The 131,675-nt window shown below is 38.5% G+C and overlaps 2 protein-coding genes and 1 long non-coding RNA gene across 3 annotated transcripts; all 3 read left to right on the forward strand.

Annotated features, from left to right (window-relative positions):
- Positions 1-24,698: 24,698 nt before the first annotated feature.
- On the forward strand, positions 24,699-26,265 carry LOC139738374 (uncharacterized). Its single transcript, XR_011711439.1, has 3 exons — positions 24,699-24,727; positions 25,711-25,892; positions 26,222-26,265. It is a non-coding gene; the product is annotated as an uncharacterized lncRNA (long non-coding RNA).
- A 121-nt stretch (positions 26,266-26,386) lies between these two features.
- Positions 26,387-83,468, forward strand: LOC139738377 (small subunit processome component 20 homolog). Its single transcript, XM_071649013.1, has 42 exons — positions 26,387-26,444; positions 32,547-32,655; positions 33,367-33,529; positions 35,288-35,353; positions 36,994-37,143; positions 38,401-38,477; positions 40,713-41,048; positions 41,507-41,650; positions 43,471-43,561; positions 44,129-44,340; positions 45,691-45,857; positions 46,389-46,464; positions 46,970-47,054; positions 48,280-48,503; positions 48,884-49,125; positions 49,752-49,896; positions 51,362-51,452; positions 51,951-52,024; positions 52,928-53,207; positions 56,022-56,177; positions 56,811-56,948; positions 57,121-57,392; positions 57,817-57,896; positions 59,040-59,314; positions 62,274-62,413; positions 62,792-62,948; positions 63,769-63,867; positions 64,792-64,959; positions 66,040-66,206; positions 66,839-66,986; positions 67,334-67,450; positions 68,394-68,564; positions 70,674-70,805; positions 71,296-71,406; positions 71,855-72,004; positions 74,241-74,360; positions 75,253-75,447; positions 75,875-76,013; positions 77,281-77,669; positions 79,158-79,566; positions 81,429-81,574; positions 83,331-83,468. The coding sequence occupies exons 1-42, from the start codon at positions 26,387-26,389 to the stop codon at positions 83,466-83,468; spliced, it is 6,807 nt and encodes a 2,268-aa protein (XP_071505114.1).
- Positions 83,469-107,063: 23,595 nt separating this feature from the next.
- On the forward strand, positions 107,064-121,670 carry LOC139738375 (phosducin-like protein 3). The gene is made up of 6 exons (XM_071649011.1): positions 107,064-107,375; positions 108,584-108,708; positions 118,137-118,251; positions 118,984-119,117; positions 120,479-120,555; positions 121,540-121,670. The coding sequence occupies exons 1-6, from the start codon at positions 107,271-107,273 to the stop codon at positions 121,635-121,637; spliced, it is 654 nt and encodes a 217-aa protein (XP_071505112.1). The 5' UTR covers positions 107,064-107,270; the 3' UTR covers positions 121,638-121,670.
- The last annotated feature ends 10,005 nt before the right edge of the window (positions 121,671-131,675 follow it).

Raw genomic sequence — 131,675 nt, forward strand, 5'->3', positions numbered from 1 at the left:
TGCAATTTTCAAAACAAGTTTCTTAAATTCCTTTGATTTAAAAGATTTCAAAAAGAGAGCATAACCAGGTTATTCAAATAATTCATCTTTCACTGACATTTGTCTGCTAATTAGATAATTAAGTTTTTTGTGTCAATAGTGGAAAAAACAGTTAAAGCATCAGCTATCTTTCATTTATCTGTAATTATTTTATCATTCAATCGTATTGAGTCTATACTGTTCTTTTCCTTTTCTTTTTTTACCAAGTGAATTAGTGATACTGAAATTCTTAAGTTTTCCTTGGAATGTTCTTCACCATGTGGAGTTTTCATGAAAATAGATTTTGCATTCCTAAATAAGCAGGTAACAACATTTCTAAATATTATACTTTTTGATGATAATAAGTTGGATTATGTAAATGATTTATTTTAAACTATATCCTTTTAGACTCACATTCTTATATCTTTTGACATTAAAGGGTGTGTACAGTTCTGGTTGAGGTGAGGATTTGGCTTTTAACGTTTTGCCAGATATTCAGAAACCACTCTATGAGATGTCAAAGAGCATGCAATTTTAAGGGGTATCAAAAGTTTATTTGATGAAAATCACTTTTGAAATGGCTGAGATATCCAAAAACAAGGTGAAACAAAGAGATCCTAATAAAAGGCGTGGCCTGTCGCCTTTTATCATTATCACTTTTTTGGATAACAGCCATTTGAAAACCAATTTTCATCAAATAAACATTGAATCCTTCTTAAAATTACATGCTCTTTCATATTTCATAAGAGGTTTCTCATTATCTCACTTAGGAATGTTCAAAACATGAACCCCCACCTCAACCAGTACTGTACAGTCCCTTTAATTTCTTTTAAAGGACATGTTTGTTATACAAATAAACAAACTGCTAAACAAAGGAATTGTATTGCCTATTCACATTATTTGTTGCTTCAATGGACAAATCAACTTCTTTAGTAGAAAAATCATTTCCCCTATCATATCATTGGTAATGCATCGCACCTTTAAAGGATGGTCCAGAATTGTCTGATAAAGAGAAAGAAAAACTTTTTATAACAAAAGCAGGTAAATGATCAGTAAATTCTGTTATTGAAATACCAGCTTTAAAATTCAATTTATTGTTAACAAAAGTTTTGTCCAATGAAGTTGCTGAAGCAGTGGTATTCTGGGTGGATGCAGAATTACAGAGTTTTGGATCTAATGCTCCCTCTCTTACGTACCAGTTCAATCACATGTTTTGTTGTTTCTCTCTTCTCACTCTTCCTCCATCTTGTTCTACTCCTTCTCTCTCTCTCTCTCTCCTTCTCTCTTTTCATGTATTACCTCTTGTCAGTCTCGTGGTTCAACTGGCACGAGACCTCCAGATGGATTTCTACCCTCATTTTCCAGAATTTTTTGATATCGTCGTTTCGCTCCTTGACACCCAAGATGCAGAGCTGATTGAGGGCGCTTTCCAATGTCTCTGTTACCTCTTCAAGTTTCTTTGGCGATATCTTGTCAGAGATATTCATGATGTCTACTGGTATGCACAGAAAAACATTCATAGCAATCCTCTTTTTGTTTGATTTCGATGCATGTCATATGACAATATAAACCATGTTAAGGATAAGTATTCAGTTGATAGAAAGAAACAAAATCATAACTAGCCATGCTCTGATGATATTTGCAAATTATAATACACATTTTCACAGTACTTCAATTTTCCCTGCACTGTCTTTTGGTAATTGTTTTGGTCACTTGGAAACATACAATTCATGCTAAGTCTAAGGAAAGGTACTTCAAAGTGTCTTTTGTTTATCATATTACTACTTTTGCAACTTAGATTGACAGGTGATGCCATTGACAGGTGATCCCATTGACAAAATCTTAGGGAAGGGTGTGGGTGTGTTGTGCATGTGCATATCCAAGTAATATGAAGAAAATTGAAATCAGAATTATTATGAATATATGGCATGTGTTTTGATATTTATTTTGGCCACGTAAGTGATGAGGGTATCGTGAATCAGTATGAGTCAAAGTGCATTTGCATTGCATAGTCCCTGTAATCAAAGTACATGTACTGTATCTGTATATTCTTGGCTATTGGAAATGCCTACGTGTATTTTGATGAATGCTGATTGATAGAAATTGTTTGCTGGTTTTATTTGCATTTTCATTTATTTGCTAACTGTCAGCATGAGCAGGTTCTGTTTCCTGACTTCTTTGTTGATTTGAGAGAAAGGGCCAAGGTCTTAACAACAGTTGAATGCACAAATTTTTTACGAGGATCAGTGAGCTGTGAATTCTCACCGAGTGACAAAAATTAAACAAACATAGCTGTCTTGCTCCTTAACAAGGGAACAGTGCCTTTGAAAAATGACAGTAGTATTCTGGATGGGTCTGACTGCTCTGAGCTTGACTCACCCATGCCATAGATTTTGACCCTTTTTTATGCCTCCGCCACGAAGTGGTGCATTATGTTTTGGGGTTGTCCGTCCTTCCATCCGTCCGTAATGAATTTTGTGGACAGTGTAACTGAAAAATCTTTGGAGGTATCCTAATGAAACTTGGCATGTATGTGCATTAGGGGGTGAAGTTTTGGCTACAACTTTAGGGTGCACGTGCTCAAGGTCAAAGGCAAAGGTCAAGGTCAAATGCTTAAATTTCACCATTTCCCCCATATCTATGCAATGCCTGAAGATATTTTCTGGAAACTTAGTGTATACATGTATTGCCCAATTAAGATTCTCTGGTGAAAGTTTGGGGTCATGAGGTCAAATGTCAAAGGTCAAGTAAAATGTTAAAATTTCACTTTTTTCTCTGTATCTTGGAAATTGTTCAAGGTATCTTCATGGAACATAGTATATATGCATGTACTGACTGGCAGTGATTGTCTAGGAAATTTGAGGTTCATGGGGTCAAAGGTCAGGGGTCAAAGGTCAAGGGCAGCACTTCAAAATTTTACTATTTCCCTCATAGTTATGCAATGCCAGCAGGATTATTATTTTTTTAAACTTATTGTATGCATTTATAACCCAGAAGAGATTCTCTGGGAAGGGTTTTTTTTTTTTGCCAAAAAGGTCAAAAGGTCAAAGATCAAGTGAAAGTGCTGAACTTACTTCTTCCTCCATATCTTGGAAGTGGCGCAAGTTACATATCTTGAAACTTAGTAAAATTTGATGCATGTTCTGCCTGACAGTGATTCTCCTATGAATTTTAGAGTCAAAGGCCAGATGAAAATGGTAACAATTTATTATTAAATACAGAAATTGCACTTTTTCTCCATACATTGAAAATTACTCAATGCATAAACTTATGAAAGGGTCAAAGTCAAGTTAAAGTCCTTAAATCCTCAAATACATGCTCTCCTATTCATCCAATTAAACCTAGGTAAAGATAGGTGAATATTAAACACAATTGTGACAAACATGTCATTTTAGTATTGTGCCAGTTTTGTGAAAATGTAATCACACATTGTCTACATACATGTACTATAGACCTATTAGGAGAATCATGCATTATGGTGGAGGCATACCAAGCGACATTTCTAGTTCATTTCTGTTCTCACTATATGTGATCCTGCAATGCAAAAACTTACAAGAACTCACATGGATTTCCAGTGGGTTGAGTCTTCTTGAAAGTATAAGCCTTCTAAACAGCCTCTTAGGTCAACATGGTTGATTTGAGTATTTGTGTATGTGTGCATGTCCATGCATGTGTGTACTTTCCCACAATGTCACCCTTTTTCTTTCTCAAAGTTAAGTTTGGAAGCCTGTAGGTAAAGTGTAAAGTATTTGTTGATGATTGGTTAGAACTCCATTTTCTTCCATTGATATGTGAAAGTGTATATGAAAATCATTAAGGCATCTAGACACTTTAAAAATGCCATGTTTGCCAGCAATTATTTCAACTCTAGTAGTGAACTTCGAGTGTGGCTTATATATGCCAGAACAACCAAATAGTCATTGTCTTTCCAACTTTGTGAATCACCTGCTTAACCAAGATACATAACTAGAAAAGCACTCTGAGAACGCAGACCTCTGCCAAACAGCTACTTTCCACCAATGATCTTGCTCTTCCCAAAGAGATTTTTCTCCTCTCCACCACTGGGGAAAAGCTCTTTGGGCTCTTCCATAGAGATCGATTTCCACCCATAGGTATTCATGCTGAAAAATCGCCGGATTTCCCAATATAGAAGCCTTTGTTACGTCATAAACCCTCAGCTGCGCGGTGCGCCTCGCCCTAGCAGAAAGTGGAGCACACACTTTAGTGAAACCTCAAAAATGCGCAGCTTGAACTCCCAAGTTCATTTACCCTACCTGTCAAAATATCAAAAATCCTTTATAAATTCCCCCAAAATTCTCAGATCACTACCAAAATTTAGTCATTTGTTAGGTGATCCGAGTATCCTCTCGGATCACCTTCTGTATCTGTACGGATTCTTTGTTGGTTCTTCTTCTTCTTTATTTCTGGACAAAAGTTGTGTATCTACTTACTCAAAAAGTTCTCAGAGTATCAATTCCAAACTCATACCATATATGTATCATGTCCCAAAGACGACAAATCTAATGTATCATTGTGATCAGTCAACCGTGACGTCACTATGACGTCATTATATGAAAACACATTTTCATTCATATCTCATTAATGGAATGGAATTTTTCAATGAAATTTACGTCACATACATTTCAAGTTATGCAAATTTCACTCATATTCTCAAAATTCATATTTTCTCTTAAAACGTGCGCGTACGCGCGCGTTGAAATATTTGTATGCTTAAATCGAGCTCAAATTTTTTTTGCACACGTTTCAGACCATTTGGAGCATTTTTTGAAAAATTGAAAAAATTGGACGGACGCGTACGCGCGCGCACATATTCGCACACACAGCTCATATGCAATAGAAATTTCCCGTTTTTTTACACTTATCGGATACCTAAAATGTCAAGGAATATTTCTACCAAGTTTCAAGTCAATCCGACTCAATATGACGTCATACGGGCCCGTCAAAGATGAAATTCCGCGCGCGCGTCAATGGCGATATACAGTGCAACGATGCCAAAAAAACGCCAATTTTAAATCCGATTTTACTCGTCAGGATGGACGGTGACCCCCCATTTTCTTTACATATTCTGAAAGCTGATGAGTTGGAAATGTTATTTCATGGGTTGACGATGCTGGCAAAATGATTAAAAGATATCAAATTCCTTAATAAAGTAAAAAAAGTAAATTTTCAAAATGACGTCATCAAATTTCAAGTTCACTCGAGCGTATCTCACTTATCCTTTGCCAATTTACACCCAGATTTCAGTATGTTGTAGCTTATTAAATGATCTTTCATTAATATTTTACAACATTTTGATTGGATGACGGCATCACCTCGTAAAGTGGATTCAAAGTAATATTGTCAAATTTGAACAGTTTACGTGTTATCTCTATGGGAGAGCAGTTTTTCTGGCAGTGAAAATTGACATGACTATCTTTTTCGAGCACTAGCTCATTTATGCTTCGGTGAATTTCTCCCAGATTTTAGTATGTTGTAGCTGAGACTTTGGGCTATCGTGAGTGTGCCCTCCATTTTTTCATACGACGTCGGCATCACGTCGAAAAACTTGGTTGAAAATGGCACGAGGCTTCGATGCAGCGTCATTTTGCTTAATACACAGGGCCTATGGAGAATGAAATAGGTCATTGCGTAGCGCATCCGACTCGTAATCCTAAGGTCCCTGGTTCGAGGCTCACCCCTGCCAATATTTTTTTTAATTTTTTTAAACACTTTTTTTCTTCTTTTTCTTTAGTTAATCTTAATCTCGCTTTCCTTACTTTATCTTTTTCTGATTTTTTTATGCTTCTCCTTCAAATTTCTATAAAATGACATATTTTTTTCTTTATTTTTCTTTCTTTCTACTACTTTCTGTGCAACAGATGAACAACAACAATGGCTATCAATCCCATATTTTGCACATGTTTAGTACATATCACGTACATTATTTCATAAAATAACAACTACTTGATCGGACACCATCTTGGGTATGTAAATCAGGGTCAAAGGTCATAAATGTTTCATCCTGTATCTTGGTGAATACATGTCCTATCTTTCCCATATTTTGCACACGCAAAGACCATGTTACAAGAATCATTTCATAAAATAATAACTTTTTGCTTAGACGCCATCTTGGGTGTGCAAAGTGAGGTCAAAGGTCAAATATACTTCATTCTGTATTTCCGTTAGTGTATACGGAATTCGGTACCAAAGATGGCAGGTCTCACTCCCTTTTCTAAATGAGAATCCAAACATCACACGGCCAATGTCCCGTCAACACAGATGAAACCTGTATGGTCATGAATATTTGGATCAGGACTCAAATCATTGATTTTCGAAGAGATCGGATCACCTAATTTGTCAGTGTTGACAAATTCCGGTTCTAGTTCTTCTTCTTCTTCTTCTTCTTCTTTCTTTATTTCTGGACAAAAGTTGTGTATCTACGTACTCAGAAAGTTCTCACAGTATCAATTTCAAACTCATACTATATATGTATCATGTCCCAAAGACGAAAAATTTTATAAAATCATAGTGATCAGTCGACCGTGACGTCACTATGACGTCATTATATGAAAACACATTTTCACGCATATCTCATTAATAGAATAGAATTCTTTAATGAAATTTACGTCACAAATATTTTAAGTCAAGCGAATTCTACTCATATTGTAAAAATTCATATTTATCTTAGAATGCGCGCGTACGTGCGCGTTGAAATATTTGTATGCTCAAATCGAGCTCAAATTTTTTTTACACACGTTACAGACCATTTGAAGCATTTTTTGAAAAATTGAAAAAAATGGACGGACGCGTACGCGCGCGCACATATTCGCACACACAGCTCATATGCAATAGAAATTTTCAATTTTTTTACCCGGATCGGATGTCCAAAATGTCAAGAGATATTTCTACCAAGTTTCAAGTCGATCAGACTCAATATGACGTCATACGGGCCCATCAAATTCAAAATTCCGCGCGTGCGTCAATGGGGATACACAGTGCAACTATGCCAAAAAACCGCCAATTTTAAATCGGATTTTACTCGTCAGGATGGACAATGACCCCCCATTTTCTTGACATATTCCGAAAGCTGATGAGTTGTACATGTTATTTCATGGGTTGGCTATGCTGACGAAATGATTGAAAGATATCAAATTTCTTAATAAAGTAAAAAAAGTAAATTTTCAAAATGACGTCATCAAAATTCAAGTTCACTCGAGCGTATCTCACTTATCCTTTGCCAATTTTCACCTAAATTTCAATATGTTGTAGCTTATGGAATGTTCTTTCAGAAATGTATTTACACAATTTTGATTAGATGACGGCATCACCTCGAAAAAAATGATTGAAGGTAACCTTGTCAAATTTGACCAGTTTACGTGTAATCTCTATGGGAGTGCAATTTTTATGGAAATGAAAATTGACATGACTATCTTTATCGAGCACTAGCTCCCTTATGCTTCGGTGAATTTCTCTAGAATTTTAATATGTTGTAGCTGAGACCTAGGGCTATCGTAATGTGCCCTTCGTTTTTTCATACGTTGTCAGAATCATGTCTAAAAACTTGGTTGAAATTAAAGCTTATCTTCGATGTATTGAAATATTTCTGTCTTTCTGCAACTTTCTGTGCAATAACTCAAGAAAAACATATCCTATCACCACCATATTTTGCATATGTTTAGTTCATGTCACGGACATTATTTTACAAAGTAACAACTACTTGATCAGACGCCATCTTGGGTATGTAAATTAGGGTCAAAGGTCATAGATGTTTCATCCTGTATCTTGATAAATACATGTCTTATCTTTCCCATATTTTGCACACGTAAAGACCATCAAACAGGGATCATTTCATAAAATAACCACATTTTGCTCAGATGCCATCTTGTCTGTGCAAAGTGGGGTCAAAGGTCATATGTACTTCTTTTTCTATCTTCGTTATGACGTGTTATCTCTATGGGAGGGAATTTTTTAGATGTGAAAATTGACATGACTCTCTTTATCGAGCACTATCTTACTTATGCTTCGGTGAATTTCTCTCAGATTTTAACATGTTGTAGCTGAGACTTTACACTATAGGACTCAAATCATTGATTAAAAAAAAAATCGGATCACCTAATTTGTCAGTGTTGACAAATTCCGGTTCTAGTTACTTCTGTCATTCTCAACCTTTCCTGTAAATTTCATCCAAATCTGTTTACTACTTTCTTGAGTTATTTTGTGCTCGGACAAACAAACAAACCAACAAACCAACGGTAACGAAAACGTATCCTCCTCCCTTGGCAGAGGTAATAATCATGTGTGGGACTTCCTATGCATTTTGCTAAGGAGCAACTAGACATCATCCAGTGAATGAATCAAAGTGATGAAAGTTTTGATCAGAAGAAAGAACCATCTTCTTTATTTTGTGTGCAATGTTGGGATGTGACTTATCCGACAGCACGTCCTTATACCCCGGCAAACAGGGTATTCCTCAGGAACTCGCATTCTTTGACAATGAATATATAGTTGCCATTAATATGATACCATATTCACAGCTGGTGATGAGGCCATACCACCAGATTAATCCCTACTTTAACAGTGAAAAAACACAGACAAACAAACTCAGAGGGATTTTTTTTATGCCTCCGCCAACGAAGTGGCCAGAGGCATTGTGTTTTCGGGTCGTCCGTCCGTCCGTCCGTCCGTCCGTAGGTCCATCCATCCGTACGTACGTCTGTCTGTACGTACGTCTGTCCCGTTTTGTTTTTGTCGATATCTCAAGAAGTTGGGGGTTGGGGGTCATGGTTCAAAGGTCAGGGGGTCAAGGTCAAGGTCAACTCCTCAGAATATCACTACTTTCCTTCTATTTATGCAATGCCTGAAGGTTTGGTTTTTTTTAACTTGATGTATGCATGTATTACCTGATGTATATTCTGTGGGAAGTTTCTTGCCAAAAGGTCAAAAGTCAAAGGTCAAGTGAAAGTGTTGAATTGCACTTTTTCCTCCATATCTCAAAAGTAACACAAGGTATCATCATGAAACTTACATATTTATGCATGTTCAACCTAACAGTGCTTCTCTTTGGAACTGTGAGGTCAAAGGTCAAAGGCCAGGGTTAGATAATGTTATTTTCCCATTTGATACTGAAATTATACTTTTTCTCAATACCTTGAAAATTACTCAATGCATAAACTTATAAAAGGGTCAAAAGTCAAGTAAAAATCATCAGTTCCCCAAATACCTGCACTCTTGACATTTTAATCATTCATCCAATTGAACCTAGTTCTAGGAAAGTGAACATTCAGCACATTTGTGGCAAACCTGTCATTTTAATATTTTGCCAATTGTGTGAAACTGTCATCACACATTGTCAAGACATTGTACTATAGACCTATTAGGAGAACCATGCATTATGGCGGAGGCATATCAGTCGCCGTAGCGATATATCTAGTTTCTGATGAAAACTTCATAATTTTTCTCCATTATTTTTTGATAAAAAGACTCGCTAAAAATCTTGAGATTGGGAGCACGATCGCTCTAGTGCTTTTTCTGAGCATGTAAATGCTTGCAAAAAATATTCAGATTTAGAGCGAGATCGTCATCCTCTTATTTTGTACCTGTGGCTGCAGCCATTATCTGTGTTAAAGATAGATGATTCAGTGGCTGATATTGCCCTGCTATTGGCACATTGCAAAGTCCCATTTGTCATGAATATGTGTGTTGTTTTTAATGGACTGGTGATTCTTTGAGCTGGAAAGACAATAATTTGCCTGACCTGGCATATAGGTCTCGCCCTGAGTTTCTATTGAAATTAATGGAGTCTTATTGCTGGCAAATATGGCACTATAAAAGTTATTATTTTCATGTATGAGAAGGTCACAGACATTTTCGTTAGATGTTGTTTTCGTGATTTGACACTGAGGCTGTTATAAGTGCACTAATGCTTGTCTGTTTATTCCGCTAGTGCCTCGTGTAGCAATATATCCGTGTGTTGTTAAATTCACGGCCCAACAGTAATTAACAGTGATTGACAGAATTCACAAAAATATCAGCTTCTGCAGTTATTCTCTTGATAGTAGTTGCCATGGGCAATTAAATCCCTTTGTTGTAACTCATTATACTTGAATGTACCCTTCACTTAAAAAACAAATTTCTCTTACTTTTGCAAATGTGTGTTTGTGTTTGTGTTGATTTTTACAAATGAGTGTCTTATTTTTGTGTTCAGCATGTATTCACCACTTCTCTCTGAAGACCAGAGGCCTCACATAAGACAGTTTGCAGCAGAGAGTTTTGCATTCCTCATGAGAAAGGTGAAAGGTCATGGCCAACTCTTTGATGCCATGTTAGGAAGCCTTGAAGAGAATCCAGAGGCAAGTTAGAATCTTTTTATGCTAAGTGTAGTACTTCAATGAATAAATGTGTCTTGCACCATTTCCATACTCAACACAGAAAGAAAAAACAAAACAAAACAAATCTTCATTCCATTTACAAGTTAGACTTTCTTGAGCATGTCCTGACTCTTGACAGAATAGTTCCATTTCAATTCAGCTCCTGTTTAATATCCATGAAAATTTTCACGAAACAGCATGAAACAATTACACTTGCTAATCAGAAGAGATGATGTAATTCCTGCTCTTGTTTCTTGGATTTGTGCCTGCAATTATTCCCTTTTTTGAAAGTAAAAAAAAAAAAAGAGTAAAAAGTAATGAAAGATATATTATATGATTAAAAAAAAAACACCAAAGAGACAAGCAAGCAGTGACCGCTTTAGATGGCCTGGCATTAAGTTAACAAAACATCTTCTGATACAGAGAGCATGATTCTGTGGAATGTAATTGTGGTTATTGTAATATCTGTTTCTGTAATAGAAAGCCAGGGGCCTAGGAAGACTCTTCTTTGATATGCTGAAAGGGGTACGACACCAGGTGCACTCATATGCCAGTAAGGTAAGAAATCCCCTACTGTTCTTTTTAAACTATAACCCATGATGATACCTCTAATTACAAATACCTCTTGGAGAGTAAGATGTCACTTTTTTTGCAAGGATGTAGTTTTATCTTTATTTCCTGGATACCATGACAAAGGTCAAGCGTCCCTTACAAGAATCGTGATGATGATGGTGATGATGATGATGATAGTGATGATGGTGATGATGGTGATGATAATGATGATTATGATGAAAATGATGATGATGATAATGATGATGATGATTATATGAAGATTATAATCATTTGATTGCTTTGCTATTCACCAACTTTGTGTAGTTAATTGATACTCAGTGGAAAGACCATGAAAAAGTTGGTGCCTTTATTTGCACAGACATTAGTGGTGACAGAAGTGAGATAATGATTTACAGAAAATGATTATAGTAGAATGATGAAAGGCTCCTGAACCTAGAAGATTCCAACCTTATGTGCATAAAATGAGCTCTACCCAATCAGAGACTTGCGAAGTAACAGTTGTTAGAAGCTACTTTCTGAGTAGATACAAACATTAGTCTCATGAATGGTTATGTACTTTCTCACTGGCTCTGGGCTCCAGTCACTGTTTCACTTTGAGTTTGCATCATGCATTCGATTCATATTCCAAAGTGGAAGTCAGCTTACTGCACTTGACATAGTGTAGACATGCAAAAGCCATGGTGATAGTGTCAAAAGTTTTGAGTACACTGTCCTATACCATGCAGAGAGGCAATCTATCAGTCGAGAGAAACTAACCCTGGGGATCGAAGCCTTCATCAGAGTTCCTGCGGTCAGAGAAAGCCTGGAAAAATCATGGAATTTTGAAAATGTTTTTCCAGGCCTGGAAAAGTCATGAAAAATCAGAATTGCATACATATCATGGAAAAGTCATGGAAATTGATGAATTTGTATATTTTGGCCTGTGAGTGCTCTCCTTTTTTTTCAGTGTTACTTTGTTTTTAAGGAAAACATTTCATTGAATAAAATCGGACAAACATGTCCGCCACGTACAGTGTTGGTGTGTTATACAGATTGACACTTTACACGGACACCATTTATCTAATAGTCATTTCCATTCCAGGGGCAGATCCAGGAATTCTGAAAAAAGGGGGGGGGGGAGCGTAACTAATGTTTCTGGTGCCACCTCCGGTTTCATTTCATTTTTTTTTCTGTTTATTTCTTTTGTTAAAAAAAATAATAAAGGAGGGGGGCATGCGTCGATTGCGCGCCCCTCTGGATCCGCCACTGCATTCATATAATGCTAGTTAACCACATAGGTTTTCATGAAGTTACTGTATGAAAAAGAGTCCTTGATAATGATATCATAAATTTTGCATTGAAAAGTCATGGAAAAATCATGGAATTTATTTTTGTAAAAGGTGCAGGAACCCTGCATCATGTTCTTTGGAGATTAATGAGTAATGGTATAGGTTGTTTCAGTTCATACAGACTTAAAGGCATACTTTACCATTTGAAGATGAAACAAAAACCCAGCATTAGTGCTTTAAAATAGTTCTAAAATGTGAGTTAGGGATAGAAACAACCATTGTAAAAATTTAAATCCATAAAATCGATGTTAAGTATTGTTAAATATACCAAATGTAAGCAATAGTTATATAAGAATGTTTCCAGACTAAACTGTCTACAGTTACGGTTTGTTGAGAAAAATACAGATTGATTGTACCTCCTTTTATTTTAGGCTTTATTGTGAAAATTTTATATGATAGGATGTTTTATGGTACAGCAAACCTACACATATGCATTAAATGTCATATCTTGAATTTTTTTTTTTATTATTACTGTTTCCAAAGGTAAACATGACCTTTAATTTGGCTTAAGTTGCTTAAAATATAAAATTTAGATGAAACACATCACAGTACATGCACATATAGATACAAAATCATATGTGTAGTACAGATAATAAAAAATCAAATAAGCAGCCACCAGAAGTATCCTCATGTATGGAGATAATGTACAATGTAAGACATCTTATACAGTATTCACAAGTATGTTGTAGCAAGTACAAATACAGGTTTGTGATTGATACTGTCACATGTATGAATATGACACTGTTTTGTCCTCATTGATTTTCATGTATAGTCAACACAAAAGTGTATAAAGGACTTTGTAAGGAGTCTGCTGTACAACCAATAAATTTGATATTATGATCGGTTACCATGTGTATATTTGGGATATATTTCCTGAATGCCAATGGCAAGAATGCTGTATGATTGTAAATACTTTGAATTATGGCATTTGCCATACACCAGCTGTTGGTAGACCTAAAACTGTGTAATTCATACTTGATGTGAGGAAACCATGATGATGACTATAGCACAAAGGGAACCCACACTTGACTAGTTCTGTTGTTCACAGAGTTCTTTGTCTGGCATGAAGCTGTGTTGTCAGGTTAATTCAAGGTACTGGCATTTGAGTGTACTCATATCCCTGTATGCCTATGTATGCCTTTAACACAAACACATGGCTTTATGATTAGCTGTGTGTATGAGATGAATCATCAATTGTGACAAACCATCAACGGTGAGTCGAGTCATGCAGATCAGTATTCCACTTGATTTCGCTTCTTTCTTTCTTTTTCTCTTTTTTGAAGATTAAGCAAAGAAAATGGGATTCCCTCAGGATTTGAGCCCGAGACCTCTGGATTAGTTTAGAAAAGTACCATATGTTTGCAATAACTTGAGATCTTCTTTATGTCAATGTACATTTTAGCTATCTCATACCCCTTTCAGTAACGCATTTTTGGCCAGCTCCTGGGCGGAGCTAAATTGGCCCGTGCCAAGCAGTAAATATTGCTTTCAATACATGTAACTACAGCAGAGCCATGCTACAATGACCCATTCACGAACTCGGCCACATAAAGGATAACTACCATTGTAGCTGAATGCGCGCTCCGGCGGAGGCACGGCCAGGTGATTGCGACCTTTGACCGTGCAAGGAATTTTGGCCAGAGCATGGCGCAGCTATCGTTCATAAACACTTCGATCGATGCCAGGCCCAAGCCTGGCCCGTGCCTGGTGCTAGGCTGCAGCAGCGCTAAAATAGTCGCCACCTGGTGCAGGCCACTTTGGCCCGACCCATTCATAAACTCAAAATTTTACAACTTAGCTCGGGCCTGGCTTGAGCCAGGAGGGTTACTGGGGTAACAGGCAACTGGCAATGACTACATATTATTCTAGTGAAACCTGCCAGTCATATTGATGGTTTTTTTTTTCTAAAGGAACAATCACTCTGTTTTCCCAACCTTACACCCCATGCCCACTCGCAAATTTTACTGTAACTCTGACTCACCTCCCCATAGAGCTGTGAGAATACAATTTCCAAGTACAACTTAATCAAAATAAGTCAAGGGTGTGTGTGCTTATGTTTATTTTTATATGCAGTATGGAAATACAAGGAAAACAAAACAGTTCCATTTGTTTGATTAAAAGATCCTGTGAAACAGAGGGTTATGAAAATATAGTGGTTACCTAACTGAAATAATTAGATGTACATGATTGTTTGAACTGACTTTTCAACAGTTGCAAACAAAATGTGAAGAATATGCCAGAGCAGGTTTGTGTACATAGTTTATATTTCGGTAGTAATTTTTCAGGTCATGATTGATAACAAAGAATGTTATCAATGAATAAATGAACTGGGAGAAGAAAGATGAATATCACCATCACCAGTGGTGATGATGATAATATGTGTGTGGGAATCAAAAAGTTGAAAGAAAAGGGAAGGGAGAAGGAATAAGATGAGATGTACTGGTAATAAGAAAAGCTGAAGGAGCTCTTATAGAGGAAAAACTCATAGAAGTGAGGAGCAAAATCTTGAAGTATTGTATGGATACTTTGCAGTAGAAATCAATCTCAATCTGACCCTACAAAGTTCAGGGTAGTGTCATAGGCCCAAGGGATGGGGATGATCTAGGCAATCTTATTCAATTTCTATGTTCGATAACAAAATAGTCTGCAACTCAAAGAAGGTCTAATATTATAATCTACCACACAATGTGACTAGAATTTCTTTATGTCTTCATGATGGGCCGGGAGAATGAGCCAGAGAACAAGTAAAATGAGTAAAATGAAACTGCAGAACACAAGTACGGCAATAAATATGTTGACTTACATTGTGTACCAAAAGATGGTCGAAAAGCAATTGACATTACATTGTCATTAATGACTTGATACGGCATGCATTCTATCTGCTGTTTTAGAATATGTATTTTTTGACCCAATTTTGATTCAATATTGACCGCTATAGGGCAAGTGTGAAATGTTTCATTCTTTTTTTCTTCACAGATATCATAATACAGGTATTCACAGTACATACATTTGTCAATGTTAACTGAAAATTTAGCTTCAGGTTGTACCCTATACATCATCTTGACGTATTTCAACTTGTAGGTAATGTGTAGGAATAAGTCAGCATTCACAAAATTTCCCTATCATCTATGACTTGCGTATATGGAACATGCTGTGTGGCTGGCATCTTTAAGCATCCATGATTGTTTTTGTGAATGATCTCCCCATACTAGGCTCTGTATCTATTTGAATCACGTCGCTGGGGTGACAAGACCTTGTATCTCAAATTTTGGTAAAAATGACTTTATTTGACTTGCGATCAGATAATTGGTTACATGATGTCGTGTCCAAATCCTAACTGTCTTACCCCAAAAATGAAGCCACCACGGCATGTCAAAGGAAAGGCTCTCCCAATCGCTACAGTGCTTTGGCTGCCATGTTTTTTTGCTCTCCTGAACATTTGACATTTTGTAGATATGAGGTCTTGTCGCCCCAGCGACAATATACTGTTGTTGTTTTTTTTTGTTTCATCTGTTAAATGACTTTTAATTCAGCTTTATGTCTGCAATGAATGATAATAGATATTGATTCTATACTACTATGACTCTTTGTGAGCACTTTTCTCTCTCAGTTCATGCGATGAAAAACATTTGTGAAGAGATTTTTAGGAGGGAATCTCAAAACACTTGTCTCACTCCCCAAAGTGTGTCTCTTTGTTGTTTTTGTTTCATATAGATATTACCAGTGCTGCTGTCACGACTAGGCCCATGTCCGCGCCATGAGGAGTGTAAGGATGTACCCACCATTCTGCAATGGGAGCTGGTTTTAGACTCCTTTCAGGAGACCATCCTGTGTCTCTGTGGCTACCTACAAAGGGAACACTCTAACATTATATGGCACACTTTCCTGGTGAGCTTTTTTGTTGTTGTTGGTATGACATCTTTTGGACACATGTAGACATTAGTCAAAAGCATTTGACAGTTGACTGCAAATATGTCTCTGTTCGTGTTGGGTTCAGCCCTTCTTGTAATGTGATAGTTGTTCCGATTTATGATGTAGGTTTCAATGTGACATTCTTCTTCTAATGTTAAGTGGAGTGTAACTTGTTCTATTTGTTGAATTTCTGCATTGATAATTTAATTTGTATTAACCATCCATCTGTCATATTCTGTTGTTTGCAGGAATGGAAATAAAAGAAGACAATATTAGTATATTACTAATTTGCCTAAACTGAATCGTGTTTCACTGAGACATTGTGTCTGAAAGAACATGATTTATTGGCATCAACATTATTATATAGTGTGGAATGATGCAGAGTTTGTGTATACAGTAGTCGTGACATTTGTGTTAAAGGAGCGCCGTGTATGATGTAATCCTATCCCTGACTCACACAGCAGACCATATTTGCATAGCATTGCAACTACAGCAGATGAGTAAACACTTATGAGATGCAGCTGTATTACTAGACAAACAGAACACACACTATAAGATGGCTTCAAAGAAAGGAAGCTTATGAGGGATTACAAGGCAAAATGTGGTGACAGGAATACTTTGAGTAAAATGGGTTAGGTATGTATACACTGTAACGTGAAATTATTGAAGTAAACCCAGAGAATCGATTATGAGTTCAGACAATTCAGTTATTCCTCCCTATCTTGTACAGTGCAAGTCTGAAAAAGTTAAAACTAACTGCTCCGATACCAAAATTATAGCATTGCTAGATAAGATTTTGATGCGAGTGGAAACTAGGATGTGTGCTTGACTGACCAATAAACTGAATGAATGTAAGTCATCTTCATAGATTCGTTATACACATAGAAGTACAAATGTCAAATGCCAAATATTTTTGCACATGAAAGTTTCAGTTTTGATAAAGAATATAACTTATGAATAGATATTTTTTGAATTGCAAAATCATTAGACAACTGTTACCAGGTACTACCATTGTCATTAGGACTTTTCTGTAGGGGATCAAAGACAAAAGGTTAAAGTTAAGCTAGTGTAACTAAATCTGTGCACTGCTTATATTTGTTGTCCCCAGAATTTATCAGAAATCAGAATTTTCAGTGCACTGCAAGCAGCTAGTTACATGGGCTTCGCAGTACATTCTTTGCTGTGGCTGGGCCCCTTTTTGTTTTCTTTCTTTTTCAATGTGTGTGTGTGTGTGTGTGTGTGTGTGTGTGATTGTGTTTGTGTGTCAAGTAACATGTTAACTTTAACCTTTTGTCCTAATGACGATTCAAATAAAGAATTATCAAAAAAAAAAAATGCAGTGGCCACAGAATGGGGGGGGGGGGGGATTGGAGACTGCATCCCTCCACATTTTTGGCTTGTAAACAAAAAATCAAGGACCCCCCCCCCCAAAAAAAAAAAAAAAAAAAAAAAAAAATGAATAAATAAAGAAGAAGAAAAAGAAGAAGAAAGAAACTAAAACAACGGGGGCTATCTCCAACCTCTGGTCCAGCCCCCATCCTAGAAAACTTTCTGCGATCTTTTCAATGGAACTTATGTGCACACAAGCTATTATTTCAATATTTGGGAATACTTCTCAAAAACTATAACTGATGTATTTGAAATTGTCCACATGTAGCTTGATTGCGCTACATTTGTTTCCTTTGTTTCTTTTTTTTTAACCCATTGAGGACGGTTTGATTTTGCTACAACACGCATTTCCCATAGACACCTGCCCGAGTATACTCTGGACACATCTCCAACGGGTTAAAATGAGAGTTCTGTTAAGTGACCATGCGAGTCTTAACCAGCTTGGGTATGAAAGGGATGCCTAACTCCTGTTAACTCATCTGTAAAATTCTGACTTTTTTGTGATTTCTAGGAAGAAGTCGCATTCCTAGAGAGAAAGCTGGAAAACATGTCGAGTGGTCCAACTAAGGACGGTGTCATCGGTCAGCTGAGTCGACTTGTCATCCTTCTCCAGCAAATGGTGCAGTGGGGTAGCGGCCACCTTGTCTTGGAGCCTAGGAAACTGTGTGAGGTGAGGAGGCTGTGAAAACACTGTGGTGTAGTACTAGAAGGAGTGATTTAACAAAGACACTGGCAAAAGATATGCTGTGGGAGATACAAGGAATCCAGAGAATTGCATCATAACTGTCAAGCATTACATTTAGATTTTTATACTGTTTCTGTTTTGTTGCCTGTCCGTAAAGCTGCAATTCTGAGCTGTTGAATCGGAATATCCTGTGTTATTTACCTTGAGGTAACTTTTGAGCACTTAGACCTTCACCCAATCAAAAGTGGCTTATCACAAATTAGGCGACTCCATCCATCACAGCATGGTAGAGAGGCACTACCTCCTCAAACTTAAGATAAACAAAAGTAAATCATTGAAACAAAGCAAGGAAAGTTTAACTACTTGCGGACAGAAACTAGAGTAGAAGAAGCTCAACATTACCATGTATTAAAGGGATTGTACAGTTTTGATTGAGACCTAATTTCAGATTTATAACATTTTTTGGTGAGATAATGAGAAACCTCTTCTGAAATATGAAAGAACATGTAATTCTATGAGGAATTCAACGTTTATTTGATGAAATGGCTGAGATATCCCAAAATGAGCAATTGTAAGAAAGTGTTGGACCCACATTTTATTACTATCACTTTGTTTTACTTTGTTTTTTGATATTTCAGTCATTCCAAACCTGTTTTTCATCAAATAAACTTTGAATTCCTCTTAAAATGGTATGCTCTGTACTATATCATAAGTGTTTTCTTGGTATCTCGCAAAAAGTTAAAAGCCCAATTCTCACCTCCACCAATACTGTACTATCCCTTTAACAAAACTTTGACATCATCCACAGTCATGAGTACAATTCATATGACGTGCTATATTCCCTTGACCATAACTTGACCATAGCCATAACTTGACCATAAGCTGTCTTGTTCCTCCGGAAACATAAATGAAAATACACCCTCTCTCCCAAATTATTCTTTAGTCGTAAAGATTTCCAAAAATGAAAAACTATTTAGCTTTGATAGATATGAATACAGAGTTTGATATGAGATGATAACTTCTTTTGTTGTGAATTTTGTCACTGTTTCATGACAGCTGTTTAACATCCACATTTTCCTTGTATCTCTGATTTGATAAAAATTTCATTGTTCAGTGTAGTCTGAGTTCACTCTGAAAGTTGGCTTGAACATGAAGTGGGACATTGCTTATTGATAAGTGTATAGTCTTCAAATTAACAAAATTGGGAATGTACGTAGTTACAGGTTGTAGCCAAGAGACTGTAAGCATGGGAGAAGAAAAGAATAAGAAAAAGACAATTTTGTAAACGAGAATGTGGGTGGGGGAGGGGTATAGTGAGGTCAATAAGCTTATGATTAGCAGACATGTGTGTGTTTTCTGTGTCATTTGATTAACCTTGCAAATACAGCTGATATTGATTTATTTCATTTGACTGTGCAAATCATATTTAAGTGGCAAATATTTGAAAACAATATGTACACAGCTGGACAAAATTGCTTAAGCTGTGTACATTTCCAATTGATGTGAAGTTTTAAACAAAGAATGGGATAATGCTTCTACTTAACTCTTCATGTGAGGTCCCAAGGGTCTTCAAGGGCCAGAAGGTACATGAACTAAAATGTGTAAATTCAAACTCATGTGTCTTAGTATTACTGACTGTTTTGAAGTGAGAGCTGTAGAAGAAATGTCAGTAAGAGTTGTAGATATATTTTCATGTAATTTGTGTCAAGAAAAAGCCACAGAAGCCTGCAATAAAAGTGAAAATTTAGTTAGTATGATGAGGAAGGATTTACAGTCATTTCTGTATTAAAAAAAAAGGATGCCCTATAGTTTCTTTGAGAAAGATAGAGCTATATTTCCCTTTCCAAATGATGTCAAGTTTGTCAGGCAGGGTTTGCAGGTACTTCAGTATGAAGGTATATTGACTTTCTTCTTCATCCCTTGAATTTTGCTATAGTCCTAGAGAGTGTGTTTTACGAGTCCAAGTTGATTGACCTGGACTACTTTGTAGAGTGTTTGCAAGCCAGCCATTCATGGTGGAGCTACCTCTGTGTGTCTTTGTCTGTAGGATTTTACAGGGAGAGACTATTCAAACTTTAATACATTGTTTGTCCATGAAGACTGTGTGCAGGAAAGTGTGTTTGTACATGCAGATTACTGGTGGATGAAGACTTTGTGTGCAAGAAAGTGTGTTTGTACATGCAGATTACTGGTGGATGAAGACTTTGTGTGCAAGAAAGTGTGTTTGTACATGCAGATTACTGGTGGATGAAGACTTTGTGTGCAAGAAAGTGTGTTTGTACATGCAGATTACTAGTGGAGGTACTCTGGCTGTTAATACCAAGAGGAAGGAGGCTTGCAAGTCTTTCTGAAAAACACTGAACAGATTATGGATTGGTGTACCAATGCAGATAGACTACTGTAAAAATCATTACCACTGGTATCATCATCATCACTATAAACGGATATTTACACTGTATATAATCCATTGCAACAGAGTTCACCACTTAGATTCTAATTGCTGGTCTTGAAAGAGACAAACAGTATCAGCACAAAATGGTCTCTGCAGCAGTTTTAAGAATGACTCAGTTGGGGAGTCTTTATGGGCATATCTCTACTGAACATTAAAAATTTGAGGTAATCGGCTGTGATTCGCGATGATGCGCGGTGATGCGCGGTGTCACCTCGAATTTTTCCTCTGTAGAAACACATCAGGTATTGAATGATGTGAGGAGATCCGTCGCCCTCCTTTTTAGGTGGTTGATACGAGTTAATGTAAGGGATGATTTTCATTAGGAACACAGTGGGTACAAAGTGCTACATAAGCACTTGCCCAATTGCCCAGGGTAAGTGAAAATCAAAGTATCAAGTATTTTGGAACATTGAGGAAAAAAATGCATGCTCGAAATGGGCAAACAAAATATTTTAAAGCAACTTTTTTTTTTCACTTTTCCTCCCCACAGAGTTATGAAGTCAACCATACAGAAACCCAAAGATAACAACTGTTTAGTGATGCAACACACTTTAATTAGAGTCATGTCAGCATCTTTCCAGCACTTATATGAAGAAGCCCCAATGCAACGCAAACACTTGATTGAACCAAGTTTGTTGCTTTAATGAGTTAAAGCGTGCGAATCAACATGTGCTGTTTATTCAAATGATTGAGTTTTATTAACCTCTTGACTTTCAAGAGATTTTCTTTGTCATTTGCTGATATTTTGGGACTTTCTTTTTGGGCAAGTGAGATTATTGTTTAGGCAAGTGAGGTTATTGTTTAGGCAAGTGTTCTGTAACAATTTGAAAATTTGCTTGCCTGACCAGACAAGTGGTAAAGAATTTGAATTATGTAGCATCTTGAGGTTACAAAATTTGCGTTTGCGGTGTGCCATTAGTCTCAAATTATTCGGAGATTCTGCACGTTATTCAGTTGATCATCACACACATGCCTGATGTATGCATGTGTTCTATCAGGTGCTGTGTACATCTCTTCTTGCTGTAGGAGTGTATCATTTCCTAGACAAAGTATTTATCATGCTTGTTATTTTGTTTGAATATCATCATATCATGTCAACTAGACATTGGATCTGCAGTGGCAGGAGATGGTAATGAAGGACATTTTGAAGAAAAAAAAGACAAATTCTGTAGCCCACCAAAAATTGACAGACTAAACACTTCTTTGACCTAAAATACACGACTGCCTGGTTCACCACACTTTGCAAGTTCCCTCGCATTACAAATACCTTGCATCACCACATATCTTTGGATTGCTCAATAGAAACGGTTTGGGTAGTCTTAGAATGCGAGATGATGCTGGTGACAAAAGACTTTACGATGATGCGAGGTGATGTGAGGTTTCCGGTAGAAACACACCCTATGTCTGCCTAATGGTGAATCAAGCAATAGAGGGCATAAACAAGCTGGTCCAGCACCACTGTAGCCACTTGCATGCAACTCCTTCCACTGGTGAGCCATTTTAACACTTATAACATATGTGGAAAGATAGCAGATCTTTTCTCATGTATCATATTCTCCTTTTTTTTCTCTTTTTTTTTTTTGAGTGATCAAGGTTTTAGCAAGCCTTGTTGTGGTTCTGGAATTCTGTGACATTTGCATTTGGATTAAAAGCAATCAATGGAGCCTAGTATACAATGTGTACCTTGACCCTTTCAAACAAATCATACTACTCTTCAATTTGAACAGTTACCCTGTATCTCCCTGATGACCCTTTGTAATCTCCCTGTTTAATGTGCGACTGTTGGAAGCCCTGCTAGTCTGTTGGATCCTCTATGGAAAAGTTCACTTTTTCATCACTTAATTAAAAAACAAACAAAAAGTACATCCTGGCTGATTAGGAACCTGTTATATCTATGTAGAGCTATAATTGATCCTGAAATCAATGATAACTCTGACCCACTTAAATCAGTATCATGGCTATAATTGGTCCTGAAATCAATGATAACTCTGGCCCACTTAAATCAGTATCATGGCTATAATTGGTCCTGAAATCAATGATAACTCTGACCCACTTAAATCAGTATCATGGCTATAATTGGTCCTGAAATCAATGATAACTCTGGCCCACTTAAATCAGTATCATGGCTATAATTGGTCCTGAAATCAATGATAACTCTGGCCCACTTAAATCAGTATCATGGCTATAATTGGTCCTGAAATCAATGATAACTCTGGCCCACTTAAATCAGTATTGATCAATCATAAAGTCTCTGTTTTATGAAGGGACTTCAAATGAATTGCAAGTTGTTATTGATTGCCATTAAATGTTGTTGATCTAAATATTAGGTAAATAACAATTTTTGGCACAGGTGGCTGAGCTTGCTGCAGTACAGTGCTCTGACAAACATCATAATTAACAACCCCCAGCATACAGTACAAATTTGTATATGAATCTGCCTCATAAAGACTACATATAATCTGACTTGAGGATTTTTGCAGTGTGACTGAAGGTGTTTAATAGTCATGCATACATTGATTTCTGGGACTTGCAATCAGTTACAAGTTTTGAAAAAGCAGGCCCCAGATTTGGCAGGATGAATTCTTGGGTATCAAAGGAAATGCCAAGTTCATTATAAATGTGCTTGAGGTCCCAGAAGGGGGCCAAGGTAGGGCTTCTGAAAGCCAAAGTCCTGTCAAGTTCATGTATTATCCATAGATTCAGGAGTACTGGTAATTTTACCTTTCTGGGTAGAGTACACTTTGTGAATGTTTGTAGGGGCTTGTCTTTCCTTGATAGCATATATAAATAAGATCTTCCTCCCAAAGCAGGTTATCAGAGTGCCCGCATCTAATGTAGGAGAAATGACTAAGAGAAAGGTGTCATCATATACTGTATAAGTGGATATTTTCGCGCGACAAATTTTTCACGCTCGGCTGGGTAAGAAGAGTTTCACGGGTTTTTATTCCACGGAATCAAGACAACAACTACTGGAACATATGGCAAGCTTTATGGTTTTTACTTTCGCGCTAGTTTCTGATCGCGCCAAATGCTTGAAAATTTCAACACCGAGAAAATTTCCACTTTTACAGTAATGTATTTGCATTTTATTTTTGTGTGCTGTATTATTGTTCTGTAATGTTGCATCTTTTTTCTTACAATTTTTAGGCCACAGCTAGGTTGGTTAGCAAACACTACCTGCCAGAGACTGATGGTGCGGTTGCTCTGTCTCTCTTGGTTGGTCTCTTGAAGACTAAAAAGGCTCATCTCAGCCAGGAAGACACCTCTATTCTCATCCAAGTGGTATGAAATACATTCTCCATTTGAAATAGGTTTACCATTTTAAGCCATTAAAGACAGACTGATTTTGCTTTAACAGGCATTTCCCATAGATGCTTGCCCAAGTATACTCAGGACTTGTCCTCGACAGGTTAAGCTGCAGTTTATTCTTAGCAAACAATGCAGAGTTACTGTACTTTTTAGTGTGAAGCAGATTTTATCTATTTATGCAGATGATCTGGCATTGCCCTTCGTTGCATGTCTACATATTTCCAACTCCCGAGAATTATTCAGAATCTCATGTGGATTGTTTGGAAGTTGTTTACAAATGTTATTTCACAATAGAATTATATTTAATTACTGTTATTATCCATCACATTTTTTGTGTAATATATGGTACTGATTAAGTACTGATTGCCAAACATTTAACACCTTTGTCTCTAGATGTGTTCACAAAGCTGATACTTCACAAGAATTTTCCTCAGCAGAAATGTAGAATGGCATGAAATGATAAGCAAGCGTGATTGAAGAGATGCTATCTCTGTGATGTTGTGTGGTGTAATACTTAAACATTTTATTTATAAGCCTGAATGTTGCATGGTATTACTTTGAGTATGATCCCACATGAATATTTCCTCCTATATTCACTCTTTGCTTTTCTTGCCAGCTCTTTGACAATGAATACAGCAGCAGACATATCCTTCATGCCACAAGGTCTCTCTTCCCCCTGCCTGGATTTGAACAGGTTTGTGCTCTAGTAGCTTGGAGACCTAGGCCATCCCAAACTGACAAGGAATAGATTTGCTGTCTTGATTCGTATGTCTCCTTTTTTTGACCTGCATCACTGAGTCAGTGTAATACCCTGTGCATGACAACACGGCAACCTGCTATGCAGCACAGATCCAAGACATTGACAGTAAAAGCGTCTTCTCTAGATCAAGTCTAGATCTTTTGTGATATCAAGTGTAGATACCCTTACTGGAAAGGTTAAAGTCATTTTAGACAAGTTTTTGAGGAGATGGCCCCTTTGCACCCCCCCCCCCCCCCATAAATAGTCAACATTTTAATCATATTGTAACATTTCAGAATTTCAGAATTTCAGATTTGCCACAAATTATCTGTAGGAGAATGTAATGCAGAGTTGTTCACATGTGTACATGTGGTTCCAAGGTTGAACTGGAACAATGAAAACTTCCAAGCTTTGTTTTCTCTTATTCCAGTTGTGCAAATAAATGTGGCGTGTTTGGAGGTATGGAATGATATGTCATGAGTGTTTGCAGATCTCTGAAGTGGTAGATACATGTACTCAAGAGTCACCCCACAGATATGAATCAATGTCATAATAGTGTCTTTCAGCTCAGATATAAAAGCATTTGCACAAGTGTAAGACACTGGGGCCTTTCCTTATCTCTTGTTGAAGAGAAGAGTCTATATCAGCAAGGCATGCTCATTTTGTTAAAAATGAGGTTATGTTTGTACTGAATGGTGCCATGAAGCGAATGTTTAAAAAGATGAGAGAAAAACCAAGTTCAAAAATGTATCATGAAATAAAGCATGAAGCTACCTTCAGCACAAAGAGTAGTGTCATGATATTATGATGAAATCATGATTATGATGAATAGCTGTGCAAGATGCTTCCTCTATCATCCCCTGTTCCAGATACCAACAGAAATGTACTGTGCTTGAAAATGTTCTCTTTCTGTCTGTTGCTCTTTCTTCTAATTTCAGGATATCTTGCCAAGTCTTTGTGAGTACTGCCATGCAAAAATGGCATCCCAAGATGAAGTGGAGACAGTCTTGTTCACCCTGACAAAGCTCATAGTGCTGAAGAGTCCACAAGTTGAGGTTGGGTCTGACTTGGTAGACTACATACCATACTGCATAGACTTCAGTAGGCACATCCAAATCAGGTGAAATTGACTTCCACTTCGTACACCTACCTGAGCGTGATTCATCAGTGATTTACTTTTGTTACACATCTTATATTATTAGAGAATGTCAGTTTTACACATATCTTTTGTTAGAGCAGTGAATATAGTCATAACAGCCTTAATCAAATTTCCCTTTTTAAGAGCATGTTAAACTTGTCATTGCATGAGCTGATTGGAAATGAATATTTCATAGCTTTCCATTGTGGTGTATTCCTTCATTCCACTTTGGATGTTTAGATAAAATTTGTAATATGTATGCCTTATTCTAATAACTTTTTTTTTCTCCGATGTATCATGTTGTCTCTCAGTTTGGTGAAGCAAAAAAAGTTGCAGCGGAAATCTCTGAGTCCCCCAAATTTCCCTGATCATCTGATGTCCTGCTTGGAGACTGCCTTGTCCTCCAATCTGACCAGTGATGACCACTTTCATGACCTGTGGGCTTCGCTGGTGTGCATTCCCCATGTCAAGTATGTATGGTGATCCGGACAAGGAATCGCACCTACCTCTCCTTTTTTGTCTCGCCCACCGGAGGTGAAGGCGAGACTAAGGGATCCAAATGGCGTCCGTCCGTCGTCCGTCCATCGTCCGTCACAAATGTTAAAGTTTACCTGCAAGACTCTCTTATGATGCATAACTTGGCAACTGTTACAGCAATGGCAGCCACACTTGGGTGATAGAAGCACTAGGGGTATCTTCATGTTATGGTGTTGTCAGAGGTCATGTGATGATGTCAAAGGTCATTTGAGTTCATATATTAAAGAGTATGTGCAAGACTCTCTTTTCTATGTTAAAGTTTACCTGCAAGACTCTCTTTTGACAAATAACTTCACATAAGTTGCTTGGATTACAACCTAACTTGGGTCATAGATGCACTGGGGGTACCTTCATGTTATGGTGCCGTTGGAGGTCACAGGATAAGGTCAAAGGTCATTTGAGGTCATACGTTAAAGTTTACTTGCAAGACTCTTATCACATGTAACTTGACACATGTTGCTACAATGGCAATCAAACTTGGGTGATGGATGCACTGGGGGTACCTTCATGTTATAGTGCCGTAAGAGGTCACATGATAAGGTCAAAGGTCATTTGAGGTCATACGTTAAAGTTTACTTGCAAGACTCTCTTATCACACGTAACTCAGCGCATGTTGCTACAATGGCAATCAAACTTGGGTGATGGTAGATGTCTCTTGGGAAGTTGAAGGTAACCACAAGGTCAAAGGTTACAGACAGGGGTCAACAAACTTTTAGGGCCCAATGTTAAGTTTTTAGGGCGCATTTCGTTTATGGCTCATAACTTTTGATCCCTTTGTCCGTTTGTGACCAAACTTGGATGGAAGATGTCCCTTGGGGAGGTGAAGGTCGTCACAAGGTCAAAGGTCACAGACAGGGGTCAACAAACTTTTAGGGCCCAATGTTATGTTTTTAGGGCGCGTTTTGTTTGTGGCTCATAACTTTTGATCCCTATGTCAGTTTGTGACCAAACTTGGACGGTAGATGTCCCTTGGGGAGTTAAAGGTCATCACAAGGTCAAAGGTTACAGAAAGGGGTCAACAAATTTTTAGGGCTCAATGTTAAGTTTTCATGGCGCGTTTCGATTATGGCTCATTACTTTTGATCCCTTTGTCTGTTTGTGACCAAACTTGGGTGGTAAATGTCCCTTAGGGTGTTGAAGGTCACCACAAGGTCAAAGGTCATAAGCAGGTCAATTAACTTCTGGGAGTTATAAAAAATATTAATTCCTTGTACGCGAATGGGCGAGACACAATTTGGCGATTGCCTTGTTTGAAAACTGAAAAACCAAATACGTCAGAATTTCATGTATGGTAATTCATGACATTTTTGTGAATTTGGCACCACTTGGTGTAGTGTTGCATGTTTGTTTTCAGTATGCAGTATTCATGTCAGCTATTAATATAAAGGAACAAATTACATTGTTTCATACATCAAAAAACAAAATTGGCAGTGAAAAAAAAAAAAGGGGTTATTTCGCAAATTCCTATCTGTACCTTAAGGCATGCTATTCTGAATTGTTGAATAATGCAGTTATTGTAAATGATGGTTCTCTTTATTTTCAAATTTCCAGTTTCTGTGTTTTATTTTGAATGATCAATTCATATCCTTTTGACTTCATAGGCCAAATACTTATTTTTCTCTGCAGACCACTAGATCACTCAAAGTGCCAATCCAGAATCCAGGATATCATTTTAAGGCTAGTGCAAACTTTGGACGAAGAAACAGCAGAGAAAAAAGGTACAGTAATTGTAACTCTTTGTTTTCATGAAATCCAAGAGTCTATATATACCTATTGACGTTGATAGAGTGCACCAGACTTTGAAGCTCTACTGTGTCTGATTTGCACATGGTGAATTAATCCAAAGAATCGAGTCTTTCCTTTCATATCCCTCTTAACCCTAAAAGGGTGGGGGGGGGGGGGGAGCAGAATCTGCCCCCTAGACGTTTTATGTAATAATTCTGTAATGCGAGAAGTCCTCATCATGCTTCTTGACTTTCTTTGTTCAAGTCTAGCGCAACTTTTGAGACCAAATTTGCAATTTCTGCGCATACTTTTACGAAGTCACTACCATTTTTATAACTGCATGTCACCCCCAAACCAGCACAATTTTGTAATTTTGTGTACATTTCGTATGGAAAAAAGTGCTCTGTCATGAAACTCTTAAAATCCTGATTATTTATACTATCAATCACTTTGATTGATTGATTTTATGCTAATTTTGGTAGATACGTGGTCAGTGACAATTTCCATTACAAAAAAAGAAAAAAAAAAAGTTGGAAACAGAAATTCGTAAGAAATTCCAAGAATAATGAAATATATAAGAATTGAAATGACTTTTGACAGTTTTTGTGATGTAAAGTTGTTTAATATGTTAACCCGTTGAGGACGGACTGATTTTGCTACAACACGCATTTCCCATAGACACCTGCCCGAGTATACTCGGGACTCGTCCTCAACGGGTTAAAACAGATATACAAACCAAAAAAGTAGACTCTCAATGCTTTTAAGTAAGCTAAAATGAGATCTTTGGCTTAATTTGCATAATTAATTAATAAGAATTAGAAGTGACTATTTCAACAAATTTTAAGACACAATCTTGTAAACTACAGTGTGGGTGTCATGCATGCCAAAGTTCATCGCAATCACACCACTAGTCTTCTGAGTGCAGCCATCCATGTAACCCTTTACCTGTAACATTTTTTAGATTCCTATAGACTTTAAAAAAGACTCATCCAGTTTCTGTAAGCAAACATAAATAATGATAGTATTCATATATGACTTGTGTGAGTATAATCTCAGTTTGTCATTGTGCAAATGATGTAATGTTTGGTACCCTTGAGTACCAACTCAAAATTTTGTTGAATTATTATTTTTTTGTCCCCGCCGAACGAGTTCGAGCAGGGGACTATGAAACGGGCTCCGTACGTGTGTGTGTCCGTGTGTCCGTCCGTCCGTCCGTGTGTCCGTCTGTGTGTGCGTCCGTGTGTGATCAAAATCTTCAATTTGCTACTTCTCTGTCATTTATGAGCCAATTTTGATTCTGTTTGCTTTATATGATAGCACTACATGGGAGCTTTGAAACTCCTACACAGAATTTCAGTCGTGACCTTTGACCTTGACCTTTGACCTTTGCTACCAAATGCTACTCCTTCGCCATTTCTAACCCGATTTCGATTCCGTTTGCTTTATGTGATGGCACTAGGTGAGGGCTTCAAAACTTCTACACAGAATTTTGACCTTTGACTTCTTTGACCTTTGACCTTGATTTTTGACCTGTATTGTACATTTTGCTACAAAATGCTACTCCTTCGCCATTTCTAACCCTATTTCGATTCCGTTTGCTTTATGTGATGGCACTAGGTGAGGGCTTCAAAACTTCTACACAGAATTTTGACCTTTGACTTCTTTGACCTTTGACCTTGACCTTTGACCTATATTGTACATTTTGTTACAAAATGCTACTCCTTCGCCATTTCTAACCCGATTTCGATTCCGTTTGCTTTATGTGATGGCACTAGGTGAGGGCTTCAAAACTACACAGAATTTTGACCTTCGACTTCTTTGACCTTTGACCTTGATTTTTGACCTGTATTGTACATTTGGCTACAAAATGCTACTCCTTCGCCATTTCTAACCCGATTTCGATTCCGTTTGCTTTATGTGATGGCACTAGGTGAGGGCTTCAAAACTTCTACACAGAATTTTGACCTTTGACTTCTTTGACCTTTGACCTTGATTTTTTGACCTATATTGTACATTTTGCTACAAAATGCTACTCCTTCGCCATTTCTAACCCGATTTCGATTCCGTTTGCTTTATGTGATGGCACTAGGTGAGGGCTTCAACACTTCTACACAGAATTTTGACCTTTGACTTCTTTGACCTTTGACCTTGATTTTTTGACCTGTATTGTACATTTTGCTTCAAAATACTACTCCTTCGCCATTTCTAACCCGATTTCGATTCCGTTTGCTTTATGTGATGGTACTAGGTGAGGGCTTCAACACTTCTACACAGAATTTTGACCTTTGACTTCTTTGACCTTTGACCTTGATTTTTTGACCTGTATTGTACATTTTGTTACAAAATGCTACTTCCGGTGGGGACATATATTACGCACCGCGTAATTTCTACTTTTCCTTGTTTTTTTTATTTCCTACTTATTTTCAGAAAACAATGAGGGGAATAATATTACCTTCAAAATATGTCAGCAGTATATTGAGAAAATGTGTACTTTTCATTAGAAATGTATTAAATTATATTTATATTTATATTTTTTATTTAAATTATATTTATTTAATTTATATTTAAATTTATATTTGTATTTAAATTTTTTTTATTTAAATTATATTTATTGAAATTATATTTATTTAAATTATATTTAATCATAATATTTATTATATTAAATATATTGTAAGAAATTTTGTGAAATTCTCTTCATAAATGAGGATGTCTTTTTAACTCATTGAGGACAGACTGATTTTGCTACAACACGCATTTCCCATAGACACCTGCCCGAGTATACTCGGGACTCGTGCTCAACGGGTTAAAATAGGAAGGTATTGTTGTACATGTGTGATGTCACGAGCTGTAGTCATTTGTCTCCTCGTCTGGTGATGGCTGCACAAAAACTTTGAAAATTGATGACTTTTGATAGTGTTACGACCAAAATCACTCCGAGAATGATCGCACAAAAGAAACAATCAACTGATGTTCAGGCGGTTTATTAACAGTGATATTGTAGGTACAGACTCGTAATCGGTTTTCACGTCAGTACAATGATGGTCACTAGAAACAAATATAAGTCAGTAATGGAATCACTTACTCACTAAATCACGAAATCCCTATACAGTTCCCTGGTAGTGTCCAAATACGATGCTTGATGCACAAATGAATGATCCGCGATGCACCGATGAATGATTCCTTCGACGTAAATCCAGAGGCACAGGTTACAATAGTCCGCGTTATAAATCCAGGGTATATGTCCACAATAGATCCACTGTATAATGTTCACCGCGAAATGTGCAGATCCAACGACCACGTCCAGTCGATGCGTTGAATGATGATTCACTTTAAATTGTCCAGCTAGGAATCCAACCCGTCACAGCTTTGCCGTAGCAATGTCCATTGTTACAAAAATGGAGTCTCTCTCCAATGTAGGCAAATTAATTATCTGCAGGCAAAATGTCTCCCAGGCCAAGTATCTCCACAAACATAACAGGTCAGCAGGTAACACAGGACTGACTATAACAAGTCGCTTCAGAGCCAGAAGTGACGTAACTCTCAGAGCAGAGGTGTTGGGTACTCTGCCTACTGCAGAATTTCTCTAGCTTATATACTATCTATTCACCCCCTTCTAGCACATTCTATAACTCTCTCCAACCTACTAGCCAGTCCAAGTTCCAGGAAACCTGGATGACTCACTGCCTAACTATGTACAAAACATCATTACCAAGAATAACTACCAATCACATTGGGCTACAGAGACAGTGCCTCACTCAGCCAAATATGTAAGCACTTCCCAGAACATTCTGGAAATGGGTGAAATCATTCTAGATTGAGTGAGCTATAATGTTTGTCCTATTCCATGCATGTACTGTATAGCTACATTGTATACCACCTAGAAAATTCTCCACTGATCTGGTCAGCCTGTATGTACTATATGTATACCACATAGAATGTTCTCCATTAATCTGGTCCACCTGTGTACATACACATTAAAACAGCCATGCATACAGTACATCATACATATGTACATAACTACTAGTGTGTACATTTGTGACAATAGGAATGTCTGATTTTCTTCAAGCTTCACTGCTGTGTTCTTCTAATGTTGCTACATTCACTCAATCCACATGTATATTTGGTTGTCATTCCTCTTTAAGGACATTCAACTGTGTGGGCTCTGTGCATTGCACTAAACAAAACCTTTACAAACCTCTGTACAGTATTATGATGATCCATCTATTTTTTTTATTGTGGTTAAGGACCTTGTTTGATCAAGTTTATTCCATGTGAAGTCATCTATGTTGTATTATCTCTATCTCTATCACTGTATATTTCTGAAAAGTGAAGTTGGATATACACATATGTACTATTGTTTTTTTACTTCACCAGATGAGAAGACCTATGTCCTATCAGCAGCCATTCAGTCGCTTCTTCTCATCTCCAAGTCACACCATCCCACTGATGTTCTCAAGATGTCCCTTGTCCATTCTCTCCTCAGGTAAACATAATTGTGACATATATCTCTACCAGTGCACCTACATGTATCAATGTTTGTTGTCATAGCTTTAAAGTTGTATGTTATGGCTTCTACATTGTACTCTCCCTTTAACTCTTTATGTGCCCTGGTGGAAACCCCCTGTGTGCCACATTATTTTGAGACATTATCGCAGTCTTGCTTTGAGAAAACATTTTTTTTTTTCAAATTTATATAAATTTTAGAGAATTTTTTCGTTTTGAAGTATAGACAAAGTGAGCAAATGTGTAGAGAAAATGCCAAGCTTTGAATTGATGTAAATTGTATGACAAATCTATGATTCCTTTTCTTTCAAATATCCAGTTTCTTTATTACTGTGAAGGTTTAACTTTTGCACACAAAGCAGTGACAAAAACTTAGAAATTGTTCACAAATCCAGTAGGATACATTGCTTGTTAGTCAGTCACACCATAAAATGCAAGCTATAGACGAGAGGAACAGAATCGCGAGAAACGCTTTCATTGTACTGTGGCATTTGGCGATTTATTCATCGGTTTGGGCGGGTTTGTGCATTTGAGCAGAATGTGCAAAGTTGGCACACCGTCGACTGAGTCGGACGTGCGAACGTGGCACATAAATAGTTAAATCTTTATGAGACTGTGAGGTGACCTTTGTGCTATCATAACAGTTCTAACATGACTTGCTTTCCTTTGATTCTCTCCCTTCTCTCATTAGGACTTGCCCCACGTCACCTCACATTCTACTTGCAGCCAGCTGTTACTTCAGTCTCTGTGAAGTATTTGGACCCGGGAGTAAAACGGAGGGGATCGTGACAGCTGACACCCTGAATGATCTTTACCCCCATTTGGAGCAGAACCTTCTGGCACCATCTAGTCTGGTAATGAACACAGCATGTCCTCGTGATGCTACATAATAAAAGGTGTTTGTGTTTGTTTATGTAGGTTTATTTTTTTGCTTGCTTTTAGTGTCTTGACTTTTATGCACAAATAAATCAAACTTTATAATGCGAAGTACTGTGAGCAGTAAGTCAAGATGGAATTCATACAAATTGAGGTGAACTTGACGTAGTGTAATCCGAGGCAGGTTCAGAGATTAATTTCTGTGTGTAAATTTCACAGTGTTTTGCAGGAATCATGGAATGTATGAAATGATTGCAAATGATACTTAGAAATACATTCCTGAAATGCAAAGGTCAAAGTCAAATTTGAAATGTTATCATCATTGTGGATTAATCTACAAAATATTTGAGTACCGGCATTCAATCAAAGTTTTAAGTGAATTCTGACAGCAAGATCCAGGTAATCTCTGGATAGATGTGTCTGAAGTTTAATAAGGAATGAAAGAAGCAAACTTCTGGGATTACAATTACAATTACAATTTGTGATTTGTTATGATTACTGGAAACAGTGAAAACTGGAAGTACAAACATTTTAAAATAGTGGATTTAGATATTTCATTCAATTTCAATCTAATTCAATTTAAGTGTCAATAAATGAATAAGTACAGAGGATTATTTTCATCCTTTGTGTGAGATATAATTAACAATTGGTATAACTAGCAAGTTTACATGCAGGTTGATTCAGAGAATTTTTAATGGATTTTCCAATATTTCTCATGCTTTTACTTGGTGTTTTACCAAACTTTCCTGATTCACTGAATCAACACAAATGTTTGGGGAACTTCTCTTCAAAGTTCAACATAGAATACTGAGAGAATAAAACAAACAAAAAGCTCAGAAATGAGATATCATTGGCTGCTAGCAATTACAAAATCTTTTTAAACGATTATCAGCAAATCAGACAAACATTTCCAGCTGCTACAAATGAGTAAAGTTGAGAGATGGAGACATATTGATTTTAATGGTTATGAATGAGACTAATAAATACCCTGCTGTTTGTGATAAAACATGCTACAGAGAGAGAGAAGAATAAGTAGGCATAGTGCTGTGCCTTGTCACAGCTTTCATGTTTGCATAGTTCTATAGTCCTATGAATGCTGAAGGTAATATAATGCACTCATATAGACCACTATAAAGCAGTTGTTGTTTATATATTTTAAGCAGTTGTTGATATACGCAAAGAGCTACATGTGAAAATGCACAATTGTTTCTTGGAGTTCATTTTGGTCACTTTGTTAAAGGAGACATCAGTTTGCCTGCAAAACCAGTGACTGTCAAAAATAGCCCCCTCAACATTTTTCAAAGCAAAAAAGTTTTTATGTTGAAATTTCACGACTATTTTTTCCACATCTCGTACACATTTTAAGACCCTGTTTGCAAAGATCAGGGATACAGTTGCAGAGATAAAGTGCATATTGGTGACCAACATCACAAAGAAGGGTGTTTTGCAATTATTTTTGTGTGTACCCCCACAAATATGATTCTTCTTTTTTTTTGGCGGGGAGGGGAGGGGCAAAGTAGCCCCATCCCCCTCAACATTTTATGCGATAATTTCTGTACTGAAAAAAAAATACACATTAAGAAAATAAATAAAACTCACACTGAAATTTAACCCAGCCTGGGCTATATAGGGTAAAGTGTGTAACACCATCATATTTGTTCTATCATTTATCTCTATCATGGTAAACACCTCTCCGCAAGAGTTGTAATAATATCTCTCTTTGGATTGTCTTTTAGATCCGGAGGCTAACGCTGCGGATTCTCAACAATTTGCCAGTTACTTTGCCAAGTTCCCAAGACCTTGTAAGTAACTGTATACCACATCCTGTAAATTTTATGAGCCTACAGTTTTTATGCCTCCGCCACGAAGTGTCGCCAGAGGCATTATGTTTTCGGGTTGTCCGTCCATCCGTCCTTCCATCAGTAATCAATTTTGTGGACAGCGTATCTAAAAAATTGTTAGAGGTATCCTAATGAAACTTGGCATGTATATGTATGAGTGGGCGAAGTTGTGCATATCAACTTTTGGGGGCACATGCTCAAGGTCAAAGATCAAAAGGTCAAGGTCAAATGCTCAAAATTTCACTATTTCCCCTATACCTATGCAATGCCTGGAGGTATTTTCTTCAAACTTGGTGTATACATGAACTGCCAAATAAAGATTCCCCAGAGAGAGCTTTGGGTCATGAGGTCAAAGGTCAAGTGAAAATGTTACAATTTCACTTTTTTCTCCATATCTCACAAATATTTCAAGGTATCTTCATTGAACTTAGTATATATGCATGTACTGACTGGCAGTGATCATGTAGGGAATTTAGGGGTCATGGGTCAAAGGTCATGGGTCAAAGGTCAAGGTCAACTCATCAAAATGTCATTATTTCTCTCTTATCTATGCAATACCTGCAGGATTTTTTTCTTGAAACTTAGTGTATGCATGCATTATCGAATACAGATTCTCTTGGAAGTTGCACGCCAAAAGGTCAAAGGTCAAGTGAAAGTGCTAAATTTCACTTCTTCTTTAAATTTGTAAAAGGGTCAAAAGTTGGGTACAAATCCTCAAATCCCCAAATACCTGCACTCTTAGACAGTATAGCCATTCATCCAAATAAACCTAGTTCAAGGAAAGTGAACACTCAATGCGTTTGTGACAAACATGTCATTTTAAAAATTTGCCAGTTATGTGAAACTGTCATCACACATTGTCAAGACATTGTGCTATAGACCTATTTGGAGAACCATGCATTATGGCGGAGGCATACCAGTCACCATAGCGACATGGGAGAGTGTAGGGCAATGGTGTGCTGGATGTTGAAGTTGCATGGAGGGAGACAGGAGGATGGGAGACAGGGAAATATGAAAGGAAGAATAGAGTGAGAATCAGGCAAGGGGTTTGAAAGTTGATGGGGGAGAAAGATGAAACAGAAAAAAAGGAGAAGAGGGGTTAAAGGGGAAGGTTAAAAAATCATGGAGATAAGAGAGAGAAGTGTGAAGATGTCAATTTCTTAACAGTATTTAACAAAACAGTGAGAGAATGAAACTGATATAAAAACGATAGCTAATGTGATCTATTGTGTAGGCATGTATGCCTATTTTTTGGATGTCTGATTGATACTATGCTTCTTTCCACCATTTATTGAGATGTGCTGGTTTCAGAGTGATTGTCAAATAAAATCTACAAGGTTCACTTTTTGGGAGATTAGGCAGGAAGAAAAAAAACTGTTAAGGAAGATTAACCCACCAAAATCCTTTCTTATGATAATACAGGAATTTCGATGCAGACTTTGCTTGTCCAACAAAGGCATTGTATTAAATTTGTGAAGGGAGGCTTCTGTGTACGGTTCATGACCATATTCTTGCCCAAGACTGTGCAGTGTCATTACCGTATGACACTGCACAGCCTTGGGCAAGAATGATCATAACGAAGTGATGTTTTTCCTTCTCAGCCCCTGCCGCAGGTCTCCATCTTCAGGCTTTGTCTCCAAGCAGAGGAGACACCTGTTGCCGTCGAGACATACCGAGAGAGATTGAAATGCTTGAGGAAGCTAGAACACTCTCTGGCCAAACACAACATCCCTGTCGGCAACTTTGAAAGTGTGAGCATCTCAGCAGACATATCAAAGAGCTATCTCTTCCTTTGAATCTGTATGTTATATGTCTCTGTCAGTCAGTGAGTGATGCCTTGCACCTTTCCTACTTGAAAACTGTCTCTCATTGTAGATTCACTATATTTCGTATAATTACGTATATCTATATTAGAACTCAGTATCTTTGTTGAAGTGAACATTCAAAGAAAATTAACCATTTGACAGAAATTAATATGCTGTGTTTATGCTAGAATCTTGGAAAGGACAAAGTGTAAGACTTTTGCTCATTCCACAACAGGAAATGCAACAAGAGCAATGAGAAAATTCATACGATGTCTGCAGTAATGCAAGCACTGCAGATGAATTTGGGAAAATTCAGCGAAAATTTTACTGACTTCATAAAATGGGCCAATCTAACAGCAGCAGACAATGTGTCACAGCTGAAACACAAATCATACATGCATTCATTGCTCCTGAAGAAGATGTTGAATTACTTTGAATTATATTCTTCGAAAGAAAAGTGGCACAGAACACTGCTATAAGAGTGCCCAGCTAAAGCCAGGCTGACACTTGCACGATTCTGTGGCACGCATTGGCACGACTTCGAGTCGTGCCAGTGCGCAAACTAGTCATAAACTGGCGCTAAATGTGCGTAAACCCGTCATGACTGCGTGCCATGTCAGGACGAGAATTTTGAAATGTTCAAAATTTTGGTCATGACAAAATTTCGCGACCGGGTCGTGAACTATGGCAAACTGTTCGTGAATATAAAATATTACAGTTGGAAAAGGAATCGCGAGATTAATATTGTACAATATCATGATATACATTTCAGATTGCAAAAAATATCAATTTTTTTTTTTATCTTACTTCCCATTTCTTTCTCTCTCTTTCTGTCTCTCATTCAACATGATCATGACTTCTGTAGAAAATTATCACAGATTCATTCATTCATTCATTCATTCACTCATTCAACAAAAACAACAAAAACAGTTGAAACACTTATTGCAATTGTGGTAATTTGTATGTCCAACTTCACTTCTTCTTTTTTTGCAATGTATTGCATTGCTTTATTATGAAAAGCAGTTTTTCAATGCATTGCATTGCTTTATTATGAAAAGCAGCTGAAAATTAATGATTCATCAATCAAGCATATTTGCCAGAACTTTAAGAAGTTTGTTGAGGGATTTGATCAAAATGTGCAATTCAAGAGTCTTCGGCGAATATAACCAAATTGCTTGTACTAAATTTTTCTTTTGATTGCAGGTGCCACTGAGATACCTAATCAGTCAACTCTATGTGAACTTCCAGCTGCTATGGGATCCTGTTGGAGATATAATCAAGTGAGCAACCACCCCCTTACCAAACTGGCATACAAATTCCTGATAGCTTCCATGATCAGTTTCTGGTTTCTTCAACAAACTTCCTTTGAAACACCCTTCTTTGGTATCCTTTAAATATTCTATTATATGTGTTGGCATGGAATATATAACTTTCATGTGTCCTTTGTGTCAAATTTAAGATCATCCATCATACTGGTTTGATGATCAGAAATGTTCCTTCAGCTTGTAGATGTATGTGTGTGTGTGTGTGTGTGTGTCAAAGTAAACCCGATATGGCAGTTTCTTATCGAGTATTATGATTTTATAGTTGAGTTTAAGGCTCTCGAATGGAAAGATATTTTCTTGGGCCTACGAGGCAGTTCAAATCGAATTAAATGTGTGAATGCTTTGATAATTTTGATGAAAGTTGTAATATTTCGGTCAAGAGAAGAAAATAAGTTACCCAAGAGGGAAAAGATAAAGAAAATTTTTTTGGATTTTATAGAGGAGGAAAAGAAAATTGCACTAAAAGCAGGTAAGCTTGGGTTTCATTTGCAAAAATGGGAGGAGTTGAAACTTTCGTAGAGAAGGGTTTTTTTTTTTTTTTTTTCATTGATTTATCCACACTGTTGGCAGGGATAGGTGTCCACATTGATGGTATGAATTATATATGTTAATATATGCTATTTAGGTTTTTTTTATTTTTTTTATTTTTTTTATCTTGCTTTCCTGACGTCATATATACTGTATGGCAAGTTTCGGTTTCTGGCGTGTTAATGTTTAGGAATTGGTATTTATCAGCATTATGGTGGTCACATTTTTCTTTTCTTTCCCACGTCAGACGTTTGGTCAGTTTTTGGTTTTTACTGTGTAGGAAACAGGTAACCATGATACGACATGCACATGATGTATGTAGTGTGATTTGGTGTGTGAGTGTTTGTGTTTGTGAGTATGCGCGTGTGGGTATGTTTGTTGTGGTTGTTGTTTTGTGTTTGTATAGGTGTGTGCTGAGGGTAAGTTTCCTGGGGGAGGTATGTTTATGTAAATGAGTGGAGATGGTCGGGATTAGGTAGATGTAGTTAGGTAGTAGTAGAGTACTGGTGTGCAAGTTGAGGGGGTTAAGCAGGAATACGGCTTGTTTTGTTTTGATAATATGCACTTACAGTATGGTTATTTTGTATGGGGGAGGGGGGGTAGGTTGATGGGTTAAAAAAAATTGATGAGTTTTGTTTGATCAATTTAAGCATGATTTTTTTTTTCAGTTTATGGCAAGTTTGGGGAAATGCTGTATTCTCAAGGGAACTTAATGAAGCAGATATTGATTATTTTGATCGAGTTGATCAAGATGTTTTTTTTTTCCTTTAAGAGTTATGCCTAATTTGATATAAGTTTTGTACAATGTATATAACATGTGGTCTGCAAAAAAAGAGTATGTTAAAAAAAAGGTGATTTAGCAGCGCAATTTTTTTTTGAGTGATAAGGCAGATATAGATTGTCTTGATTACAATAATCAAGATAGCTTGTTTTTTTCTGAGAGTTATGCAGAATTTCATTTCATTTCTATTATATAAACATGGTATGATTTGAAGAAAAAAAAACCCAACAAAATATATTGTACTGTATGTTGGAAAAAATGATTTAGCAGCGCAAGAGAGAATAATACAGCTGCTTATTGTATCCCCCAAACAGAGTTCTGAGGATACTATGGATTATTTTTGTTCATATTAATTTTGTTGTCAACATGGACCTGATATTGAATGAAATTCAAATAAAGAATATCATAAAACAAAAAAGTGTGTGTGTATGTGGAAGTGTATTATATATTCATGCATTAGCTTGATGCTTACAAGACAGAGGGGTGGTTTCTTTCTAAACATGTACATTATCGTGCAGCTCTGTTGAACAGATGCTAGTCATTAGAAGAATCTACTTCATGCTCAGACTCCCAGCAAAGGTCTGTGAAGTGGGAACTATGGAGAGAGGGAATGCAGATCAGATAGTTGGAGCCGTTTTAACCCATTGAGGACAAGTCACGAGTATACTCTGGCAAGTGTCTATGGGAAATGCGTGTTGTAGCAAAATCAGCCTGTCAATGGGTTAAAGTTGATTGGTTTTATGAGCTGCCATTTAAATTGCTGTGGAGTCAAATATTTTCAAGCCGCTACTCAAGCACACAACAGGCCTGAACTTACCAGTAACCCTGATATTCCTACTTAACATTCTGTCTTTGTCCATTTATGGTTTGATTGTCTACAGAACTCATGCTTATGAGATGGACAAGAAGCTATTTTGGGACGTTTACTCTCAGGCCCTGCACAGTGCTGCATCTCACACCGAACAAAACCTCTTCTACATCCGGTCCACTCAGATGCACCAAACACAGCACATAGATGCATCAATCAACTCTGACACCACAGAGGTGTCCAGTCTTCCTGGGCTGTTTTCTCATTGCCAAGGTGATGCCAGTAGCAGCATGGATCGTCCAGACCATGGAAATTTCCGTAGGCTACTCTGGAAGACAATGGAGAACTTCCCAAACCGGGCTGAGGGGCGCTCAAGAGAGCTCTCTCCCCTTCTCCTTAGATTCATGAAGTAAGATTTGAGCAAGTTTGATTCCTTTATTAGATGATTCTGTGGAATATGCGACTTGATTATGAACTTGTGTCATGTGGTTAAAAGCACCTTTTTGTGATATGTGATTCTACCTTGAGACTGTTGATATATCAGTCTGCTGATGAATGATATTTTATCGAATAACCAGTGGAAGAAGAATTTATTTACAGTAAATGTTTGCCAAAGGTATCTGAGAATGAATATATGAAGCAAACATGATTGTCCAATGAATGATGAGTAAGTAAAGAAGATGGAGTACAGGAAAGATCAGAGAAGGAAACATGAAAATTGAAAGGGACTTTTGTGGAAAAGATGTGTAGAATTATTTCTCAGCTCTATGTCTTGTATGATCATATGGGGACTTGAAACGGTTTTAACTCTCATGAGATCTGTTTCACTTCTCCACTTACCTCATGTCCTGTTTTCTTGTTCTGCAGGAAGGAGTTCTATGTGACGGATGTAAGCAATGCTCCTACTCAGAATCTTTGTCAGGTCAAAGGTCAGCCAAAGGACCAAGTGACTGAGAGTAGTGAAGAGGAAAATGGGGATGTGAAAGGGAAGAGGAAACGACCCATGAACAAGTGAGCAAATTTACTGATACAGGATATGAGAAAGCATATATGTAAGAGCTAGTTGGTAATCATAGGTGTTCAAGTTAACGATTAGTTAATGAGTAATTAAGTGTTGATAATTTGCTAAATGCAGTTATGTGATTATAAAATCAATCTTCCCTCTCAGAGTCATTTAAAACTCAAAGCTAGGAAACAAATTCTCACGCTGATACAAAAAAACAAACAAGCAAACAAACCACCAACTACCCAGCAAACTTTTTATAAAGTAAACATAATGGTAAGATGCTATTAATTTCACTCATTTCAATATTTGTTACTAGGTATTATTTTGTAGTAGGTTACCTTGGGGCACAACTTGTCTGCATGCGTTGTAATATCCTGCGTTGTATCAATTATAACGAGGCACTCTCTAGCTAGCTAAAGGCATTAATGTGCTCTGTGTTCAACCCAGTGTCTCTGTATATCCCTGTCACATTCTACAAAAAAAAAAGAAAAAAAAGAGTGAGAATATCTGTCTATCCTGGTACAGGCTATGTTGGCAGGAACATCACAGAATCTATTCATCCTGCACCATATCTTACACTTATTTTATCTACGTGTATTTCTGTCGGATTAAGACAGTTAGGAGCACTGATGTTTCTGTACAACTATTTCAAAGCTCTGTGTATGGAGATTTGGTACTAACAGGGATGTGTTACAGAGATGGAGTGGCAACTCTTCGTAATTCATGCAAACACATGTTTGGGTTCAAAGCATTGACAATGGAATGTCTAACATCTCACTACGCTTTTAAGTCATGCTCGGCACCGCTCTAGTTGCAAGACGAAGTTTGGAGACGAAGAACGCATTTCACCTTTCGTTGAATTACGAGCTTTATTTCACAGTAAGATTTTGAATGAAATGCTCTAATCGATTTAGAACAGTTTAGGAAAGAATTCAATATTATAAACATGTATTTCTAGTTTCTTTGTAAGGCGCAAATCGAAATGAAATGAAAATTAGGCCATCTTAAAAACCTAATATTTTTCTATGATGCGCACATTTGTGCATGTTAGTTTTCTATCTTTTAATCTGGGATATTTTGATCTTTCAAATAAAGTACTCTGCTAAAGCGTGTCCAGCGTGTTTTTAAACTATTTGCTGTTAGAATTGTCAGGTTTACACTGCATTTTGATTCGCTGCTTCAATTCAAGGTACACAAATTCATTGTTGCCATCACATTGAAAGAGAGAGTAAATTGCAGTAGGGGCAAGTCTTTCCTGATGTGAGAGCGCTAGTCCCCATTATTGATGCTCTCTTTTGTCAAAGCACATGGGTAACACCTGTAGTTGAGCGCATAACTTCTCGACGTTGCCGCGCATGACTTCAAAGGAGAGCAGGAGTTTTCTCTCCTTTTCTAACATCTCCCCGGTACTAACTGGCATGGTATATACTCTCAGGTTGCATTATGGGAAATATGCACAAATTGCAGGATTGTAACAGAGTTATAGCTAGGACCATGCTTCCCATTGTTCAAGGCATCAGTGGTAAGATGAACTTTGGAATGAAAAGAGATTATATGTCTATCAACACAGATAGAATTGTATGTCAGCCACCAACATGCATGTAGTATACAATGATACTGAGTGTTATCAGGTCAAAGCTGTATATTGCCTCAATAGGATATTTCCCGCAGTTTCTGTTCATAAAATGATTCTTGCTTCATTGGATTGACCTTGTTATGTTTTGCTCCAGTTTTGATTATCACTGATATTTGTCAATCAAAAAACCTTTGTGAGGACAGTTTTTTCCACAGTCTATGACCAATTAATGCATTTGTTTGACCACAGGGCATTGGTAGCTCATCTCAACCTCTTCAGCAAGTTCAAAGACCCAAAGTCTCTGTACCTAGAACCTGAGCTCAGGCAGCTCTACTTGAATGTAAGTTGTAATTATGGCCCAGTACGTGTAGCTTTGGAAACTATTATGGAACACAATTTAGTGTGATTAATCATGGCACAATCCTGTCATTTCTCAGTATCAGAGCACTTTCTTCAAAACATCCATCAATGACAAAAGAATTCAAGTACCCTTTCTGTAACATTTGATGATAATAAATATGACTTTTAGAAAACCTTTCTGTTGATATTATTAAAGTGCATACTGGGTTTATGGAGCACAGCTTCCTGATGCTGCCTTTAATATATATTCCATGGATTTGCTTACCTAGATGCTTGTCTATTGTGTAGATACTACATGACAAGGGAATGTTTTTAATGAAAATATTGGAAACTGCCTTCAGAGTTTCATAATGAGCTTGGGCATTTTCTGTTATTTCTTTTGAATTTACCTGTAATGTATGCACACATTCTGAAATTTTTCCTTTAAGTTAAACCATTACAATTGTTATTACTAGTGTAAACTACCAAAAAATAATAAATAAAACTAAATGATAGAAACTTGAAAAACAAATCACATTTCTACTTCTTTTTATGGAACTTGTTTTAGTTGTTAGCCAGTCGCAACCCTGATGTTCAAAAGGCTGCCCTTGCTTGTCTCTACACCTACAACTACAAGTATTTGAGTCCGTACAGAGAGAATCTGGACCAACTGATGGATGATAAGTTATTTAGAGATGCCTTGGTCCACTTTGGGATTGACACGACATCTGGCATTGTGAACCCTGTAGACAGAGAGGGCCTGTTACCTGTGCTCCTAAGGTGAGGATCAGACAGTGTGTCACGTGAAATACGTATATGTGACCCTGCACCACAAAACAAACAAAAAGTCACCAGATATGAAGTTTTAGTTAAGACCATATTCTGAAAGAGCGGACTTTAAGCTTTAAAATGATGTATAACTCAAATCAAATGGACTCTCCTAACCTATCTAAATATTGGAAAGAAAGCACAAACTCAGGAAAAGTGTGAACTGAGAACAGAGGCTCTGAAGTACAGTGTCTATTCAAGCGCTTAATCTTTACCAAACCTTGCTGGCTGTGCGATGAATGGGACAAAAAACAGGAAATAAACCACCAGAGTAACAACAATGAAGGGATTATCAGATTAAACTGAAATTAAGCATGCCTCATTAACACATTCTGTCCATAATTAATGCCAACTTTCAAAGCAGTAGCACTATCCTTTCAAAAGTTATTAGAGTTGAAAGTGAAGAATGTGTACAAGGTTTTTCAGAAATGAAAAAGGGATTCTAAAGACACACCTAATCACACTATTCTACCAAAAATGTTCAAGATAAACTGCTAAAAAAACATCGTTTCCCGCCCATTTAATGATACCAACGTTTAGCATAATGTAAAAGAAGACCTGCTCTTTCAGATAATATGAAAGAGTCAAGATCAGCTAGGTTGACCCATTTCACTTATTTTCAGTCCTCACGCAAAATCAGTGTGTGCGACTTTATGTTCATTTTGTGGTGCACGGTCACATATTATACTGCCAGAATATCAATTTTGAGCTCTTGGTTTCTTTGCTAATTTTGCCTCTTTGTGATTAAATCTGCAGTAAGATGTTTTCCAGTTGACTGCACATGATAATCTTGTCCTTCTAGTTTGTTTGACTTGATGTAATTTTGTTCTATTTGTCATTTGTCATGATTGTTGGGTGGTTTTTTTTAGTGATATTAGGTGTCTTTGTTTTGTTTGTTTTGTTTTGTTTTCCCCTGGTGGCGTATGGTAGCCCCCAGTAGTATAACAGGAATCTCAGGCACTAACAATGTTACTGTTGTGGCACCACCAAGAGGAATATCAAAGATCACATTGCTACCTAATTTGATTCATTGCTTCTTTTGTTTTGTAATGTTTGTTTTTTTCTTTGTATCTTTCCGTACTTCTGCTAATGATAGTAAAAAATTATTGTCAGTTAATGCTATTTATGTGACGGTAGAGGTGATGCTTGTTACATTTCACAAAGTGTTGACTGCTACTCAGAGGTTTGTGTTTCAGTCATCACATTGTCACCCTTCTATCATATCTCAAGTTCCAAGTAGATTTAAATATGATTCAACAAAATCAAACGGTTTCTTGCTGACATCAAACTCCTGTACCCCAGAATCCTCTACGGGAAGATGTTGAGTAAGACGGGGCCAGGAACCCAAGGCAAGAGTGGCATTGCAACGAGGCGGTCCGTCATCTTGAGATTCATTGCTGGCTCCAGTGCAGCTGAGATGAAGGTCTTCATCGATCTGGTGTTGGAGCCATGCCAGCACCTCATCCAAGGTGACTGTCCAAGGATGACCTACAGAGGGCAGGGTATTTGTAGGGTGTGGTTGTTCCTTTCTCACACACCACTTCCTGTCAATATCTTGTATGCTGTGCAGGGGTAGGGACTGATGTTATTTACCCCAGCCCCATTCCTGCTTAGGATTAAATATTGTGTATCGTGTAGAGAACAGTGTGATGTAGATATTTGACTGTCACAAGTTCTGTGTTCATAAAGGAGAGTTTACAAAAATTCTGTGTAGTTGACAACAGATACTTAGTTTGTGTTTTCAGAATATTTGTATTGTAATTAACTAGTATGAATATGTCTGTCAATATGAAAATGAATTTCAGGGACTTTTTGCCCTGCAGGTCTTATTAGTGATTTATCGTATTTTACTATTACCATGGTATTCATTGTGTGAATTGACAGCAGTGTGGAGAGTAAGAGCATAGACAGCAGTTAAATCCTCCTCAGACTTGCATTTGTGCTTGAAGATTTTCTCCCCAAGCATTTATCTCTAACTTTATTCCATCTTTTTATTTCAGACAACTTGAGTGAAATGCTGAGACTCTGGACAAGTGAAGATCCAGCTGCCATTGTTCCACTTCGCAAGCAGCTCAGGTAGAGCAGAAATTAAAGAGAGCTTGACCCTGGCTTTGAAATTTTGTGTAAATTGCTCAGTGGTTCATTGATAAATCTTCTAATTGTTGATATATTCCAAAGTGACACCATGCATAAGTCAGTGAATAGCACTATAAGTAATATTTTGGTGTCCTATTATGTTCATGAATCTTAAGTCCTGCAATGCACCATTGCCATTGGTAACTATGCAGTAACTTCCTCTTTCTACCCCACAATGACCTTGCTGTTGGTTCTCCTTTTTGAGGGTATTGAAAATGCTGCAAGGGTGATGATAACAGGCATGATATCTGTAGATTTAAATCTGATTTCAGATTTTTTTTCTCAAATCTATACACATTTTGCTTTTTTCTATGTATCAAAATCACCTAAAAATTTTGATTTCTGATATTTTCAACAAACCTCAATATCATCCCTGTAATGAATTCATTATCAACGTTCACCCAATGATGAAATATATAGGAAATATATCTATTTTTCTGTTCAGTACCCTTGATACCATCGGAGTCATCTTCTCTAAACTGGGTCACCTAATTGACCCCTACCTATCACTTCTCCTGGGCATCATTAACGTGTGCAGTTGCCAGCTACAACACACTCCTCTTGCAGCGTAATGAGGTAAGTATTGTGAAATGGATTAAGTTCATTTGATTTGACAGAAGTGATGGTTTGTGTCTGTCAAAGGATCAGCTGAGTCTGAATATGAACACAAAATGGCCATGAGGCACTACAGAAAAATTTGATTGCAAAGCAGGTAAAAGGGGCTGTACAGTATTGGTTGAGATGGGGATTCATGTTTTTTACATTCCTAAGTGAGATAATGAGAAACCTCTTATGAAATATGAAAGAGCATGTAATTTTAAGAAGGATCAATGTTTATTTGATGAAAATTGGTTTTTAGATGGCTGAGATATCCAAAAAAGTGATAATAATAAAAGACTACAGGCCACGCCTTTTATTAGGATCTCTTTGTTTCACCTTGGTTTTGAATATCTCAGCCATTTCAAAACCGATTTCCATCAAATAAACTTTTGATACCCCTTAGAATTGCATGCTCTTTGACATCTCATAGAGTAGTTTCTGAATATCTTGCAAAACATTAAAAGCTAAATCCTCACCTTGACCACAACTGTACACACCCTTTAAAGGCCATTTTTAAATATTGTAAAGTAAGTTCATCAATAGAGCAAAATAAATCCTTTGCTATGATACTTCACTTGTTACATAACAAGGAATATTCTTGAAGTTATTAAAGATATCCTATATTTTCTTATTGTTTTCTTTGTTTTCAGCAGCTTTAATTGCAGATATCTCAAATCAACACAGATGGAGTTAATTCATTTTGCGATCGAACTCTTCAAATATTTTCAAGCTCAATTTCAATTAATAATAATCAGCGTAATCAGTGAGTGGAAGAAACTATTCAATATATACCTATTAACCTTTTAAATAAAATATATGAAATGATGCAAACATTGTAATCTTGAACTGCACATTGGTAGATACCAAAGGGGAGAAGTATCAAGATTTATGTAACTTAAAAAACTTTACAAAAAGACCCAGACCCGGCAGCATGGGGATATCATGGAGAATTACAACTGGAGTCAGCTGTTGCTGATGAGCATACGCTTTGATGCACATATTCGCTGATGGGCACTATCTGGGGGACTTAGAAGGAACCATGGTGGGCAGTGAATGAAGAGCGATTCAGTTGGACCACCCATATTCCCAGTCTAGCTACTTAGTCTCTAAAGTTATTTTCCCTCCACATCCAATTCCATCATTTTACCACCACAGCTGGTACCATTCTGCATCACACAACTGAAGAATCTTCGTCAGACAGGAATCTGCCGTCTGATTGAGTTCTTTGAACGGTTTGAAGAGTATCCCTTCACCGCCCTTGAAGTGGAGACCATTTTTGAAGCAGTGGTCTTTCCTCAGGTTGGGAAGCTGAGTAGTGACAGCTCCACTGGCCCCACCCCTGTCTTGAGACTTGCTCACTGCTGGAGTCAGTATGTTAGGTAGGGCAGCTAGTTCTTTTGTCATCCATTTTCTATGATAACTGGAGAATTCATACATTAAATTTATTCATCGATTTAATTTACAGTGCACTCTTAAGTACTAATACCAGCATTTGCTCCTATTCTTTAATTGGGATAATATCACACTGAAGTATTTTGCATTTTTCTTATCTAATGAAGTAGTGAGTATAGAGCATTATGATCCTTTTCTGTAGCCCCAATGAGAGTGCAAGAAATTCTTTGTTGATGTTTAATCTTTGTCCTTTTGCTAGAATGTCCAACCACAAAAATGAATAGTTTTATGTTTTTAGTAAAGAACTTTGCCAGTAGATGTAATGTGAAATGCATGCCTCATTGCTTACATGCTACTTCATTTCTAGGTACCATCCCCTCCTCGTCAAGCCACACCCAGATGACAGAAATCTGACACTCCTAGATCAGGCAATGGTGCTCCTGACCATGCCCAAGGTTGGGAGCGCAGTGGTTGCTATGGTGATGGAGATTGTTGAAAACCTCCTGACACAAGAGGAAGAAGAGGAGGGAGAAATGGATGGAGAGAGGGATGGGTGTGATTTCATTCCAGGGGTGTCTTTAGACTCTGTCGAAGAGGGCCCCTATGGGGGTAAGTGTTTCAAAGACATTGACGTAATTTCAGGAGAAAGGATGGTATTATGGATGACACCATCATTGATCCTTTGTGAATTTTTGTATACATGACATAAAACCTAATAACATTATCATGAGAACTGATCACTACTATTATGTGTCAAGCTATGATTTTTTTTTTTTGTTAGTATGTGTGCAGTTTGGCAAGAGAAAATAAGAGATATTGACACAGGAAATGCGGCATGCATATTCTTTGGAGGAAATGTGATGTAGACAGAGCATATAAGCTTGTTTCTACACAATAAATATTTATATTAAAGGCAATAGTGTCAGCATTTCTGAAAGTTGAAAATGGTTTGGAAACGGAAACAAAAATACCTCAATTGTCCTTCATTTCATCAGTGAATCACAAAATTGAATGCATTTGTACAATTACAGGCTGATGTATGTACTGTACATTTGCAATCCCTAGAATTGCAGCATGTCTGGTTATATATAACCAGATGTAAGTTGTCAGTAAGGCAAGAGCCATTATCTATTATAAGCTCCCATGGTGTCATCAGCATGACTGCTGCTGTGAATGCTGGTAGAGTCACATAAATCACATGGGAAGACGTTGCTCACATGTTGCTTTCCATACAGCAAAGCTCAACATAGGAACTCGCATGCTGCTGCCGTATGTCCCTGTGATTTTGAGCCACTTGAAATCAGCCATACAGATCAAGCAGGTTCCAACACTGAAGGCTGCACCTGTTCTTCCGGTCAAAGAACTTGGTATCCTCTACAAGTGAGTAATTCCTCCAATAACTTTGTACATCCCTTCCATTCCTCTCTCTTTGTATCTATCTATCTATCTGTGTGTGTCTCTCTCTCTCCCTCTCTGTCTGTCCGTCTGTGTGTCTATCTATCTATGTAGTTATCTATCTAGCTGCCTATCTATCTATCTATCCAGCTTTGTGCAGTATTTTTGTATATCAGTTCAATCTTTATTTTATTCCTTCTCTTATTTCTTGTTCATCCTTATCATGTCAGAATTCATTCCCAGGAAGGCCAAGCTAATAGATGAATGAAACAGTAAATGTTTACTTATGTGGAATTTGCAGTGCATTCCATATCTCCTGTTTTCTTAGCATTTTAACTGCTCCTGATATTTTGAGGTTGAATGATATTGTTAATCCTAGCATTTGTTTAAAATATATAAATTGCAAGATAGGATGTTATTTTACTTGATAAACATTTTAATTGTGTAGTCCATTAAGAAGATAAATGAACCATTGCGTGAAGAATTAAAAAAATCCCAAAACTTCTGGACATCTTCGTGAAGCCAATACACTTCAGATTAGAAAGAGTAGCAGTCTACCCCAGGCTCACAGGTCAAACCAGTGTAAAGGAAATTGAAAGCCAAGTTTAAATGTGGATTGAGTGAAAGCAGCAATATTAGTAGAACACATCAGTGAAAGTTTGGGGAAAATCAGACTATCCATTCAAAAATAGCAAATCTTTAAAGTTTTGGTGCTGCCATCGTTGGTCAAGAAGACTACTACTGTTCATGATGTAATTGTAGACACAATATGAAGTAAACATAGGAAAATTCAACATATTTTCACTTTTCTTGCATAATGAAAAAGCTCTTGACTTTCCTTCAGAAAGCAGGGGGAATGATATTACCCCTAACATATGTCAGTAACAAGTTGATGGAATGTTTACTTTACATGAACAATTTTCTTTATATTGTTGTCCAGAATGACGTCATGAGCCATAGTACCAGTAGTCTTCTTATCCGGCGATGATGGCACCGAAACTCTAACAAATCATACCTTTTGAACAGATTGTCTAATTTTCCTCAAACTTTCACTGATGTGTTCTACTGGCATCGTTGCTTTCACTCAATCTTCATATTGTATATTTCAGTTTCAGTTTCCTGTAAAGTGTCCCTGGATAGGACCCGAGTGCATTATTGTTTAACCCCAGACTCTCAATAGACACCAGGATGTAGCATGATGGATACAAGAAATCAAGTGAAGACATGCCTCGCTGAGATAAATAACATTTGTCATGAGTGCTGAATGTCTGATTTTCTGGACCTACATTGTATGATTCAACTCCTGGTATATTCTATAACCATATTCTTCACAAAGCTGTTATGGTAATGATGATTCTTATGACATATTCTCCATACCACAAATGTTGTATATTGCACAGAAGCCATTGCTGTTTTCACCTGTCATCTTTTCTCTCTGGCTTCTCTACAGGATTAGTGTCTTTGCTCAGGCCTCTGAGCTCTGCTCATCACTGATTGGTCTCCTCCTACCGTACCTCCAGAAATCCTCATCAGTTCCACAGGTACACTTTGCTTCTCATTGTGGCATATGGTCTGATATTTTTAAACTCTTACTGATAAGGGACTCTCGACTTGTCATGTCATGATGGCATCTTGTCAAATTTTCACCCACTTTTTTTTCCTATTACATGCATATGTTGCAATATTATATCTCTTTTTTTTTTCTTTTTCTTTTTTGCAGAAGTCATAAAATCAGCACTCAAAACATGAATGTGCTAGGATCTGTTGGTAAAACATGAGTAAAGGAGTAGTTCAGACATGTTAATGATATGAAATAATTTATCTCAAAAAGAAATAACTGCAAGAATATGACGTTGCTATTGAAGTATTGACGTAACTTGTTGCACAATGCTGAAATTTGAATCCCCTACCCCTTTTGACTTGAGTTATGTGAAGAATCTACATACAACCCATCTTCACTGTCCCTGTACATGTAGGTCACCCCAGGTTTTAAAGCTATGTGTATTTTGTTTGAATGCATTCTTTCAATATCCCTGCAGGGTACAGATGTGGAGATCCTTACCACAGTGAGAAATCTTATGAAGCTCGTGGATGATCCTGGTCAATTCCTGAGGTACAGTTACTGTCCATTTCCCCCAAACCTGGTGCACAATATTGACAAGAGAAACTACATATACTTAGCGAGGAGGGGTTGATCTTCTAAGAGAGAATATGGAGGAGCCAGCAGAGGCCATTGGCCCTTCTTAATATTTTATATATACATTTAAGAATACACTCAAGAGAGGGAGAGAGAAGAAAAACAACAAACAAGCAAACTATGGTGGGAAGATGAAACATACTGCAGACAATAAAAGTATTTGGTTAAATTTCAGTGGATACTAATTATTCATCAAATATCTTTTATATTATGCTTTAGATCCATTGATCCTTCAGTCATTAACAGTAAAAAAGATTTCTGAAAAGATTTCTAAAAATGACATGATACATTAACAATTATCATAGCAGTATGTGTCCATTTGTCATTGTAAAGGAATATAAAACAAACAAGCTGATTCCTTTTTGTGGGAAATATATAGATAAATGATGTAGAAGAAGGAAAAGAAAGGGAGAAAGCAGGCAGGCAATGGGAAGGAGTGAAGAGAACATAGCAGAGGTGAGAGAAGACAGAAAGAAAGTGTATAGAACACATTTTCTGCAAACCATATATGCCCATATTATGCTTTCTGTTTAATTTTAAACTTATCAGTCTTTTTATCAATCTTTGATTAATCATCAATTTACATATCTGTTTTTTTATTTTGCTTTGTTCGTGTATGTGTGTGTGTGTGTGTGTGTGTGTGTGTTTGACCAAGGAAGAGGATGTCAGGGATATCATACACATTTCATGTTTTTATCACATACTATTGATAAAGAAATGTATAGAAAATGATACACCATACAATATATTTTTCCCTGATGATTGCTAAGCTGATTAAATCATGCGATGATTATTGCTTGACTTTCCTGTGGTACTTAGCGTACTGTCAAGACTCCTGTACCGCCTCACGTCAGAACCAGCCCGAATGGTCCTGGTCCAAGTCTTCTCCGCCATGGCAACACGGGATCCATCTCTTGATGAGATCACACGCACAGTGGCGCGTCTCAATGCGTGGGACAAGAAGCACTTAGGGGAGCCAGACTATGAGCTGCGGCTCAAGGCATTCAAACGGGCCAATCAGAAGTTGGCAGATGAGGACAGTCTGGACCTTCGCTTCTTTTCTCCAATAATCCACAACTGTTTCTACTTTATTCTGAAGGTGAGCTGAGAATGAATGTGTTATGGCATGTTGACATGGTGTTGTGATGGGACAAGGTTTGGTCAATACTTTCAGTGCAGATAGAACTCTTATTGAAGCTCCAAAGAAAAGTGCAGTTTTGCACAATAAACAAGATCATTTCAACTGATTGATGAATTACCCTTCATTGATGTAAATAAGCACTGAACTAATCAGTGTTTAGAAGTAGCCATAATAAAAATCATGGGCACACATACTCAAACAGGATTTGAATTTACGACCTTCCGATCACCAGACAAGCGTCTTATCCACTAGACCACTGAGCTTCTGCCCGACCACCAGTGGTGGTTCTAATCCTTATAGCATGTAGGGGTTACTGCATATTTATTGAAATAAATGAAATTCTTTCATTGAGTTGTTTTTATTGCAACTCATTGACAAATTGCCCTACATCAATGTAAATAAGAATTAGAGCCAGCACTGGCTGTCAGACAGAAGCTCGGTGGTCAAGTGAATAAGACACCTGTTTTGTGATCAGGAGGTCATAGGTTTGAATCCTGTCGGTGTGCCGATTAATTTGGTGCTTATTTACCTCAATGTAAGGCGAATTGTAAATCAGTTGCAATAAAAACGACTTCATTTAGTTAACTCAGACAAGATCATGCTCTGTATGACACACAAATGTATAGCGTACATGCACATCAATGTTTATTTTAAAGGGTATCTCAAGGATTTTATGACAGATAATCACTCTTGAGCATATATTTGTAATTTCAAAATTCACTCTGACTCTAGAGAAGGACATTTGTGCAATCTTCTACCAGGTTAATGCTCGTTAATAGTCCACTACTCAATACAATTGATGTACAAGAACTATGATCAGAGATTGAAATACTGCTGGCTACTGCATGCACCCAGTTGCAACTGTTGTAGTGCGTGCATGAAAACATAGCAAGTCAATATGTACTGTACACGTGTGCTTGCAGCTGATTTCTGTTGATAGACTGGACCTGATAATTCAGAAGCTAGAGGCATTGAATGGAGGCATATCATTAAAATGCAAGAGCAGACAAAATTCACACATTGACTTTATATACTCTATTAAGTCTATCCACGCCAAACAGAGATAAACATAGTCTCCCTTAACCATGGCAGTCCCATCTACAGCAAGACTGATTATGATGTTACTGAAGCCCTCACCATGTTTTAATAATAATAATGATATTGTGGCTACTTGTATAGTGCACAGGTCCACTTTTCAGTGCTCATGGCGCTTCAAAAATAAAAAGATATATATACATGCATATACATGTTCAAACATGTCAACAAAGAAGAAAATGGCAAACAAAAAACAAATATACACCAAGTAAAGAATACAACTACCAATTAAAAATAAAATATTGTTCTGAACATCAATGACATACAGCAATTACAGTCCTCAGTGTGAGAGGAACAGATAAGTTTTAAGTTTGGATTTGAATGTTTCTGTAGATGACAGTTCCCTTAACTGAATAGATAACTGATTCCACAATTTTGGTTTCATAATGGAGAAAGCATGATCACCCCATCCATGTTTTACTCTGGGTGTTTGGAGTAACAATGCATCTGATGAGGAACGTAGACTTTGTGTCGGATTGTATTTTTGAATAGAATTACTTAGGTATAAGGGGGAAAAAGAATGAACTGAATGATGTACTGATAACAGAGTCTTGAAAATAATCCTTTTTTCTACAGGTAACCAATGTAAGGAACGGAGAACTAGTAATATGGAATCAAATTTATTAGTAAAAGTTAACGATCGGGCAGCAGAATTTTGCAACCATTAACCCTAACCAGGCCGGGCTTTTTTGGGTGTTCTGTGGCCGGGGAGGGGTTGATTCAACCCACCCTGAGATCTCGACCGTCGATCACACAATCACCATGAAATTTGGCACGTGCATTACCTGTGGCGTAATCTACCAAGCTATACAAAAAGAAATGGAAATTTTTGTCTTAGTAATTAATTATGCTATGTACATGTATATGCATAAAATCATACATTTTGCTCTAAATCAGAAATTAAAGCTCCTAGAATCCTAATTTTTGGTGAAAACATTCTTTGTAGCATTCCTTACAATGTACTTGAAAAAAAAATTGGTATCAAAATCAATTTCTTATGAATTTCGTATGTATTTCTTTGTTTTTTCGACCTTTTGTTAGTTCATTTTTTCCACAAAATTTATGACAGAAGCTATTTCAAGCATAATTATGCTAAAATTAATTAGTTTCAGCCTATGAAAGTGAAAATAATCATATCTTTATGAATAAGAAGGGAAAACTCCATTTGCATAGACTTTATACACAAAAACGTCATGCAGCGTCGTAACGGTATGCGCGATTTTCGCGAAAATGGTGTCAAAAGATGCGCGAGACTTGAAAGTAAAAAAGTCAGCGAACGGCGCGATAAAAAAATTTAGCATGGCGAAATTTAGGGTTAAAGTTTGGTGACATCTTTTTTTTTTAAGATTACACAAGAATGAATTCGAAAAATCAAACTGAGAAGAAATCAAAGCATGAATAAGTATCTCAGCTGCAGATTTAGACAAATATTTCCTTATGAAACTTGAATTATGCAGCTGATATCGAACATTCCGCAGAATTTGAGTTACATGACTCTGTCATCTCTGCAGATGTCGATGTCTCAAATTGATAACAAGAATTGTATTTAGTACTGTGCATCAGATTTCATGAGTTATAACTCTGTTACAATATTAGTACCTGTATAACTCTATGAAAAATTATGAAGTCAAAGATTTTTTTGTTCATACATATAGTATCCTTTGATAAAACTCACAGATAGAAGACATGTCAATGAGAGACAATGCCAGCCATCTGTTGACAGAGGTGATCAGCAAACTTCACAGGAGTGGCCGTGAAACAGCAGCTTTTGTAACCGTCATAGAGCACACTTTCATCCCAGCATTGAGGGACGGAGTGAGAGCAAAGACAGAGGTCAGCCCCTTTCTTCGCTGTGTTGGTTGTATAATTCAGTCCTTAAGAGGGCAGTCATAACTTTGGCTGTACAGTTATTTTGAATCATAGACAGGATTCATTCATTGATGTCACAGTACATCACAGAAATGTGGGCATGTGAAAACACAGTGGGTTTTATCCTTTCATTGGGAGAAATGCAAGAGGCATATGTTGACTTATGGTTCACCCATCTGTCTATTAGTCTATTTATGTTCTTTGATGATGCATAAAATTGAGCAGATAGATTGGGTTATCGATATTATTGTTATGAAGCAATTATTTGACAAGTGTCCATACTTAACATCAATATCTCATAATGTTTGAGGTCAGTCCAAGAATTGAATTGTACTTCAGAGGTATTACACAAAACCATAACTTCAGAAACTTAAATAACAGTAATAAAGTATATAAATGATATGAAGACTTTATGTGAGTGCCCTATGCCCCAAAACGTTGCCACAAATGTACTCCCTCTTGTACGTAAAACTCAGTCCTGTTTAAGATCCCATTTCTCCAATGGCAATAATGCTACTCAGTCAAGGCCACCATCAAAGTGATAAATGTTGTTTCTTGTCTATCAATTCATGTAAAATATATGTACACATATCACAGGCTGCACGACACGAGACAGTTGCCATTTTGTCCCAGCTGGTGAAGGCTTTCCCAGAGCATCCTCACTTCGCAACCATGTCAGTACTCCTTGACAAGGATGTCGAGGTTGACTTCTTTGAGAACATTAGACACATCCAGGTAAGATTCAAAGCTGTTTATTTTCTAAATCCAGTGTCAAGTGGAATTTAGATCTTTTCTTGTGAGAAATAAAATCCATTGTTTATAGGTTGATAAAAACCTCACTATATGTAAGACATTATTGAACTTATTTTTTTATACATATACTGTATCTAATTCTTACCTTTCCCAGCACCACCGTCGCATGAGGGCACTGCGCCGCCTCTCCAAGCAATGCCAAGAGGGGGCGCTTTCCGACAAGGCCATCCAGCACTTTCTGCTCCCTACTGCAACCTCCATGATCTTTGACCCAGAGGTCGCCAAGAACATGAACCTCGTCGTGGAAGCCATAGCAGCTGTGGGGGCCATGGCTAGAGTGTTGCCATGGCAACAGTACCTCCGTCTCCTTACCCAATACCTCAGGCTTCTGATGAAGAGTTTGGAGTACCAGAAGATTGCTGTCAGGTTAGTGATACATGTACACTCACACAGGATCAAATGAAATCAACTTGAAATCAGAAAAACTCTTTGCAGGCATAAAGGCACACAGACATGTTCGTGGAACTACAGTATTGTTTGTTGTTTCGTTTTTGTTTTGTTTTTGTTGTTTTTTTTATGTGAAAGGGCATTGTTACACCCAGAAGTGATGATTGTCACCAGATTATGTGATATTGTCTACATTACACTACACTGTCTATTGAACACAACAAATTCCATTTTATTGTTATTTTGGTTGGTTCTTTTTTATCATATCTTTGCAAAATACTGGGATGATGCTTGTTGAATTTTATTTCTTATTATTGTTGTAGGTTTTGCTAATTTTCAGGTGATATTGATAACATATAATGTTTGTCATAGTTTTGTGTGTTTTTGCTTTTTGCTGTTTCAGGTTGATTGTAGCTGTCTTGGATGCTTTTCATTTCGACCTCTCACAGTCAAAGGGACTGGATGAGAAGTCTAGCTATCGTGGTAAGTAGTGCAGCTGTGTTTTGGTTAAAGGACACATTTCTGCCTTACTATGATAAACAAGCAGAGAAAATTGGCTTTGAAGTTTGAGTATTTCCTTTTTATTTGGCTTTAGAAGTCATTAAACTTAAGTTTGGCAGTTAGCTTTCATCTAGAATATTCTGTATGCTTATGAATTCTATTATCTGATAATTTTCTTGTCTCAAACTTGTCCATTGTTATATTTCAAATTTATATATTTATTCACATACATGCTTTTGCCTAGTCATACACTGTATATACGGGTACAGCAACCCATTTTACTTGGCATTTTTTAGGTGGAAAAGCAAAGATAAGGGTACACCTTTCTGCCAAATAATTGATAGCAACATAAGAGTAATTGTTCAAGCTATGTCGAGACACACCCTTTTACCCAAATTTGTCAAACAATATACCCTTCTGCTGATTCATGTGGCAAAAGGGTGTGTTATCTTAGCCCTTTTGCCCAATTTCCAAGCACTCTCTTATGTTTTGATTAATTTGGCAAAAGGGTGTACTTAAGTATCTGGCATATGCCCTTCTACCTAATTAATAAATGCTGTGCCCATGTAAATTCATGGGTGTTTATCCAGATATGCCTTTTTGTCAAATCATGAAGGTATTGGAAACTGGATAAAATTATGAGATAATATTATTGCCTGTAATTGTTGTAAGTTGTGTATTGTTTTGTTTCATTGTACTTTGTTTTTGTAAAAAGATGATTAATTTGATGGCCCAGACTAGGAAGCGCCTTGCATACCTTAGTTGATAAAGCTGTGTTTCCATACTAAGCTCAACATCCATAGAGTCAAGTTAAACTCAGGATAATGCTAAAGTACATGTATATCATGTATTCTCCCATCCAGTGTTAAAACTGTAGTCTGGTGAAGGGCAGAGTGAGTGTGAGGTTTTGATTTCTAATCTGAATGCATTCTAATGCAAAACATGCACACAGAGTCACAAGAGGTTAGTGCTTTTCAAAGTTCATGGCGTAGTTGGCTACAAGAATGTCACTTACAGTACTGGCTTGTGTGTAAATGCTGTCTGGTAGCAGTATTTGAAGCAAACAGAAGGGATTTATATCAGAATTATTAGAATTGTTTGTGTTTTGTTTATTTTCTGCACTAGAATCAGGGATGGAGCTAGGGACCAAGGAGCTTCAAGGGGAGACATATGACACTGTAGTGGCAGGAGAAGAAGAGGAGGAGAAAGATGATATTGATGATGATGGCAAAGATGGAGATGAAGATGGAGTACGTGAGGGAGAGGAAACTGGTGCTGACAGTGGCATTGAGGATGAGAAGGACAAGGAAGATGAGAAAGGTATCGCCATGGCAACCAGAATTCATCGCACCATTGCCCGCAGCATCCTACCTCAGCTGCACAAGATCATTACAAAGAAGGTAGGTTATCAGTTTCTGGACTGAAAATCTCAAGTGTGCACTTTTTATCATAATTCTCTTAGCCAGCATCATGCCTTTTTCAGTCTGTAAGAGTCATTGTTGTGGCATAATCAATATACACTGATTTTTTTTTTTAATGTTACTTTGCAGTATACAGTATATATCTCTGTGTCTTCTGTATATTCATTTTGCTATTAATGTACATATTTTAATCAATATTATTCAGGGCTCCATAGAAGACCACTACTTATTGATAAATGGGCTGCCCTGAAAAAAAGATTATGAATAAATGAATTAATAGATAGATAAACAAATAAATATGTTTAGTGCCCTTTCTAATCTATGAAATGAGATGTGACAGAGACATCTCTGGGTATGTGACGAGCCAAGTCGAAAACCACAATAACTGGTCAGTCAATAATTCTGTAGGCAAGATTAGAGCAAAGAAGAATCTCAGTCTGAGATAGCCATTTAAACTTGGTGTGTAAATGATAGAAACATAATTCTCTTACTATGGAAAAACACTAAATGCAACTGTCATAGTCTGGATGTTATATAGCACAGGAAGTACTTCAACTTTCTATTTAGAATAACTAAATAATCAGGCTTCATTTACAAAAGTTGCTGTGACAATGTCCAAACAACATTTTGCGAGGACCATTTCAACAGGCAGGGAAAAAGAAAAAGTGACCTCGACGTTACCCGGACGTTGTTGCGTAACAAGGCTCTGTTAAACAGGGCTGTAGATTTATATACATTGTACCGACAGTCTATACAGCCACACACTTGTGTCTGTATCATCCAACCACACAAATCACAAAATAGATTTTGTACCTGTTTGTATCAACCGTTCACTGTTGCATCCAAGGGTTGAAGCAGATCAGTGCATGTAGCAGGAACATGCATGAGGAGAGCTCACATCTGCCTGGTTTGGTCACATACTTCCTCTCAAGTATTGGCCCAGAAGAAGTCATTGTAGGGGGTGAAGAGCTGTGGAGTTGTTGTTGCATGCATCTTAGTTTGACATATAAGGCTTCTATGATTGTGTCTAGGTAATGGAGCATTTGTTGCTCATTGACCAGTGAGACTTTTGTGTGCCAAAAATCCCAATCCTCAGGAAAATTAACTTCAGGGTAACATTTGTCTGTGTTTCCCTGATAAAGGACTTGCTGTGGCAAGAAGTCTCTTGCCAATGAGCTGGCAAGAAGTCTCTTGCCAATGAGCAGGCAAGAAGGGCCTTGTACAGTCTCTTGTCATCAATGCTTTTCAAGGACACCTGGCACTGTCTCCTTTGTTCAAGTGTCCATTCTCCTCTGGGAACAAACTTACACCTGTCTGATGCCAGTTAAGGATTAGTTCATCTGGGACTTCATGTAGTCTCATGTGATGCCCAATCCTCAGCCTGAATTCCCCCCTACCCCAACCTGTTCACAATTGTCTGGCCTTGTTTTGGGGCCTTCAGTGTCCTGTCACTTGGTGAATCCCATCCTATTGAGCTGTGACCTTGCCCATGTCTTGTCCAAAGAGCAGGGCTCTGCCAAAATATGAGATTTTTTGTTCTTGAGGAGACCACAAGTGCTAGCAAGCACAATTTTACGTATACCAAACTGCACCTCCTACTTGTCAGATGCCAAGTACAATGTGTGTATGCTTTCACATCATGGTCTTGTACTTTGTCAAGCAAAAGATGTGGACTTCCATTGTTATTCAGGAGCTTTCTGACTTCAGCGTGGGGACTCCTGCTAATCACTTTGATGTAGTCAGATCTCACACCACGCATGGTGCTTTTGGAGTTTGGGCTGGCTAGAATTCTAGGAAACTTTTTACATGCCGCTGCTGTTCCATTTTCAGCTGCAAAGCATCCAGTTTTGGCCCTTAATTCTGCTGAGTAGACACCATACATGCCCCGCTTATTACCAGCCTTGCCGTCATCACACTTATGCGATGCTTCTCTAGTGCCACCTCCCAAGTCCTTCACTGCTTCATTAATGGCCCTCATACTTGCTGGGTCCAGACCATGAGTAGCACTATCAGTAGCCTTTGGTAATAATGGCTGGTTTTGTTCACCCCTGGCCCCCTTGATGGGCTTGTGGGCTTCCAAGATAGTGGTACATCGTAATGCATTCCATTCCACTAAATCACAACCACAGAAAACTGTGGTCTGGTCTTACTAAAAAATATGTGGAAACAAATTAAAACACTATATTCATAAAGATTCAATTTAATAAGTGAAGCACAACATCACTAACACTGGAACATCATTAATGTTTTTCATATGATCAGTGTGTTATATTAGCTTGAAATTATCTGATTATTCATTACAGCTCATCCTGCAATGAAGAAATCAATTTTTATTAATATGAATTGTAAAAGTTAAGAATGAATTCATAAACATGATAATAGGTAGTGCAAGAATATGGAAATCTCAAACTTACTTTGCTCTTCTGATCTCCTGAGGGCTTCCACCCACCCCAGACCTTGCTTGCTTTTCTTCCTTTCTCATTATTCCAGATTACCCCAATGTGTTAACATGTCCAAACACTTTCAACTTAGTATTCTAACACCCAAACTGTTTCGTGAAAATATCTCATACAAATCACATATTGCATACAAGTTATCTTTTGCTTAAGATAGCAAACATATAGAATTATAAGTAAAGATGAAAGGGACTATAATTTTGGAATGCATGTACATCACTGGGTAATATTTCAAGGCTACCGTGGGAGCTCATGAAAATTAACATCTCTTTTAGCTGTATACTTCTAATTTCTTGTTATTGTTTTAGAGAATAGCAAAATGAGTATCTTTCAGAAGATTATACATTTAAAAGAACAGACTTCTACAAAGACAATCATGAACATGTGCACCTGGAACAGATCACTGTTAGAAGTGACTGAAAGCCTCAAATTTTCTTATGTCCCTGCTGTGTCATCTTCGTATTTCTGTTGACACCACGTAGACAAGAAGCGAAGGAGAGCACAAGAAAGCAAGAAACAGAATGGCGGAAGACGAGGAAGTCCTGAGGGTTCCCATAGCTCTGGCTGTCATCAAACTCCTTCAGGCTTTACCAAAAGAAACCATGAACCAAAATCTGTTCAGGTGAGTAGTCAACCTGGAAATGACTGTAGTTTAATATTCATTCTAACTTGATACTGCCTGCGGAAGTAAGAATCCATCCAGGGGCCTGTCCTTTTGGTCTACTAATAAATGTAGCTTCAACTTAGAAGGTTGCAGTTACCAGATTACTTCTACTCACTTTATCAAATGTCAGCTCAGTGTGCTTCCTTGAAAATACTGTGTGCTTACTTTTCTTCCCCGACATCTTGAAGTGAGAACATTTGCGTGATGAAAATTTCACAGAGAATGACCACAAATACATCATTTAAACATTCTGTATATGTCACTGTTTTAATTATAAGGCTAATACCTTAATGTATTAATATACATCATTGCTTTGGGCTTTCTTTCACTTCTCAGTGTTCTGTTGAAGGTGTGTCAGATGCTGCGTAGCAGGGCCATAGATGTCCGGAGTGTGACCAGGGAAACCCTGGTGAAGATCCTGGACTCCCTTGGTGTGGGGTACTTTGGTCTGATCCTGAAGCAGCTGAGGAGCAGCCTAACCAGGGGTTACCAGGTGTGTCACCTATGCACAAGTCTTGCAATAAATAAAGACAAGTACTGGCCTTTTAGCAGCAGGTCTGAGTAGTCAGGATGGTGAAGACAGCTATGATTCCGATCATGATATTGATTCCTCTTGATACTGAAGATTGATATAAATACATTGATATTTCTCTCTCTTTCTTTTCAACTAATTTGATGAGAATTTCTCAAGCAAACATTTTAAAGCTCTTCATAGTTAGTCTATAGACTGCAAAGTTGTGAAGTACAGCTTTATGAATGTTTCGTTTACTCCGGATGAGGAATAGGTACCTTCATTCTCTGAGCATCGCCATAAAACTCATCCCATCGAAGTTCCAAATGTTGATCTGTGTTCACGATCTACTCATTGACTCATGGGTCCGTTGTTGGAATTGTTTTCTCGGAGAAACATAGTATGCAATTATGTCGGTATGTATGTGCAGCGGTTAACACCATCGCTCATAGTCACAATGATGTGTACAAATTGAGTAGTGTTTACATCGTTTGTGTAGTTTAATGGCGCTACAAATCTGAATGATTTAGTAGGCTTTGTATAGTGATGACAGTAACACGTTACTGTCATCACTAAGCTGAATCAGACTGTAAGCTGAACCAGACAGTCAGAAGTACATGTATATTAGCAAATTATAGTTGTGCACAGTTGTCTTTCGTGCTTGCAGTGCAGGGAGCATTTTAACATGTTAACCTCGGATGGTTTTCATGGACAGAATAGCAGAGGAAGAAAAAGAAGGTACAGGTGTAAGTGTTGACCTGTAATAAACAAATGTGTATAAAACACTCTATTCTCCCTCAAGCTTCATGTACTGGGATTCACTGTACACATGCTGCTGAAGAACATGGCCCCAAGACTCAAGCCTGGAGACCTAGACAGCTGTTTGGAGTCTCTACTACAGGTAACACTATTCAAGTGTGCCAGTCTAGTGCTTTACTCTTTAGCCCTCTCATTACCAACATCTCAACATTGTAATGCTATATTATTTCACTGCGTGTCCTTACAAAACAAAGTGAGAAACCTGTGCAGTTCGTAAGTGACAGTTCGTTCATGATTGCTAGAAGCGTCAGACGTATCACTTTTATGCTGGGATATTTGAAGAATTTACAATAGTCTTGTCCAAAGGTGTAACAGAGTTAAGCTTGCTTATGTGATGATTCTGCTGTATAGACGTTAGTTGATAACTCGAGTACCATATTATGAGATATATGGGAACACAAATCAGAAATCCAGGCGGTTTAGCTTCAGTATAGTGCAGTGAAATAAAATGGAAATGGGTAAAGATCACAAACAAACAGTGAAGTACAGAGAACTTTTGAAGCATATGAAGGCAATTTAGAGTCACATGTACTTGTACACAGACTTTATGAACAAATGCTCCATCCCTCACAGGTGTACATGTAGCTCATTATCACTTAAATTCTCACAAGATGTTTGTTCAAGTATTGTATGGATGGGACACCAAGAATTTAACATTTAAGTATCAATAGCACCCTTACTCCATGACTCAAAATGGTGGAGGTGGTGATGTCAGCAATCCCTGTGAACTCTTAATCATGTGCAATGTATGTATCAATACTCTTTAAACCACCAATCAGACAAAGAAATTATTGTCACACCAGGAAAATATACAAATTCATACTGTCATGATTGCATTTTAACATTTGATCAGTGCTACTTGGACTTTTTATTTCTGTCTGAACGTGCTTTCTTTGTTACATGTGAAACAACAACAACAACAACAACAAAGGAAACTGTGATATTTTACTGTTACCCCAAATACTTTAATCATTATCTACCACTATCTCTTCACTTTTTCCTACAGATCTTCAATCAAGAGCTATTTGGTGCTGTCTCAGAAGAGAAAGAAGTGGAGGGCATTGTGGGTAAACTGCCTGAGGCCAGGAGTATCAAGGCATATGACTGCTATGAGATGGTGTCAAAGGTCGCAGGTCAAGGGTCCATTACCAAAATGATCACACCATTGAAGGAGGTAATGTATGAAAGGGTTCCATGGCAAGGACTTTATATATGCTATACACCACTCAAAGACATAAGTCACAAATTTATATATGTGACCGTGCATCACAGAACGAACAAAAAGTTGCACACACTGATTTTGCGTGAGGACTGAAAATAAGTGAAATGGGTCAACCTAGCCTATCTTGACTTTGTAATATTTTCTGAAAGAGCAAGTCTTGTTTTACATTATGCTAAATTTTGGGATCATAAAATGGGCGGGAAAGTATGTTTTTTAGCAGTTTATCTTTATTTTTGGTAGAATAGTGTGATTAGGTGTGTCTTTAGAGTCCCTTTTTCATTTCTGAAAAACCTTGTACACACTCTTCACTTTCAACTCTAATAACATTTGAAAGGATAGTGCTACTGCTTTGAAAGTTGGCATTAATTATGAACAGAATGTGTTAATGAGGCTTGCTGAATTTCAGTTTAATCTGATAATCCCTTCATTGTTGTTACTCAGGTGGTTTACTTCCTGTTTTTTGTCCCATTCGTCGCACAGCCAGCACAGTTTGGTAACGATTAAGCACTTGAATAGACACTGTACTTCAGAGCCTCTTTTCTCAGTTCACACTTTTCCTGAGTTTGTGCTTTCTTTCCAATATTTAGATAGGTTAGGAGAGTCCATTTGATTTGAGTTATACATCATTTTAAAGCTTAAAGTCTGCTCTTTCAGAATATGGTCTCAACTAAAAATTCATGTCTGGCGACTTTTTGTTTGTTTTGTGGTGCAGGGTCACATATAAAGTAGAGCTACTAACTAGGATGTTTTGAGGGGGTTTTGTTCCCCATGTTCTGTTTTTTTTAACCAAAAGGAGAAGGTGACGATTTTTAGATGAAAAGTGACAATTTTTTATATCTTATGCTGTATGTTTAATGTGCCATTCAGCCACTTCAGAACTTCAGTGTGTTTTTTTGCCCGCATGATATGTTTTTAATGTCCGTCGGTTTGTTTTGGAGTCTGCAGAGGTTAGCAGTCTTGCTGTTGTTATTTTAGAGATCCAAACAATCTGATGTAAAGAGATTGCAATTTGGCTCTTTTTCTTCTACAAAGGTACTTGACACATCCCACAGTCACCGTGCCTCAAACAGAGTGAGGGAAACTCTGCGTCGATGTGCTATTGGTCTCCAGGAGAATGCTGGGATTACTCAAGAGGCTTTGCTCATCTTCATCCATGGTCTGACATCAGAGACCCTTCCACTTATGAACAAGACAAGCAAGTAAGAATGGCTGATTGGCCTTTTCATTAATTCTCTCTCTTTCCATCTCTTTGTTCTCATTGGCTACCTCTGTTCTCTGATGAAAATTTGCTTGAAATTGTACATTACTAGACTAGGTACAATTGTGAAATAATTATCCCTACTTGTAATACTTATAATTCTGGGCTATTTTGTATGTCATGTTCGTGGGTCTTTTTTTAAAATCAATTATGACTTATTAATTTCCATTTTTTGAAGGTTCATGGCCAAATGTAAATGTGTGTCACCATGTGAACTGCTTGTGCATAGCACCAATGGTGGATATAGCAGTAAAGATACAAAGTATAGTGTGCAGGTGAAAACATGCTAGAGATTACCATAGATGCACTATCAGATGCCTGGGTGCACAGAAATCACTAAAACTATAAAACTGTTCATTGGGAGAACCACATATCTGTGTTAAGTGCTTTCTGGGTCTAAGTTCACTAACAATTTATAACTTTCCAAATATTTTGTCTGTAAATGTGTGAAGCTTACATAACAGCAGTGCAGAAATGCAATTTCAATGCACGGCAAGCCTTGTACATTTCCTGATTAGATTTAAGAGACATTTTCTATTTGTTGTTATGTCATACATTGACTGACCGATATAGGAGTGAAGTGAGTGAAGCCATTACCCCCAAAGAAGGTCAACGTCCGCCAAGTACATACCTCCTGCCTCCCACACCTACTCGGGCTGGGATAGTCCCAGAGACCAGTGCCAAGACCCATCACCATCTCCTTGTGGAGTTTGGTCTTCAGGTAAATGTCTTTCTCCTTGGCACAACACAAGCCAGATGAGATTCTTCACTGTACAGCCTGGCAGAAATATTGAAGGGTTAGGGAATAACAATACTGTTTTCATCCCATGTTGTAGAATATCTAAACATACTGCATGACAATCGTATTGTTTGTATTCATTTCTGTTGTTGTTTAAATGCATGTGTCAATGTTGTTATATCATAGTAAAATGCATCTAACATCCTTGGAAAGGAGAAAATTTTGATAAAAATAAGGCTATTGTGTATGCTGGGCTGGAATGTGTCACTCTAACAACATTTTTGTTTTCATTTTAAAATCTGTGTCTGTCTTACTTCTTTCTTTGTCAGTTGCTAAACATGAGTTTGAAGCGGTCCAAGCTGGTGGCAAGTAATGAACAGCATCTTTCCATGCTTGACCCATTCACATTGATTCTCATCAAATCAATGGAATCTCAGCACACCAGGGTAAGTTTTTACTGTGAATGAGCACTACTAGGTCACAAAAGAAAGATCAAGGACAGTTGTATCTTTCATAAATTGTTATGTTCACTACAGCATGTTGTATCATTCATCTTGCAAAAGATGCCAAGGCTGCTGTAGTTTGCAATCTGTTTTGTGTGCAAACAAATACAAGTTGCACCAGCTGCCCATAAAGTACCCCCCCCCCCTTTTTTTTTATGTAAGGATCTTGAATGATGTCAAAGTTTAAAAGAAGTGTGTATTCTACATTAAGTTCTGTTCATGGATTCTCCCCTTAATCCTGCTGTGGTATCCATGATGACATTATTCATTGTCGTTTCTTTGGTTTTTAGCTCACCTGAGCCAAACGCTATGTGATCATGTATCGCACAGTGTGCTTCGTCTATCATCTTGCGCCATGTGTAAATCTTTTCACATTTCCGGATTCTTGAAAGCCCCATTACAGACATTCACCAAACTTGGCAGGTAGCATCCCTGTGGTGATGGGATTTCAATATTTTCTAATGGGTGCGATGCAGCCCAAATCCCCAAAATCAAGGAATCTTTAAGATTTTCTCTAGAATCAAAAGTGATAGAGCTTAGATAGTGCTATGAGTAAGTGCATTGGTGACTGTAGTTTCAAGTTTGTTAATTGTGGATCTGGAGTTGCATTTTCACAGTTTCACCATCTTCAAAAATGCATGGCCCAGTCTTTCACCAAACTTGGCAGGAATTTTTTCAAGGACAATAGAATGTACATGTATATTTGTACAAATGGGAACCATACCCCACCCAGAACCAAGGCTTACTTGAGATACTCAGTTTAGCTTGAGACCCCCTCGTCTCTTGTTCTCCAAGTTTCATCTTGAAGCGTGAGGAGTCAAAAAAATAACAATCAGTGTTATCTCAATTTGGATGTCGTGATGTGTATGTGTGTCATACTGTGCAGGTGATATCCATGGCATTACGCTGCCTATGCTGGTTGCTACGGTACCCGCTTCCAACCTTGGATGAGCTCATCAAGCAGCTGACTCAAATCCTCTTCAGACTCCTGAGGAAATATGCGAGGGCGGGTGCAGCCAAGGGAGACAACTTTGAGCTCATGGTGGTCACCTTCAAGGTGAGATGGAACAAGTCTGGAGCTTGATGCTATCTCAGGCCTGTAGGGACACAGCATTGTACCAGGAGATCTCAAAATATGTATTCTGACATAGTGACTGGTAGATCTGTAGATATTTGTGCAATGAAACTTTGTGCCTAACAAGTACATTTTTTTTTGTACAAACACATGGAATTTTTAGCATTTTGCTATTTTTATGCTTGCATAAGTAGAAGCTTGCATCAAATTTTGATAAAAATTGAATGTGCAATATCAAATGATTCTTATCATTGCTTTAAAGGGCAAGTTCACCTTCATAGACATGTGGGTTGAGTGAATGCAGCAACAATAGTAGAACACATTGGTGAGAGTGTGAGGAAAATCCGACAATCTGTTCAAAAGTTATGAAATTTTGAAATTTCTGCTCAGTCATGGCTGGATGAGAAGACTACTATGCCTTGTGATGTCACATGTGTACAACGATATAAAGAAAGAATAAAGAAAATTCAACATACTTGTATTGTCACTTTTCTCACATAACAAAAGAATACTCAATTATTCTCTTTCAGAAGGCAGGAGGAATAATATTACCCTTAACATACGTCAGTAACAAGTTGAAGAAATGTCCACTTAATTCAAAAAGTAAAGTTTCGTGAAATTCTATTTTTATTTTCCTTATGTCATTGTACGCATGTGACATCATACACTGTAGTAGTCTTGTCATCCAGCAGTGACTGCACAGATCTTTTAAAAATTCATAATTTTTGAACGGATTTTCCTCAAACTTTTGCTGATGTGTCCTACTATTTTGTTGCATTCACTCAATCCACATGTATATGAAGGTGGACTTGTCCTTTAACTCATTTCTCCTTCAATTCTCTGAGAGCCCTCAATGCCCCCCCCCCCCCCCATGAGATTTTTTTTTTTTTGCCCATTGACAAAGAACAGACTGGTTGGTAATCCGCCTGTGCGAAAGCAGTCTAGCAGTGTGTGTATCCCCTTTCCACGATCAACTGCGTGTGCCATCGAACAGTGCAAAATATCGATCAGACATGAGATATGAATAGAGTGTGCGCTGGGCTCTTTTGTTATACTGTAAACGTCAATATTTTCGCGCGATTAATTTTTCGCGCTGAGCGGCTCGAAAACGTATTCGCGGGTTCTTAAATTCGCGCTCCGCAGCAGGTTACTTTACTGTAGTACACATTCACTGCTTTCATCCAAAGCCTCTGCTACATAGCTTGCTATGCCCAGCGCACGACAAGCGACGTAGCGAGCGGCTCGACTGCGAGTACAAGCACTCAAATACGTAGTACAGCTGTGGCTGTAGTACCGTAGTCGAGTCACGGGGGAATGTAGCATGGGTGCGTGCGGTGCACACATGCATGCTACAGTACACAGCAATCTATCGTCTCTTCGCACAGCGTAAACATGCCTGTACATTGTACTTCGTAGCAGTATCATCGATGAAGCGCACACAATTCATCCCGTTCAAAATGTGCATAGAAAATTGTGAAGATATATTCGCGCGTTTTTGAATTTGCGCTAGCCGAACGTAGCGCGAAATCCGCGAAAATTAATGTACCGCGAAAATTTCCACGTTTACAGTACTCTACAAGAGCTCTTAAATCGGATCAGTGTAAGTCAAAATCTAGTGAGCTCAGCCTTGATTGTCATGTATGTCTTCATACAAGTATTTTTTTTTTGAGCAAACAAGCAGAGTACTATGTTGGAAAAAAAGTAAATCAGGCGAAAATACACACTGTTGTCAGACAAAACAAAAAGAACAGATATTGATAGAAGAAAAGAAGAAATCAAATCTTTCAATCAGTCATTTTTCTGGTCAGCATAACACATAAATATGAATTTAGGCCTCAAATGCAGACACTTGTGTGTAATTTGGGTTTCCTGGTATACCAGGTTCCCTCAAAGGAATGGGTAAAGTTACTGTTAAGTGTCCTGAGGACAAGTAGGGAGGCTACAGGGCAGCTGTGGCTCAAGAGAATCATGGTGATTTCAACATAGAAATCGCATTTAAATGTTGTTGATATAAAGTGCTAATCACACTTGGTCGAATGGATTGCAAGTAATGATGATCTCCGTGATGTCTCATATCTCCTCGTTGCTAAGGCGATGACAGTTCTGATTCGAGATGTCAAGCAGCACACCATCAATGAGAAACAGCTCCAGGTCTTGTTAGCCTATGCTGAGGAGGACATCCATGATCACACCCGCCAGGCAACGGCCTTTGGCCTCCTCAAGGTAAAACTTATACATATTCTCCGCTTAGCAATTCCACTCAGTTTCTTCATCTCTGGAAGCAACATTTGTGGATTTGAGCAGTGTATGCAGTTTATTGAGATTCTGTGATGTATGAATACAAGCTAGTCCGTAACCTCCTATCATCCACTGCTCGCAGACATCACGAAATGGATACACCCCTTTGTTGAGAGTGGTGGTGTGATGCTCAAAGAAATAGTTTATGACCATCCAGGGCAGGAGAGCAAAAGTATGTAGTTTGCCAATGTTAGTGAAAGAGGGAGAGTCACAAAGTTTTCAAATTAAACAATTTGTTTATATGTTCAGCTTGCCTCTAAAGCATTGAGAACTGGAGTGACATTCCATGTCTGGTAATTGAAAACCCTGGAGATGAGCTGTTTGCCCAATTCCTGGACCATCTCTATTGTGCCATGTACTTTGCAAAGCTGTAACAAGTCTTTGTTACTGTGTCTTGATGCTCTCCGTTTTTCAGGCCATCTTGAGCCGTAAACTGGTGTCTCCTGAGATGAATGGTATCATGGAGAAAGTTTCCCAGCTCTCCATCACATCCACATCTCCTTCTGCCAGGATTCAGTGTCGTGAAGTAAGTCTCTCTCTCTCCCACACTGGATTGTTTCTCTATCATCTGTCTGTCTGCTCATGGAAGTGATGTCATGTCTATAAACTGCTATGCTTTGAATATTGGGCTGTCCCATAGTAGAAATAGGCACTATTCCTTGTACTCCTGTTGAAATCTCCTTGTACATTAAAATTGTATGACTCATCTGTATGAATTCATAAATATCTTAATTGGAAAAGCAAATCAATTTTTGAATTACTTTGTTAAATATGTAAGCCCGTGTTCAGAGACAATTTTTTTTTCATTGTCAAAGATGAGTCAAAGCAGTGTGTTTATCAGAGATATATTTAATGAATTGATATGAATCATGAGTACTCTCAGATATCACATACAAGTGTGTGTTCTCATCCTTAATATGTGAAGAGAGAGTACTAAAATTGGCAACCCGTGAAATTTTGCACATTTCACACAGGTAATGCATCAGTTCTTGCTTGACTACCCTCTTGGCAAGAAGCTAAAGCGCCACCTTGAGTTCTATGTCAAACAGCTGAGCTTCAGCATAGAGACAGGAAGAGAGTCGGCTCTGGAGATGTTGGCCACAATCTACTCCACTTTTCCCCAGGTAGGCATGACTCAACCTGCTAAAGTAGCAGACTCAGCATGGTGGGCTAGTGGGCAGGGCCAGTTTGCATCTTGCTGTATCCCATGTCTCAATGTAATCAGTATTATGAAAGCCTGGTGGCTGCTTTATAGTACCATATTCAGTGATTGATGTAGTCATGTCACCTGACTGCAGCTTCCATTTTACCCTTCTATGCTGTAGTGATTACTCCTTTTTTCTTACAACTTTAGAATGTAGCAAGTATATCAAGTTTCTCCTCTACCTAAAACTGAGAGACAGATTGTGGTTCCAGATGCTTCAATATTAAACAGATATGGACTGCTTTTTGGGGCATGGTTAACCCGTTCCATACGGGAACCTGGTGGCCTGTGTATTAAGTCTATGGGATTTCAGAATTCAGTACGGAACGGGTTAATATCATTGCTCTGAGGGATCTCAACTCCAAGCTATGAAGAGTTAATTGCTCTAAGGGTTATAGCATGGAGTTGAGCTCCCGAGGGACAATAGTATTAACAATGCCCAGAATAAAAGCAGCTTATATCTGTTTTATATAATGAACAAAACCTCAAATGAAATCTAACTTTTAATCGCAATCGCGCTAGCCAGGTCACACAAGGCTCGTGAAGGCCCACTGCTACGTGCTTGTGGGTACAGGTCAAGGCATATTATGTGCACACAATCATGTCTGCCTAGATACCGCCTATGTAACAATAAAAAAGAGGAAAGTTTGGATGTTATAAGGGCTGTTTTGGGGTATGGTTGGTTTTATGCCACTGATTTCAACCATCAGAATCGAGGATTCATCAAGTGAGTTAGCTTATATAACTTTGCCTATTAAATTGTAGCCATTCTCCTTCATAACGATACATTAGTGATTTGTCAAAATCTACACAATATCAGATGCTTGTGAGAAGCATTGATATTGTCCATCTTATGAATACAATGTGATATTCACACTAGGTCCTCATATTTTGCGGGGTTTATCCTTCTTTAAACTTTTTGAAAGTATTGTGCAATGTGAGGAAAGACAAAGTCTAGAACACCTGTATTCAAGTGTTCTCTACAATTTTGATGCTTTTTCATCTTGTCAGATACCCATTATTGCATTGCATTTACTTTTTGTCTCGCCCACCGAAGGTGAAGGCGAGACTAAGGGATCCAAATGGCGTCCGTCCGGGGTACCTTCATGTTATGGTGCCGTTGGAGGTCACAGGATAAGGTCAAAGGTCATTTGAGGTCATACGTTAAAGTTTACTTGCAAGACTCTCTTATCACATGTAACTCGACACATGTTGCTACAATGGCAATCAAACTTGGGTGATGGATGCACTGGAAGGTACCTTCATGTTACGGTGCCGTAAGAGGTCACATGATAAGGTCAAAGGTCATTTGAGGTCATACGTTAAAGTTTACTTTCAAGACTCTCTTATCACACGTAACTCAGCACATATTGCTACAATGGCAATCAAACTTGGGTGATGGTAGATGTCTCTTGGGAAGTTGACGGTAACCACAAGGTCAAAGGTTACAGACAGGGGGTCAACGAACTTTTAGGGCCCAATGTTAAGTTTTTAGGGCGCATTTCGTTTATGGCTCATAACTTTTGATCCCTTTGTTCGTTTGTGACCAAACTTGGATGGAAGATGTCCCTTGGGGAGGTGAAGGTCGTCACAAGGTCAAAGGTCACAGACAGGGGTCAACAAACTTTTAGGGCCCAATGTTATGTTTTTAGGGGCGCGTTTTGATTGTGGCTCATAACTTTTGATCCCTATGTCCGTTTGTGACCAAACTTGGACGGTAGATGTCCCTTGGGGAGTTAAAGGTCATCACAAGGTCAAAGGTCACAGAAAGGGGTCAACAAATTTTTAGGGCCCAATGTTATGGCGCGTTTCGATTATGGCTCATTACTTTTGATCCCTTTGTCCGTTTGTGACCAAACTTGGATGGTAAATGTCCCTTAGGGTGTTGAAGGTCACCACAAGGTCAAAGGTCATAAGCAGGTCAATTAACTTCTGGGAGTTATAAAAAATATTAATTCCTTGTACGCGAATGGGCGAGACACAATTTGGCGATTGCCTTGTTTTCAAAAGTGAAGGTGATTTGTTTGATATTGAACATTATGCTGCCCTTTGATATATGGATATTTGATTCTATGTATGTGTGCATGTGTATGCATTAAAACAGAGGATATTATTGTAATTGTCCTCTGTTGGATTATTCTTTCCTTCCATTCCAGAAACTCCTCATGGAGCATGCTGGCCTATTTTTCATTCCCATGGCAACTTGTCTGGTGAATGATGATTCTGCCAAATGTCGTAAGCTGACAGCCCTGGCACTGGTGACTCTCCTTAAGAAGGTGAAGGAAGTTACAGTAGTGGAAGTTACTGGCATAGTTGATACATCTCACATGTTGATATCAAGTGCAGCGCTTTGGTATTACTTTTACTGACATACTTTGGATTTTACCCCAGAAGTAGAAAGTCTTTCCAGTTATTTGAGAGAACGGGTTAAAAACAATTTTACATCCAACCAAAACATCCTGTAATATTAAAACTTTTGTGTTCATTCTGTGCTGCACTACCTTTATAAACCGATATATCTCCAAGCACTTATCTTAACTTGACGAGCATATTCATCAGCATTTAGTAATTCATCCAAACTTGACCTAGATGCAAGTTGGCAAGCCCACTCAGGTGTAGCAATATGCCTCAGTCCAACAAGAAGACCATGATGACACAGTAGGGATTACGGTGATTAGGTAATTTTATTCATCAAAAATTAGTTTCAGACATCAGTGCCAATAGACAAAGATGCAGTACAAGTCATGGGTACATGCCAATCATTGAACAAAGCTCCTGCTTTCAATCAGTGTAAAGGTCATACTTGTTGCTACTCTTGTGTGTAATGTGGTTATGTTGAGGGCATAAACGATAACTTCACATTACTGACCCGTTGAGGACAAGTCCATAGTATACTCGGGCAGGTGTCTATGAGAAATGCATGTTGTAACAAAATCAGCCCACCCTCAATAGGTTAAAAAAAAAGTTTAATCATGAAGAGCTATAACCTCTTCCCTACCTATCCCAACCCCTCCCTCCTATCCCAAATGATTAATGCTCTTATCCAGCTGTAGTACAAGCATATTTTGCATGTGATCCTTTGCACTTTTCACTTCTTGGCTTCCAAGGTACTTCCATCTTCTTACTCTAATGACCTGCAATACATGTCTTCATTTCTCTTGATAACAGCTGACTCTTGAGAAGAGGGACGACCTTTTTGCTGTAACGCTGCAGTGGTTGAAGGATGCCAAGAGATCCCACCAACGTTTGGCAGCCCAGCTCTCAGGATTGTTTGTAGACTGTGAGAAGGAGACCTTCAGCAGACATTTATCACAAATCTTGCCGGTCATTGATGAAACGATAAAGCCAGAAAACTTCAAAGAGGTAGCAAATTAAGACACCTTGGATATTATGTTAGTTTGCCCTAATAGAGGATAAAGAGCCACTGGGCTTTTAGATACTAAATACTCTGTCCACAGGTGAATGTCCAAGTGTTATATATTTCTATGACAATACAGATATACCTAGCTTTTGTCAGCTGTGAGACTTAACGTTACATGGAGGTTGTATACCAAGTTTGATTTAGTCTTTTATATATATTGTAGATTCTGTGTGTTTTCAGGGAAGGATTCTTTCCTCTGTTAGTCATAACATTGCAATTTGCATGATTTTACTACCCCTAGTGAGCTACAAAAGACGACAAGGAGATGATACATTGTAGATTGCTTCCATGTGGCAAATTTTGCTATTCAGATTTGTGTGTCTAGAAAGATGGAAAATGCCATTTATTCCACTTTCCAATCTCGAATAGGAGGAGGAGGAGGAGGATGGTGAAGTGAAAGCCCAGGATCATCTTCTCTTCCATCTCATGGCTACGCTGTCTAAGATCACCAAACACTTTCATCTCACCACGTACAAGGATCAACAAACAGTCGTCAACTCCATCTGGGGTGAGATCCTCAGCCAATAATGATGTGCATCATTCCGTTTACATATTCAGATGCATACATACACCTATGCATAAATGTATACACACATGCATGTACTCTTATGTGACAGTGCATTACAAAACCAACAAAAAGTCGCACGCCTTGATTTCATGTGAGAACTCAAAAAAGGTGAAACGGGACAACCAAGTCACTTTTGAGTTTCCCATATTTTCTGAAAGAGCTATTCTTCTAGATTATGCTTAAGTTTAGGATCATAAAACGATTGGGAAAGTGTGTTTTCAGCAGCTTTTCTACAACCCCTCTTTTTGTACAATAGTGTGATCAGGTATGTGTTAGAGGCCCTTTTTTATTTCTTGAAAATCCTTTGCACACTTTCAACTCTAATAACTTTTGAAAAGATAATGCTAGTAATTTGAAAGTTGGCTTTAATCATGGACAGAATGTGTTGATAGTTGGCTTTAATCATGGACAGAATGTGTTGATAGAGCATGCTCAATTTCAGCTTAATCTGATAATCCCTTCATTGTTGTTGCTCCTGTGGTTTCCATCCTGTTTTTCATTCCATTCATCCCACAGCCAGCACAGCTTGGTGAAGATTAAGTGCTTGAATAGACCCTGTACTTCCAAGCCTCTTTTCTCAGTTCACATTTTCTAGAGTGTGTGCTTTCTTTCCAATATGTAGATAGGTTAAGAGAGTCCATCTGATTTGAGATATTCATTCATTTTAAAGCTTAGAGTCTGCTCTTTCAGAATTTGCTTGTAACTAAAAATCCATGTTTGGTGACCTTTTTTTGGTTTTGTGATGCAGGGTCACATATATATGCACACTCTCACACTCTGTCTTCCATACATACTCTTATTGAATACTCTGAGGAGTACTTTGTGTTTGTCGAAACCTGAAACACAAGGTTGATATGGTTGTTTTAACTCTTAACCCGTTGAGGACGGACTGATTTTGCTACAACACGCATTTCCCATAGACACCTGCCCGAGTATACTCGGGACTCGTCCTCAACGGGTTAAATGATAAAACTTAGTTTTATTACTTTTTGAGAACTATTTGTGTTAAAGAGTTAGTGTGAACATAATATAGGGATGTAGAATTTTGTGTAGCCCAGATAAAGCAAATACTGCTTTAAGGCAGAAGCTGATGTCATATAAACAAAGGATATAAACAAATATAAAATTTCAACTTGACACTAATCAAACACGATGTTTCATGGAGTACACAAGCACTCTCTTCTGTTTACATCTTCCAAATCCCTAGAGTCGGTTGAAGCTCATCTGGTGCACCCACATGCCTGGGTGAGACTCATGGCTTGCAGACTCTTTGGGGAAATGTTTGCAAACTTGCAGCCGGATGATGTAGTAACCACAGCAACCATTGCCAAGTCCTCAGTGACCCCAGTCACCTCAGCCGCGGCAGGGACCAAGAAAAAGAAACAGAAGAGGGGAAAGAAGTTAACGAGTAAGCAAGAGGAGCCAGAGGTGCAGACTCAAGGGATGGATGTATCCAAGACGAGGAACTCATCCACAAGGGTTCAAGAAAAATTTGAATATCTCCAGGGGGATGTTGAGAAGAGAATGCTGGGATTGGCCAACAAATTCTGTGTCCAACTCAACTCTAGCATGGTTACCAAGGAGCTAGCTGAACAAGTATGTATCTACTTCATATTTAGAGTTTGTGTCTGGCATTCACAATCATCATTTTCATGGCCATTAAATGCAGCACCATTTGATGTATAGGGGTGTTGAAATAAGATTAGTAGTGAGATGAGTCATTCAGTTTCATTATTAGCCCTGACATTTCCTTTTTAGCTCTTTTCTTGATGTGTGCACACATGTATTCAAAATGCATACCAGGTATTAGATGAGTAAAATACAAGTAAAAACCGTCAAATCCAGCAAATACCTGGTCTACCCATTCATCCAAATTAAAGGGTGTGTACAGTTCTGGTTGAGGTGAGGATTTGCGAGATATTCAAAAATCACTCTATGAGATGTCAAAGAGCATGCAAGTCTAAGGGGTATCGAAAGTTTATTTGATGAAAATCGGTTTTGAAATAGCAGAGATATCCAAAAACAGCTGAGGTGAAACAAAGAGATCCTAATGAAAGGGTGGCCTGTCGCCTTTTATTATTATCACTTTTTTGGATATCTCAGCCATTTGAAAACCAATTTTCATCAAATAAATGCTGAATCCTTCTTAAAATTACATGCTCTTTCATTTTTCATATGGGGTTTCTCATTATCTCATTTAGGAATGTTATAAACCTTAATCCCCACCTCAATCAGTACTGTATAGTCCCTTTAAATTGAGTTCAACGAAAGTAAGCACTCAACACATTTGTGATAAACATGTCATTTCAATTTTATTCTGCCAATTATGTTAAACTGTTGTCATACATTGTCAACATGTACTTTAGACCTAGTGGGAGAACCATGCATTATGGCGGAGGCATACCAATGACATTTTTAGTTCTTTCCATATCTCGGAAATGGCTCGAGGTATTTTCATGAAACTTTGTAGTACGCATGCATGTACAGCTTGACAATGATTCTTTTGGGAAGTTTGGGTCCATGGGGTCAAGGGTAAAAGGTCAGATTAAAATACTAAAATTCTACTACTTAATGCTGAAATTACGTTTTTTTTTTCCCATACCGTGGAGGAGATTACTCAATAAATAAATTTCAACTATGCATATACATTGTACATACTGTACATGCAGTGCTGCACTATGATTCTGTACGGGAAGATTTTGGTCATAGGGTCAAAGGTTCATTGAAAATGTTAAACTGTCACATTTTTTTTTCCATATCTTGAAAAGAGCTCAAAGTATTGTCATGAATATCGATGTTACCAGTTAGTGATAATTTGAAGAATAATTGACCTTGGGGTCTAAGGGCAAGGGTCAAAGGTCAAGTGAAAATGCTCAAGTTCCTAAATGCTTGCTCTCTTAAACAGTTCAGTCATCCATCCAAATTAAATCTAGTTCAAGGAAAGAAAGCACTCAAGACATACTGTAGACATACTGTAGACCCAATGAGAGAACCATGCAATATGCCTGAGGCATACCAGTCGCCATAGCAACATTTTTATTTCTCTCTCTCTCTCTCTCTCTCTCTCTCTCTGTCTCTTTGCAGGTGGTAAAGAATCTCATCTTTGTGTCCAAAGTAGTACACAGGTTGCACCCTGTTCCTCAGCCATCTCCATTCAAGAGAAAAAAAGGATCCGCCTCCAAAGAAGAGGCTCAAGAAGAGGATGGTGATGATGCAGAGGATGTCGTCTGCCCGGAAACAGAGGAACAAGATACTAAGTTGGAGGAGAACAGAGATGCTGAATCTCTTACTATTGAGTGGCTGGTGAGGAAAATGAGTCACATTGCAGCCACCGAAGTTGCCAAGACGGCAAAGGTCACCCTTCGAAGGTCGTCAGTTATCAAATGGATGGCTGCTACTGCCCTGGAAGTGGGTCAGGGATTAGTGGAACCTCTGCTTCCCAGCATGCTTCAGGTCGTTGCTAGGGAGATGAATGACAAGGCCAGTCATGGAGGTAGGTGGACATCCATTAAGCTTAACCCTAAAAAGACTGGGCTATTTTGGTAGCTCGAAAGACTGGGGGGGGGCTTAAAGGGCCCCCCCTTAAGATCTCAGCCGTGGATCGCGCAATCGCCACGGAAATTTGCACAATGGTAGTGTGCGATATAATCTACAAGATCGTATATTTAAATTTTCCAAAATAGTCTTCTTTTATTTTATTTTGATTAATTATGCTAATTTATGCAAGAAATCAGGCTTTTTGATCTAAATCAGTAAATAAAGCTCCAAAAGTGTTCATTTTGGGTGTAAATGTTCTTTGTGGCATTCTTAGCAAATGTACTTGAAAAAAAATTCAGTATCAAAATTAATTTCTTATTTATTTTATTGTTTTATGAATTTCTTATGTATTTCTTTGTTTTTTCGACCTTTTGTTTTTGTTGTTTTTTTCATCAAAATTTGTGGCAGACCCTTTTTGAAGCATAATACTACTAAAACAAATTAATTTTAGCCATTGAGAGTAAAAATAAGCATATTTATATGAACCATGTGAAAAAACTCAATTTGTATTGACTTTGTACACAAAATCACATTTTTGAACCATTTTCGGTCTCACGTGCATGTACAAAAAGTTATGTAACTTCAGAACCGTACCCCCGGGCGTCACAAATTTGGTGTCAAAATGTGCGGGGAAACTCGAAAGAAAAAAGTCATAGAGCATCGCGGCGAGAGCATTGTGTGTTGCAGAGTAATCGCGCGAAATGTCGAGGGGGGGCCTTTTAGGGTTAAGCTGTTTTCATCAGTAGTCTCTCTGCTCTCTGTTGTGTTAAGTTTCTAGCAGGGAAAGCTCCAATGTCATTCCCATTTCATTGTTTATTTCTCTCTGAATTTCTAAGATTCTGAATTAATTATACTTAGGTGGTAGAGTGGGAGATGCATTATTCTGTGTACAGTATTATTCAGTTGACCTTACCTTGAAATTGATGTTATGCTTTCATGTCTAATTTCTCATTTGATACATAATGACTAATTTTTCATGAAGGCATTACTGGTGGATAAAGTGTTGTATAAAGATTAGGTGCATTGTGTTGTGTAAATTGTCTTGTTAGAATTAACAAAGCCCTATAACAATGAATGCATCATATGAACACACCAGTATTTAGCCTATTGGTGTTGCATGGCTGCCAAATTAATGCAGTGAAGTTTGAGTCTGAAATGGCTTCCTTGTTTCATCACCAGAAGGTAGTTGATTATGAATATCCAATATTAGAATCATCATGCAACTGAGATCTGAAAGCCCTTCTATGGTGAAATTAATGTTAGGCCTTGGATCTAGCATGTCAAAATGTTTGCATGACTAAAAGAAATGAATATATCGTCAATAAGTATGTGAAAATATTTGCAATTTGGAGAGTGAAATTCATTTGTCAGATGAACTTTTGAAATGAAGGTCATGTCTCCGGTGTTTGCATAAATTACAGAAGAACCCCAAACAATGCACAGGTGCATTACACAACTTTCTTCAATGAGATAGTGACATGAAGGTGTTGGTCAATCTTACTACAAAGTTTACAGCAATCCAATGTTTGGTTACAACATTTTACCATAAAAGCCTTTGATTTGGGTCTTTTGACAGAATTGTTTTTCTTTAAATTTGTGCAAATAAGCTATCTCCACAAAATTGTTCTAAAGTTTACAGCATTCAGAGCGGTGAATGCCAAGGTAAAGATTGAAGATTTTTTTTTTTTTTTTTACTGTGTACAACCTCAGAAATTATTCAGTTGAATTTCTATCTGATTGCATTTGCCATGACTAAAGAATGATTGATTGTGTGAGATATTCATGTTTCCATCTCACATGTTTTCCCTAACTTTCCAGATGCTGAGCTACGTGTGCTTTGTCAGGAGGTGTTGGAGTTACTCAAGGGACTTGTGGGCTTGGAAACTTTCTCCAACATCTACGCTGCTGTGCAGAGGAACGCCAGTGAGAACAGGCTGGCCAGGAAAAGGAAGCGCGCTCTTGAGGTAAGGCTGCCCTCATCTGGCTGTGTCTTCAAGCAAAGGACAGGCAGATACAACTAGAAAGCTGTGGAACTGATAAGATAGTATCAAACTGTGTGACAGGCTCCTGCAGGAGGAAGTTTCAGATTTTGTCATACTTTTTTCTGCAAGTACTCTCACACCTAGACCCTTGCTAGTAGCATTTGTTAACCCTTGCTGTGCTTTACTTGGTTTGTTCGTGAATACTGTAAAACCACAGAATTTTGCATGCGTGAAACTTACATGAATTTCACAAGGAGCCAAGATTTACGATCGTAAAATGCACATAAAAGTGATTGTCTACACACTGCATAGAATGCCAGTGGCGGTTTGCAAAAGTTTCATTCTGTGAAAAAAGCCGTTGGCTCCAATTCGTTAAAGTTTCATGCTGTGAATGTTTCTGGTTTTACAGTAGAGATGACTTAATCCCCTTTAAAATCCCTATTGTGTCACCATGGCCTTCCTGTTTGACTGAGGCACACTGCTACACCTGAGTGGGCTCACTCTACATTTTACAACCAGGTCAAGTTAAATGGGTTACTGAATGCTGATGGAAAAGCTTGTAAAGTAAAGCTAATTGCTTTCACACATCAAGGGTTAAACCCATGAAAATTAAGCAGTTTATCTTCTGTGCATCTCCTGAAGAAAGTTGTGACGATTGCTGAAAGTAGGGAGGGGGGCTCCCAGGCCCCCCACCAGATTTCGGCCATCGACCACGCGATCAAGATGAAAATCGGCACACACATTGCCTGTGACGTAATCTAAAAAGACAAAAAGTTAATATTTTTTTGTTATCATTTATGCTTATTCATGCTAATCCATGCATACTGTATGCGTGAAATCAGACTCTTTGCTCTAAACACTAAATAAAACTTCAAGCGGGCACTCGTTTGTGTAAATATAGTCAGCAAATGTAAGTATTAAAAAAAATTGCCATCAAAGAATTTCTGAAGTATTTGTATTGTTTTTTCTATTTTGTATGTATTTCTCTGTTTTCAACTTTTTGTTTGTTATTGTTTTCTCAACAAAATTTATCAGTGACATTGTTCCAAGCTTGAGAATTGATTTTTGATCAATAAGACCCAAAAAATAATCATGCTTTTATGAAATTTGACTGAAAGCACAATTTACATTGAAATTGTACAAGAATTCATTTATTTATGCGTAACTTCAGAACCACGTGATCAGACGTCACAAATTTGGTGTCAAAAGATGCAGGGGACTTGAAAGAAAAAAGTTGTAAAACCCTAATCCCCCGGCCTAGTTAGGGCTAACATGTACTTGTAAGGCCCCCTATTACATATCACTAGAACTAAGCTTGCTATTGTATGTTACACTTTAATGTCTCATTGATATCATGATTTAATGGAATGATGGTTCTAAGGTGAATGACATACAGGCAGTAATTTCAGATTGTCATACAAAACAGCAAGGAAAATATGCAACTGTGCTGTTATGGTATCATCAATCCGGAATAAGTTCATAATAATGCCCACTATTTTATACTACACTGATATCCAGTGATTTACCTTCCAGTGACAAGATCAAATCCATGTTGTGAGATACCAGATATATGTGCAGTGTGTTAAGTCTTGATGACCACGCAAATTGCATGGGATCTAGCCCAGCATGTTGGAATATTACACTCCTCACTGCAGTTAGAGCTGGTTTGAACTCTTGCTGCAGCTCAACCCCAAAATGGGCGTGGCTTATTACCATGTCCGTGATCTTCTCCCTGCAGGCGGTAGCAAACCCAGACAAGGCTGCCGAGAGGAGGATGAGGATCCAGCAGCTGAAGAAGGAGGCTAGGAAGAGGAAACTACAAGCTTTGAGACCAACCTACCACATCAACAAGAGACCCAGACTGAAAGGGAGATGAGGAAAGGAGAGCTTTAGGAAGTGTGGTGTCAAATCACTCCAGAGAGCATGGAAGAGACCCATAATAGGACAGAGCATAGGTTATATCTGTCTGCTTTTTCTTAATTACTGGTATTTTTTTATCTGGACAGGTTGTGAGTCCCTACCTCAGGGGCTTAGATAGTCTTCATAGATTCAGTTTCTCTCTCTCTCTCTCTCTCTCTCTCTCTCTCTCTTTTAGTTGTTGTTACTGTCACATACATGCCAATTTTTTATATCTTATGGGAATATCCATACACTTTCTTTAAGAAAGAAGAAGTTTATTCAACCCCATATTCCTATTTCATTTTTCTTATATTAAAGTGAAAACCTGCTACAGTGATGTATGGGAGATGTGTGAAAATTCATATTGCCCCCTTTTCATGCATTATATTCTCCCTTTTATTTATTGAAATTCAGGTTTGGCTTGTAGGCTTTCACAATGTAAAATGGAGAGAACCAAATGTTCAGAGTCATAATCATGAACCTGTCAGTGCCTCTTCACTGTGAGATTAGTACCAGCCAAGATATGACAAGTTATTACCTCCGCCAAGGGGGGAGGTTATGTTTTCGTTACCGTTGGTTTGTTTGTTAGTTGGTTGGTTGGTTGGTTGGTTCGTTCGTTTGTTCGTTTGTTTGTTTGTCTGTGTGCAAAATAACTCAAAAAGTAGTGAACAGATTGAGATGAAACTTGCAGGAAAGGTTTAGAATGACACAAGTAACAAACGATTAACTTTTGGCAGTGATCCGAGAATTTGGGGGGAATTTATGAAGGATTTTTGATATTTTGGCCGGGAGGGTCAATGAACTTGGGAGGTAAGGCTGCGCGTATTTGAGGATTGCATGCGCGCACCAAAGTGCGTACTCTAGTTTTTGCCAGGGCGAGGCGCGCGGTGCAGCTGAGGGTTTATGACGTAACAAAGGCTGCTATATTGGGAAATTGGGCGGCTTTCAGCACACAATGCAGTACGTATGGGTGGAAATCAAAGACGCTTGCTACTGTCTTTGGTGGAAATCACTGATCTCTGTGGAAGACCAAGATCAGTGCGGGTGGAAATGGGCTGCATGCTTGGCGGAGGTCTGCGCTCTCAGAGTGCTTCTCTAGTTTTATTTCTGTGCACATACCAGAAAATTTTGCAATGGTCATATTTCTCTTACCCTTTTATTTTTTTTCTCAAGTTTACATTTCACTTCTTATTAAGAAGTTGAATTTATATTCAAAATGTAATGACAAGACTGATTGGCATTTGCAATGATTTTGAATGCAAACTGTCTGTATGAATTACTTCCCACAGGTGCCAAGTTTCATTGAATGATGCATTTTGCTCTTACAGTAGTTCACGTTTTATTCTTACCAGACGGAATGAACTGGTATAGGATCAAACACAGTATGTTCAGATACTTTTGAAGACCAGTTTTACTCTGCTTGTAGCATAATTAGTGTATCAAACACATGGAATAGGTACTAACTGATAATGTGAGCTTTAACCCTGGAAGCATCACAGAATGTCAAACACCAGTTTGAGCCAGAGTGGCCAGTACTAGTGTTCTCTTTGCCATTTCTTTCCTGATACATTAAGTTTGCTAACTGTATCATAATGTTCTTTTGTGCAGAATTTATTCTTGCAGGAAAAACAAAAACAAAAAAGAAGCACTCTGAAAAATTTGTTGCATTTGTAAAAAGAAAGCATGACAGGTAGTGAATGAAAAACCATGAAAGATCAATAATAATTCAATCAATAATGAAAAAAGAAAAGCATTTGAAGTGAATGTATAGGAATCATATTTGCCCTAGACTGACATGGTGTGCTTCATATCTAAATCATATTTTGTATGTGCTGTTTTCATATCATATAGTAATGTGTCACGATGTAGTATATAGTGTTATTTTTGCCTGCAGCAGCATTCCCTCTTCATCATGCTCATCATGAAGTTATAGATGTTATGAATTATTTTTGTTGAAAAATGAGCAAAGAAAATGGGTGCCTTGACACAATTGTAGTGTTGCAAAAATAGTTGTCTTTTATTTTTATTGCAAAAGGTCTCCCCATGCAGCCGTGTGGGAATTAACAGAGTTAATTCCTCTCTTTCACTACATGAAACATGAATGACTCCATCAAAATTGTGTCCTTTTCAGCAATTGCTCAGAGATCTTTTTGCCCTGTTTTGTTTGCCCTGAAAGAGATCTTTGTTTGCTTCAGGTATACATTTCACATCTCATGATGAAGGAATCTGAATTATTGTATTCCCCGAACAGAGTTTGTAGGATACTATGGATTTGGCCTCCGCGTCCGCGTCCACCGCGTCCGCCGCATAGATTTTCTTGTGAGCGCTCTACTGGCTGCAGTTCTTCTTCAGTCATCTTCAAATTTGGCATGAAGGTGTATTATGGTAAGACGAAGAAGCCTATTGTTTTTGGTGATGGCGCCCTCGCTTGTTCCGTCTTTGTACATGAAAAGGTAAATTTGTAAGGGTCTGCTTGTGTGTGCGACGCTGGCCTTGTTTCTCGACCAATTTTTTTTCAAATTTGGTATGTAAATGTATCATAGTCAAATCTATACACCTATACACCTATATAATGCTGCCCTCACTGTTCCACCTTTTACAGGGTCAAAGGTCACCCTGATCATGTCAAAATTTGCTGAAGTGCTTATTTATGCAATAACTTGATTGTTACTCAATGGATTTTATTCAGACTTGCTAAGGAGATGTATGGGTGGTCATTCTACTGTACATGAAGGACACAACAGTTTGTGGTGATGGCGCCCTCAGTGTTCCGACTTGGATGCCAATGGACATTTCTTTTGTGTGCTCTATCAGCTACATTTCATATCAGATTTTCTTCAAATTTGACAACATAGTGAAATGAGGATGCCTATATTGTTTTTGGTGGTGGCGCCCTCGCTTGTTCCGTCATTATACATAAGGTAAATTTAACAGGGTCTGCTTGTGTGTGCGACGCTGGCCTTGTTTCTTGACCGATTTTTTTTCAAATTTGGTATGTAAATGCATCATAGTCAAATCTATACACCTACACTATTGATAATGCTGCCCTTACTGTTCTACCTTTTACAGGGTCAAAGGTCACCCTGATCATGTCAAAATTTTCAAAAATGCATGCTTATTTTGGCAATAACTTGATTGTTACTGGATTTTACGCAGACTTGCTGAAGAGGTTTATGGGTGGTCGTTCTACATGAAGGACACAACAGTTTGTGGTGATGGCGCCCTCAGTGTCCCGACTTGGAGGCCATGTCACATTTCTTGTCGGATTTTATTCAAACTTGCTATGGAGATTTATGGGGAGTTATTCTAGGTAACAAAAGTTTTCATTGCCAACGCTCTCATTGTTCAAACTTTTATAAGTTGACATGTCATATTCCTTGTATGTGCTGTATATACAAGCCTCATATCTCTAGTGGGATTTTATTGTATCCTGCGACAGTTGCCATATTATACAACATTCTGGCCTAAAAAGTAATCCAGATGGGGTATGGGAGACGGGTTCGGGGGATACATGTGCTCGATTGCGAGTGCTCTAGTTTAAGATAGATTTTGAATATGCCTTGTGCATCAAGTGTGATGAGATGTATACGTAGGCATAGTAATATCTGTTTATTGAGAATCTTGATACATTTTGTACACTACATTATGATATCATGATATGCCAGTCATTTTATATGCCTCCGCCATGAAGTGTTGCCAGAGGCATTATGTTTTTGTTTTGTTTTGTTTTTGTTTTGTTTTTTGTTTTTTTGCTGGAGTATGTCAAAGGTGATGGCAATAAACTTGTGGAAATGACACAGGAGCAAAATGAGTTATAATTTGTGTCTGTGTGTTATTTTTGTGCATCTTTTCATAGTGACTGTAGGACTATGCTAGTATTAAACTATGGTTTTTCTGCTCAGGGATTTTAAAAGAGCACAAAGAGACAAGGGTTAATTTAACTCTGTGAGAGAAACAAACTTAAGTCATTGGAAGTTAATCTCTCACTGAATGTCATTCACCCTGCACTCTCTCTCTGTCTCTCTCTTTATATGCATACATACTAAATGTGTATATCTCCACCCTTCCGGAGTCTTGAGTGTCTATTCTATTCCGACTACCGTGGTATTCATGTTAATACACATACAGTATAATACATTAAAATTACAGTCAAACCTGCCTTAGCGGGCCACCTGTCTATAGCGGCCACCTGCCGTATATGGCCATTAGCAACAAGTCCCCCGAGAGATAACCCATTTTGATGACCCTGTGTATAGTGGCCACCTGGCACCTTTTTCATCTCCCTTGAAGCAGGTTTGACTGTATGTGTGCATGTACAATTGTGTGTGTGTATGTGTGTGTGAACATAAATTGACAGCATGCAAGACCTATCAGTTTCAAGAAAGGTCGAGATATACTCATTTTGTATGTACACATATACTGATGTATAGATATTTCCTCTCCATGACATTTCTCAATGATACACACTACACAATAATCTTGTCATCCTGGGAAAGATTAAACCCTACATTGACACCCCCCCCCCCCCCCCCCCCCCCCCCCCCGCCCCCCAAGATTTCGGCCATCAGTCGCACGATCGTGGCAAAAATCAGCATGCACGGTGCCTATCAATAATCTCAATAATCTCTGAATTACGCTAATCATGCTGATTTATGTACAATATATTATATGCATCATATTTCAAGCTCTAAATCGCTAAATGAAGCCTCAAATAGGCTATTTTTTTCTTTAGATATTCTTAGTAGTAATATTAGCAAATTTATGTGAAAAAATTACAGTATCAAAATGAATTTCTCATGTATTTCATTGGGTTTTTTTAAATTTCTTAGATATTTCCTTGTTTCTAATTTGTTATGTATTTTTCTTTTTTATGTCTGTTTTTCATTGTTTCTGTCTATAGAATAGTTGATGATAACCAAAGGGATGTTATCTGAGAAAAATCAGGGAAAAACATTGATCTTGCACTTCTCGTAAAATACAAAAGTCATTGGAAACTGCCATTTTCGGTGACATTGGTCATGAAAATGTGCTATATCTCTACAAGCGTCGCCCCGATTTTCGTGAACAGCATCCCAAAGTGTGTATGTGAGAGAAGAATTCTCTCACATCTCTCTCTCTTGGGTTCTATGTACAGACATGAAAATGTCTTGAAATTGTTATTTTGTATAATAATAACATTTATGGAGTAAACATTTGTATATCCAGATAAACAGTGGAGAAACATTGAGTGAATCAAATTGATGTCTGTGAAAACTTTGCTTTGAACAATGATGGGAGGGTTTGTAAACTGTTTTTTCTCCACCATCAATGCAGAACATCTTTAACCACAGACAATTATTATTACATGTATAAGAATGCAGCCTTCCCCACTCTATCAAGACACATAAACTTATTACTAATTTTTGTGTCTAAAGAAATTTGAAACCTTAACCATTTTTCTCTTAAAAGAAAGACATGCAAGCTGTTCTGAAAGCATACTACAGTGCAGTGTGTGTTGAACTCAAACTGATTTGACCAAGATGATTAGAAAGAGAATGCTTATTATACATGTATTTGATGTAACTGGATTTATGTTAAGGTACTGAATTACCAGGAGAGTGACACACAATGAATGTGTATCCTAATATTTTGACAATTTTGCACATGAGTAAAATTAACTTCTGTCATGATAACAAATGCAACAAATACTTTTGTTTCATTCTGGAATAATCATTAAGCAAATATAAACATATGCTTGATACAACTGACTTGAACACTACATACTAGTATGTTGTGATTTACAGGAACCCCGTAACAGTATACAGTGTACATTCCATTCAGGTCCTTGCTTGTTCTGAACACTATTCTATATCATCAAGTGCATTGCTTAATGTGGAAATTCAAAGAAAATTATAAATCACCCCTCATTATTTGCTGTGTTTATGGTAGAATCAAGTTTTACTGAGGTAATAAAATGGAACAATCTAACAGCAGCAGACGACATGTAACTGCTAAAACAAATATGATAAGTGCATTCATTGCTACTGAAGAAGAGTTTAAATTACTTCGAATTACGAAGTTTTAAAAGCCCGCCTAACAATGGTGACTGTGAATGAACAGCAAACCACCCGGCGCGGCCATGCGGTTGAATGCATAACTCAAAAAGTAGAAAGGCCAAGCGAATGCTGACAATGACTTTGGGCAAAGTATTCGGGGCGGGCAAGTGCATGAGAGAGATTAAATTTTACCTTGTATGTGATAGATTGTCGTTACTGTTGATGTTTTCAAATGACAGGGAAAAGCATTAGATTCACTTTGCCTTGGTATGGCATTTACCCAGGCTAAATATCAATACAACGCTCACCTAGGAAAACAGTTACACCTTTGAGTCTCTGTATTGTCTCTTAAATTTGATAGGATATAGTCTGCTTTTGCTTGCTGAGTCCATTCAGTTACGTCACCGACTAAATACTGGTTAGTGATATGGTTAGAGTAAAGATTAGGGTTAGAGTTTGGGTTAAGGTTAGGATTAGGTTCAGGATTAGGACTAGGGTTAGGATCAGGGGAAGGGTCTGGGATAATTGCCCAGGAGGTAATTGCCCTATACCCCCTTCTGCACCACCTTCAAACTTAATTTTCTGGAGTATTTTATGAAAGACTTGCAAAATGAGATGCTTCATCAAACTCGGGCAAAAAATAATATCATTGAAAATCTAGGCTACACATGTTTTCATGAAATAGAGATACAAAGAACAATATAAGCACTAAGACTGAAGGTCAAAAAACTTGATCGTAAAATGTGACAAATTCGAGGGACTGTTCATGAGACTTGTCAATATGAGCGCGTGGAGCTATGCATATACCCTAGCCTACGACTGTATGGCTGATCGGAATAGATATTTCATGGTCGAGATCCTTACTGACAGGTCGATGCCTTGGAGCCACGCCGTCGACAAGATCGTCGATGATGTCGGTAATGAACGAGGGATTAGATCCTCTCTTCTTGCCACTACGGGCGCGGTTAGTCACTTCATTTCGCTCTCCCTGGCAGTCTTTTTCAGGGCTAGGAACAGACCCCTGAATTAGCGCGTCGATGATCTCCTGTACGAAAGAAGAGGATCTCGTAACTTTTTCACTTTCTTTCCCAACGTCACTACCGCTATTGTGTTCAGCTACATCTCTTGACGACTTAACTTTCTTTGATTTCTTTTTTCGTCGGCCACTTCCCGAGTCATTCCTCTGAGGCCGTTCTTCACTGTCAAAAACTCTGATTGTCTTAGCCTCGAGAGCTTTTACGTCACCAGACGTATCGGAAGTGGAAAGATCCTGTTTCCAGTGCGATGTTGACGGTGAATGGTAGTCCTCCTGTACTTTGTCAGGTCCTGCAGAGCATGATCTTTCAAGCTCACTGTCATGTCTTTCAGGATGTTCCGGAATTACCGGAAGCTCCAAGTTGACAACGTTCATGTTTGAAGCAGATTGACGGTTATGGTCAAATTTCGACAACAGTTTGTCTTGGTCATTGTCATCTATTATTGCAGCAGTAGCAGAAGCTACACTTGGTACATCAATGAATTGTGCTTTCACCGCGTCCCCACATAACGATCTAGAAGTCATACCTTTCGGTCCCTCTTTTGTCCATATTTTATGTGTTAACAAGCAATCCGGTTTGTTTGTTATCTTATTAGCCTCACTTTGGGTTTGAGCAGCCTTTGCTTTCCTAGGAAGAAGGGTAATCTTTTCTCTTGCTAGGACTTTAGCTAATTCAGTTTCGGTGTCGTATAGTTCATCGAGCTTTTTCTCGATGTGCGTCATCTTCGTTCTCGTGTGTTTGAGGTCATCTGTGAAAGACCTGTTAGGCAGTTGTTCCAGCAGCTCCATGGAATGCGCTGGGAGAGGTCGTGGAAGCTCCAGTTGGTGAAACTTGACTTTGAGGTCAGACTTTTGTTTCAGAGAGTAGATGTAGAGACTTGTCAGCGGCTGAAAGGGTTCAAATGTGGGGAGGGGCTTGAAGTCATTTGGTAGTGACATGTGCTTGTATTGGTTGGACTGGTCGTATCGAGCATGGCGCTGTCGACGGTCAGACAGCACATTTGGAAACATACTGTCGTCTTGTTTTAGGGGCTTGGAACCATATTCATCAGGGAAAGAAATCCTCTTATCCAGCGGTAGTTTCCTGATCCAGTGCTCGACGTACGAAGTGTCGTTCGTCCGACTTGAAGGGATGCGTGCGGGGGTTGTCTGCATCGCAGCTCTACGTCTTTGACGCAGAACTCGATTACGTTTCGGTTCCACGGTACTGTCATGTGAGCGTTGGGCTGGATCCGTGGGATCATCAGCCTCTACACCAAGGACCCCTATTACAGGTAGATTTCCATCCGATTTCTGCGCACCACCCTTACCGGCTCGCTTTTCGATGGGTAGGAAGGGATCCATGATTTCAGGAAGGTAGGGTAGCTGTTGAAATGTGTCGGAAATGAGTGACGTTTTGGCAGGAGATTGAGAAAGTAGGCCTTGCTTGGACGCTCTGTAAGCTTCCATTGCTAGTGTGTTGTAGTCTTCATCAGAGGATGTAGATCCCTCTGTTCTTCCAGTAGAATCCTTAGTCTGGTCTTCTGAGCAGTCGTTTGTTTCTTTGGAGTTGTTCACGTGGAATGAATTACTGGTTAGCTGAAAGTCTGATTGATTGGCTCGAATGTTTTGTTGATCAGCTTTGCGCAAAAAGTTCTTCAAATATGTTTGTGTTTGTGTTTGTGTTTGCGAAGTGGAAGTGTCCAGTCCAAACTGGACTGACTCCCTTTCGTTCTCTTCCTGTAAAACAATATCATTTGTCCCATTTCGCATGGATACCAGACTCGTATCATTTGCGTCATTCTCGTTTTCATGTGTCACACCCAATGGTCCAAATTTGTCGTGTTTCCGAATGTCCAGCAGATCTTCAGCTGTCTCAGTCGGGACGTCTACAATCAGTTTTTTCTTTCTCTCCTGCGGTCGATTACTTTCAGCAGCCGTCGATGAATTTCCTTGCCTTTCCAGAGATTTCCCTTCTTGTTGTCTGTTTCCCGTGAGTACTTTCTCGCCAAATGCGGACCCACTGTTTTGTTTCTGACTCTCACGCATAATGCCAATGAGGTAGTCGTGCGTCGCGGAGTAATACCATTGTCTGGGATCGGTGAAGTCGGCAACGATTTGACGATGGCTGCGAGCTAGTATGTCGTCGGGCTTCAAATGGCCTTTACTGACGGAATCAGAAAGGCGACGTCGTAAGCTGTACTTCAGATCTTCAGTGTATCGATCCATTTTGGACCGCCTTCTGAAAGACCGTTGCTGGTTGTAGGTAGACATTGCGTTCGACTTTTGCCCCGCTTGGTGAAACAACGTTTATATTAGCAAAGGAGATACCTGCAGAATAAAAACAAACAGATATACAGTGATTGAGAAATAGAGAAGAGTGGCTCCAGTCAGCTCATATGTATTTGAAATTTGTACGATGTACGATTACTATTCATTGAATATTGTAACATTTTCAGTTCTTCCTTTCATTCTCTATGTAAAGTTTTCTGTGATCAACACGTGACAAACGTTTCTGCGATATCCGACACAATGCCTCATCCTACTTTTGACACCATGTGATCGATGAATACTCTGGTATTTAATCTTCAGTAGTCTTGTTCTTGTTAGCTCTTCAAAAATAGACAGGTTGGATGCTTAAGTGATAAACATCTTGTATTCCTTTCCTAGTCGTATTTATGTCTCAGTGATTATGTTCAGTGTTTCATGTTCACAACTTCCAATCAAAAGGGTCTGCAAGTAATGTAGATTTTCCATCCCTATTGCATCAGATTTGCATTCAAATTCCTGAATATGCGTTCAAGTTTAATCGACTTTCGTCAGCAATCTGCTCCCTTGATTCATTTTAATTCTTTGAGCATTCAATTTCGTGTCGTATCATCCATTGAAATGCCATTTCATTCAAATTAGAAGTTCTTTTCAGGTCTGAGAAATATACAAATGGTGTACTGTCAGAATCTGGTGGATGTGATGTCATTATCTCTGTATGCTGCAATAGAGGTACAACCGCGTAGGCCACGTCTGAGAAGCTGTAGTCCTATAACCGCAATTAGACAAGATAATTCTGTCGTGTCTATATTGTTAATTCCGTAAAATCCATTTTCCTTTGTTCTGAAAAGGACTTCAACAAACATATGATTGTAACTGACTTATGAACTGATATCATATCATGTTGAGTTAAATATTAATGGCGTGAGTACAACAACCCGAGTAAATAAGAATTAGTGAGTGTTTATTGTTTGGATATGATTATACTAATCAGCACTTCATTGGCGTTGCTATATACAAACCTATCAAGCTATATTTTACCGACAGATTATGAGTGCACATCGATACATGCATGTACATGTAGTATATATTAATATCATATACATGTATGCATACATATACACACGGCACAGTGAGGCCAGACACCCCAAGACCACGCTCAACCGTGAACAAGACCAAAGGCCGAAAGCTTGGAAATAAAGTGCTGTTGGCAAGCTACGTCACTGGATGACATCTACTTTATTCGTACGCTTTCATGCATTAATATAAAGATATAGATATACAATGCACGTATATATGTATAATCATATGTATATACATATACATATATGTAATTGTGTGTGCGTGTTTGTTTGTGTGTGTGTGTGTGTGTGTGTGTGTGTGTGTGTGTACTGTACACTGCAAAAAGTCCGGTGTTAAATAGTGAACACCGAGCTGGTGTTAAATTTTCGGTGCTCATTTATGGTGTTAAATTAACACCTCCGGGTGTCATTTCCAAATTTTAAACTGTTTTCTGAAGAGTTTCTTAGTAACTGCACTTCTTGTTGATTTTTAATTAGAACAAGACGATCAAGAATTTTACATTAAAATACTAGATTTTTGAAAAAATGTGAAAATAAATTTACACCAAAGTAACACCAGCTGGTGTGGTCTCTTATTGAAGCTGGACGGGTGTTAAACCATTGATATTAACACCAACAAATATCAAATCAACACCATGTGGTGTCATTTTTGAATTAACACCATTACAGTGTCAAAATAAGACCAGGTACAGTGTCAAATTAACACCACGAAGTGTCAGGTGAACACTTTTCAACACCATCACAGTGCATTTTTAACACCTGTGGGTGTGGTCCTTTATTGAAGTTTGACCGGTGTTAGATTTAACACCCGTGGTGTTAAATCTAACACCGATGTTTTTACAGTGTAGCTTCCTTGGTATGTTGCATTTTTATTTCACCAAACTAAGTGTATTTTCACAAGTGCCCATCCTGCTTGAGCTTCAAATATCTCACAGATGTACAATAATATCTTTTTTTTTCCTTCATTTTTGAAGTGAATTCGTAAGAATCCCTTCGATGAAAGAATGAGAAACATACGTGCATGCATTCACCTCGGGCTCTGCAGAGTCGCGTTGCTATGCCGACTGGTGTGATGGGTGGCGTGGACTGGGGAGTACCACAGGGTAGCGCCCGAGTCAACCCGGCTTGGTAAACACTCAATAGCGTCTGCTAAAGAAAGAAGGTTTAGAGAGCAAACATGAACGACAATAGAATCGCTTTCAAGTCGGAAAAAACTAGAAATAGCCCTAATGTCCTTCACACGATTACACTCTAGCTATACCCAGCTATACCCTTGTAAGATAATGCCGGAGCTGAATCTTTTGATTAATCTTCAGAGTAAGAGTCTTGCACTCACACATAATACATGCATAGGGCCTACATAAACACACGCACACACACACACACACATACATCCACACATACGCAACATTTTTCTCGTACTTTTTTTTCTTCACAATCCTAGACACTCATCTACACAAGTATAGATAGTAATCAAATTTCTGGAGTTGTCTTCATAGATCTTCGAAAGGCATTTGATACTGTCTAGACCATAATATATTTTTACAGAAATAATAGGTTGTACTTACGAGCAAGACTACTGTTGATTGGTTCAAATCATATTTAAATGATAGACAGCAAATGACGTAGTTCAAAGGAGCCAAGTCGACCATCCTTCAATAAATTATCATATTTCTAGGTGTGCTACAAGGGTAAAATCTTGGTCTGTTATCTTCAATTTATGTTAACAAAATTACATGAGTTTACTCCAGAAGGTGTCATAGATATTAGGTACGCTGACGATACGACCCTCACTGTCCGTGCTAATGATGCAGCAGTTTTGGAAGAAAAATAACTGTTGCACCAAATGAAATTATGACGTGGATCAAGGAAAATAGTCTCGTCCTTAAACACTGACAAAACTTGTGCCATGATACTAATCTCGGGAAAATTGAAAATTTCAGTATCTCATTAAACGATAGTTTGATTTAAAAGAGTTCAGTTCACAAAATATTTAGGAGTCTTAATAGATGAAGAACTGAAATGGTCTAACTAAATTGAAAATGTAAGTGAAATTACCCAGAGAAGTATTTGCATGATAAAGAGAACAAGAGCTTCTTCTTCTTCTTTTCTTTTCTTTTCTTTTTTGCAAAAACAATCCTTACAGTTACTCTATAACAGTCTATAGTGTTACCATGTTTTGATTACTGTTCTGCTGTTTGGTCGAACAGATTTCAATCCCCATGCAACTAAGCTACAAAAAATTCATGACAAAAAATATTACACACCGTCGACTGACTTGTTCAAAAGTCTTAAATGGATGATTCTAGACAAACGTTTCGAGTTCAGTCGCGTTATGATGACAATTTTGCATAAATGCGTTCATGATTTAGCACCTTCTTACTTCAAGAACACTTAGTTAAGTCTAATGATGTACATGCACATCACACAAAGCAAATACTAGTAGACAAGTACTTGTGGCAAGAATTTGCTCTGATTATCATAAGTGTAGCCCAATCATATCTTCTTTACTTGAATTAAACAAGCTAGATTACTCAATCAGATCAGCTTCTTCCCTAGATTCATTTAAAAGATTGTTTAAACAAAGCTGTTATTTGTAAGTAACACAACCAATTATATATATATATATATATATACATGAATCATTCCTGCACAATAGCAACTTAATTGATATTTCGGCATTCTGGTTAACTCTTGTTGTGGCATATCAATATACACTGTATCTTTTATGTCACTTTGCAGTGTATACGGTATATATGATATCTACATTTTCTTCTGTATACGTTTGGCAGTTTAATGTACATAATCCAATTATGTTCATCAATATCATTCAGAGCTCCATGGAAGACAACGACGTATTACCCTGACAAAAGGTGAGAAATAAATGAATAAATGAATGAATGAATGGATGAGTAGATGGATGGATAAGTAAATGAATAGATAAATAAACAAACAAACAAATAAATGAATAAATAAATAAATGAATGAATAAATAAATCTGAAAGAAACTATTATGTTCACTTCTTGTCCGTACATGCGAGTTTTGGGAATGCAGTACCATTCACGTCACGGATATACATGTAGTAACAAATTATAGGCATCCTGTATAATCGTTGCCACAAAACTGAAATAAGTAAAGATTTGGACTAAGATATTTAGTATGGGCGAGTTTCCGATATTATTGTTATTATCGTTATTATCATTATTATTATTATTATTATTATTATTATTATTGTCATTATTATCAAAATTATTACGATTGTGTTAGAAATTCCTCATACATGCTTGATTCATTATAGAGGGGAGATGACTACAGAGATAACGGTGTGGTAATTAAGAAACTAGTAGGACTTTTTTAATCTGTAATCACGAAAAAGCCATACAAGATGTCGATAAAACAAATCCTTACCTTCCAATATTGAAAAAAGGGATTATTAAATATTTTCATTTTGTATCGAGTGATTGAAATAATTCTGATGGCGTTATTCAGAATATAAGGAAGCAGGCACTTCACAAATTACCTAGAAGACTAGAACTAGAACGTGACATCATTACCGTAATTACGTTGTCATGGAGCTATTGAAGTGAATAAATGCAATCCACGTTTAAAAACGATAGGTATCCGGGATGTTGTACATACATGATGTAAGAAAAATCGGATGATATTCATTGAATGGTGACATTACAATGAAAGACATTGTGTCCATACTCATTTCTGTGAAGAGAGCAATTTATTTGTTATATAATTACTTGTATATTTAGAAGTTCATTCAATCAAATTTGGTGAGTCCTAATATACCCAATATTATTGTGTTGAAGAATGTTCTTTTTTACAACGTACCTGTGTTTGTTGATATATCACGAAGTCAAAGACAATAAATACGGATGGCATTAATCGCTGTTAATACTGATGTGCATGTGGATGAATCACCGACAGCTCCAAAGAGACTGAAGAAATATCACAGAGATGTCAGCTGGCGGAACAGCAATTCTTGTTGTTACAATTTTTGTTAATCCTGGTGTGCATGCCTTAAATCGCCTTTCTCACATAAGGAACGAAGTCTCATGACGTTTTTTTAGTTAATAAATATAGGGACACGCTTGTACAAGATCTACAGCAAAGCTCCGTACGACATTCCCTATAGCCGCCATATCATCCGCTGATCTTGTCCTGTTGTTAATGGTCGAGATGCCTCTCTACAAAGAGTAGCTATTATCCAATGTTAAAGTCTTGCAGAGCACAGGCGATAAGTATGCACACCGCATTACAACAGTCCAATCCAGCATGACGTTTAAGGGTTGGAAGTTATCCCAACTGTTTTCAAACTGTCATTTGATGTGATTAAAATGCCGCGAAACCGAGCCTCCGCAGATACGCCTCAACAACTAAGGAGTTAGTTTACCAGTTTGTTTAGGATAATGTTACAAGGCATTTCTTTCCAGCGTAAAAAAAAACCCCAAAAACCGCACTATTGATTGGCACGATAGCTGCTCGAGACAGTGTTCAAAGTTCATCCTTTATATCAGCAAACGACTGTAACATAATTAAATTATGTTCCAACCAAATCCGTGATGCTCACGGGTACTACTTGAGTATGTAACTTATCAACAAAAGGGCGTAAAGAAGCATTGTTTGGCGAAGATAAGCTATCAAAGAGCTATATTCGATGAACACGCTCCTTTAGTAGGCCTACATGTAATGTAAGCGGTATTTCGAGTGAAAATGCAAACAAAGGGGGGGGGGGACATTTGAAGGACTCTGCTACGACGACGAAGAGGGGGCTCTTCTTGGATAAAAGTATGCATTCAATCAGCACCGTACAAATATCTGGGAGAAAATATCATGAATCTGTTATTATATGGGGGCCTATGTGTTTCGTGTACAATGTATAAATTGATAGCACCCAGACAAGTATTTTCATATGAAATACTGGGATTTTTGAATGGGCGGGGGGGGGGGGGCGTCAAAATCGGAAATAATGGAGATTTCCGAGGGATAAAGTGAAGCGATCCGATCGCAGGTACTGTCTCGGAGGGGTATGTATATAGAACTGTATGCGTGTAAAAATCAGTTGACACATAATCAGCCATGAAGAAAGAAAAGTCTAGTATCTCCTTCGTGCCGAATACTTTATTTCAGCTTTATCCTTCTGTAGGATTTGTGTTGTAAAAGATGCCAACCATGCACCTCTTTCCAATGGATCAATCTCTGGTAATGAATGTGAAGGAGTGCAAGCTAGAGACGTTAGTCAAGTTCATAGGCGTACGAAGAAATGTGTTTTATTTGGGGTGCAATAATAAGTATGTTCAGTATTTTGGGGGAACACACAAAACGAGGTAACGAGGTAAATAGCACAGCGACGGGGGGGGGGGGGGGGGTGGGGGGATTGGAGGGAGTACCCCACACTACTGGCGAATAATCCGTACCGAAGAGTGGGGGATGATCAGCGATAATCATCACATTGTAGCACGAACTTTACAAGCCCACAATACATACACGCTCGCGATGTATACGTATAGCTATGAAATTAAATTGGATTACAAAAATAAAGTGGTAAGGATATTTATTTTTGTATATGTAGTATAGTGTTTTATTTCTATCAGATTTCCGAATTTGCTTAAATCAAGTCAATTACAACGATCATCCTCATGGGCGTTGAACTATTTTCCCGGGGGGGGGGGGGGGGGGACTTTGAAAACGTACAATGTGCAAGGAAGCGGAGGGACCGAGTTTGGGGGGGGGGGGGGGTATGACTTGGAAAACAATTTGCGAGGAAACGAAGGACCGAGTGGAGAGATAGGGTACTAACTCCAACACGAGGGAGATTTTGCATTTTCAGACCTTTAATTCAGAGATCTTGTGCACAGTTTTGGTGAAATATTCAATTTTTGTTTCTATCAACAACAAAAAAGTGAGAAACATTCACATTCAGGGCGATGTGCGGGGAAAGGGTGGGGGTAGGCCCCCTCCCACAAGAGGGAGATTTTACATTTTCAGACCTGAAATTAAGAGACGTGGTGCACACTTTAGTGAAACATTTGATAAATTTTCTGTCAAAAATACATGGTAATGATTATTAAGTTATAGTCAGGAAGATGTGCGAGGGAGGATGTGGAATATCCCCTCCCACAAGAGAGAGATTTTTGCAAGCGCTTGAGAAAATTGTGAATACAAACCCATTAACCATATAAAGCCTATAGGGGGGGGGCACATTGTGCCCCCCTACCATATTTTCGTTTGCCACTCCTACACCCTTTACCCGATTTCAACCAAATATGGTGACTTTTCCTAAAATCTTATTGCGAACATTTTGATATATAAAAGCTATGTCCGATATATCGCTGGTTGCCATGGCAACCGTAAACTGACAACCATGTTCGTCAGATTTTGCATGATTTTCTGTTCCATCTTCAGTTAACAATATAATAATGGATGAAATAGGGGTTTTCTTGGCTGTAATTTGCTGAAGGAGCAGAATGTGAAGTAATTATGCTTGTGAATTACCGTCAAATGGTCTTCTTATTATTTCCTTTATTTTTTTATGTTACATAGGCATCAAACAATTATTATGATAGAAATAATCGAAAATGCAGCATTTTCCAAAGACTACTCTTTTACTTTATGTTATTTTCACACAAGCTTTGCCTGTAATATCATGTTTTTATCATATTATCAATTTGCAGACTCAAAATTTCAATATTTTGGAAATATGAAATGTGATACCAAGATAATAATATACCCATTCCAAGCAATACATCATAGGTTTCTTATATTTCTTTATATTGTAATGAATAGCGCCCCCAAATGTTAACATTGAGAAATTTCAACCATAACCAATAGTGAAGGTTGACTTGCTTTTCCTTTGTGGTAAATATGAAAATGATTGATGTAAAATAAAAACATACATATATACTAAAGAAATAAAAAGAAAACACATGATATTAGCATATTTCCTGTGTATTTCTTTATAATTTGGTAAATAGCGCCCTCAGTGGATGACCTTGAGAAATTTCAAATGTTGGGTCATGTAGAGTATGAGTTGCTCCACCCATGTGCCAAATATAACGGTCATACATCATGTAATAAAGAAGTTACATAGGAGGGCACAATGTGCCCCCCCCCCCCCCCCCCCCCCCCCTTGGGTCTGGAAGGGGTCAAAATAGCTTGGGCTTTATAGGGTTAAAGATAGAATAATGTAGCTCTGTTTAGCTCTCACTATAGACGGGCCTGCAAATGTAATATGCCGAAATCAATACAATCACGTTTCTCTTTTTCCGTTCTATTTTTTTTTCATGTCAGGGGAGGGGTTGTTTGTAAAGGCTATACCACCTCCTTCAGGAGCGCCGGGGGGTGGGGGGGGGGGGGGAGGTGCACCCTTCATTCCTCTCCCCCCTTTTTTTTTTACGCCCATGCCCCACACCCACACAGGGAAGATTGTGCATTTTTAGCTTTGAAATTTGATAAGCTGGGGCACACTTTTATCGGGATATTTGGAAAATTTTCAATCCAAAACGTAAGACGATAGGTTAGTTCCTTATTCAAGTTGAAAGAAAACCCCAAACAAACTAAATTACGCAATATTGTTGCGTGATCGTCTCGTTTACTGACCATTCCTTTCTTTGAAAATCTTATGTTATCGGCAGCAGCCGAGTTGGGGATACCACCTCACAAACAAGGGAGCTTTTGCATTGTTATAGAATTAGAATCAACCAGGTATACTGCACACTTCTGGTGGAATATTTGGGAAATGTTCACTTAAAGAAGTAAGAAAAATACAGTAAACATTCGGGGGGAAATGTGAGTGGCTATTGATTGTTCTATAACCACTGTAACCTCTGTGTGCATGTGCGCCTTCACTGTGCTAAGTCTGTATAGATGAATCTGACTTCAGACTGTCAGAGCAAGGAGGTTCGAGAAATGGAGTACGTCACAACAGTCTGAGACCCCGTTTACAGTGCGAGGCTCGTCCGCGGCGAGGCCCAGCCCCGCTTCAGTGTAAACGCGCAAAAGGCCAAATGCGAGGCCAAAATCGCATTTGGCCTCGCTCTGAAGGTGGTCTCGGCCGCGGCCTTTTCTCAGTGTAAATGTAAACTCGGCCAAATGCGCGGCCAATTTTAGTCTTGCTTCCAAACCCTCTGCCTGTACTATTTCGCTGTTCAGGATATTAACCCCCTCAACGTCGAAAACTAGTATAGTTTAAGGTGGCTTTGTCCTGCAAAGGATTTTTTTCCTTCGGCTAAGGCCACGGAATTCATTTGGCAAAGGGTCTGAAAACCAGACAATACCAAATTGCATTTGTTTACAAGCAGAGCGCCACTACGACAACATATTGAAAGGTTTGAATCAAAAGCGCGGCCGAGCCCGGCAGTGTAACGGACAAAATTGCGGGGCCCGGCCTCGCATTGTAAACGGGGTCCAGGACCCCGTTTACAGTGCGAGGCTCGGCCGCGGCCGAGCCCACCTTCCTTTCAGTGTAAACGCGCAAAAGGCCAAATGCGAGGCCAAAATTGGCCTCGCATTTGGCCTCGCTCTGGAGGTGGTTTCGGCCGCGGCCGAGCCGCGGCCGAGCCCGGCCTTGTCTCAGTGTAAACGCAAACTGGGCCAAATGCTCGGCCAATTTTAGTCTGGCTTCCAAACCCTCTGCCTGTATTTTTCGCTATTCAGGATATTAACCCCCTCAACGTCGAAAACTGGTATAGTTTAAGGTGGTTTTGTCCTGCAAAGGATTTTTTCCTTCGACAAAGGCCTTTGCCCGAACGGCGACTTTGTCGCCACGGCATTCAGTTGGCAAAGGGTCTGAAAACCAGACAATACCAAATTGCGTTTGCTTACAAGCAGAGCGCCACTACGACAAAATATTAAAAGGTTTGAAGCAAAAGCGCGGCCGAGCCCGGCAGTGTAAACGGACAAAATTGCGGGGCCCGGCCTGGCAATTGAGGCTGGGCTCGGCCGCGGCTCGGCCCAGCCCCGCACTGTAAACGGGGTCTTATTCACTTTGATCCCATGCTCGAAGCCGCCACTCAAAAATATTTGAAGTATGTGTCAAACTGGATCAGCAGCTCAGATGCGAAGACAATTGACTCGTGTGTCATTGCATAATCACCAGCCACTTTCCAAGGAATATGTCTTTGTGATGGTAATTACTTTCGCTATCCCTACAAACGATGGGCGGGAGACAATGGTAAAGGCACGGGGGTGCGCGAATAGAAATTGCTCAAATATTGCTGAAATAGATATCAAAATCACTCGACTGTACGTGCCTGTACGCTAACCTGACATATTGATTTATAAAGAACTATACTTGAAGATGATACCATCATTTGGCGGAAATAAGGAGAAAAGTGATAAAACCGGCTTTCCATGAGGGTAGAATTTCAAACACTTTCACAAAATACAGCTCAGATTTACACTTTTGCAAATATTATTTTCGAACGGAATTGACTTTTGTTTTATTATCATTAGGTGAAATTTCATTGCATTTGATATATAAACGAGCAGCATACCCGATATTGTTAGCCAGGGCTCGACAATAATGGTGGCCCGGTGGCCCGGGGCCACCAAAAATGAAAATCGGGCCACCAAATTTCAAAAAAGGGCAAATTTGGTGGCCCGCCTCGGGCCACCAAATTTTTTTGAAAAGTATGTCAATAAATTCGTAACTTTTTGCGCCGGAAATTAGCAGTTAAATTTGTTCAAAGGATGGATGAAAAGGACTGAATGAATGTCTGAGAGTGAGTGTTGCAAGTTTGTTGAAGTTTATTTATGAGTAGATAATTGTCCAACTTCTAATTCTTACTATCATAAATCTTAAATATTTGACTCATTAAAAAAAAGGACTTTTTATGTTTTTTATTGGTTTTTTTTCGGGACACCAAATTTTTCTCTCGGGCCACCAAAAATTTGAAATTTAGGATTTTGGTGGCCCCATCGGGCCACCAAACAAAAAAGTTAGTGTCGAGCCATGTGATAGCGTTAAAAATGAATTTTCAGATTGCTCAGAAAGATGGCGGCTTCAAGCATCGAACATCAAGGCACAAATAATGCACCTGTGAAATTCTTTTGTCCATCCATAGAAAACTGACAGCTGATTGAATATAGTCAGTTGTAACTCCATCTCTCGAACTTCCTTGGTCAGAGCACTGCAACTTGTGGCGGCCATAACTGGTGGGCTTCCAAAGAAGTTCAAAAACACTTTCAATGGGTTATGCAATGAGCCAGGTGCGCTGCTATGTCAGTGCAGAAATTATCTTTTGTTAGGCAAAAAATAACCTTATGAATGGGGTGATCCATTCATTAACAATAGGAAAACTTTCATGGGCCTAACTCATCAAATAGAAAAGGGAAACAGACGAAATTCTGGGGGTTGAAAATTTCTGGTGAGCAAACTGCCTGGTCATTGTCCAGTTTGGATCATACTGGTTCTTTTGTCAGTGACGATGCACGATTGCACAATATTGTCATTCTTCCAAGAACCTGAATGTACTCATTAAGATGCATATAATCAGCTGGATATTTCGCTCAGCCATTTACTCGGAGTCAGACTTATTTCGTGGTTTGTTTTGTTTCTTTTCTTAATCTTTTCTTATATTCAATCATTAGGCGTTTTCACATCAGCCCGATGTTTCGAAATAGCGCGCTATTTTGCTGACTATTTTCTGCGAAAAATATCTCGAGCTTGGATTTTTATCGGGCTGATGTGAAAACGCCTACTGGAGACTGTCTCACTGCAGGTTTGTGTAATTGTTTTCTTGAGCATTTTTCCATATATATATGTACGGCATATTGACAAGGGAATGTGGGACCCTGTGAAAGAACAATAATAGGCCTGCATTTTGTAATACGGCTGAATGGGCAGATGGGCTGTTCTTCCGTTTCTTTGTATACTAGCTGTAAGTATATCTCTCTCTCTCTCTCTCTCTCTCTCTCTCTTTGGTATATTGTGCACATTTCATTTGATAATGTTAAAAAATAAACAACTAGGCCTCCAACAACAAGACTCTTTAACCAGGCGATTAAATCTTCAAGGTTATAATCGTACGAATTTGACTTTGACTTTGAATTCTAAAAAAAAGAGGCTGATTTATAACTCAATTCGACCATTCATTTTAAAAAAAGATTGCAGGCCAGATGATAGTCGTCTTTTGGCATGAACAATGCATGGATGAATAATGAATAGTAGTAAACCACACGTCGCCTCACCGCTAGGTAATTCAACTTCATCAGTCCGTATCGCTTTGGACGGTGGGTGTAAAAGGTCCTGCATGCATACGCAAAAGAAAGTCGAAATTAAAACCTCGAGATTATTGGTGAAGCGTTCACACGTTCTTGGGTTTAGAATCGCGATGATGATCGTGCTAATTTGTGGAGTTTTTGTGTCCACACGTGCATTGCGATCACGATGCAAATCTCGAAATTTGCATCCCGCTATGTATCCCGCAGGCACACTACACGACTTTCGGTCGCTCGACTGACAGACTTTGGATCCGAAATAAATCTTAATAGGCCTACCTTCAAAATAAACACACTTGTTCATTTCAGGGGACCGTTTCATTAAACTTTTTGTCAGTGATTTACACTGACAACTGTTAAAAGCTACTGAAATCCTTGCGTCTGATTGGCTGATAGCAAATTTGTCGGTGAAAACCTCCGACGAACTCGTTGATGAAACGCCCCCCTGAGGACCGTTTCATGAAACTTTTTGTCAGTGATTTACACCGACAGCTGTTAAAAGCTACTGAAATTTATTTATTTATTTATTTATTTATTTATTTATTTCTAATCTTTTGTCAGGGTAGTCCATTCACCAATAAATAGTGGTCTTCCATGGAGCCCTGAATAATATTGATGAACATATGTACATTAAATAGCAAAACGTATATACAGAAGATGACATAATACAGTGTAGATACATACCAGCATACTGTACATTGCAAAGTAACATAAAAAGTACATGCCACAGCAAGAGTTCACCAGAATGCCGAAATACCAATTAAAAACGCTATTATACAGGAATGATAAAGCCCAGAATGAATTTCGTGTGTTACTTACAAATAGCAAATTTGCTTAAACAATCTCTTAAATGAATATATGGAAGAAGCTGATCTAATTGAATGATCTAGCCTGTTCCATTCAAGTACAGAGGATACGATTGGGCTGCACTTGTGACAAAATCCTTGCGTCTGATTGGCTGATAGCAAATTTGTCGGTGAAAACCTCCGACGAACTCGTTGATGAAACGCCCCCCTGATCCGAAGTTGCTTAGTCAGGCGAGTGTTCTTATGCGACGCGACCAGGACGCGACCGAAGGCGGGCTCAAGTTGTTGTCTGGTAACCAAAGAGTATAAAAGCTAAGAGGGCGTACTCTCGCGATTTCGCACGCAAACGGGTGTAGTACGCCATGGAGCCCCATATGGAACCCAACGGCGGCCATTTTAGTAATAATACGGCGAGCTTCTTAACACGTGAGCCTATGGAGAAAACCCTACCCTCCTTACATTTTCTTCATTTTAAGGAAGCACACAGCGGTAGAATTGCGTTTCATACCTCAAAACATCACAAGAAGTATATTTTCTGTCGATACGTTAAAAAAAGATTGAAGTAATGTCATTACTTTTTAATCTGTAGTCCCTCAAAGTTTGTGTTTGAGGTGACAAACACCGTCTATCTCTCTCTCTCCCTCCCTCCCGAAGCATAATTTTGTCTACTTCAGCTCAAACTTTGTGGGACTGCAGATTGGAAAATAAATGACATTTCTTCAATTGCATTTCATGGTTAGACAGGAATGATACTTCTGTATGACAAAACGAGATCCTAAGTACATCTCTTCCCCTGTATGCCCCCTAAAAAGGGAAAATTTGAAAGGGAGACAGAAATACGAAGGCCCAGTGATACGGCACTGATTACGATCACGTAAATTTACCCACGTAAATATACGCCCTCTATCGGTCTGTTGCTTTCAATGGCGAAATGGCGTCCGTATTTCGCCCATGAGCGTACTACCAAACTCCGCGAATTCGCGGGAGTAAGCCACAGAACTCTACGTAGCTTGCATACTCTATGCTGGTACATGGTAACCGTGCGTTTGTGCGAGTTCAAGGACTTATGTTACACTCTATGTAGCTAGAGTCAAGTTGATTACTCAGTATATGATCCTGCTCTGGGATGTCATGCCTCGACCCTACTTGTGATGCTGAGTGTCCTTTCAGACAACGTATAATACAGCACCCGTGTTACAGTTACACCCAACCCAATATCTTATTTTTAAGGACACTAGTAGTTGTTCTCATTTAGCAGCAGCAGGAAAAGCCGGTAGTCGGCTACCTCAGTCCCACTTGTGTAATTTCCTGTGGTGTACACCGTGCACAATTGTCTAACACGAATGGCTACAAACGCTGATGTAGGGGATCACGCAGGTGGCTCCGGCGCCGGGTACATTGGGCGAGATACAAATACAGATGGCGATGACGGTTTCGTTGATGAAGATGTAAGTCTTGTGTTGTACATGCTATTTATTAGTGTAGTAAGTAGTATCATTACCATGATTCATGAATCATGGCATGAATGATTACGACTTACGTAAAGCTATCCAGAATATTATAATTAAGATTTAAAATTTATATACTAATAACATAGCTTAGGCTTAGCCCTAGGCAGCAGTTGGAAACATTACAAGCTTCAGTAACCGCACCGATGACCCTGGCCTAATCCTGGGGCGCTTTGATCCGTTGTACACAATGGTCAATAACACTGTGGGAGCTTCGCGTTTGCGCTGGTCGCATCGCAGTTACGGTGACACCAACATGTTCGTTACTGGTTACAGCACCCCTGGATTAGGGCTTCGGCTTTCAGTCTAGACAGCGGGTAGAATTGTCTGAAAATATGATACTAATAGACAAGACTTCCTTATACCCCACCACTTGACAATGTTTGTGGGACTGTTAGTGTGTGCATTCATGCGTAAGCTAGCAAGCAAGGGTAGGGTAGTGTAGTAGTAGAGTGGTATGGAAAATTAGTGGGGTGGGGATGGGGGACATAAGGAAATCTTTCTGAATTTAGGGAGTAAAGTATCACTCATTTTATTAGATGATCGATGACAAAACAATGTGAGACACAAATGACCAATTGCTAGATACATGTAGGGTTGGGGGTACCACGTATCGACACCCTAAGGATCTGTAGCTTGTTTATTCTAAAAATATAATACAAATCCGCCTAATTCTTACCTCAAATATGCCATAAATACTGCAGTTTTGAATGTCGTGACCGTCTCGTTGATTATGAATCTCCGTTTTAAAATAGCGCAATTCTAGTGCGTGCGTTCCGTTTTCTTCGCGCAGCTAAAAAGGGAACCTTGCGATCGACACCCCCTCTCCTCCATAGCACGTGAATTTCACAGCATAGGTAATACACGTGAATTTCACAGGCCATAGGTAATACACGTGAATTTCACAGCCATGCGTCGTTACTGATCGGATGTGTAATTTTTAGCTTGGTTTGTTTGAGTTTGATTTTCGTTTCTTCGTTTTTATTGTTTTTATAGCTAATGACACTTAATCCCGCGCGTACTTTTTCGTTCTATACGCAAACAGCCATGATACGCAGGGTGTCGATGGGAAGGTGCCCTGTCGATAGGTGGTGCCCCAACCATACTACATATCTTGGTTTCCTCTCTCCATATATCATGCTCTTCAGGAGCTATTTGACCAGCTTGAGAATGAGGATATTCCTGCAAGTATCCGTGAGGCCAGAATGAATCAACTAAAGCGGGAGGTGGATGCAGCTAAGGCCATACAGGAGCAAGGGTTGGGGCTGTACAGGTAAGAGCCATCTACATTTTATAATTATTTATTGTATAAGCTTTTTTTTTTTGTGCAGGTATTTTCACAATTTGGGAATGGCAGAGACATTTTTGCGAGATGTTGTTTTTGGGGTTGTGACACTAACTAAGGCTATCTTAAGTGTCTGATGTCTGTCTGTTCATGATATTTTTGTGTGTTGTTAAAGTGTTGATTCACAATATTTGCGAAAATTAAACCCTGTGAAATTAACAGTTTTTATGCTGCATTGATACAGCTGCTGCACTTTTTTGAAAGAAAACACAAGACTTCATGCATTACGAGTGTCAAAGTCAACAAGAAAACTTACCACCATGTGATGATCATGCTGTAATCACTTCTGTGATTTGTAATTTTGCATAATAAAGTGTGGCAAGACCACTTCCAATACCACCACTTCCAATACCAATGTGTGTGGGACTGAGTTTGTGCATCTGTGCATTTAAAGTTGTCGAGGATAGGGCAGTGTAGAGTGGTATGGAACAATTAGTGGAAGGGGGAGACATAAAGTCTTTCCTTAAGTGCATTTGCAATGCTACCAAAGCATTTTTTTCTTTAAAAATGGGGAATAGTCTATAGAAAAATATAAATAGAATAAAAATGAAATGGTAAATCATTATAGTGATAACATTCTGCAGTATTGGGAACACTGCCCAAAGTGTGTGGGTGGGTGGCAAAAATATTTCAGTGGGATATCCGTATTGTGACTATGTAACTAATGTGTCAGTCATGGGTTGTGGGTCAGTTATGGGCAAGTCCAAGATATGGTCCCCTCAGAAGGCAAAATTTCATCTTTGTTGAATATTGATATGTTTGGTATCATTTTGAAGCTTATGAGTTGAAATTTTGATTTCCAGGGAGGAAAATATGATATTATATAAATCTATGCAAATTTCAAGGGCTTCATTTGCATAAATGTAAAATACAGCATTATGTATGGGACATTTATAAAAATTCATTTTTATTCAAAGGAAAGCAAATTGTATTTGATTAATATGTGGACATAAGAAGTTCATCAGATAGTTTAACTTGGTATGAAAATTTAGGGATTATGCAAATGATTATGCAAATTAGCTAGTGTCCTATCATGAGATGTCCCATACGTAACAAATTGAGGTCATTTTTTTTTAAGGTTTTTTCTTAAATTTCTGAGGTTATTTGAATGCCCTTTTGGGAAGTTCTAATTTATTGTTTAAAGAAGATAAATACCACAGAAAGAAGAAAAAATGGTAAAAGAAATATTTTTTATCAGGCAATTAAATAATGGTACGTATGGGACGAATGCATTGTGTACGTATGGGACATCCTCATACATATTGCATGTGAATGCATGTAGCTAGCTAGGAAGGTCTCTCAGTACACAAATCGTCAATCATCCTGCAGAAAGCATCCCAACTTTGCAGCTACTTGACACTTTATAGACACTTGAAACAATACATGTACTTGACTGAACAATTTTCAGAAAAGGAGAGGGAGAGATGCCAAAATACACAATGAAAATCAGCATTAAAGGGATGGTATAGTTTTCATAGAAATGGGGTTTCAGTTTTCAACATTTTACAATATGATTGGAAACTACTTAATGAATTATTAAAGAGCATACAATTCTAAGACTAGAGAAATTTAAAGTTTATTTGATGAAGATCCAAAATGAAATGGCTGAGATATCAAAAAACAAACAAATATAAAGTAAAACGAAGTGGTTGTAATGAAAAATGTGACCAGCTTCCATTAGGACACCACGTTTCTGGATATCATTCATTTGCCATAGCGCTCTCTGAGGGAGGAGCAGCTTTGGGAGCTCTCTCTCTACTTCTCTCTTTGAGGTATACCCATAGTTTTGGGAGTGTGCAAAACATAACCAGTATTTTGGTTATGTGTCCTGGAATCTGCTAGACAAAATATGGAGTCTGTCTCGCTGTAGTAGAGTGGAATTGCCCTTCAACTTGTTTCTCACTTGCCGGCTTGGACTGTCAACCTGAAGCAGCCATACTAGCTGTTGGTCAGTCATGCACACAAACTCTATTCATCGTCGGTACATTGTCCTATGGAGCTGGACCTTCACCAGTGAAAGTAGTGCTTTGATTGTCTTCTGTGGTGCTGTGATTATCGGCTGTTCATTCACCGCATTTGACAATGGGATTCCTCAGCTGGTTGCTGGCACTACTCCTGCTGTGTAGCCTGTCCACTGAGGCGGATCCCTACAAAACAACCTTAACCTCTTCACATGGCAATTCTGTGAACAATAGATCAAAGCCGGTCATAAAGTACAACGGAAAGAGAATCTGCTACTACAGTAATGCTACTGCAACTTTCAATGTATCATTACTGGTTGCCGGAGATATTGAGGCAAACCCTGGCCCAGATCGAATAGACAGAAAGGAGTGTGAAAACGGCAACAATGAGTCAGACACATTGCACAGGAGACAGTACAGCAGAGCAGCTCTTCTTGATCTCAACCATAATAGCTATGTCTCCTCGGATGTTTGGGCTACTGTGAAGTCACTCGGTATCAGTGCCAAGAAGCCTACAATTAGAGGCACCAGAGGCGGTGTCAAAAGGAAGAAGAAAGTGAATACTCTACCAAGCCATCCTTGCTTCTCAACAACGTGTAAAAGACCCATCGGTAAAGATGACCAGAAGAGAAACTACACACTGTGCCTCATTAACGCACAGTCTGTCAGTAACAAGGCTGATCTTCTGGCTGACTACTTCACTGAACATGATTTTGATATTGTATGTTTGACAGAAACTTGGTTGTCCGATGAAGAAAAACACAGGAAAATCATAGCTGATCTTACACTTCCGGGTTTCAAATTCCGACATGCTCCCCGTCTGCATCGTACTGGAGGAGGAGTAGCTGTTATCCATCGAGAGTCAGTAGACTTGGTGACTTTGTCGACTCACGCTTTCCCCAGCTTTGAGAGTATGTGTTGCGACTTTACACCTCACCACAATTCTTCAGTCTCCATTAAGCTGATTGTGATTTATAAGCCACCATACAGTCGAAAAAATAAAACAACATCATCAATGTTTCTTCAGGACTTTGCTGATTACTTGTCTGTGTTATCTGCATCCCCTTCCAAGCTTGTGATTGTCGGCGACTTCAACATTCACTGGGACAATCAATCCAATGCAGATACCAAGAAATTTGCAGACATCATTAAATCTCATGATCTTCTTCAACATGTTTGTGAGTCCACACACATCAGCGGACATATTTTAGACTATGTCTTATCCAGAAGAGATGAAGATGCTATCAGGTCAGTAGAGGTCTCTTCTTTTCTCAGTGATCATGCAGCCGTGCACTGTGATCTTCATATGTCCAAACCTGCAGTTGGGCGTAAGGAGATAGTATATCGCAAATTGAAGACAATAAACCATGAGGCCCTTGCTGAAGACTTGGAGTCATCTGACCTCATTCGTAAACCTGAGACTGACATCGACAAGCTGGCTGATCAGTATGACCGAACACTATCAACTATTCTGGATAAACACGCACCCATTAAACGATGTGTTGTTGCCACACGTCCACCAAACCCATGGTATTCAGAAGAGATCACAGAAGCAAAGAAGCTGAGGAGGAGACTAGAAAGGAAATGGAGAAAGACAAGACTTGAGGTAGATAGACAGTGTTTCAGAGATCAACGTCTGATTGTCTTGGACATGATAAAGAAGGCAAAAGCATCATTCTATGAGAAGCAGATCTCTGACTGTGTCAGTCAGAGAGATGTCTATAAAGTAATAGACAAGATGCTTCATTATCGCAATAAATCTGTCCTTCCAACACATCGTAGTGACCAAGAGCTGGCAGAGAAGTTTATCAGGTATTTTTCAACAAAGATACAAGACATTCGAGCAACACTTGATGCTGAAGTGCTGACTGGGGGAAATCTTACTACAACTCATTCTACTGAGAAAGACCACACCCTCAACAGTTTTGACTTGGCATCAGAGGAAGAAGTGAGAAAGATTATTGCTGGTTCCCCGCCTTCTTCTAGCTCACAAGATCCAGTTCCTACATGGATTTTGAAAAGACACTTACATCTTCTTCTCCCAAGCATTACACTGATGGTGAATAGATCGCTTGAAACAGGCATCTTCCCCAGCTCATTCAAACAAGCTGTCGTTCGACCTCTGCTAAAGAAGCCCAGTTTAGACCCCGACGCCCTCAATAGCTACAGACCAGTGTGCAATCTCAAGTTTATTTCAAAAGTTTTGGAAAGAGTCGTAGCCCAGCGTCTTCAAGAATATTTGGAACTGAATGATTTAAGTGAACCACTTCAATCTGCTTATAAAAGGCATCATAGCACCGAGTCTGCCCTGATTAAAGTCCATAATGATATCCATCAAGCACTTGACAAGAAGCAAGCTGTTTTCTTGGTGCTCCTTGATCTGTCAGCAGCTTTCGACACCATTGACAAGGATATTCTTATCACAAGGTTTCGTTCAATAGGTGTGAAAGGATCTGCTCTTGCATGGATATCTTCCTATTTGTGTAACCGTTCGCAGGCAGTCAGGATCAATGAGTGCATGTCATCCTTCGCTGAACTTCTGTATGGTGTCCCCCAAGGGTCTGTTCTGGGCCCGTCATTCTTCAGCATTTATGCAAGTCCTCTCGCAGAGATCGCAAGGACCCATGGCATCCATATACATCTTTACGCTGATGACACCCAGCTGTACAGCTCATTCGATCCATCTGATCCTTTAAGTGAGTCCTCTACCAGACATAGACTTGAAGCATGTATTGATCATATGAGGGCTTGGATGATACGGAACAAACTCAAACTGAATGATGACAAAAGTGAATTTATGATAATTGCATCAAAACATCTGGCAGCAAAGGTCCGTAGTCAGTCATTACGAATTGGATGTGTCAATGTACAATCTGTGTCAAATTGTAGGAATCTTGGAGTTTATTTTGACCCTGAAATGTCAATGGCGACACACATTACAAACACATGTCGATCTGTATATTTGCAACTACGCAATATTCACAGTATCAGAAAATCCTTATCAAACAAAGTTGCAGCCTCTGTTATTCATTCGTATGTTTTGTCTCGTATTGATTATGGAAATGCATTATTATTCAAGGCTTCATCTTACCAACTGGCCAAACTACAGCGTGCTCAGAACTCTGCTGCTCGGGTCCTCAGTGGAACATCTCGCTTCTCCAGCATTACCCCAGTTCTAAAAAATCTTCACTGGCTACCAGTATCCAAGAGGATAGAGTTTAAAATTCTTCTTCATACATGGAAAGCAGTACATTCTTCAGCTCCAAAATATTTGCAAAACCTTGTTTCAGAATACGTCCCTGGCAGAAATCTCCGTTCATGTAATAGTAAACAATTAACAGTTAAAAGAACAATCTCGACTCTCGGAGAAAAAGCCTTTGTTTCTGCAGCCCCGTCTCTCTGGAACGCTCTTCCACTAAGGATCCGATCAGCAGAGACCATTGAAACATTTAAAAAGCTTTTGAAATCACATATGTTCGTATCTTGTTTCGATTGAATTTTCAACGAATTGTTCATTGGTGTGTATATCTCTACCTATCTCTTTCTTCTTTTTCAACCTTCTTATGTGCAATTATGACTACGATGTATGCTATTCTTTTCATAATTACGTCCCTCTGCGCCTCAGAATAGGATACTAGATCGTAGGCGCATTACAAATGCTGTACTTATTATATCTCAGTTATTCAGTTTTTAGTAGTAGCCACAACAAAAATCCTGGGTATACATACTGAGGTATGACTTGAATCAACAACCTGATTTTTAGACAGACATCATACTGGATCACTGGGGTTCTATGCAGCAGGTATTGCATATTTATTAAAATTAATATTTCTTGTGTCAAGTTTTTTTATTGAAACTGAATGGTAAACTGCCCTTCATCAGTGGAAGTAAACACTTTACTATTCAATTTTTTAGTAGTAACTATCCTGATAAAGATACAGGGCATGCATACTCAGGTTGGTCATAAAAATATAAAATATGATTAAATATGATTATGATGGTAAATATTTGGGGAATATTGATTCCCATGACAATCTGAATCAGTATTTGAGTAATTTCAACTGATTGTACTTCAATAATTATGCAAAATACCCATAAACATGGTTCTCCACACACTAAACGAATGGGGGACAAAGGGCGTGCATACTCTGGTTGGTCATAAGAATTATAAAATATGATTGGATATGATGATGATGGTAAATATTTGGAGAATATTGTTCCCTTGACAATCTGGATCACTATATAAGTAGTTTCAACTGATTTTACTTCGATAGTTATGCAAAATATCCATAAACATGGTTCTCCACACACTATGAATGGGGGACAAACTGTCCCATACGTAACTGTCCCATACGTAACACATCATGTCTGTCTTTAATTAGAACCTGTAATTAGTGCTTTTTGTCTTATGACTTGAAACTTTCCTCTGATGATCTTGAGTGTTGTGACTTTCATCACAGTGAGTTACAAGTCGTAGAATGAAATACTTTCAGAGAGTTTTGAGGTTGAAAAAAGTGTTCAAAAAAACAAAATTTTTCTGGTCCCATACATAACGGCACATATTTTTATGCCTCCGCCACGAAGTGGTGCCGGAGGCATTATGTTTTCGGGTTGTCCGTCCGTCCGTCCGTCCGTCCGTCCGTCCTTCCGTCCGTCCGTCCGTCCTTCCGTCCGTCCGTCCGTCCTTCCGTCCGTCCGTCCGTCCGTCCGTCCTTCCGTCCGTCCGTAATGAATTTTGTGGACAGGGTAACTACCAAAACCTTTTGAGGTATCCTAATGAAACTTGGCATGTATGTGTATTAGGGGGTGAAGTTGTGCCTATCAACTTTTGGGTGCACATGCTCAAGGTCAAAGGTCAAAAGGTCAAGGTCAAATGCTTAAAATTTTACTATTTCCCCCATATCTATGCAATGCCAGAAGATATTTTCTTGAAACTTAGTGTATACATGTACTACCCAATTAAGATTCTCTGGTGAAAGTTTGGGGTCATGAGGTCAAAAGGTCAAAGGTCAAAAGGTCAAGTAAAATGTTAAAATTTCACTTTTTTCTCTGTATCTTGGAAATTGTTCAAGGTATCTTCATGGAACATAGTGTATATGCATCTACTGACTGGCAGTGGTTATCTAGGGAATTTAGGGTTCATGGGGTCAAAGGTCAGGGGTCAAAGGTCAAGGGCAATACTTCAAAATCTTACTATTTTCCTTATATTTATGCAATGCCAGCAGGATATTTTTTTTTTAAACTTGATGTATGCATGTCTAACCCAATAGAGATTCTCTGGGATTTTTTTTTTTTGCCAAGAAGGTCAAAGGTCAAAGATCAAGTGAAAGTGCTGAACTTACTTTTTTCTCCATATCTCGGAAGTGGCTCAAGTTATCTTGAAACTTAGTACATGCTGAATTTATGTATGTTCTGCCTGACAGTGCTTCTCTTATAAATCAAAGGCCAGATGAAAATGATAACAATTTACTGTTCAATACAGAAATTGCGCTTTTTCTCCATACCTTGAAAATTACTCAGTGCATAAACTTATGAAATGGTCAAAGTCAAGTTAAAGTTCTTAAATCCCCAAATACATGCTCTCCTATTCATCCAATTAAACATAGGTCAAGGAAGGTAAACATTCAATACATTTGTGACAAACATGTCATTTTAATATTTTGCCAATTTTGTGAAAATGTAATCACACATTGTCCACATGTACTATAGACCTATTAGGAGAATCATGCATTATGGCGGAGGCATACCAGTCGCCATAGCGACATTTCTAGTCTCTTCTAGAATTTAATTGTCATGGTCATTTTTCTCCATTTTTAACATGATTATACTTCTCCTAGATATCAATCACCATGGTAAAGTTCAATATGATCAAAGGCCATTAACACTATTTTTCAGGTCATAGAAGTCTCTGAATGTCCCATACGTAACGCACGCATTATCTTGGACTTGCCCTTATCTGGTTTGAGGGGGCACATTGTGCCCCCAACCATATTTTCATATTTTGTCAATCCTACCTTTTTTAATCCAATTTCACCAAATCTGTTGATTTTTTTGTAATCTGATGTAGGCATTATAAAATAGATAAAATTTAAAAATATATTTTTAAAAACAAATTATTTTGTGTGACAAATTTTTCACACAAGTTTTACCTGTAGTATCATATCATCAGTTTGCAAACTCAAAATTGTGGGTTCTGGGAAGTCAGACTGGGAAACTCAGACTGTTCTCTTTGGTGTCTGGGTGGCAACTTCTTTATTAAAAGAAAGAAAGATATTATTCAGAGGGGTGAAGGTTCAGGTGCAAGTTTCTTCACTTTGTCTCCCTCTACAAATTAGATTTGTTAAAGGCAGCCGATCGCCATCCCTAATGGTACGTAAACTCTGAACGACCGAAGTTTGTGCATGCAATTGCGCAATGCCAGACTCAGTGCTATATCCATAAATGTGTGGAACAATGCTGCCACTGAGACACGTGTGTGTGTGTGCATGTGTGTGTACGCATCATACACAAACATTGTCACCGCGAGCTGCGGTGATTGGAGGAGAGAGGCCAGAAGACGCGTGTGTGTGTGTGTGTGTGCGAGTTTGTACGTGTGTACGCATCATACACAAATATTGTCACCGCGAGCTGCGGTGATTGGAGGAGAGAGGTCAGAAGCTGCGTGGCTCTTTTGGCCTCTCGTCATGCACATGTGCACTGAGAGTGTGCGTCCATTCGGAAGCTCCCGTGGCTCGCTCGGACAGCCAGTTTGGGTTAGGAGATTAGCACAGAGAGCTCTCTTGTAGCCCACAGAACTCTTACGTTTTGTTCGCTGACCCATTGAGCCAGCGCTATTCTCATTCGGGGTCACTACATTTGATACAGAATGGGGGAGGCAGCGTGTTGCGTTCGTCTCCGTGCCGCACAAACCACTCGCCACGACTGAGTGTCTTTAAGATCGCAACTGCTGATCTGTAAATTAACAAACATGTTGGGGGAAAAAAAAAAAACTTTCCTGGTGGTAGTGTCGCTGCCCGCAAAGCAGTAGATGACAGGTTCAATCCCACTGGTTCCTTTTTTCCGACATGTTTGTTAATTTACAGATCAGCAGATAATACATGTGTGTTGTCATGCCATCCCATGCTTGATTTATGACATGCTCTTCACTGAAACAAAATGAAACATCCTGTTGAGTATTTAGTACTCATGTATTGTACATTGTGTCTTATGTGAATTACAATATTCTTATTGTCATCACTATTTGCAGTTTCATTATATAAACTCTGCTGAAATGAAATCCTCTGTGATAAAACTGAGCTTAAAATAAGTGAACAGTTGTGACAATTAATTACTTCATGCATTGTTAGTAATGACTCAATTGCTCACTCTTTTACACCAATCTTGTTCTTTCAACAGTGAAATAGAGAAGGAGGAGGATGTGTTGAAACAGACCACCAGCATCCCACGCATCATAATCCATTTTTACCACACAGACTTCAGGAGGTGTAGCATTATGGATAAGCATTTAAAGGTATCTATCAGTGGATGGAATCCAAGTAATGCTTAAAGGGTGTGTACAGTTCTGGTTGAGGTGAGGATTTAGCTTTTAACGTTTTGCAAGATATTCAGAAACCACTCTATAAGTGCCAAAGAGCATGCGATTCTAAGGGGTATCAAAAGTTTATTTGATGAAAATCAGTTTTGAAATGGCTGAGATATCCAAAAACAATGTGAAACAAAGAGATCCCAATAAAGTTGTGGCATGTCGCCTTTTATTATTATCACTTTTTTGGATATCTCAGCCATTTGAAAACCAATTTTCATCAAATAAACGTTGAATCCTTCTTAAAATTACATGCTCATTCATATTTCATAAGAGGTTTCTCATTATCTCACTTAAGAATGTTCAAAACATGAATCCCCACCTCAACCAGTACTGTACAGTCCCTTTAAAGTCAAATGAATTCTTTCCTATGTGTTACAAAGAAAACTAGATAGATAGATAAATAGAACAAATAGATAGATAGATAGATAGATAGATAAATGAATGAATGAATAAATAAATAAATGAAATAAAATAAAGAAAATTATGCGAAAGTCACATTGAGAGGTTTTTCTGTTAATTTTTATTCAAAATTTGAATGTTCGAAATCAGATGAAAGTTCCATAATCATTTAACAAAATTAAGAAAAAAAGTGCAAAATACGATAACATATACTTACATGAAAATGAACTAATTCATGAAGTATGTCTGAACTTTCAGGTGTTGGCGCAAAAGTACCTGGATGTCAAGTTCTGCCGGGTGTGTGTGGACATTGTCCCCTTCTTCATTCAGAAGCTTCAGATACAGGTCCTTCCAGCTGTTTTGTGCTTTATTGATGGAATCGTAGCTGACAGGTAGGAAGTTGATTGATTAAAAAGTCATTCATATCTAATAGTGATTTGCTGTGAGATTCCCTGCTGAACAGAAACCAGGTTCTGATCATTCACTTGATCTAGTCAGAAATTATGGGGTCAAATGAGCCTAAAATTTATCACAAACTTAATACTTGATGACAGCACGAGGCAAGAGACTGGATTCAAAGATTTGTCAGTCACTATGATCGAGTAATGTGTGCAAATCAGTCAATTAACTACAATCACTGAAACAAAGGTATAGAAGACAGGTACAAATTTGTACAGTACTGGTATATTCATCAAACAAGTCAACCTGGGTATTACTGTGGTGAATATAAGATGTCCACTCTTTCCATTAAAACAAACAAAAAAATAATAGAGAAGTATTAATCAAGTAATAGTGGAGAATGAAAGTCTACTTTGTTGTAAATGGGCTTCTTATATCTTTGAAAGAGCAAATCTCTAGCAAAAAGAGTGAATCTTCAGTCTAGTAGCTGTTGTAGAGTTTTGCACATTGAAAATCAAGTATCAAAATTGTCTTATGTCAGGAAGCACAGAGCTACCAAGTCTCACGCATTGTGAGTGAGACTCAAGCATTTAGGGTCTGTCTCACGATTTCATGCACGACACCCATTTTTCTGACGCATTGGGAGCATAGCTTAAAGGACAATTTCACCTTTATAGACATGTGGGTTGAGTTAATACAGCAATAGATTAGTAGAACACATCAGTGAGAGTTTGAGGAAAATTGGACAATCCATTCAAAAGTAATGAAATTTGAAGTTTCTGCTCAGTCATGGCTGGATGAGAAGACTACTATAGCTTGTGATGTCACATGTGTACAACGTTCTTAGGGTAATATGAGCCATTGGTCTGAAGGTGACATTTGTGCAGTTTTCTTTAGTCTTTAAAAACATTGCGTTGGATAGAAAACATGTTAACAGTATATGTTTTTATAATACAGTAATATGCTTGCACAAACTGGACTTTCTCTATGTAATTGTTGCTGAGGGAATTAAGTTAGATAGCATTCACAAAGTAAATTATAAAACAAGTGCAACCAGATGCATTGGTTAGAATTCTACATACAAGTGTATTTGTATCATTGTTGCTCTTGTGAATATGCATATGTAGGCCCTACCTGTAGACTTCATTATGGCAAGAATAACATGGTAAGTAATCTGGGAGTCCAAATCTAAGGATCTTCCCTTGAAAAAGCCCACCTTCAAAAGGAGAAGGGTATATGGAATTACAGTACTATAATCAGCAGGTCTTCCATACCACCCCAAAGGAACATGTTTTGTATTATGTACCAGTAAAAATGAATATGGACAGGATGTGTGCTATGTTTGTATCATCAGGATTGTGGGATTCGATGAGCTTGGAAACACAGACAACTTCACCACACCAACACTAGAGAAGAGAATGTCAAAATCTGGTGAGTCAAGTCTTTGTTGTAGCCACAATGTTTGATGTTGAAAATTCCTGAAAAAAAAAAACAACAACAACAACTAACTGGTATATGAAGGAATGTCAAACCACTGGGCCATCTAAAAATTTTGATGTGAAAATAATTTGATTTTGTACATTGCGTGTGTGAATATGTTGCGGCATTATTGAAGCAGAAATTATGTGTTAGGAGCAAAGTGATGAAGGTGGGCAAGAATGTGATCTTTTCTTGATGACCACTCTTCTGTCTTAATAGCATGAATCATCTTCTCATTACTCAGTCATTTTTAGTGTACAATTGTACTACAGCAGCTGTACCCACTATGCAGTGACATACATTGGAATGGCGAACCAATTCAGTACATCCATGTCTGTGATGATTTTGTACAATTTGTCAATAACATAACCTTTCAGTATGTTTTTGTTTGATCTAGGAAGACGGAACAGATATGAATTAACTTGATTAATAGAACTGCTTTGTCGCATGCAGAAGGTAGCATCTTTTCTAAGTTCAACAAGATTCTGTCCACATACAGTCAAATTTGTCTATAGTAGTCACCCAAGGGAGATGAAAAAAGTGGCTGTTACAGACAGGGTTGTTAACATGGCTTTTCTCTTGGGGGAATCGTAATAGTGGCCGCATACGGCAGGTGGCTACTAAGGCAGGTTTGACTGTATTAGCTAATGTTAACTTCCTTGTCGTATCTTGCCAACAATACAATAGCATGAATGAATTGATGTTTTTAGGTAGTACATGTGTATAATGCGTTGCGATGTCACCACATTAGAAATCAACATTTTAAAAAGCTGTTGCACTCTTAGTGTAAAATTCATGGAAGGTGAAATAAAAGGTGAGAGTTTGCATGGCAGGTACACTTACATAGCACAACTGTTGTGTTAATGCTTCATGGAATTATACACTGAGGGAATACCATACCTGATACACTATACTGCTCTCTGTATTCATTCACAGGAATCATCAAATTACAAGATAGCATCAGCTCCAGCAATAAGACCATTTTTGGCTTTGACAAGAGGAGAGGAGATGACAGCAGCGATGAAGACTTTTGATGACTGCCATGTTGTCAGTCTCTTTGTACCACTTCCAGTTCCTATATGTGCTGCTGTATAAAGTATACGTACCATGAAATGACTCTTGGTTAGGTGTGGGCAAATGTGCTCTGGAAAGATACATGTATGTGTGGTACACTACAATTTGTATGTTCTGAAACTTAGCCATTGCGATCATTCATCATTCAGTGTTTGTCGTCTGTTGTGTGTGAACTTTTTACTTTTTCAGCTTCTTGAAATTCCCATAATGTATTTTCACCAAACTTAGCAAGTAGCATTCCTAGGGTGATTGGACCTCAATCTGTTCAAATGGGTGTAATGCTCCCCCACCACCCACTTCCCCTTTCAGTGTATTGCAATAGAATATATACAAATGGATGCCATGCCCCCTGGAGACCCCCCAAATCCCCCCAAATCTGCTAAGTTCTTCCTATGTAATACTCTGCATAAATACATGGAAGGTGAACTAAAGCTAGTTCCACTGGGTCTCTTGATTTACATTTACCTAGTAAATGATGTTTATCAATGAGAGTATGCCAAGTTTTAACATAAATGCCTGGCACTCGATGTTTGGAAAGGTTTTGTTTTTGGTATGACAACAGGTACTGTGTACGGTATGGTATGGCCCAATGTTTCTCCGAAAAAGGTAAATACATGATACAGTGTACTCTCATTATAACAAACATGGTTATAATGAAATTTCCGTTACAACAGAAGTAAAAATTAAGGCCGCAACATTATCCACTCTATGTATTTTTATTGTTTATTTGTTCAGTTATAACGAAATTTTGATACAATGAAAGAGAACTGCCGGGCCCAAAACTTCGTTCAACTAATTATGTGCCATGCTAGAAATCCCCTGTGTGCCACGTTATTCTGAGACACCAAGGCTGTTATGCTTTGAAAAGAACATTCTGTTTTTCAAATCGATGTCACTTTTACATTTCTGTCAAAACCTGGTCATGTAGCAAGCAAACTTGTAGAGTAAATGGCAAGCCTTGCTTTGACGTAAATTGTGTGACAAATCTATGATTGTTTTACTTTCAAATGACCAGTAACTTCATTACTGTAAATGCATGACTTTAGCGCACAAAACAGTGATAGAAACGTACAATTTACATGCAAATCCAGTAGGGAACACTGCATGCTGGTCAGTCACCACATAAAATGCTACCTATATGTGAGGGGAACGGAATCGCGACAAACGCTTTCATTGTACTGCGGCATTTGGCAATTTATCGATCTGTTTGGGCGGTTTTGTGCATTTGAGCGGAATATGCGAAGTTGGCACGCCGTCAATTGAGTCTGGCGTGCGAACGTGGCACACAAAGAGTTAATGGGAATCCACTTTTCACATGGTTCACAAAATGAGCTCTGTACATTTACATGTAATACTGTATATAAAGTTTATTGATCAGGAAGCCTAGGTGGTAATATATTTGCCTGGCATCTAATGTTTGGAAAGATTTTGCTTTTGTTTTAGGGCAACAGTGATATTGTATAAGCTAGGTATACATTCCCAATATTTGAGTATGAAGTAACTCTTCTATTAAAGCTATATGACAATGTTCCCTGCAAAGGTACATGTATAATATAATAGGGAGCTTTAGATTTTCGCGACGGGGACGTTCGGAAGAAAAAAACATGTTCTGCGCATGCGCAGAATAGTGTATCAAAATCGATCTATTTATAGCTCGCGTCATCTGAGTTTAACTACGCATTCTGTGCTAATTTTACATCCGCTCAGTTCACGACGTAGAAAGCTACTTCATGTACCAATCATATGGGGGCCCCATTTAATTTTTTATAGGTTGCGTCCTAGCGTAATATAAAGCTACTTTTCAGCACGACGCAGGGATAGAGGAAAACGTCCAACACACTCGTCTCAAATGTCCGCGCCGCAACTCTAAAGTTCCCTAATGTTTCAGATGAGCTCATATTGCATTTAAATGAAGTTGAATGTATTTATTATGCAGAGGATGTTCGAGTCTTGATGCTTGGGAAGATATGCTTTTGTTATGGCAACAGGTACATTGTGTGGGCTTGGTATTCTCAACATCTAGAACATGTAGCATGAAGCATGGACCTAGTACACTTGGACATACATCGCTCGTTGATTAATTCAAACTCGGGTTTCTGTCAAAAGCATCGCAAAAGCATTTTAAACATACTTACCAGCTTTGATCTCATCATGACCGCCGACAGCCAGCCTGGATAAAACAAGACGGCACTTTGAGAAATCTACAAACTACATGCGCAGAAGAAAATAACTCTATCACATCAAGAAAAATGCATGTGCTGTTGTAGTTTATATTGGGAAATCATCGCCCAGCTAATTTCATTTGCAAAATGCACGTACATGTACTTTACTCGAGAAAGCAAATATTTTTACAGACTGATTGTGATTTGTAATCTAATTTTCCCCATTTTTTGCACATTGTTTCAGAGTAAACATGGACAGTAACGGTAGACGACATGTATGTATTACCATTAAGCAACATTACGTGCGTGTCCACAAGTACGTATCCACTTCAGTAACTTTGGAACACAAAATTTGTCATATTTGGAGGTTTGCTACTCCCCATCATCGATGTTGATTCAAAGCCAGTTGAGTCTGAAAAGACACCTCAGCCAAAGAAGACCGAAATGGGGGAAATGCTTCTTTTGTCAGTGACGATGCACGATTACACAATAATGTCATTGTCCAAACATCTTAATGTACTCCGATGCACATAATCAGGCGGCGGTAGTGATGATGGGACCAAAGAAAGACCTGCGTTCGTCATCGGTATGTGTTGTAGGTCCATGCATGAAGTAACTGTTCGCATGGTACGGACCAGTGTTCTCTGGAAAGATACACGTATGTACTGTATGATATATGTGGTTCTCAAAAAATGAGCTGTTTTTACATTCAAATTAATTTATTCAAGCAGAGTATGTGTATAATGCCAGGTCATGACAGATTTACCTGACACTTGATGTTATGAAAGGTTTTTCTTTTGTTATGGCGACAAGAAATTTGAGCTCTTTCTTTTTTACAACCAACTTCCCTATTTCTTTTTTGTTTCCTTCTTGTCTACTCATGTGCATGCTGGGGGGGGGGGGGGAGGGGATGGGGAGTTGTGTGAAGGTGCTTGTGGATATTGTGGTGTAGGTCAGTGTGTTCGTGTGTGTGTGTGTGTGTTTGTTTGTTGTTTTTTTTTGTTTTTTTTTGGGGGGGGGGTCCCAGTAGAGAATGGTTATGTACATGTAGTAAATTTATCAAAGAGTCAGTCTATTTTTAGGTGTGGGAGCATGTGTGGGTGTTTTGAAGACGGCTGAGCTTACTTGAGTGTAAAATTGTAACTCCTCCTTACGCTCTGCATTACTCAATTGCAGAATCAGCTCTTGTATTGTGGATATGGCTGCCATAGTGTGTGTCATGTCATGCCATGATATCCAGTTCGTATTTTGGGTTTATGGCGATTGGGGAAGGTATAGGGGCCGGGTATCTTTGTTTTGTTTGTTTCATTTTGTTTTGTTTTGTTTTGTTTTGTTTTTTAATTAAAAATGCAAATCCCAAGTTATGGTATGTACAGTGTACGTATGTATTAAGGTTTTTTTATGCCTCCACCACAAAGTGTCACTGGAGGGATTATATTTGTGGGTTGTCCATCTGTCCATCCATCTACCCATCAGTCCTTCCTTCTGTCTGTCTATCTTTCAGTCCATAATCAATATTGTGAACTGTGTAACTTAAAAACCGTTTGAGGTGTCCTAATGAAACGTGACATACTGTAAAACCAGAAATGTTTGCATCCACTTTAATTTCGTGAATTTTGCACAAGCCAAGATTCGTGAAATTAAAATGCATGCGTAACTTCTTTTCTATACTATATGCATTGAATGTCAGTGACAGTTCGCAAAAATTTCATGCCGCAAAAGAGGCTGTCAGCTCCCTTTCATGAAAATGTCATGCCGCAAAAATACTGTACATGCAGGGCTGCCAACCTTGAGTGAGAGTTTGGCGTGAGACACTGCACGAGTGAGGGAGCGGACAACAGCGTAGCCAGGATTTCATGTTAGGGGGGGCGGTTAGTCTGCGAGGGAGCGAAGCGACCGAGCCCGAGCGAGCGGAGCGAGCGAGGGGGGGAGGGTGTGGGAGGGGGGTGGCCCCCCTCCCACGGTAAGAACTTTTTGCATTTGGATGTTGTAAATGGTGCAATTTGATGCATGTTTTTGCGCGTTTTATCGACGTGAAACAGTCCCACTTGTTTATGGTAGCAGTTTATTTTGATGTAGATTATTATTGAACAATTTGCCTATAAAATGGTATAATTTAGATACACTTCTTGTATTGATTCTTTTCACTGAATATCATGAACGCGACTGAACCCGAGCGAGCGGAGCGAGCGAGGAGGTAGGGGAGGGTGTGGGAGGGGGGTGTCCCCCCTCCCACAGTAAGAACTTTTTGCATTTTGATGTTGTAAATGGTGCGATTTGATGCATGTTTTTGCGCGTTTTATCGACATGAAACAGTCCCACTTGTTTATGGTAGCAGTTATTTTGATGTAGATTATTATTGAACAATTGCCTATAAAATGGTATGATTTAGATACACTTCTTGTATTAATTCTTTTCACTGAATATAATGAACGCGACTGAACCCGAGCGAGCGGAGCGAGCGAGGGGGTAGGGGAGGGTGTGGGAGGGAGGTGTCCCCCTCCCACAGTAAGAACTTTTTGCATTTTGATGTTGCAAATGGTGCAATTTGTGATGTTTTTGCGCGTTTTATCGACGTGAAACAGTCCCACTTGTTTAAGGTAGCAGTATATTTTAGTGTAGATTATTATTGAACAATTTGCCTACAAAATGGTATTATTCAAATACACTTCTTGTATTAATTCTTTTCACTGAATATTATGAACGCGACTGAACCCGAGCGAGCGGAGCGAGCGAGGGGGAGGGGAGGGTGTGGGAGGGGGGTGTCCCCCTCCCACGGTAAGAACTTTTTGCATTTTGATTTTGCAAATGGTGCAATTTGATGCATGTTTTTGCGCGTTTTATCGACGTGAAACAGTCCCACTTGTTTAAGGTAGCAGTATATTTTAGTGTAGATTATTATTGAACAATTTGCCTATAAAATGGTATTATTCAAACACACTTCTTGTATTAATTCTTTTCACTGAATATTATGAACGCGACTGAACCCGAGCGAGCGGAGCGAGCGAGGGGGAGGGGAGGGTGTGGGAGGGGGGTGTCCCCCCTCCCACGGTAAGAACTTTTTGCATTTTTGATTTTTGCAAATGGTGCAATTTGATGCATGTTTTTGCGTGTTTCATCGACGTGAAACGGTCCCACTTGTTTAAGGTAGCAGTATATTTTAGTGTAGATTATTATTGAACAATTATGCCTATAAAATGGTATAATTTAGATACACTTCTTGTATTAATTCTCTTCACTGAATATCATGAACGCGACTGAACCAGAGCGAGCGGAGCGGATCGGAGGAGGGTAGGGGAGGGTGTCCCCCCTCCCACGGCACGAGAACTTTTTGCATTTTGATGTTGCAAATGGTGCAATTTGATGCATGTTTTTTGCGTGTTTTAACGAGTTGAAACAGTCCCACTTGTTTAAGGTTGCAGTATATTTTAGTGTAGATTATTATTGAACAATTTGCCTATAAAATGGTATAATTAGATACACTAGTCTTCTTGTATTAATTCTTACACTGAATATCATGAACGCTGTCTGTTTCAGCAATCAAACAGAAAAAGCTATGCACACGAGGGTGTAGATAGGGGCATATCCCCTCCCACACGAAGTGATTTTGCGTTTTCAGACCTGAAATTCAGCGATCTGGTGCAAATTTTTGGTGCAATACTTTTTCATCGAAGTGTTAAAATCACGGAATTTAGCTCTTATTTCGAATGTGCACCATCTGTGCGTATGTATAAAGTCTAGTGAGGTATAGAGCTTAGGGAAGGGGATTCCCCTTCCCGCTCGCGGAGCTTTTGCGGTTTTAGAATTGAAATAAAGCGATCTGGGTATAGCCACAGTCTACTTCTTTGCATGGCCGGGGGGGGGGGGGGGGGGCGAGCAGGGAGAAGGCGTGGCGAGTGTTATCTCCACCCTTCCCTTCCGATGGAGCTTTTATCTTTTTAAGGTTGAAATTGAGATATCTCGTATACGCATATTTGATGGAATCAACATTTGAGAAATCACCAAAAAAAAAAAAAAACCTGATTTTTTTTTTTTTGGGGGGGGGGGGGGGGCTGAAGGAGGAAAGGGTCGATTAAAAGGGGAAATTCCCTGAAGATACATGAGGGAACCTTCAGTTTTCGGAATATAAGTGATAAGTCTTGTGCACTCAGAATTATTCAGAATTTTTTTTAAATCTAAAAAGTGTACTTGGCTAGGGAAAGAGGCACAGAGGGGGAGGGTTTTGGGAGGGGGATACCCCTCCCAAGCACGAGAGATTTTGCATATTTTGAATTGAAATTCAACGATCTGGTGCACACTTGTATGTACATAGCCCCGGAGACCGCGCCCGCCAGGCGCGGTCCTGGCGGCTTCCCCGCAGTTTCGCTTATGTTAGTTCCTAAGTATTCTGTGCGCTTGTGCAAGTGATTGTGAAATTCTGTGAACATCGGTGAGCTGCTTATAAGACATCATTTTGTGCATCACAAGCAATGAAATGAATCAAACAGTCGCCGATGATAGTCATTTAGGTTTCATCGACCCATGTAAGTATTCCTAGTAGTTTCTGTTGAAAAATTAAGGAAATATAGCGCCGCAAAGGCACCCGTTTGTTCAACATGAAGATCTTTTATGGAGCACGGCGCAGCCGCCACACTGCGTGTGGCGGCTGTCGCAGTTAGTATGTACACAGTACGTCAAGCGATGTAAAGCACACGTCATTGCTATACATACTGTAATTTGCCATAAGTACAAGCTACGCTCACGCGGTATGGTAGAAACCAATCGTAATCCAATAGCTCGTCTTTGCGCGCGAACCGAAAACGATTATTATTGGTTAAGCTTTACACCCGCGCGGGAAATCTCGAAACTTTGGGCATATCGGAATATCAGAGAATTTAGAGATATATTTAATTATTTTTTTTACATTCCATTTTGGGGGTTTAGCGTGAGATTTCGTTTATCAGAGTGAGACAGTCAAAATTGGTTGAATTGCGTGAGTCTCACGCTGATTGCGTGAGAGTTGGCAGCCCTGTACATGTATCATGTTTTACAGTATGTACAGCCCGTATATATGAGTAGGATAAAATTGTGCCTTTTTGGTGCACTTGCTAGAGATCAAAAGAGGTAATTGTCAAATTCTTAACATTTCACTATTTCCTGCATATCTATGCAATGGCTGGAGATATTATCTTGAAACTAGTGTGTACATATATAATATTACCTGAAAAGATTCTCTTGAAAAGTTTTGGGCCATGAGCCAAATTTCAAGTGAAAATGCTAAGTTTCACTTTTTTCTCCATATCACGGAAATGGCTCAAGGTATCTTCATGAAACTTAGCACATTGTAGGGCTACATATGCATATACTACCTGACAATGTATTCTCGTGGGAATGAGGGGGGGGGGGGGGTATGAGGACTAAAGTTAAATGCAAAAATTGTACATTGCGTATTTAATGCTGAAATTACTTTTCTCCATACCTTGGAGATTACTCAATGCAAAAACTTTATCAAACTACACACTGTATGTACAATATTATGTATACGTGCATTACTGCTTAATGATCCTGTATGGAAATATTATGTGGCCATGGGTCAAAGGTCGAATTAAAGTGTTAAAAAGTTTTTAAAATCCCCATATTTTCAAAAACGCTCAAAGTATTGTCATGAAAATGGATGTTACCAGTTTAGTGATTAGTTGAAGAATTGTGGACCATGGCGTCATAGGTCAAAGGTCAAATGAAAACGTTAACAATTCCCAAATACTTTCTCCCTGATACAATTTAGCCATCCATCCAAATGAAACCTAGTTCAAGGAAAGTAAACATTCGACACATTTGTGACAAATATTTCACAAACATTGCTGGGAAGTACTTCTGGGATTACGATGTATTGTTTTTGTTTCTGTGTAGCTTTTTTTTTTGGGGGGGGGGTGTCTTGTTTTTTGTTTGGTTGGTTGTTGTTTGTTTGTTTTTTAAATGTTTTTATGATGGATTCCCGTTCCTTCATATTTTCCTTGTTGAAATAAAACATGAATGGGAAGACAGAGAAAAATCACAAATCACCCTCTCTCTCTCAGTTAAGGATTTGTGTTCTACGCGGAGCTTTAGCGTATCCCTTCCCTTGTAGGGGAAGTACGTGTGGGAGAGTTGAGCCACTTTTTACATTTAGTGATATTGTTCAATAACTATACACAATTTATGGATTATTCGTTCGCTGGTATATACTACAACTATTCAGGCATAATATGATAGCCCAATAAGACACCTAGCACAAACAACTTGGGGGTGACACTTCAACAAAAATATTTTGCAAAATGGCTCAAGTCTCCCTTGATGTGGTGAGAGTTGAGCCACGGGGTTGGGAGAGTTGAGCCACTATGCTATAGGCCCTACATATCATATTAAGAAGTTCAGACTTATAAAAGAAAATGACTATGGAAACCTATCTAAGGAAGGATGGTGTCATGGCAACAGAGGGGGCGGGCGTCTGTTTGACTTACGGGTCATCGGATGGATAATGTGGGTGTTGTTGGGGTCCACCTACGATCACATGATCAGGATTTCTAGATGCACCCTGATTGGATTTGCGTAATAAGTCAACTGTTGGTGTTAGCAGGAGGTGAGACAAAAGAAACCGCCTGTAGGGCGTCATTCCTGGCGAGAACACCACATACCTTTCCAATATTCCTCTTCTCATCCAATTGCAAACCCGTTTCTTTGACCAAAAAATGACACTCATTGAGCCACTTGAAGGGAGGGTTGAGCCACTTGAGGGCTGAGCCATTGGAATACAGGGTTTAGCCATGGCACAACTCTCCCTCGACACGTTGGCACAACTCTCCCCACAGTCGCCATTTAAACTAACCCTCAAAACCTACGAAAGTGACCGCACCAAACATGTTTGAAATTTGCTGAAAGGAACAAATGATATACAAACTATCTGCTACTCCAACTGATTCGCACTTATCCTCTACCATAGGTGTGAGAGAAAACCACATATCTGACAGTGGACATTCACTTTTGGTGACCAAAAATGGTTTTTCTTTGACTATTTTGTCATGCTTCGTCCAACGTCGCTGCCTCATACACTGGTATATAGTTAAATAGGCATGAACAAGAAATGGCAGCAGCTGACTGCTGTCAGTCACTATGAAGATGTGAGGTGGCCTGGATCAACTCTCCCAGTGGCTCAACTCTCCCACACTTCCCCTACCTAATTTTCTCGCCAACTTTTTCTCGCCCCGTTGCTAGGGCACGTGCTAATGAGCCTCGGAAATTGGAGAACAAAAGGCTGGCGTGCACGGTGGCGGCGAGACTATTGGATGCTCTTTAATCTGATTATCGTAATTGTTAAGGTTCTTTTCATTGTAAGCGGATTAAACTTGACTATTCGCTAATTTGCGATAGTGTGATGTATGGGTTTCCCGGATTAAAAAAAAAAAAAAAAAAACTTTGACCATGAAGATAGGGCCTACCTCCTGGCTTTGACTTTCCGATTTGTTGGGATGGGTTAGGCGGCGACAGGAAGAGAAATTTGGAAAAACAAAAACAAATCATACCCACCTTTGGCTCTTGTTCCATTAACTGCAGGGTATTCTTGCCACCTGCCATAACCCATTTCATTTTATATCCTTTGTGATGAAGTCCTAACAGTATTAGAGAAAGTGTAGAAAGTGATGTTGCTATATACTCAACGAATTCTTGATTTTCTAGTCCAAACATTAGAACTATCGACGTTCTATAATTGATTGGCGGGAGGTCAAGTCTGGGAAGAGTTTGCCTCTGTAGCGAAAATGCTAGGAGGGGATAACACATACAGTGTATTCTAAATGAGAACAAAAACACAGCCCACAGAGT

Source organism: Diadema antillarum, unplaced genomic scaffold, assembly GCF_040938485.1.
Source record: "Diadema antillarum isolate AM-2024a unplaced genomic scaffold, OU_Dant_1.0 seq00000739_RagTag, whole genome shotgun sequence".
Taxonomy (NCBI): Eukaryota; Metazoa; Echinodermata; class Echinoidea; order Diadematoida; family Diadematidae; genus Diadema; species Diadema antillarum.

Coding starts and splice junctions, on each gene's coding strand:
- LOC139738377 (XM_071649013.1), top strand. CDS start 26,387: ATGGTGATCCGGACAAGGAATCGCACCTACCTCTCCTTTTTTGTCTCG. Junction 62,949..63,768: donor GCCTAACCAGGGGTTACCAG/GTGTGTCACCTA, acceptor TTCTCCCTCAAG/CTTCATGTACTGGGATTCAC. Junction 66,207..66,838: donor CTTATGAACAAGACAAGCAA/GTAAGAATGGCT, acceptor TGACCGATATAG/GAGTGAAGTGAGTGAAGCCA.
- LOC139738375 (XM_071649011.1), top strand. CDS start 107,271: ATGGCTACAAACGCTGATGTAGGGGATCACGCAGGTGGCTCCGGCGCC. Junction 107,376..108,583: donor ACGGTTTCGTTGATGAAGAT/GTAAGTCTTGTG, acceptor CATGCTCTTCAG/GAGCTATTTGACCAGCTTGA. Junction 108,709..118,136: donor CAAGGGTTGGGGCTGTACAG/GTAAGAGCCATC, acceptor TTCTTTCAACAG/TGAAATAGAGAAGGAGGAGG.